The 125,274-nt window shown below is 44.8% G+C and overlaps 4 protein-coding genes and 1 long non-coding RNA gene across 12 annotated transcripts; 1 reads left to right on the top strand and 4 right to left on the bottom strand.

Moving 5' to 3' along the window:
* Positions 1 to 12,485: 12,485 nt before the first annotated feature.
* Positions 12,486 to 59,714, bottom strand: LOC120368907 (dual specificity protein phosphatase 13-like). Of its 3 annotated transcripts, none has more exons than XM_039481644.1 (4): positions 59,601 to 59,714; positions 22,710 to 22,901; positions 21,884 to 22,104; positions 12,486 to 12,875 (listed from the first exon to the last, which is right to left on the bottom strand). In XM_039481644.1, the coding sequence occupies exons 2-4, from the start codon at positions 22,898 to 22,900 to the stop codon at positions 12,655 to 12,657; spliced, it is 633 nt and encodes a 210-aa protein (XP_039337578.1). In that variant the 5' UTR covers position 22,901; positions 59,601 to 59,714; the 3' UTR covers positions 12,486 to 12,654. The 3 variants fall into 3 exon arrangements, with proteins under 3 accessions (XP_039337578.1, XP_039337576.1, XP_039337577.1); XM_039481642.1 differs by lacking the exon at positions 59,601 to 59,714 and adding an exon at positions 31,139 to 31,554; XM_039481643.1 differs by lacking the exon at positions 59,601 to 59,714 and adding an exon at positions 31,139 to 31,554 and having other exon boundaries at positions 22,710 to 22,877.
* LOC120368910 lies at positions 52,674 to 88,086 on the top strand. The gene is made up of 5 exons (XR_005582838.1): positions 52,674 to 52,753; positions 63,024 to 63,237; positions 65,465 to 65,622; positions 66,529 to 66,745; positions 87,316 to 88,086. It is a non-coding gene; the product is annotated as an uncharacterized LOC120368910 (long non-coding RNA).
* On the bottom strand, positions 62,883 to 68,188 carry LOC120368909 (dual specificity protein phosphatase 13-like). Its single transcript, XM_039481646.1, has 3 exons — positions 68,011 to 68,188; positions 64,778 to 64,998; positions 62,883 to 63,187 (listed from the first exon to the last, which is right to left on the bottom strand). Exons 1-3 carry the CDS (start codon positions 68,160 to 68,162, stop codon positions 62,961 to 62,963), a joined length of 600 nt encoding a protein of 199 aa, XP_039337580.1. The 5' UTR covers positions 68,163 to 68,188; the 3' UTR covers positions 62,883 to 62,960.
* Positions 88,087 to 98,254: 10,168 nt separating the features above from the next.
* LOC120368908 (dual specificity protein phosphatase 26-like) lies at positions 98,255 to 107,315 on the bottom strand. Its single transcript, XM_039481645.1, has 3 exons — positions 106,965 to 107,315; positions 101,765 to 101,982; positions 98,255 to 99,181 (listed from the first exon to the last, which is right to left on the bottom strand). Exons 1-3 carry the CDS (start codon positions 107,108 to 107,110, stop codon positions 98,970 to 98,972), a joined length of 576 nt encoding a protein of 191 aa, XP_039337579.1. The 5' UTR covers positions 107,111 to 107,315; the 3' UTR covers positions 98,255 to 98,969.
* A 10,049-nt stretch (positions 107,316 to 117,364) lies between these two features.
* LOC120368838 (dual specificity protein phosphatase 13-like) lies at positions 117,365 to 122,575 on the bottom strand. 6 transcript variants are annotated; one of them, XM_039481488.1, is made up of 4 exons: positions 122,495 to 122,575; positions 120,483 to 120,804; positions 119,930 to 120,147; positions 117,365 to 117,709 (listed from the first exon to the last, which is right to left on the bottom strand). In XM_039481488.1, the coding sequence occupies exons 2-4, from the start codon at positions 120,647 to 120,649 to the stop codon at positions 117,510 to 117,512; spliced, it is 585 nt and encodes a 194-aa protein (XP_039337422.1). In that variant the 5' UTR covers positions 120,650 to 120,804; positions 122,495 to 122,575; the 3' UTR covers positions 117,365 to 117,509. The 6 variants fall into 6 exon arrangements, with proteins under 6 accessions (XP_039337422.1, XP_039337423.1, XP_039337419.1 ...); XM_039481489.1 differs by lacking the exon at positions 122,495 to 122,575 and adding an exon at positions 121,798 to 121,832; XM_039481485.1 differs by lacking the exon at positions 122,495 to 122,575 and adding an exon at positions 121,428 to 121,799.
* Positions 122,576 to 125,274: the final 2,699 nt, after the last annotated feature.

Genomic DNA, 125,274 nt, shown 5'->3' with positions numbered 1-125,274 from the left:
TGGTGGGGTGATGGGTCCCTCACTGGCCTCTTCTTTTTCAAGAGCACCGGAGATGGTGATCGGTGCCTCACGGAGGCCGATTTTCTATGTCCCTATTCTCTCCAGTGCTGGGACTTAGAGGTCTTAGACTGAGCCTCCTGTCTTGTTAGCTGTGCCAGTGCGCTGTGCACCGAGGATGAGGTGCTGGGCGCCGGATCAGCAGGCTCAGGGTCCGAGTGTGGCCGTAAAGCCACCTCCATTAGGAGCACTCTGAGTCTCTGCTCTCTGTCCTTAAGAGTCCTGGGATGGAATCCCCTGCAGATACTGCACCGGTCTCTTTGGTGGCTCTCCCTGAGGCATCTCAAGCAAGACGAATGTGGGTCACTGCACGGACTGTGGGAAGTTTATGCTGAAGGGAGTTTAAACCCTGGGGACGTGGGCATGCCCCAGCAGGGCAATGAGTATGTTGTGGGGAGGGGAATCCCCCAACAACTATTAACTATCTACAACTAACAGTAACTGTAAACTGAGAGAGGAAACAATTATATACACTTAGACGAGTCACTGCTATGCTTGCTGCAAGAACGAGCAAAGTTCCAGCTAGCCGTCACCGGCGGTAAGAAGGAACTGAGGAGGTGGAGAGTCGGCAGACCCCTATATAGGGTGCCAGGGCCAACCCTATGGATGCTGCTAAGGGAAAATCTTCTGGCTGGCATGCACACGGTGTGCACACACCTGCTTGGAATGCACATGAACAATCACTCGAAGAAGAACCTGATGTATTCTCTCTCGTATTTAGATTCTTTGGAGAGTGGTTTCATCGTAGAGGTTAAGCCTTCTTCTTGGGTGGCTTGAAACATCATAGTAATAATGGATACTATTTAAAATATGAGCTAGATGAATAATTAACAATTGTTTCATGAATTCTTCCAGAAGAACTGGTTATAGAATACATCCTTTATGGATTGTAAAGGGGACACCGCATAATGATCTAGAGCATCATGTGCAAAGCTGACTTACAGCTAATAAACATAAACAATCTTAATGCATTTTTCAGAGAGATTCCAGTGTTGATACTGATCTTGCAGTGGTAATCTATAGTGACCATAAATGGCCCTCCAACTTGGGGCTCAGAATCTTAATGCCTCCACCTGGTCACTGCTAGACAATAACGACCTTGGCAAAAGTCCACTATGGCTTGTGTAACAGTGAGAAACCTTTATGAAGACACTGCTGAGTTCTGGAGTAATGGTCTACAAGAGGAGTTTCACACTTTTTTAATAGTGTGGATCACATCATAGTGCAGGCTGTCTCAGGGACTACTCTCCTCACAAACATGACCACTGCCACAATTTGTCATATAGAACTTCCCTAAAATAAAAAATATATATGTTTTTAGCTGACTTTGAGGTGGGGGGTGTTTTTTGAAAAAACAAGTTGCTTGCATTGATGACTCTTTCTGCTCTTCATTTCATCTCTTGTTGGCCCTCAAAGTCTTCTCTTTTTAAAGCCGGGAGATAGCTGGTGAGCCACCAATCAGTTTGAGAACGTCAGGTCTAACCCACCAAATCATACAACAGTGCTAATGTCAGAGCTGAGAAATACCAGTGAAGTAATATGGTTTAAATATGTTTCAAATAAAAAAAGGTAACAGTTAGAGGTGAAAGTGAATTGGAGCACCAGATCACATGCCCTTCCAACTTCTGGAAGGTGAGATCCAGCTGTGAAGTAAGTGGCTTGCCGTTTGTCTCTTGTATTCTACAGTGTTAACACTTTTTTTTTTATTTCTCTGAATTTGATTTTTTTTGATTCAATAAAAAATTAATGACATTTACAAAAACAGTCAGTAGTTCAGTGCATAAAGCTAAGCACTGTATGTTTCAAAGGAATCCATTTGTTACAATCAAAACATAGTTCTAAGTGAAATGTCATTTTCTCCTAATTTTACAACTGAAGATTCATTTATAAGTGTGTGTATATTTCTGAGAAGATGGCTTCAAGACCAGGCAATTTGCCCAAGATCTTATAAGCTAACGTATCAAAATCTCCCTAGTAAAGCCTAATGCCTTGTATAAATCTTATTATATGATCTTTCCAGATGTCAAAAACTTGATTAGATATGGCTCTGTTTGTAAATTGACACAAAAATCTGTTCCATCAATTTATTTGCTGTGACATGGGGGCTAGTCATAATTCCACTTTATGCTGGGAGATCCAAGGTCCCCCTCCACCCATAGCTTGGAGCTGCAGGGATCCCCCTGCCGCCCATGGAGCAGGGAGCTGCTCGGGTCCGCCTGCCACCTGTGGCAGCAATGAGCTATTGAGGTCCCCCAGTCCCCCATGAGGTACAGGAGCTGCGGGGTACCCTACTGCCCATGGTGGCTTAGATCTTTGGGGGTTCCACAGCTCCCTGCCACCATGGGAGGCAGCAGGATCCTGCAGCTTCCAACTGCCACAGAGGTTTTTGGAAGTCACAGAATCCGCAACCTCCGTGACAAAATCGTAGCCTTAACTATAAATGTCTCAGTACTATAGAAGTCAATAATGTTGGTATAGATGTATTCCTTCCTGAGAGCTTCTAATTTTAGGGCATAGCCAAGTATATTCAACCGCCTGTACTCCTATTTGTGTTAGCACCAGTACATCTGCATGACATGCCAGTCGGCAATGTTCCAACCCTCGCAATTTTATTGCATCTCAGATGGGTGTGTTTCTTAAATCACTATTTCCTGTATGAGACCCTCAGCTTTCATTTTTGTAAAATAAGTCAGTTTCTCTTGTGGAGGAAAGCATTAAACAGTGAACCTTAAAGGCAAATAAAAAGCATCCCAAATATCATAACTTATAAACTGTACTCATGATTTGGAGGGGAGGAGCTTTCCCATGATTTCTTAACACTCGGAGCTGACAATATTGCAGTTCTTGCTCACAAAACTAAGTGGTGCATTATGTGTGTTTATCTGATTCCAAATTTGAGTCCAGATCAACGTTTTCAATTTGCTGCTGTTACTAGAGTAGACTGAATCAAACTCCCCGGGTCCAAAGAACCTCAGTGTTCAGGGTGTTTGAAATCTGGATTAGGATCTGAATTTTGTGGTTCACGCTCATCTTCAGTTAAAATGAAGTGTTAATACAAAGGCACAGCAATGGATTTTGCCTATCTGCCTTGAGGCTTGTCTAGATGTGAATGTTTTTCCAATATAGGTTTTCCCACTATAACTTTACTAGTATAATTACACTGAAAGTGTATCCACACGTGTTGTTTATGCTGGTTTAATCTAAGTCTTTTGTGAGACACTGTGACTAGGCAGCCCTGTGTTTTTTGAAAATAACGATTCTGTGTTCTGGCCAGATATACCATATTCTGCCACTTGCTTGGTTTTTCTTGTGGTGGATTGTGGGATACCACCTGGAACCCTGGATGCCACCTGGAACAACTCCCATGATTCCTTTCCTGGTATCCTATAATTCTGATTTTTAGCAGACCAGCACTTTCTCAAATTGCTGTCGGGCAGGATGGAGGAAACACCGCTGAGCACCACAATCCTGATCATCATTATTATGAACAGGGGATCCAGATGTATGACGGCCCATACAGACAGGTAGCTATTAGATGAGTTGCCACAGAGCCACAGCATTACCATCAGGTCATCCAGTCAAGATGATCCTGGAGCAGTTCAGAGCTCATTTACAGACCAAAGCCTTTTGGAATTCTCCCTGTATTGTGAGGTCAGCAGTGCTGGTGCCCCAACAATGCACAGCCAATAGCTGTTGAAATTGTTCAGTTGAAACTTTTTTCCCATCCTTCTCCAAGCTGACGGAAATGGAAGTCAACAAACAGCGTAAATAGTGAAAAGTAAATGAAAGAAATTTTAAAAAATAATGTAGCTAGTCTGTGGTGTTGGCTAGTCACTCTGGAAGGATAAACATTGCATTAAGAACAATCTGTGGCTGTTGGACTTCGCTAGGTAACTGTTGTGAGGGAGTAATGGCCTTTCAGCCACCTCAGTAATTTTTTCCTGAAGGTTGGGTGCAGCGGGAGAAAAGTGAATTTAAAATCCAAATCTTCCATGAGTGTAGCAGACAAAAAAGCATCTGGAAACCTCTGGGGGGAATAAAGAGTTATGAATGGAGAATAAAATATTGGTAGCGCAAAAGGGCTGTGGTGTCTAAAGAGCAGATGGGAAAATGTTGAGTTTGAAGTTTAAAATACATGAGTATGAATCTTATTCAGTTAAGCGGGGGGAAGTGGTTTGGGTTTCCTTTCCTTGGAGGTTGGCTCCATGAGATGAATTGTCAAGATGTGCTATAAAGGTTTAAGATTTATAGGACAGGGCCCACGGAATGCTAATGAGCACCTAAAAATAGATACAAAAGGAAAATATAAACTGACAAACAGAACATCCAGCATAACAATAACTGTTGCCAACTGGAGATGGAAGACATGGCATGACAATAAGCTTTTGTTATTCACATCTGAAAGTTAAAGGAGTCAGAGTGGAAACAGATGTTCTCTTGAACAGTGTGTCAGAATAATTCTAGTAACAGTCAGTTGTCACTATAGCTGAACAAATAATTTGTAGCTAGAACTGATGGGGATTTTTTTTTAAGAAAGGTGATTTTTGTCAAAAAATTGCTGTTTTTTTTAACACCTTTATGAAAAATTGTTGACTTTGACATTTTTCATTTAAATATTCCAAGCCTCCTCTTTCTCTAATGGTTTATGGCAAACATGACTGCTATCCAGGAAATATTCGTAGAAAAGGATTTGGTCAATAATTTTGGTCTGTAGATTGTTCACTAGTGGCTTGTTGAAGATATTCGATATCAACACATTGGAGATGTATTTTGGTTAGCTTTCATTGGATTGGACATGTAGGTCACATGGCACTGCCTCTGTTCTCTGACTAGATAGGTATAGCTCTTATAATTAGTTTTCCAGTGCGAATGCTCCTATGTATGAGTTAAAAGAATGCTGCCTGCTAATGTTTACTTAAAACTGGCTGCATCAGTGAGCAGTCCTGGAATCAAGCTCATTTGCTCAAATATTAATGGGGAGCAAGTGCCAAAAGAGAGCAAACACAGCTGAAGCAAGTTCAGCTTTTTATTTGAGTAAACACTTATGTTGAATCCGAATATGTGTTAACTCAGCTCTAGCTTTTATCCACCAAAGTACTGATTTACATATGGTGCAGCATGAATAGCTAAGAACCCCAGCAGGAATCAGGATTCTGTGTCTGTGGAGTCTTAGCACTTGTGTGCTCCCAACCCAGGGCTGATTCTCTGTGGTGCTAAGTGCCTCCTGAGTGACCTGAAGATCCCTTGGTTTCAGTGGGTATGGAGAATGCTAAGCACCTTACAGGATCAGGACCTGTCAAAGGTGGGTAATATATGGCAGATTTTGTCCACTGGAGACTGGCACTTCTCTTACAGAGGCAGGTTACTTTGGGCACTAGTTAGGAAATGTCTTTTAAATCAGCTGTGGAGAAATATGAATTGAATCTTGGTTGGATTTTTGCTTTGCAGATTTTCAATTTTTATTATTATGGGAATATTTATAGTTTTCCTTGGGGGCTTGTATTGGAGAGAGGTGTTTCATCTCCCGAGTAATTTCTCTGAGAACAGATTTGAAATCTCTGAATGCATTTAATTTGTCATTTTTATATGCCAATTTGATTATAAATATTTAATCAATGGTTTTTATTCTCTTTCTGATAGTTCTGTCTTCCCTGCCTGAAACCACATCTTCCTAGAGCCTGAAAACTGAGGCAGAGCCTGGAAATGCAGGCAAGGATTTGGTAGGGGTAGTATGGACTCAAATATGAGCCCAGCAGTCAGCTGAGAATACCTAAGCATAGCTGCAGACTTGGGTAACATGGAAACTTTGTTGAAGCAGGCCTGTGTCTGTTAAAGCCACTAGTCCCTTCTGCCAAGGGCCATCTTCTAAAAGAAGTGAGATTTGTAGGGAGAAAGGAAGAGAATGAGACTGCTTGGCAAACTGAAGGAATGTGACTGTTCTAGGTACAGATGGTAGCAGAAAAATGTTGTGGTGTCACAAGCGAAAGGAGATATAGGACCAGATCCACAGCGAGTATAAATTAGCATTTTTACAGGAGAGCTCTAAAAAATAGAGGGGGGGGGTGTGTGTGTTTGTGTGTAAAATTAAAAATAGTTAATTAAAAGAGACAGTGTCAGTAGATGGTTCTCAAGAAAATGCATAATTGTTTCTGGGTTCTGTAGAACTAATAAAACTTGTGCATTGCAAATAGCAAGTTCAGTGGAGCTACACTCATTTACACCAGCTGAGGATCTGGTCCATAAGTGCAATGAAACTGGAGAAGTTAGAAGGAAGTTTTACTGTCCAAAGCCTATTGGGACCAAGGCCTGGGCTACACTAGCGGTGGGGTTCGAACTAAGATATGCAACTTCAGCTATGCTATTCATGTAGCTGAAGTCGAAGTATCTTAGTTTGACTTACCTGGCCGTCCTCATGGCGGTGAGTTGACTGCCGCGGTTCCCCTGTCGACTCCGCTTACTCCTCCTGCCGAGGTGGAGTACAGGCGTCGATTCGGGAATCGATTTATCGCGTCCAGATGAGATGCAATAAATTGATCCCCGATACATCGAACACTACACACCAATCCGGTGGGTAGTATAGACGTACTGTAAGACTCCAGCTTGACATGATTCCAATAGATGTATGTACATTCCTAACTGTGAACAAATCTCAAGTGATCTTGCAAAGCATGAAAGTATCCTGCACATAAGCTCTTCAGACTAAAGCATGGAGCAACTAGGCATTCCTCAAAAGCAGAGCTATCTCTGGTACACATGGAATGAAAAGCAGCAACAGGGGCAAATTAACAGTGGGCAAACAAGCTTTGTCATGCTTTAAAATCCTGGAAGAGCAGGTTGGAGCACAAGGGAAATGCAACTCAGATCTGGATACAGGCTGTTAGATCTGTCAAACCGAAGAAAGGTTACCCTGGCTCCATATGGATAGCGCTCTGATAGCAGGGCTCCCTTTGTTAAACAAGAGCAATATGTTCAATACAGATACGGAGGTGGGAGTTCTATTTGTTAAATGGATCTTAGTCCATCATTGCTCATGGGTGTTGTGTTTTTAGGATACTAGACTCAAAGAGCAAATGTATCTTTTTATTGCAAGTTGCATTCCAAAGAGTTACACTGGAAGTGTTCTGTGGGTCCTTCCCATGCTGAGGCATTACAGACCTTGGTCATGTTTAACGTTCTAGTAGTATGACATGTTCTGGTGCAAGGGCCCAGGGTGTTTGCACAAGAGGAACAGCGAAATCAAAGAAAAACTTGAGAGGGGTGGTTCTTCCCATAACTACACTGAAACTATCCTAGAGAGATGGATGTTTGCCCTGTTCCTGTAGCTGGGTTGGTCTGAGGCTGTGAGAGAGACAAGGGAGGTCGGATAATATCTTTTATTGGACCAACTTCTGTTGGTAGAAGGCACAAGCTTTCGACCTTCACAGACCTCTTCCTCCCGTCTGGAGAAGGTTACCGGGGCGTCCAAGTTAATTACAAGGTGAGACACGTTAAGCATAGAGGGTTTACACATGTTGTAGGAAATCACTTAAAATCAAGTGGGCAGTTAAGCATTAGTAGGCAGTGTGTACGGTGTGTTATAAATTGTTGTAAATGAGCCAGAGAATCCATGTCTCCATTAAGTCCTTTTTTTTAAGTGTCCAGCAGAGTTATGAATTTAATTCCCAGGCTTGCCTTTTTGAAGGTGTTGTGCAGGTTTCCTTTGAGGATGAGAACTGACAGGTCAGATATGGATAGATCTTTTATCTTTTTTGTGTGTGAGTTCTTTCGAGAGCGTAGTGATTGCCTAGCTTCTCATAGTTGTTTGTTGGGGCATTTGATGCACTGGCTGAGATACACCACATGCTGTGATAGGCATGTGTAGGACCCCTAGATCTTGAAAGGTGTGGGGGTGCATATTTATCATTGTAGCAGTGGAGATATGGCTGCAAGTTTTGCATCTGTAGTTCTGGAGAGATGGTATAAATTAGTGCCCCGGGGTATGAAGAGACCAATATACATAGCTGTCATGGCTGTCTCATTCACATATTCATCTCCCCAGATGGTGTACATCTGTGCAATACCCTTAATTGTTCTTTGGGAAATCACCCCTGGTGCAAAAGCCACTATCCTTGCTCCTTTCATGTTACTTATTTGGAGTCAATAGCCTCGCCTCCCTTAGCTCTTCACAGGACAGATTTATAGTCTCTTTTCTTTTACAAATAAAACCCCAAGTGCAAAAACAAAGAGGGAATAATGCAGCACAGACATGTCTGCTGCAACGTTCTCTATAATTGCTATCATTAACACATGTCTGGGAGGGAGAGCCAGAGGGGTCGTTAATATATCTTCAGAAGGGGAGAAAAGATGGTCCAGTGGTTGGGGAGCTGCTGTAGGACTGGGAAGACTGGTGCTCAATTCCCTGCTCTACCCAAGACCCGTGTGACCATGGACAAGTCACTTAGTCTCTCTGTGCCGCTGTTCCCCCTCCATACAATGGGAATAATAGTACTTCCCTTTCTCAGAGGGATTTTAAAGATAAATACATTGCAGATTGCAAGGTGCATATACCGCAGTAACAGAAGTAGGGTAATATAAGCACGTAAGCTGAATAAATATTGATGAAATTATCCTTAGTGCTCATATAGTGCCATGTAAAATGTGGGTGGGAAGAAGAGAATGCTTATGAGGGAACATACATGTATCTGTTATGACTAACTCTGCTCTTGTCATTATGGACAGAAAAATTCTACCACCTTACTCAGCCTATAGTATCTGCTGCCTGTGTTTCTCACAAGTAGTAATTAGTACACTTGCAGACACATTTTACTAGAACTGACACTGCAGAGTCAGTACACCTATGGCAGAGTGAGTGGGATTCTATTCTCCTAGTGCATGATCAGCAAAATTCCCAGCTAAGTTCCGGTATCAGACTCCTTGTTACTGGTGAGAATTGCAGTGGCAGAAATAACAGCTGGATTTCTCAGATTCCCAAGTTGGTTTTGCAGAGCTGGCAGCTTGAAAAGCCATCTCAGTGAGCAAGCTTTGCACATGGGATCTGGAAGCTATTGAGTGAGAATAAATATGGAACCACCCCCTAATGCCTCTTTGATTTTTGTCCTGATGCTAAGTGCGCTTTAAGAGATTCCTACGTGGTAACTAAGCTTGGTGGGAAGAAGCCACCAGTGTGTGTAATACATGTGGGTCAAGAGTTATGATTAATTAATCTTCATAAAATATTAATTCCAAGATGCACCTGTGCCAGAGCCTTTATGTTCATAGATGCTCTTATAGCTATGGCATGTGTTCAACAGGCGGGCAAGCACCTATTATAGCCATAAAAATACCTGCAGGAGGGGAAGATAAGGGGGAACTGTGAAGTGATGCAACCAAGTTCAAAGAAAGGATGAGGAGGACTAGCTGCTCACTAGCACCTGGAAGTTATGGCAAAATGGGATGACTCAAGGGGAGTATCTGGGAGCCAGCCTGACCACTGTGGGAGGGGAAAAAGCTTTCCTTCTCTTTCTCTTCTCAATTAGGTGCTATTGGTTCACTTTCAGCTCCTGTAGTTTGGCCTCTTTTAGTTCTCTGGATCCCTCTCCCAAGAGAAGGGTAGATCAACCCTGTGTGTATGCTTTGAATGTTATCTAGTAATAATAAATTGTGCTGTTGCCCCTGATGTCACCTCTCAAGTGGTTGGAGATTTCTGAGACCTTGCAGGTCAGCTTCCCTACGGAGGCTAAATCAGTGACGCAGAGTCTGGTTATAGTCTGAGTGTAACTTGCTTTATTTACACATGTGCACTGGTCCTGACTTGAGATGGTCAAACAGCATACCGGCAACCCCTTCTTCCAGATATCTTAGCCCAACTCCAATGCCTGCTCTGCTTCAGGAACTGACTCTAATCAGAGCCCCAGATTCAGTCTCCTGTTGCTCACACAGCTCCCTTTCACCCAAAGCTGCCTCTATGCAAAAACTCCATACATAACCAGAACTACTAACAGCACAGCACACCTGCCCGTGAGTCAACATTTGCTTGCATGCTAAGAGAGAATCTAGAAGACTACATGGGACAGTGACACCTGGTGACACCTGCCATAGCAGGACTTTTTGTGACACCTTTCATCCCAGCAACTCAAAGTGCTTGGCACGCATGAATTTAGTCTCACAACACCCCCATGAAGAAGTTAAATATTATTATCCTCATCAGCTAGTTCAATTAATGCTGCTGGGCCTGCAGTGACTTGGAGCGGTCATGGGAGTCATGCCATTGCTATTGTGAGGTTTGCTGCTTGTGTTGCATTGCTGTGTGCTGTTGAACATGAGCTACTGCTGTTGGTGGAGAGCTGTTTGGGGATAAGAATTTGAGCCCCCTGAGGAATCTGATCATGTTTCCTTGTCACAGCACTGACTGGGTCGCAGTCCAAGTTCCCCTGTTATAATGCGAGGCACATGTCAATAATGTATTTGATCACTGGCGGTTTTGTTTTACTTCCACTGTGTAATCATGGAGAGGCATGGAATTTATGGGGGTTATGACCTCTCTGGGCTGGATAAATGCATTGAGCCTTTGGACTCGTGCCTTTCTAACATCATCTGCACTCTGCTAGGATTGCCCAGAAACGCCCTACCGTACTGTACAGACCGAGTTAAAGTGAGTCCGGTGCTCAGGAAAGGTGTCTGGTTGACAGCTGCGAAGAGTGAAGGCTTCTATCCACAAAACAGGTTGGGCAGTGACAACACAAGATTCCCCACACTGCCCCATCAATACACCCTGCCCCTGACATGGAGGGGGACCACCTCCGACACGGAAAGGGTAGTTCAGCTTCCATGCTTGTTGAAATGCTTGGCCTCTCGCCTGAGACTGCCAATAAGCGGGCCACTCAGACCTTAGAGTCATAGATTCCCAGGCTAGAAGGGACCACAGTGATCCTCTAGCCTGACCTCCTGTACAACACAGGTTACCAAACATCCCTCAAATTATCCCTAGAGCTTTTCCTTGAAAAGTTGTAATACAACACTGATTTTTCTCCCCCACTCCCCATCATTAACTGTGACCTCCCTCCCAGCCACTTTCTCCATTCCCCAATGGATCGGTCCTCTTCCAGCTGTCCTACCTTAACAGTGGAGACAAAATCAACCTTGCTATCACCTGACCCCTTTGAGGTTACAAATCATTATCATTGGTGGCATGGGCTTACCAGTGTGTATGAAAAGGAAAACATCACCTGAGTTTAGCCACCAGCTCTGCAGGGAAGTCTCGTTTTCACATTACTCTGAGACACACACAGGAAAGGTGCTGTGCTTAGTAAAAATGTTACTGCGTGGCTGTTTAAAAACCCAGCAGTTCTGGGTGAGTGTATACAGCCCTCTATTCCTGCTCAGAATCCACAGTACTAAAAACACAAGCTGCATGACACTTTCACTACTGCAAGCCTTTAGGAACTCTCCAGGGAAAACATCACACCAAATTAATCTGCCGTTGAGTGGAAATTCTATATTATTAGCATTTGCCAATGCGCTGCATGGGGCTGTAATTGCATTGAAGTAAATATCTCCTTCCAGTTGTTCATGAGATAGAATGTGGTCAATTGGACGTAAAAAGGAAATCTGAATACAGAGCTGCTGCTTTGGATTTGGTAGGTGCATTGTTCGGTTTTGCTCTAATATGAGGTTAGCGTTCCTTTTTCAAAGGGAAAGATGGGGAATCTGAAAAGAACATGGCACTAGATGCCTGGGGATCTGGATTCCGCTCCTGGCATCGTTACTGATTTGCAGTGCGTCAGTGGGGCTTAACATAGACTCATAGACTTTAAGGTCAGAAGAGACCATTATGATCATCTAGTCTGACCACCTGCACAATGCAGGCCACAGAATCTCACCCACCCACTCCTGTAACAAACCCCTAACCTATGTCTGAGTCAGTGAAGTCCTCAAATCATGGTTTAAAGACCTCAAGGTGCAGAGAATCCTCCAGCAAGTGACATCTTCGGGCCTCAATTTCCCCATATGTAAAATGGGGCTAACATTACTTACCTACCTCACTGAGGGGTTGTGAGGCTTGAACCAATTATTTGCCAAGTGTTTCGAGATACTGGGATTAAAAGCCAATGGAAATGGAAGCTATGATTGTTTCTATATAAAATAGCAGCATTCAGAGTGTGGCTGTGGGCTCTGACTGTGTTGTGTTAATGATTTCACAGCTGTGTATCAGCTTCCAGCGCGTCACTGGAACCTCACATATCTGTTGATCATTATAAGGGTCTGAGAGTGTGGGGTGATTGTGAGGGACCCCAACTAACCTACAAGGGCTTGTTGGGGTTCCAACGAGTCCACTAAGGTTTGCTGGGGAAGGAGGAGATCCAATGAAGGGGCCAGATGGTCAGCTAGTATGAATTGGCGTAAGTCCAGTGGAACGACATTGACAGGCACCAGCTGAGGATCTGGCTTGTATTTCCGCAGGAGGTGAAATTTCAAACTCTCAAACTCTCCCTGCTCACTCCATATGGATTTCTCCAGGCAACTACAGCATAGTCTGGGTTCATCTATCTTGCCAGAGGTACAATCTTCCTGGAGGCAACCTCTATATCTTGGTCTATAATCAGAAAACGTCCCCCCCATCTAAAGCCTGAGGGGATCTATTCCTCTTCCTTTTTCCCTTGCTAATCGCATGTCTAGTTCCCGAAGCTGCTTGAGGAAGCCGGAGTTGGGACAGACCCCTCGATGTTTACATACAGCCTGAATTGCATCAACAAGGGTCTTGTTTTCACAGATCATTAAGAAAGCAAGTACAAGCGTTGCTGATCGGCTGATCCCCATTGCACAGTGAACTAATACTCTGCCTGAAAATAAAAGAGAGAAAGCAGGTGTCACTATTTTACACCATATCTGCTGATAGAGTTCATCCAGCCTGAGCTTGGCCGGGCTACTGCTGCAGACAGGAGCATCTAGACTTTCATGATCAGACCAGGCATGGTACATCATCTGTGAGGGAATGTAGTCTGATGGTTGAGGACAGACAAACTCAGGGTATGTCTACATTGCACCTGAGAGCCAACCTCCCAGCCCGGGTTCCCAGACTCATGCTAGTGCGCTCAAAATACCTGAGTAGATGGCACTTTGACATTGAGGCTTGGGCTCTGAATGTCACCCCCAGCCACCAAGTCTTCTGAGCCTGAGTTCCAACCTAAGCCACAACATCTGCATGGTTATTTTTAGCAAGCTAGCACGAGCCCTGCTAGTGCAAGTCTGTGGTCCCAGGTGCAGTGTAGACATGTCCTCCGAGGTTCTATTGTGTGCCATTGGCTTATTTTGGCAAGTCATGCATCGCTCCAGATGCACATGCAGGTGTAAGGACTTGTGCCTGACCCCGCATTGTCAGACACTACTCACCATCCTGTGCAAGTGGGTGAAGAGTGATGGTGGATTCTCCCCCAATGAACCAGCCAGTGGAGCTAAGCTAGCATGAAGGGGGAAGGGACGCATGCTTGAAGAAGGGCTGGAACAGCTTACTTCTATCATGAAACAAGGAGGGAGTAGGGACTGATCTGTGCCTGGATTGCTGTTTGGTCCCTGCTCTCATGACGAACTGCAAGGTACCAATCCAGCCCTTCACCGCTCTGTGTTTGGGTTCCCTCGGCCATAGCAGTGGGAACAATACTCATCCTTCTGCAAAGCTCTTTGGCTCACAGGTCTGCCTGTAAAATATGGGCAGAGAGCCTTTCCATGAAAGCGGGTATAGAAAGGTGCAGTATTATCTAGTAGAGCTGGCTGAAAAACTCTGAATTTTAAAAATTTCCAACAAAAAAGTGAACAAACTTTTGTAAAATGTCCCCATTGTTCTACCTGCGCTATTTATCTGTCTGCAACACAGAGGGGAAAACTTTTCAGAGGTGCTGACACTCTTTGAGCTGAGAGTGAAAATTAAGTCCTAATTGGCATTTATTTGACGAAAGTAGCCTAACATTTGAATAGGCTGTCTGCACTCATTTGAATATGATTTTCTTTGCTTTTTCCTTTTACAACAAGGGCTTAGCAATTGCTGCTATCCCTATGACATCCAGTTCGTTCTTTACTAGCAGGTAACTTTAAAAATGGATAATTGACTATCTTGAGTATGCCACTGATTTCAGTAATATGCAAACTATGGGAAGAGAAGTATAGCAAATCCTGCACTGTGTCACCATCCTGCCCTGGAGAGATCTTCCCTAGGTATGATTGGGTAGTTCGCTTTCCACAGCTGTTCTGTAATTGAGTTCTCTTCTCCTCCATTCAAACTAGTGGGAGTACCACTCAGCACTCACCACTATTCAGGATCAAGCCCAAATAGGGAATGGGAGTTTTATAGAAGCGGGTCTGAGACCAACTCATTTTTCAAAGGCCCCTAATCCATCAAATTTCCTGCTTACCAGCTCAGCTAGATACTGTTAGAATACGTTACAACTTGTGTCCAAATGAAAGTGAGAACAACTGATCCCAATGGATCCCAATGGGGCAGAAAATATCTCATTTTGTTGTCCCTTGGAGGCAGAATACAACCATTGTGGTTATTGTAAGCCTTTAAAATGCAGGGATGTTTGATGATGTTTGATGATGTGGACAAGGACAGCTTGTCAGGCTTTGTCCTTGGTTTGTTCATTCTAACAGCATGTTAGCTTCTCTATTATCAGGGATCAGGAAAAAAGGACTTGTCTACACTTGAAATGCGACAGCTGCGCCATTGAAGTGCTTCAGAGTAGACACTACCTGTGCCGACGGGAGGCATTTTCCTGTTGGCACAGGTAATCCACCTCCCCGAGAGGTACTAGCTAGGTCGACCTGTCTTAATTACAACGCTCAGCTGTGGATTTGTCACGTATCCAAGTGACCTATTTAAGTCAACTTAATTTTTGAGTGTAGAGCAGGCCAAATATACCCCTGTTTGGATGATGTCAATCTGTCCAGCCAAAGAAACTTGTTTGCTGTGCATGTCTCCCTGGCTGTTAATACCTTGTACTCTGGCTTTCATCTCATATTTCATTGCTTTTGTGACATTGCTTTTATTTAAGGAGTTTATAGCAACAGTTGCAATTTTGACTAATGACGACCTCATAGTCGCATGCTCAGAGAATGAGCGAGCATGTGGTTTAAAACCTCTTCTTGTCAGCAGGGTCAGAGAAGGTTTAATTTCACAATGGCCTGTGTCTGATGAGACAGTCACCTTTCACTATCCTGGCATAAGAAACCTGAGCCCTGCCCCTAAATATAGACATGTCTGCAATAGAAAGCAAAGGACAAATATAGACTACAAGGAAGTAGAGCAAACTCCCCTCTGTCGAGAGCAGAAACTGACCAGGCTTTAAACCTTTTTTAAAAATCTCTTATATTGATCTTGCAATTAAAAAAAAAATGAGCTGCTGCGTGGTTTTATCATTTTTCCTTTTCATATACAGATTTCAGAAATTATTGTGAGACAAATCATGATCCCCTTTCTCATGCTGAATTGTATTTTACACCATGAGTAGTTCCATTGAAGTCAATGGGAGTACTTGCAAAATAGGCCAATATGCGCTGTAAGGGAAATGGCCTTTAAAAGATAATTCCTTGCACTTCAGAGTGTTTCATTTTCAAAGTTCTACCCAACTGTTAAGCCTCATAATACCCCTGGTAGGTAGGTAGGTTTTGCATTGCTCTCCTTGTTTTACAGAGGGGGCAGTTGAGACCCAGATAAGTTTGGACTGCGATTTTCAAAGGAGACTAAAGGAATTAAGCACACAACTCCTGTTAAAATTAAATAGGAATCAGGTGCCTATCTCCCATTGGTTTCTTTAAAATCCAAGCCTAAGTTGCTTGCACAAGGTCAAACATCAATTAGTGGCACTGGGAGACTCCAGCGGTTCTTACATACCCCAGCCCCAAATGGTGGAAATCTTGGAAGAAAGGATGTTCTTGGGAGAAGCCATGGACACTTTCTTTTATGTGTCTGAAAAACACTGTACATATTTATGAAGCTTAGAAATAATAATATTAAAAATGTCCAGGGTTTGAGCTACATCCAGAAAAGAAGGTCCTACTGGTTTGGGTCTGATCCAGCACTAGATCCATAGAATAGTTTGGATCTGAATCCAAACTGTCCCTGAAATTCAGCATGGTTAAATAGGAGACTGTTCTGAGTACTTGGTTCAGGTCAGACTTGTCAGGCAGAACTCCATTTGTTGGCTTTGGGCTTGTGTACATGGCAAATTTGTGAGCGGCAAGCCAGGTGTGTAAATCTACAGTGCACTAGCTTGCTGCGTTGTGTGGATCCTGCCACCATGCACTGAAAGTGCCATAATGTGATTTGACTTTGACTAAAATTTCCTGTATGGAACTTTTTGTGCATGATAGCAGGGGCCACATGGCGAATTAGCTTGCGGCGGTTGTGGATTCACCCCCTCGCTTGCCACACACTAGCTTGCTGTACAGACAAGCCCTTGGAGTGTGAGACTGGGTTTTTTTTAAATGTTGGGTTCCATATTTATTCTCACTCAGTGACTCTTCCATCTCAAGTATGCCCAGTCTCCATAGGTGCTGGAACTAAGGGTGTTTCCGCACCCCCTGGCTTGAAATGGTTTCCATTATAGACAGGATTTACAGTTTGGTTCAATGGCTCTCAGCACCACCACTATACAAATTGTTCCAGCGCCCCTATCAGTCTCCACATTTAATCTGGGATCTGGAGACCAAGCTGTGTTTTTTCCTCCTTATGCACCCCCAAAGCTTCCACCATTGGAACTTACCTGACCCTTTTTTGTTAGGGATGCAGGATAAAGCCAGAGCTCCCTCTCCCATACCTGCCTCTCGTCTGCAGGGCTGGGAGCCGCAGACCTTTGATTTTATCAGTGAGTGAGTAGATATGTCTCAAATACAAAGAGAAGATGGAGGCAGTAAGAAGGTGCTGCCTTTTCATGTTTGCTTCTCTGACTATGTCTTCACTTTAAATGACTCCTTTTCATATCAGCTATTAATTTCTGAAGGTCTCCCACCAAGACACTAGACCAGCCTATGATCGGCTAATCTGCCTAGCTTTCTAAAGCACTTATCACCATGGCATGTAGATTAAGATAATTTACCTCCTTTATATTTTCAGTCTTTATTCCTGGCTATTGTCCTTTGTTGCACAGAGATTCGGATGAACTCTGTGTACTGACAATAAAGTGACTGTTTGATGCAGATAAATCATTCACGTGAAATGATTTCATTAGTGTGAAATTGCTCTAATGAAAGAGGATTTTAATTTACTATGTGATTGTTTTGCAGCAAACAAATGAATGTTAAACTTGAGTAAGGAAAAAAAAAAAGCCATGTTGCTATTTAGCTCTTCTTACAGGCTGTGATCCTTGTCTGATAGCAGTTGATATAAATGGGGTAAGTGCAATCTGAACTCACTGTGATGTATTGCACTTGTTTTACTGACTAGATCCTGAAATGGGTATGTTCTGGATGGCTGACCTGAGCACTCTTGATGGCAGAATATTACCTAGGCCTCTAGCAGGGAAGCAGCTTGGTGTCTGGTATCCATGCTCCAGGTCCTCATGCCCAGAGTAGAGTCAGCAGAAAGCCAGACATGCCATGGATGGACGAAGATCTGTCATCTGGCTGGGATTTGCATAGAACAATAACACTTTCTTTCTAACAACGGATTATGGCTATTATCTCAGATTCGTCCCTGATGTAACTCTGCTGACTTGACAGGGTTTCCACCAGGGATGAATTTTGCAAATTCAACTTTGTTGGCCAAATTCAAGTTGGAAAATTGAATGTTGTTTAACAAATTAGACATTACAGCACATAAGAGCTGATTGTTCTTTTTGTTACCCATCATTAACTGAGCTAAATGCCTTGAACTAGCCTTTGCCTCCTCATAGGACTGAGTTAATTTGGGTTAAAACTGTGAACCAGCTCTTCAGCCAGTGTAAATGGGCCTTGCCCCATTGACTTCAGTGGAGTAACACCAATTTGCAACAGCGAAGGATCTGGCCTATTCCATGCATCTGTGAATCTTCTAGCTTACCCTTGCTTTTCTCATCACTTGTTTCATTTTACCCACTACCATAAAGCCATGGGCAGAACCAACTGTGTCTTTACTATCAGCTGAACAATAATAAAAGGCCTACTTCTAATGTAGGGCTTGTCTACAAGGCACAGCAACGCTCTCTAGAGGGATGTGATTTCTACATTAATGCACCCAAGGGAACTTTTGGTTCATGCCAGCAGGGTGTACACAGGATAGTTAGTACACAACACATTGATGCACTTTAGAAATCACCCCCCTCTAGTGCACTTTGCTGCGCTGTGTAGCCAAGCCCTTATCCTATATAGCACCTTTTATCTGAGGGTTTGAAAATGCTCACAGATGTGGCCAAGAATTGTGATCAGGTGGGGAAAGTGGGAGCTTAAGTGACATGCCTAATGAGCCTGCAGCAGATTGAAGGAGGAAAATCCTTGTTAAGTCGCTGGGCTGCTCTGCCTCCCTTAAGGGGAGACCAACTTTTACATTTGCACCAGCACAATGTTAGAAGAATGGTCTTTTCTGAACACCCATAATTTCAATGAGTTAATTGATGGTTTTCATCTGCTTGTTTAAAATATGTGCACAGATCAATAAAAGGAAAATCCTGTATTTGCAAACCTCTCTCTCCACATGTAGTTGGTCTAATAATTTTCCATGGACTTCTCTCATCTGTGTCCACAGATTATTTTTCTCCTTCTGCAGACTTTATCAAAAACTGCAGATTTGCATTCGCATTTAGTTATACTCTGAAAAAATGCAAATTGTACGCATTCCCATGCAAAGGGGCGAAATTGATATTCATGGTGTCGTTCTCTCCCCTAGTGCCTTCTCCTATCTGAAGCAAACAAGTTCAGTAAAGGATCAGCCGGAAACATTTCTGGCTGCATGGATTAGCTTGCTTGGAGGAGACTCATCTCACTTGCTGACCCATGAATGGGGATTCTCAAACAACTATGTTAGTTACATTGTCAATTGAAACCAATTGTACTGACTGTGTGCCATAGGGCCAGGCAGGTATGGAGTGGCTGGTTTTCAAGCAAGGCACAAGCCAAGGAAGCTGGAATGGTGGCACCTCATTAAACAGTGCTCTCATGGCCTGGCTACAGCAGCAGCCTCTGGACACCTGCTCTCTATGACAGTCAAGACTTAAGAGGTTGCACATTGAGGGTGATGGGTGCTCCTTTACTTACCAATACTCCAGACCAGTATTGGTGGAAAGGAGGTCAAGGGTGTCCAATAACTAAGACAACAGTTCCCCTTTAAGGATACAATAGACTCCCACTGAAATCAAACAAAACCAACCCTACCCCGCTGGGAACATCTCCTGCTCAATAACACTAGCATAAATATGGAGTAACTCTGATTTCAGTGGTATTACTCTGGATTTACAGTGGTGTAACAGAACAGAATCTGGCCTCAAGTGTAATTCGAAAGTTAAAGTATTTGATTCCCAGCTTAAAAAAAAAGGCGTGTGTGTACATCATATATACTTAAATGTGACTCAGTATCCTCCTGGATGAACAAGTTAATAAAAATACCTTCTAAAAAGCTGTGTGGAACTAACTAGTCATAATTAAGTGGCAGTTCTACCAAAAAGTTTCTCGATCAAACAAAAATACCATGGTATATCCTGACTTTCAAATGAATGGCCCTCATGTTACCTCATACATCTATGTTGCTGTGCATCAGTACTTTTAAATAAATTCAGCTATTTGGATAACACACTCATCCCTCCTTTCTTTCCTGTGCAGGCCCTGGATATAGAGCTGCTGAGTTGCTGTAGCTCAGGGAATTGTGCTTCCAGAACATCTTGTTCGTATACGTATCAAACTCTGTCACCCTTTTAAAAAACACTTAAAATGATGACTGTCAGCAGCAGCTGGATTGTGTGTTTTTTTTGAATTTGGTCCCTCTCCATTCCCAGCACTCCTGCTGGCATGTGGACTCTGGGAGTTCAGTAAAGGAATATCTATAGCCGTAACAGTAGGACTAAATATCAATTCTAGCTACCATTAGTTCAGCTGTGATTACCTTATACCCAAACTGGAGATCCATGGGGCAGCAATATAGTCTATTTTCTTAACCGTTCCACTTTCAGTATTCTGGAATGTACCCAGAAAGGCTTTGTGGGCAAAGTTGTACTAATATCATCTGGGGGGAAGGGAACTGCTAAGTCTACTTGGTTCTCATGTTTTATTCCTTTGTACATTCTCTATGCTAGAATTTACAATGGATTTACAACGGATTCTACCTTTCTTCAGGGGGCTGACTTAATTCGTAAATAGCACACACTGTAGTAGAAGGGGGTCCAGATCCAAACTCCCTGAACTTTGGTGGTGGTTTTGAATGCCAAACATAGACCTCAGTTTTTCAAGGCCCAAGTAAATCTTCATGATGGGCCAGATCAAGTCTTCCAAATAGCCTCTGAACTTCTGGGTGTTCACAATCCAGGTCCAAATTTTGCCGCTTAGGACTAACCCTAGAGTGTAGTAGCTATGGGCCTTTGTGTCAGATACATCCTACCTTAGTAATTAGTGTTTAGGATCAATGTTGCTGTAAAAACTTGCAACTGTTGAAACAGAACAGGCCCTTGGGTGCATAATTACCATTTGTGCAAGGCTGTAATCACTTAACTTTGTGGTGCTGTGGAAAACCCTCCTGACAAAGATTTGCACTTAACTATCTGGATTCACCACAGGGTCTATGCCTCCTGACCACAGAGAGAGCCCACTCACAGAGATTGTCCTGGCAGAAAGCAGCTGCAACCTGCTCTCCCCTAGGGGGCCCAAAGGGGCTGACACGGCTCAAGAAGCGGCAATACCTTTCCCCCTCATTTGCCATCATGCTAACTACTTTGAACGCTGAGTGTACAACTGCATACCTCATTTGTCTGAAAAATCTGGCCCTTAATTCTTCTGTGTTGTATAATATTTCAGACCACTGGCTTCCTGGAATTGAAATAGACTGCGGGTTTGAAAGCAAGTCTTCTATCTCTTTTTCCTCATGAGAGGTTTATGAGTTTTTCTTTCTGGTGCATAAGGGCTGGTTTATTCCCACCCATAGCGCCACATCTTTTAAATTTGCCTCTATTTTTTCCAATGGCCAGATGTAAAGAAGCTGTGATCTGTAACCTGCAGAAACATGCTAGTCTAATGTCTCTGCATGCTATATACTACACCCCAGTGACAGACCACTCTATAGGTGCTGGGAGCAATTATGAGCGCTGGTGAGCACTAAATTGTCACATGGATTGGCAGAGATATTACTGTAATTGTGAGACCTGTGAAGATGGCTCTTAAAGATGCCCTTCTTCCTGTGTTGTGGTCTGGTGGTAGCCACACTAACTGCGTGCAGCTTACTTTCCCCCAGAGCACACAGCCTGGCTGCTCCGGCTGAGTTCTGGGGTCCAGGAGTTGGATCTCTAAATGCCACAGAAAGGGACTCCGGGCTTGATTTAAACCCCACTGAAGTCTATAGGAGTCTTTGTGTCACTGGGCTTTGGAGCAGCACCTCCATGAAGAATAAGTTGTGAGTATAGTGGGAGATATAGAAGTAGATTTCAATTGTAGCAAGGCTTTGTGTCTCCTTCTCTTGGCAGGGCTAGGGTTTGAGTGAGAAACTACACACCTTTTCTTTATGGCTAATGGGCTAACTGGCTTACCAGACTAGCTGTGGGAGTATGGGTAATGGCTGTGTGACCAGGTATTTCAATTCCCACCCATCTCTGCTTGGAATCTGCTTGTGCTGAATGCTAGCTGATGACTTGCTCTGCTTGTTTCTATGCTGAAGCCACATAACGTGCATAGCCAGTGTTGTTACCTCTTGGAGAATTCAGTGCTGCTCTGATATATCTGGCAGCTTGATAGAAGTAAATGCTGAGATCAAAATTTGGATCATCATCAGCTTCTATTCCATAATAATCTACAGGCAGGTCGCTGTAGAATTTAGCTCCAGTGTCAATGTGAAATCTGCCAGCAGCAGCATTCACAATGTGGGTGATACCCATTCGGCGCAGCTGCTCTTTGTCCCGAGCTGTATATCTGAAAGAAGGGACACCCTGAGTATGCAGGAGGTTGTGCAAGGATTTCTCTGCCCACTCCCCACAAATCTCTGGGCTAAACTATAATGGAATTGTGCTGCTGTTGGTTACAGATGCTAGGTGCTTTGAAATACTAGCAAACTGGCGTGGCTCAATTTTTTTCCCATCAATATGTTTTTTTTTCAGCACAAACTGGCTCTTGTGAATTTTTCATTTCCATCATGTTTCTTTCAGGTTTTCATTGGAAAAAACAATTTTTTTCAAAGAAAACTTAAAAAAAGAATTGTTCTTATTTAAGCACTGGTAGCATGCTCAGCTGCTGTACTGATGCAGTGTTTCTGTACTACCACAGAGGAGATATGGTCCACACTCACTTTAGGCTTTAGGATTAGAGGCGGCGTAAAGATGGTGTAAAGCTGCCTTCTCCTCCCCTTTCCTTTAGATCCTGCCCTAGGCATAGTTCAATCAGACCCAAGGATTGGCCCCCCATTAGAAGATGATTCCCAAACTTTCCATTCTCAAGTGATTTCATTTGACAGAGCCCCCACTTATCTCCTAGTTCTTGTCTCATTTTGAGGTCGGGTTCTTTAGGAGAATCTCACTTACAAGTCTCCCACGTAGAGGTTTGGCCAGACTTCATTCACGTGGCCAGTGGAAGGTTTGTGTGTCCACAGCAGGCGTTGAAGCTCTGTCAGAGGTGGTGGTTGGTAACTGCTCTGGCTTCTGGGGGTCAGGCTCAAAGCGCTTCGTATCCTGGGGCGCAGTAAGTCATCTCTGCATAACGAATTGAAAGCCATTCTGAAATACAGGATCGAGAAGACATACCCCCCTGTTTATATAGTGTTTCATTCTCCCTCCCACTCAAAAACTCACCTAAAATTACAATAACAACTTACAAGATCCCTGCCCCAAAGAGCTTACTATCTATTTGTTCTGTATTTTGTGTCCTCATCCATGACAAGGGTCCCTAGCTATTACTGCAATATAAATAGTAGTAGTAGTAATAATAATATATTCAGCTGTAAGGGCCTGTAGCGAGTCGGTGTGGCTCCCCTCCTGCCCAGCAGAGGGCGCTCCCTCCCAGAAGCCCAGCTGGGCTGAGTCACCACTTCCTGTCCCCGCCCCCCGGAAGTCAAGGGGCGGGACAGGAAGTAGAAAAGGAGAACGCCAGACCTCAGTCAGGGGCCAGCCACTGCCGCGAGCAGACGTGCCGGCGGGAGCTCCGGACTGGGAACCCTCCAGGACCCGAGGCGGCGATCCGGATTGGCCCCCGCTGCCCCGTGCCCGGTACGAAGAGGAACCTGCGGAACTTCCCCGGGATCGGAACCCGGAGCAGCCGCCCGGACTTCCTTCCGCCCGGTACGAGGAGGAGCCGCCGCCGCCGCTTCCACCCTGCTGTTACCCGGAGGAGCCATCGGAGGCAGCCGGACCGGACTTCCAACAGGAGTTGCCGGACCTGCCCCCAAGCCCTGGTCCCGAGGAGCCCATGCAGATGGACTGGCCCGACCTCCCGGCGACCGAGGAGCAGGTACCCACGGAGGGGGAGATGGACTGTAGCCCGGGGATAGCCGACCTCGGTCAGGCTATAGGCACCTAGGTGCCCATGTTGGTGTGTTTCGGTCAGGACCCCACTGACCAGCGGCCGTGCTAGCCGCTAATAGGGCCCCGGGCTGGGACACAGTGGAGTGGGTGGGCCTGTGTCCCCCCTGCCACCCCACTCGTGGGTGGCAGTCTCCCCCTCACCCCAGAGCAGACAGACGCCTGCACTAATTTGAGCGATTGTTATTGCTCAGCTCCTGCCACCAGGACCTGAGCCCTGTAAACTGCTGCCTGCCCAGCCCCCTGCTCCAGAGGGCCTGGGCCTATTTGTACTGCTGCCTGCCCAGCCCCCTGCTCCAGAGGGCCTGGGCCTATTTGTACTGCTGCCTGCCCAGCCCCCTGCTCCAGAGGGCCTGGGCCTATTTGTACTGCTGCCTGCCCAGCCCCTGCTCCAGAGGGCCTGGGCCGATAAGCTGAACTGCTGCTCAGCCCTGCCTAAGGGGCCGAGCCTTGCCTCTTGTTGCTGCCCCGCCCTGGACTAGGGCCGGGGTTTATAGACTCGAACTGCTGCTCAGCCCGGTCTGAGGGTCTGAGTCCTGTGTTGGTTGCTGCCCGCCCTGAGCTAGGGCTTGGGCTTATAGACTGGAACTGCTGTTGCCCCGCCCTGACTGTGGGCCTGGGCTTCCACTAACTGACTGGGTGCCTTGTGTTCAGCCCCTACCTGAGGGTCTGAACCTGTGAACCTTCTAATTGAGACTGATTGCTGTTACCCAAGCCCCTGCCCCAGAGGGCCTGGGCTTGTAGACTGATTGCTGTTACCCAAGCCCCTGTTCCAGAGGGCCTGGGGTTTATTGAGACTGATTGCTGTCACCCAGCCCCCTGCTCCAGAGGGCCTGGGCTCCTATTGAACTGTGGTTATCCAGCCCCCCTGTTCCAGAGGGCCTGGCCCTGTTGAGGCTGACTGTCGCCCAGCCCCCTGCTCCAGAGGGCCTGGGCCTACCTCGAACTATTGTTATTCAGCCCCGCCCCCTGATCCAGAGGGCCTGAGAACAGGAGGTGTTGTCTTGCCGTCTGAAGTCTTGCTGTCCCACCAGTTAGAGGGGACAAGAAGCGAGTCGGTGTGGCTCCCCTCCCGCCAGCCGGAGAGTTGAGCCCCGACCAACAGCTTACACTGGTGCCTTCTCTGAGGACCTGCCGAACCCCTACCCTGTGAGAAAGGGTAACGAGAGGGACGGGGTTTATCTACCCCTCCCCGTAACACCATGTATATGGAGCGCTTAATCCAATGCCTCGTAGAGAGTCAAGAGCGGCAGCAGGCTGCTCAAATGCAACAGCAACAACAGCAGCAGGCTGTTCAGCACGAGCAGCAGCAGCAACGGGATGCCGCTCACCTCCGGCTCACCCAGGAGCTACACGCGGCCCAGCTGGAGCAGCAGCAGCAACTGTTACAGCAGCTGGGGACCCAGCTTCAGCAGCTCCTGGTCACCCATCCTCGGCCCGCGGAAGGACCGGGGGGTGAGGGGGCCGGAGCCCCCCGGATGGCGGCTCCCCTACGCTTGACCAAGATGGGCCCGACTGATGACCCTGAAGCTTTCCTGGTTACTTTCGAGCGGGTAGCTCTAGTCGCTGGATGGGCCCGAGAACATTGGGCTACGCTGTTAGCCCGTGCTTGACCGGGCGGCACAGACAGCTTACCGAGACCTCGCTACTGAGGACGCACGCGATTATGACCGGGTCAAAGCCGCTATACTAGACGCGCTGGACGTCAGCCCTGAGACGTTCAGGCAGAGATTTCGGAGCCAGACATATCCGCAGGGCTCCCGGCCGCGGGCGGTGGCCCAGATGCTAAAGGAGGCCGGCCGACGCTGGCTCCTCCCCGATCTCCGGACTGCAGAGCAGGTGACAGAGCAGGTCATTTTAGAACAGTTCATTAGCATCCTGCCCTCACGCGGACGAGCTTGGGTGCTCCGCCATCGACCGGCGACGCTCGCGGCAGCAGTGACCCTTATGGAGGATTTCCTCGCCGCCGAGACAGCGATGGGGCCGACGCTCCCGCGACCCAGCCCCAGGCCTGAGACTGCTCGCCTGGAGAAAAAGGGGAGCCCCGCGAAGGCGGTGCGAAATCCCGGCCGCGGACTTACTTCGCAGCCGGAACCTCCAGCCCGTTGGCGGGACGCCACCACCCGAACCGGACCTGCAGGCCCCAGTCCTGGAACCCCGGGGGTCCGACGGAGCCCACCCCGAAGTCCAACCCGAGGGGCCACCCGAAGTAAACGGCCGGAGCTCGGTCCCTGCTTTGGTTGCGGGAAGCTAGGACACCTCCAGAGGGACTGTCCAGAGATGGACTGCAGCTATGGGCAGGTCTGGGCAGGACACAACCGAGCTCGGCCCGCCCTGAGTCCCAAACTCACCGTCGCTGCCGTCGTCGGGGGCCAGGAGGTCGAGGCCCTGATCGATTCCGGCTGTGGCCAGACACTAATCCGCCAGAGTTTGGGACCCTCGCCGGACCCCGGGTTGCAGCCAATACGCCTGCAATGTATTCATGGGGATATCCGGCCTTATCCCAGTGCTCGCGTCTCCCTGACGGTCGCAGGGGTCACCCGGCGGTTGATCGTCGGCCTAGCTCCACATTTAGCATATCCCGTTGTCCTGGGGCGGGACTGGCCTGCCTTCGAAGAGGTGCTACGCGCTACGCCGACCCTCGAAGCGGAACCCCGGGAGCCCCTACCTGCGCCCACTGGGGACGCCACTGAGGCGGAACCCGAAGTCACAACCGACACAGAAAAGCCCTCGGAACCCCCCCGGGATCCCCGCCTCTACACCGATTTCTGCAGGGACCAACGAGCGGACCCCACACTCGGCCGCTATTATGAGCAGCTCGCGGCGGTGGATGGGGTAGTCCAGGACCCCCAACAGGCCGCCCGATGGCCGCACTTCGAGCTACGGCAGGACCGCCTGTATCGGATCGACCGGGATCCCCGCACCCGCGAGCCGCAAACCCAGCTGGTAGTTCCGCAGTGTCATAGGCGGGCCGTCCTAAAGTTGGCACATGATGTACCGGCCGCCGGGCATCTGGGGCAGGAAAAGACACTGGCCCGGATCCTGGGACGATTCTTCTGGCCAGGGATCCACCAGGACGTCCAGAAGTATTGTGCCTCGTGCCCAGCGTGCCAACTCGCCGCACCCCCGGGGGTCCCTCGAGCACCACTGATCCCTATGCCAGTAATGGAGATACCCTTCGAGAGGGTTGCCCTGGACCTGGTGGGGCCCCTCCCGAAGAGCACAACGGGATTCCAGTATGTTCTGGTCCTCGTCGACTATGCCACCCGGTTTCCGGAGGCCGTCCCGCTACGTAGCACGACCGCCCGGACGATTGCCGGAGAACTAGTAAAAATCTTCGCAAGAGTCGGACTCCCGCGGGAGATTTTAACGGACCAGGAACCAATTTTACGTCCGGCTATTGAAACAAGTATGTACTCTCCTGGGGATAAAACAACTCCGCACCTCCGTGTACCATCCACAGACTGACGGGCTGGTGGAGCGTTTTAATCGAACCCTCAAGGGGATGATGCGGAAGTTCCCACCAGGGGAGCTCCGCCGCTGGGACCAGTTCCTACCAGCCTTGCTGCTGGCGGTCCGGGAAGTCCCTCAGTCCTCGACAAGGTTCTCCCCCTTCGAGCTGCTATACAGACGCCGTCCGCGTGGGCTCCTCGACCTCGTGCGGGAGACCTGGGAACAGGCGGCCTCCCCAGCCCAGGGCCTCCTGGAGTATGTCCTACAGCTGCAGGGGTACCTATCTCAGGCGGGGACCCTAGCACGGGAAAATTTGAAGAAGGCCCAGGAGCGACAGGAACAGACCTATAACCGAGGGGCCCAGGTTCGGGAGTTCAAGCCAGGGGACCAAGTCTTACTCCTTTTACCATCCGGCGAGTCCAAATTGTTGGCTCGCTGGCAGGGACCGTATGAGGTCGTCCGAAAGGTGGGAGCGGTTAACTATGAGGTGCGCCAACCTGGTAGACGTAAAGAAACGCAGCGTTACCACATAAATCTGTTAAAATCCTGGCGGGACCGAGAGGGCCTCCTGATTAACCCATACCCGCCCGAGCCGGAACTGGGTCCCCAAGTACCCCAGGCAGAGGACCCCCCGACCCCCATGCTTGGGGAGTCGCTCTCCGAAGACCAGCGAATTGTCTCCTGAGGGCCTTCCGGAAGACTTTTACCGCCGTCCCGGGGTACACCTCACTGGTCTGCCACTCCATTCAGACGGAGCCCGGAAAGGTGATCCGGGAAACAACTCGGCCACTGCCCTACAGAATGCGGGAGGCCGTTGAAGAAGAGGTGCAAGCGATGCTGGCCCTAGGCGTTATCGAGCCCTCCCGAAGTGAATGGCGCAGCCCCGTGGTCCTGGTGCCCAAGCCTGACGGCACCCGTCGGTTCTGCATCGATTTCCGGCGGGTAAACGCCATCTCGCGCTTTGACGCGTACCCGATGCCCCGAGTGGACGAGCTGTTGGACCGGTTGGGAGAGGCCCGGTTTATCACCACCTTGGACCTCAGCAAGGGGTACTGGCAGATCCCCCTGGACGAGACCTCGAAGGAGAAGACCGCTTTTGCCACCCCGACGGGGCTGTATCAGTTTACCAGGATGCCCTTCGGTCTTCATGGGGCCTCCGCGACGTTCCAGAGGCTAATGGACTGCCTACTCCAAACCCATCACGACTATGCTGCCGCGTACCTGGATGACGTCGTCATCTATAGTCGGCGGTGGGAAGACCATCTGCCCCGGGTCGCGGCCGTCCTGAGGTCCCTAAGGCAGGCAGGGTTGACGGCTAACCCCAAGAAGTGCCGAATCGCATGGCAAGAGACTACCTACTTAGGTTACACCGTGGGCAGGGGGCAAGTAAAACCCCTGGTGGGAAAAGTCCAAGCCCTAATGGACTGCCCGACCCCAACCACCAAACGACATGTCCGGCAGTTCTTAGGCCTGGTCGGGTATTACAGGAGGTTTATCCCGCAGTTCGCCTCCATAGCGGCACCCCTCACCGGCCTGCTCACAAAGGACAGCCCCCGGCAGCTAAGATGGACCCAGGAGTGCGAGACAGCTTTCCGGCGCCTCCAGGGATGCCTCTGCCGAGAACCAGTCCTGTACAGCCCAGACTTCCACAGAGGATTCGTCCTGCAGACCGACGCCTCCGAGGTAGGTCTGGGGGCCGTCCTGTCCCAGGAAATAGATGGGCAGGACCACCCCGTACTGTACCTGAGCCGCAAGCTGTTCCCCCGCGAGAGAAACTATGCGGTGGTAGAGAAGGAGGCGCTGGCCATAAAATGGGCCTGTGAAGCCCTCCGGTTCTACCTTTTGGGGGCGCCCTTCATCCTGGTCACGGACCATGCCCCCCTTACCTGGCTGACACGGATGAAGGACAAGAATGCCCGCATCATGCGGTGGTACTTGGCCCTGCAGCCGTATGCTTTTACTATCTTGCATCGCGCTGGCAAGGACCATACTAACGCAGACTTCATGTCCCGGATTGGGGGAATGGAAGAGCCTGGCCCCGACCGCCGGGCGCCAGACTTAAGGGGGGGGGGGTGTGTAGCGAGTCGGTGTGGCTCCCCTCCTGCCCAGCAGAGGGCGCTCCCTCCCAGAAGCCCAGCTGGGCTGAGTCACCACTTCCTGTCCCCGCCCCCCGGAAGTCAAGGGGCGGGACAGGAAGTAGAAAAGGAGAACGCCAGACCTCAGTCAGGGGCCAGCCACTGCCGCGAGCAGACGTGCCGGCGGGAGCTCCGGACTGGGAACCCTCCAGGACCCGAGGCGGCGATCCGGATTGGCCCCCGCTGCCCCGTGCCCGGTACGAAGAGGAACCTGCGGAACTTCCCCGGGATCGGAACCCGGAGCAGCCGCCCGGACTTCCTTCCGCCCGGTACGAGGAGGAGCCGCCGCCGCCGCTTCCACCCTGCTGTTACCCGGAGGAGCCATCGGAGGCAGCCGGACCGGACTTCCAACAGGAGTTGCCGGACCTGCCCCCAAGCCCTGGTCCCGAGGAGCCCATGCAGATGGACTGGCCCGACCTCCCGGCGACCGAGGAGCAGGTACCCACGGAGGGGGAGATGGACTGTAGCCCGGGGATAGCCGACCTCGGTCAGGCTATAGGCACCTAGGTGCCCATGTTGGTGTGTTTCGGTCAGGACCCCACTGACCAGCGGCCGTGCTAGCCGCTAATAGGGCCCCGGGCTGGGACACAGTGGAGTGGGTGGGCCTGTGTCCCCCCTGCCACCCCACTCGCGGGTGGCAGTCTCCCCCTCACCCCAGAGCAGACAGACGCCTGCACTAATTTGAGCGATTGTTATTGCTCAGCTCCTGCCACCAGGACCTGAGCCCTGTAAACTGCTGCCTGCCCAGCCCCCTGCTCCAGAGGGCCTGGGCCTATTTGTACTGCTGCCTGCCCAGCCCCCTGCTCCAGAGGGCCTGGGCCTATTTGTACTGCTGCCTGCCCAGCCCCCTGCTCCAGAGGGCCTGGGCCTATTTGTACTGCTGCCTGCCCAGCCCCCTGCTCCAGAGGGCCTGGGCCTATTTGTACTGCTGCCTGCCCAGCCCCTGCTCCAGAGGGCCTGGGCCGATAAGCTGAACTGCTGCTCAGCCCTGCCTAAGGGGCCGAGCCTTGCCTCTTGTTGCTGCCCCGCCCTGGACTAGGGCCGGGGTTTATAGACTCGAACTGCTGCTCAGCCCGGTCTGAGGGTCTGAGTCCTGTGTTGGTTGCTGCCCGCCCTGAGCTAGGGCTTGGGCTTATAGACTGGAACTGCTGTTGCCCCGCCCTGACTGTGGGCCTGGGCTTCCACTAACTGACTGGGTGCCTTGTGTTCAGCCCCTACCTGAGGGTCTGAACCTGTGAACCTTCTAATTGAGACTGATTGCTGTTACCCAAGCCCCTGCCCCAGAGGGCCTGGGCTTGTAGACTGATTGCTGTTACCCAAGCCCCTGTTCCAGAGGGCCTGGGGTTTATTGAGACTGATTGCTGTCACCCAGCCCCCTGCTCCAGAGGGCCTGGGCTCCTATTGAACTGTGGTTATCCAGCCCCCCTGTTCCAGAGGGCCTGGCCCTGTTGAGGCTGACTGTCGCCCAGCCCCCTGCTCCAGAGGGCCTGGGCCTACCTCGAACTATTGTTATTCAGCCCCGCCCCCTGATCCAGAGGGCCTGAGAACAGGAGGTGTTGTCTTGCCGTCTGAAGTCTTGCTGTCCCACCAGTTAGAGGGGACAAGAAGCGAGTCGGTGTGGCTCCCCTCCCGCCAGCCGGAGAGTTGAGCCCCGACCAACAGCTTACAGGGCCGTATTGTCATATCACTGAACAGTTCAGTTCCAGTGGTCCTACTCAATGTCTTGATGACAAACTGCCATAGTACGAAGGAATTGTATGAGCAGGACAGAACAATTCTGACTAATAAACAACTTCACAGACATGTAGATGTTAACACTTTGGAGATCATTAATTTTATTTCACTTACTTTCCTCCTTCATTCCTTTTCTCTCTTCTCTCTAAACTTCTAGTCTTGAAATAAATGTTGGAATTGCAGATAGAAAATGAAACTGCAGGCTTTGCTTGTGTCTGGGTTTGTGCAGTCCCTGTATGGTATATCTTTCTCTTGGAATAGTAGCACCTTGGTTCTTTAACTGGACCTGGGTTTGAACTTTTGGGACAATTCTTAGGAGCGGTATGGAGCAGAAACTCTCTAGGTGAGGTCACTTTTTTGTCTACACCACAATAAAAAAAATTGTTGGGGAAAAATTCACTTATGGATAATCCTCTTTCCATCTTGGCCTTTTATTTAACTCCCTGGACCTAGTTTGGCTGTATTGGCCACTGGCTCACTCACAGCAATGTTTCCTGAGGATAAAGGACCAGAATGCTTCAGAGGACTGGCCATAGATATGGAGCCTTTACAAAATTGCCCAGCTCTGCTTACTTTAGGAAAGGGAAGGAACACAGGAATTTGCATATAAGAACAGATATGTTTCACCTATTCTGATATCCTCAGTTTGACATTGATGAGTCCCAGTATCAGCTACTTCACAGGTACTTCCACCTCCAATCAGGGCCGACGAGAGTCGAGGAAGCCGGTACAAATTACCCGGGCCCGGCGGTCTGGAAGGGGGCCCAGGGCACGGCTTCCCCGGCTTTGTCAGCCCTGTTTAGCTGGTCCGCCCTTGCTGGGGGGGCCCGAAAATTTTTTTTTCACCAGAACCCAAACCCGCTCTCGGCAGCCCTGTCTCCAATGCATAATGAACCTAATTGTGTCAATTCATGCCCTAACTCCAGCTGGTGATCTCAAACACCTACATGACTTGCCTGATGTCACAAAGGAAATCTGCAGCAGAAACAGAACTAGCATTTTCTGTGTCTTAACCACCAAACCATCTGTCATTCCATTAAAAAACAACAGCTCCCTAAGTCCCTCCCATCTCATAATAGCTGCAGCTAACCTTCCCTTCCTTTGACATATTCCATCCCTTGCAGCATGGCTGGTGACCACTCTAGTGTAGCTGATGACCTTATAAGCTTCCTTCAGCTGTTTCGGCCTCTGTTTATTTACTGCTTCCTGTCATCCCCTCCGCTTTCTTTCTCCACTGCATAAAATTCTCGGTTGACTTTAATTAATATTGCTGAGTCTTTGAGAGCCAAAGAAACCTATCAACCTTGCCTCTCGGAGCCATACAGTAGTAATGAATTATAGGCTGTCTTGTGAGCATTCCGGGTAGCTGTGTGTGGATTGTGTTGCTGAATGAGATCAGGGAAACAGAGTGGCTTAAAATTTATCATACTGCCCCTCCAGGAAATTGGACTGTTAAATTATATTAGGAGAGGGCAGTTTATCAAAATACAAATAGAGAGAGTATTTTCTTGGATGACAGTGCAGAGGCACCTATATCACAAACACAGTTAGAATTTACTGAAAGCCTCAGCAGAGAGACCAAGGATTGAATGGGTCATGGAGACTTTTCTGCCCCTGGGCCTCGTCTACACTAGTTTTTCTGCACCGTTGGTCAACCAATGGTGTACTTCCCAGAGTTGCCAATGGTGTAAGCACTAAAACAGAGCATGCATGAGCTTTTATTTATCACCCTGTTGTTGAACTGTGTTCAGAGTGTGACCTGATGGTGAAAACACCTGCAGTCCTACATTCCCTGGCAGTTCCACCAATGCTATGACTGATGGAGCTGCATCAGTGATAGACAAATGTTGGGAATAGCGGTGATGTAGATGTATCCCTAGAGATGGTCATTCTAGGAAAACAGAGGCATGTTGACCAGATAGTACAGGGAAGCTTGTGCTGTACGTGCCCTATGGATAAACAGAAGATATACTGAAAGTCTTGGAGACTGAAACTAAGATGGGTGAATCCTTCCAAAGTAAGTAATTCTCAAGTAAGCTCCAGCTTTAGTCTCACCCATTTTGTATTCCAGCAAATGAGTTTACAAGCAGGGATGTTCACTGAAAAAGTGAGCATTACAGTAAATCCATGGAAATCAAACCTTGAATTCTCACACACAAATATTCCCAGTACAGCCTGATTCTAAGACTCACCATTATCCAGCTAGGGAATTGAATCGTGTCATGTGACTTCTGTGTCCAGTCAAAGCTAGCTATCATTGCTCAAATTTCAAATACAGAATACTCGTAGCAAGTTGATCACAAATGATCTATAGATTGCTTGTAGAAATCATTTGAATAATGAACCCATTCAAGAAAATAAGTAGCTTCCAAAAGAAAATTTACAAACAGAAAAGGCAAAATTTACTGAATAAACTATTCACTCCAAACTATTTTGGCTTTAGCTTTGTCTACCACTTTTTCACACACTAAATTCACACATGCAAATTAATTTTGTATCAATTTATTTAAATGCACACTTTAAACAAAGTGATGAAATGCATAAAGTTATTTTGTCTAGCTGAAATAAGCTAGGCATGTTGCTTAAAACGAGGTTGTACATTAAAAACATTAAGCACACATGGAATATAAATAATGTGGTTATCCAAAGCTATTGTAAAATATTTTTAAAATATATATTTAGTGACTAGCTTGTTTAACTTATCTTACATTGCTTATTTAAATCTTTTTACTCTATTTCTGTAGTGGGCTTGGTTTTATGGCTTACTTTACATGTAATGCATTATATTGTCTTAAAATGCCCATCCAGTTGGGATCATAGAATCATAGACTTTAAGGTCAGAAGGGACCATTATGATCATCTAGTCACCTCCTGCACAATGCAGGCCATCCACTCACTCCTGTATCAAACCTGTGTCTGAGCCACTGAAGTCTTCAAATCATGGTTTAAAGACTTCAGGGTGCAGAGAACCTTCCCGTAAGTGACCCAGGCCCCATGCTGCAGAGGAAGGCGAAAACCCCCCAAGGATTCTGCCAATCTTCCCTGGAAGAAAATTCCTTCCTGACCCAAAATATGGCAATCAGCTAAACCCTGAGCATGTGGGCAAGACTCATCAGCCAGACACCCAGGAAAGAATTCTCTGTAGTAACTCAGATCGCATCACAAGCCATTGGATATATTTACCACTAGTAGTCAAAGATGAATTAATTGCCAAAATTAGGCTATCCCATTATACCATCCCCTCCATAAACTTATCAAGCTTAGTCTTGAAGCCAGATATGTCTTTTGCCCCCACTACTCCCCTTGAAAGGCTGTTCCAGAACTTCACTCCTCTGATGGTTAGAAACCTTAGTCTAATTTCAAGTCTAAACTTCCTGATAGCCAGTTTATATCCATTTGTTCTTGTGTCCACATTGGTACTGAGCTTAAATAATTCCTCTCCCTCCCTGGTATTTATTCCTCTGATATATTTATAGAGAGCAATCATATCTCCCCTCAGCCTTCTTTTGGTTAGGCTAAACAAGCCAAGCTCTTTGAGTCTCCTTTCATAAGACAGGTTTTCCATTCCTCGGATCATCCTAGTAGCCCTTCTCTGAACCTGTTCCAGTTTGAATTAATTGTTCTTAAACATGGGAGACCAGAACTGCACACAGATGAGATCTCACCAGTGCCTTGTATAACGGTACTAACACCTCCTTATCTCTGCTGGAAATACTTCGCCTGATGCATCCCAAGACTGCATTAGCTTTTTTCACAGCCATATCACACTGGCAGCTCATAGTCATCCTGTGATCAACCAATACTCCGAGGTCCTTCTCCTCCTCTGCTACTTCCAACTGATGCCTCCCCAGCTTATAACAGTAGTTCTTGTTATTAATCTCTAAATGCATGACCTTGCACTTTTCATCCTATTACTATTACTCCAGTTTACAAGGTCATCCAGATCTTCCTGTATGATATCCTGGTCCTTCTCTGTATTGGCAATACCTCCCAGCTTTTTGTCATCTGCAAACTTTATTAGCACATTCCCACTTTTTGTACCACGGTCAGTAATAAAAAGATTAAATAAGATTGGTCCCCCCAAAACCGATCCCTGAGGAACTCCACTAGTAACCTCCCCCCAGCCTGACAATTCACCTTTCAGTACGACCCGTTGTAGTCTCCCCTTTAACCAGTTCCTTATCCACCTTTCAATTTTCATATTGATCCCCATCTTTTCCAATTTAGCTAATAATTCCCCGTGTGGAACTGTATCAAATGCCTTCCTGAAATCGAGGTAAATTAGATCCACTGCATTTCCTTTGTCTAAAAAATCTGTTTCCTTCTCAAAGAAGGAGATCAGGTTGGTTTGGCATGATCTACCTTTTGTAAAATCATGTTGTATTTTGTCCCAGTTACCATTGACCTCAATGTCCTTGACTACTTTTTCCTTCAAATTTTTTTCCAAGACCTTGCATACTACAGATGTCAAACTGACAAGCCTGTAGTTGCCTGGATCACTGGGATGCTCTTAATGATATTCATATGAGACATTTCTGGTCTTTGCCCTATTGAAACTGTATCACAGTAATTATTCAACCATGTAAGAGAAATTTTAGCACTATATTTAAATTAATTTTGAGTCACTTTATACTAGAGCTAGTAATTTTAGCTGAACAGTGTAATGTAATTTAATTAAATATAAATATATATTTATATTTAATATATGTTAGCTGGAGAATTGCAATCAGGCAAGCCTTTAATAGATCTGAAGGCCAGAAAGAAACATTATGATCATCTAGTCTGACCCCCTGCAGAACACAGGTCAGAGTGTCATCAGTGATTCCAGTACCTAGCCCAACAACTCCTGGAGAATTATTGATGTTATTTAACATTGGTATTATGGTAGTACCTAAAGGCCAACCAGCTCAGAGGCCCATTGTGCTAGATACTGTACAAATATGTAGTAAAAAACAATCCCTGCCCCCAAATTGCTTACAGACAAACAAGGGAGCCTGGATGAAGGGGAGGAGGAAGGCTGGGTAACAAAAGTAATATGCATAGGAAGACAGGTGATTTGTCTCATGGCAACCTTGAAGTCCTTTCACATGTTGTCCTTTACTCCCCTCATGGGAATGCCGAGGTAGAGTCTCTCTCTTCATCACCATTTGGGTGGGTTGGAAGGCCTTTTCTCTCTTCCCACCCAGACAAGCAACAAAGAATGCCATTTTCATTAACTCTGGCCTGCTCTACACTACCAAGTTAGGTTGACGCAAGGCAGTTTACGTTTACCTAACTATGTAAATGTCCACACTAAAATTTTGCTCGTGCCGACGTAACTGTCTTACTACACCAACTTAATAACTCCACTCCAGGAGAGGTGTAGAGTCCATGTTGATGTGGTTAGGTTGACAGTGTAGACACTGTGTTGCTTCCAACAACTGTTACTGGCTTTCAGAAGCTGTTCCACAGTGCCCCACACTGGGCTTAAATTGCAGCAAAGGAGGTTTAGATTGGATATTAGGAAAAACTTCTTAACTGTCAGTGTGGTTAAGCATTGGAACAAATTGCCTAGGAAAGTTGTGGAATCTCCATCATTGGAGATTTTTAAGAGCAGGTTAGACAAACACCTATCAGGGATGGTCTAGATAATAGTTAGTCCTGCTATGAGTGCAGGGGACTTGACTAGATGACCTCTCAATGATTCAATGATTCTATGATAGTCCAGCTAATACAAGTGCTCCTGGTGAGGACCGGCACCGCTGACACAAGGCATGTAGTGTGGACAAGCAAACGTGATTTAATTACTGTGGCGGCTGTATGCTGACATAACTTGGGTCAACACAATTTTGTAGTGTAGACATACCCTCAGGGGTGCTCTGAAGCATGGTGTTGTAACTAGCACTTTCATGCCACAATATGGAGAAAGCCTTTGAGGTAAGGTCCCCTAACATAAATCCCAGTCCTTTGAAACTCATATTACTTTCCTCCCAATTTATCTGTAGACATAATACTTGGCTAAATAGGAAGGAAGGAAATAATAGGGCAGGGTGACTAGTGACTAAGTGGCACTGTTCCTTTTGAGTCAGTACTGAACCAAACTTATGCACCATATTGGCAGATGACACAGTGCTGCACAAAATAGTGTTGGCACTTCAGTAGGTGGTATTGTGTTCTTTGCATGGATATGAAGCCAGTGCTCTAGCACAGCATTATCTTATCACTTCACTGTACTTTTTTTTTCTGGTGGGATAGAGGAGAAATTTTAGGAAAATTTCAGAACATCATTATCCTTGCTTCAATAATCTATTAAGTGTTTTAATCCCATCAGTAATTATCAGTCTGTGCATTTGTAGAATACCATCTTTTCCCCAACTTAATAAACATGCCTTTACTGTTCACCCTGCAGAGACATTACTCATGATTTGTTTTTGACTGGCTGGGACATGTTGTAACCCTATCATTTTAGTTAAAAAGTCAACCTGAATGCACTTCAATTCAATTATGTTTGACAGATGATTGTAAAAGACCAGACTGAAGCTCTGGGTTTGGCCAAGGTAGGGCATGTCAGGTCTGTGCCAGTTGTATCTTTAGAGAGACAAGGTGGGTGAGGTAATCGCTTTTATTGGACCAGGAGACAAGCTTTAGAGTTTATGCAAAGCTCTTCTTTAGGTCTTGGAAAGGTACTTAGAGTGTCATAGCTAAATACAAGGTGGAATAGATTGTTTAGCATAAGTAATTAGCATATGTTGCAAGAGACCATTCAAGGTGAAGTAGGTAGCCAATACCTCTGCAGTCATCAGGGGCGGCTCCAGGTTTTTTGCCACCCTAAGCAAAAAAACAAAAACAAAAACAACCTCCACCTTGTATTTATCTGTGACACTCTGACTATCTTTCTCAGACCTGAAGAAGAGCTTTGGGTAGCTTGAAAGCTTGTCTCTCTGACCAACAGAAATTGGTCCGTAAAAGATTTTACCTCACCCACCTTGTCTCTCTCATATCCTGGGACCAACACCACCACAACACCACTGCTAACAGTTGTGCTTTAGAAAGTCACAAATGCTTTGCAGAAAACCTATCCATTGGAAAGATTACTCCATGATAACATATGTTTGAGGAAAGGTTTTGTACTTTATCTGTTACATCTCTACACAAATGGCAAATATTATAGTCATCATTCTTCCTTCTTGCCGTTTAACCTGATAGTCTCACTGGAGCCATAATTTATCGATTGCTGAGAGTGCTGTGGGAAATAGTATGACTCAACAACAGTGATGATTGAGGTAGGACTGGCTGGGTTTGAAAGCTGAGACATTGGCTGTTTCCAGGGATGCACAAGGTATTTGAGCAGCCAACTGTCTGTAAGAAAATCTCTTCAGCAGCTGGAGGATGTAATCCAAATAACATTTCCAAATTTAGTAGGGACAAGTTTAGCACCAGCTGTGCATTTTGTGTAAAGTGATGACCACATGCCCTAGTCTGACTTTACAGCATCCATTTCAGTGGCCTGCTCTTCGCTATACAATGTGGTGTCAATGTCTGGAGGAATGTGAGCTAGATCACTCTTCACACAACATAGAGCTGCATGGATGAGAATGAAACATCTGCCTGTCTTCTTCTTAGATACTATGCTGGTAGCAAGTGGCCTCTCTCAATATAGGGCTAGATTGGGATGCCCTTACTCCACATGGAGTAAGGTCTACTCAGTGTAAGTCCCACTGAATGCAGTGGAAGTATTCGTGGAGTAAGGTGTACTACCCAAACATCAGTAAGGGCATCACTATCTGGCCTGATTTTCAGAGGTGCTGAGCCTGCCCTAGCTCCCATGGACTTCAGCTGGAATTGTGGAGAGACAGCAGTTCTGTAAACCATGCCTCAGATATGTCTCTCTGACTCTCTCTTTTCCTCTCTCAATGATTCTGTGGGCTGGTCAGCTGGGATCATACCTGCTGATCTTGAATGCTGCGGGAAGTAAAACAGCACATGGTCCCTCCAGATGGGTCTATATTGCTCTATAGAGTATAAGATGTTCTTGTGACATCAGCTAGTTGCTGTATCTCTGTTGATGAGTATTATGTGTGTGTGTGTGGTCACTGAAGGGGAGAGCATGGAGAGGTTTCACTCTATTGTGCAGTAATATTGTGGTTAATTGCAAAGTCTGGTTACAGCTGCTGATGTTGCTGTTCTTTAAAGTGGAAATGGGCTCACCAAAGAAGTTGCCTACACTGCATTGAAGGTCACGGTCAGGGGTTAAAGTTCAGGGGAACACAGCCCTTGCTCCCCTGCTAAAAGTACATGGGAGTTCCCCCTCCTCCTCTTGGATTGGGAGACCATTATTCCAACTGTAAGTAGGGTCTGAATGAATTCTCCCTTGACAGCTAGCTGGGAGTGGGAGAGATTTCAGAAGCAAACTGTATTTACATGAACACGCCTCCTCTGCTTAGATATCCATCAGATAGAGCGGTGTTGTTCAAAATAATTAACTTTGGCTGGTGTTGGGTTACAAATCACTTGAGTACTGAATGCAGGGGTAGTGAAATGCTGTTACCGTTGTTGTTGTTGTTTGTTATATGAATAAAGGGAAGCAGAACTGTGCTATACCTATCCCAAATGAGGGGGTCATCCTCAGCTGAAAGGACCTGGTTATGCCAGGGGCTCAAATTTCAGAGCCTTATGAAACTAAGGGGATGGGGACTCTAAGGGTCCCTGGTCTGGTTTAACCTGTTCCTCCCCACTGTTCGAAGAAAGAGCTAAATAGGCTTTATTAGGACTCTCTTTGTTATGTTAAAGTGCTCAAATGAGAGCGGAAATCACTTGAGATGGGACAGTGTTTCTGCCTCATCTCAAGTGATTTGAAAATTACTAAGAGACTGATGTGCAGAGGTTGTAGCAGAAGGTGATGGACAGCTGGCGAATGAGTGGCTGGCTGGACGGTGAGCAGAACGAGTGGTTGGTGGGGCGGCCAGGCAGTGAGGAAGCGCAAGCAAGGTGCCTTCATCCCCAGGTGGCAGGTGAACTCACACAGATACATCTCTGAATCCTGGGTCCTCACTGACCAAGGACAACCACTGTGAGTGGGGTATGGTGAGGGAGCAGAGGGCCACAGAAAAGGAAATTTTGGTTGTAGAACTCAAGAACATGAGGTGGAAGGCATTTGCCCCATGCACTCTGGGGTGAGTGTCCTGCTCACAGTTTTATGATTATGAATCCTGCTTGTGGCATTTTCCCTAATTAATGTTGGGTAACTTCTCTCCTTTCTTCTACACTGGAGGGGGGGGCGGGGAATCGATCTAAGATACGTAACTTTAGCTACGAGACTAGTGTAGCTGAAGTCAACGTCTCTTAGATCAAATTAAAATTACTTCCCATCCTTGCGGCGTTGGATCGATGGCTGCAGCTCCCCCATTGACTTTGCTTCCGCCTCTCTCACTGCTGGAGTTCAGCAGTTGACGGGAAAGCGATCAGGGATCGATTTATCGCATCTACACTACACGTGATAAATCGATCCCCGACAGATCGATCGCTACCCGCCAATCCGGCGGGTAGTGTAGACATACCCTCAGACTCTGTGCTTGCGAGTGGGGAAGTATTGCCTCTCAGAGGTGCCATGGGGTCGTGTGTAATTTCCCCCAGGTTACTGGGTGGGGCCTCGAGCTGGTTCTGTGTGGTATTGTTGAAAAGGAACCCCTAGATATTGAACCCGGCCCTGGTTGCTGCCAGCTCCACCTGGCAGAAGGGTTACACAACTAGAATGCCCCTTCCTTCTTGGTTGCCATGGTGAGCACTCAGTCTACTGGCAGGGTTACAAAATGGCTGTTAAAACATGGCTTTGTCAGGTAATGTAGGTGGGATTGCAATGATGTCTCCGAACTGTGAAGGTACACTCTATACACACACCCCACCCCAATATCAGCAGGGAGTCTGGCTATGGAATTCCTGTCCAGAAGAGGATGGGTGTGAGAGCCCTGAGAATGGGTGTGTATGTGTGATGAGTGGGAAGATCTCACCACTTCCATGCTGGAATAGGAAGATTTAAGGCTTGATCCAAAGCCAGCTCTGCCATTCCCCAGTAAGTAACCTGAGGGCATCTGTCTGAATGTAGCTGAAAGAGGATGTGAAAGACCAGAACAAAAGGAGCTGTACCTTCTGTAAAGTATAGAAAGTGGCTGACCAAGAAAAGCAAGATACTGAAGTGGCTCTGCTTGGGCTTGTGTCCTGAGTGAGTTGGGTTAGAAAAGGACACCAGACCCTCTTTGCTAAGGCACTGAATTAAGATAATGTATATGGCTATGGTGAGCTAACAGGATTGCAGGACTGGGCCCCTTACTCTTGTGAGCATTCCCACTGACTTGTGCAAAGCTGACTGATGAGCAAGGGTTTGCAGAATCAGGAGTCGAATCTGTTACTCAACTGTGGGAGGAAAATTTCCCTTTATTATATGAGTAGGTATTTTGGGCCCAATATGGACCACAACATATAGCTATGGGGAGCATGGCAGACAGTGAACACACAGAAATCAATTTTCCATGGCTTCTACACCTCTGCTGCCTGGAAATAGTTTGTTGCTGAATTGGGCCCTTTATTTACTAGTAACGAATTTTATGTGCCACTTTAATAGCATGCATTGTAACTATTTAAAGACCTGCGTTAAACAGGCCCAGACATTGTGTTAACAATCTGCACATTACGATGTATTTTTTGTAACTGCTTGCTATAGCATCAGCTATTAAGAATTTATTACTAGTGCATTTTGGACTGTGCTTTACAGTAACTTTAATTACAGCCATCTAGCTATCATTAAATAAATATTCATCAAGAGCAGGAACCCCAGTGTAAAGTGACCTGAAAGGCTTTTACCTGCCAAGACCGGAGGTCAGGCCCTTAGGTGTCAATGATGCCATTGGCATTTGCAAGGAAACACAAACATTTAAAGCTGTGCAGGGAGATCTGTTCCTCCCCTGTGCTAGGTGTTCATGAGGTCATCAGCTGGAGCATGAGAGAAACAGAGCCCTGAGGGCCTGAACTTAGCTCTTGGCAGAGGAGTGAAGGAAGCAGCATGGGCCAAATCCTGCAGTCAGTCCCCCTTCAGCCCATTGAAGACGGTTGGATTTTTGGCAGAGCAAGTACAGGAGAACGGCTGCAGGATGGCGCCCTGGAATAGAAACTATAATGACTGCACGTGCATCCCAACAGAGCCCTGCTTCTGGGAGCTGGCTGAGGTTCCTCCATTCCCATCAACTTGAGCAGCAAAGTGAAATGCTTAGGCTCTGGTACAACTTCAGATACAGTGATTATGAATGTGAAACAATCCAAAGGCTCCAGCTGGTCCAAAATGCATCTGCCACCTCTTCTGTAATGAAACCCATACTCCAGACACTCCACAGGCTCCCAGTCAGCTTCTGCTACCAAGTTTAATGCCTTGGTCACAGTCTTCAAAGCCAGGGATGGATCAGCACCCAGCTGTGTTACACATGGCCTTTCTTTCCTGTCACCACCAGGACAGTTGCACCCCTCCGGGACAATGCCCAGGTTGAAGCATGTGAGAACCAGGTGAAAATGCTTTCTTGCTCCAAGGGATCTGGCTGAGGAACGAATGTCTGGAGGAGAGGAGATGAATCCAGTCTGCCCACCTTTAGGAAATGCCGCAATCGCTTCCTCTTTAATAAACCTTTCCCACCATAACCAGAACAACAGTCACAACTTCAAATCCTACCCCAGTGGAGCTTTCCATTACCTGAGAAAGGAGAGGAATCAGACACTCCTTGAACTCTACTTTACATGGACGGCGATCAGATTCTATAGTCATGGGCAGCAGCACAAAACTGCAAGATAGAAACTGTTAGTGATTCAGGGATCTCTAACATTTTCTCTGTGAAGCACTTCAGTCTGCATTAAAACTGTGACCATGAACAACAACTGCCCTGCCCAGCTCAGATGCTGGTATCTCAAATGAAGAAAAATGGAGAGGTGCTTTTCATAGGTTTGCTCACAGCTATAGTCTATAGTTCATGCCCTTCACCCATACTGGCCCTCCAGACAAACTTCAAGTGGTATTTAGGAAGGTAGACTTCAGTGGGAGGTTTGGCTTGTGGGGTCAGGAGAGGTACATGCTGCCATTTTAAGTTTAAAACCCAGAGACTTGCTTGCTTTGCTGCTCTGCTCCAAGTTTTCTGTTGCTCTCCATTTTGGATTGTGATAAAAATGATAATATGGCCCCTCTGTGGGCTGCCACATTGTTGCATTAGATCTCTAGACTACAATTAAGGGTATGTCTACACTACCTGCTGGATCGGTGGGCATCGATCAATCCAGTGAGGGTCGATTTATTGCGTCTAGTCTAGACGCGATAGATTGACCCCCGAGTGCTCTCCCATCGACTCCTGTACTCCACCGCCACAAGAGGCGCAGGCAGAGTCGACGGGAGCGGTGGCTGTCGACTCACCACAGTGAAGGCACAGCAGTGAGTTGGTCTAAGTACGTAGCCTTCCGCTATGTTTTTCCACAGAGCTGAAGTTGTGTAACTTAGATCGATCCCTCCAGTGTAGACCAGGCCTAAGTAATCTCTGAGAATTTCATAGGACTATTGACTTCTCTTGCAGGAAAAATGCCTGGGTGCTGTGAGGATATGTGCACTGTTTCTTTAAATCTGTAGGAGGTCATGATGGTAAATGCCTGCCTGAGTCCTGCCTACCCTACATCTTCTTCCACCATTGGAGTGATGCCAATGGTGAATTATGTGCAATAGCCTTATTGAGATGAAGCTTGAGGATTACTCAAGCTCTGTTAGAAGTGGGGGGAGCCTCAATTTTCACTGTTTGATAAGGCAAATCATCCCTTGTCCCAGGTGACATTTTATGCATTGGGGCTAGAGTGGCCAGAGCCTGGAAAGGTAGAGAGTTTTGGTTTGGAGTTCCAGCTTCAGTTCCATCCCCTTGAACTTTGGGAAATTTGCATCCAGATCCAAATGTCATGGCTAGTACATCCTCCTAGTACGGACTCCAATAATCCAAACATTCCCAAACTTGGAGAAATTTTGATCTCAGTTCATTGAGGCTCAGCTCTAATTTAGATAGTCCCCCAAACATAGGATGCTCATCTCATCGAGCCAAATGATTTGAGACTGTACAATTCATTTAGAACACTTTCTCTTCCCACTTCAAGACTTCTACTTGAAGTGATGCTTGCTCTTCCTGTAGATAGGGGTAAAATTTGGAAGTAGGATTCTGAACTTGCCTTCTGTATGCAGGTTTTACGCAGGTGTAACTATAGTGACTCTGGTGGCATTATTCCCGATTTGCACAAGCATTAATGATCTGGATGATGGGATGGATTGCACTCTCAGCAAGTTTGCGATGACACTCAGATGAGGGGAGAGGTAGATATGCTGGCAGGCAGGGATAGGGTCCAGAGTGACCTAGACAAATTAGAGGATTGGGCCAAAAGAAATCTGATGAGGTTCAACAAGGAGAAGTGTAGAGTCCTGCACTTAGGACAGAAGAATCCCATGCACTGTTACAGACTGGGGACTGACTGGCTAAGCAGCAGTTTGGCAGAAAAAGACCTGGGGATTACAGTGGATGAGAAGCTAGATATGAGTCAACAGTGTGCCCTTGTTGCCAAGAAGGCTAACACCATATTGGGCTGTGTGACAGGGTGCTAAGCAGAAAGCTGCTTAGCCAACCCCCTGTCACTCCAGCTCCAATTAAGGGAGGTGAATTGGAGCTGGGTAGATTACCTGGCCCTGATTGGGGGAGCTGGAACAGCTGCTGCCTTATCAGGCTGGGGCTGGATAAAAGCCCCAGAGGTTGAGGAAGGAAGCCAGGGAGGAGCTGGGAAGAGGGGAAGCTGCACTAAGGGAAAGCAGGGAGGAGTAGCTTGTCCCCTCTCTCCTGCTGGTAGACAAGCAGAAATGGATTGTGTGTATTGTGGTGAAAAGGTGGTGGGAACACTACTTGTAAAATAAAGCACCAGGTGAGCACTGCAACAAAAGACTCTAAGTGACTTTCTCAGCCTAGTGAGGACAGGAGCCAGGTGGGCCCAGCAGGGGCCCCGCTACAGGCTGCATTAGTAGAAGCATTGCCAGCAAATCGAGGGAAGTGATTATTCCCCCCTATTCGGCACTGTGAGGCTACATCTGAAGTATTGCGTCCAGTTTTGTGCCCCCACTACAGAAAGGATGTGGACAAATTGGAGAGAGTCCAGCGGAGCGCAACAAAAATGATTAGGGGGCTCGGGCACATGACTTACAAGGAGAGGCTGAGGGAACTGGGGTTATTTAGTCTGCAGAAGAGAAGAGTGAGGTGGGATTTGATAGCAGCCTTCAACTACCTGAAGGGAGGTTCCAAAAAGAGGATGGAGCTTGGCTGTTCTCAGTGGTGGCAGATGACAGAACAAGGAGCAGTGGTCTCAAGTTGCAGTGGGGGAGGTCTAGGATGGATATTAGAAAAAACTAAGGGTGGTGAAGCACTGGAATGGGTTACCTAGGGAGGTGGTGGAATCTCCATCCTTAGATTTTTTTAAGGCCCGGCTTGACAAAGCCCTGGCTGGGATGATTTAGTTGGGGTTGGTACTGCTTTGAGCAGGGAGTTGGACTGGATGACCTCCTGAAGTCTCTTCCAAACCTAATCTTCTATGAGCAGGGGCAAAATCAGGCCCTTGCTACATCCCAAAGTGATTCTCCCATCCAGTGGGTTACAGTCTCATGAGCACGATGCCAGAATAAATCTCCATTGGCCTCCTGTAGGGAATACAACTGCCCTTGGCTGGTAGAAGAAATATGTGTCACTTTGATTTTGTTTTGGACTGTAAGTGACCAGATGGCTTCATTTCACTTATATCAATAGTTCTCTCAACCTTTTTCATATCAGGACTGCCCCTAGGTGTCTCACTCTCATCTAACTAGGACCTCCCACTGTTCCAGTTAGCAAGTGTTGTGACCACTGGTTGCTTGTTCACATGATGTTTATTTGCATGCCCGCTGGGGGTTGTGGCCCTCACTTGGAGAACCCATGATTCACACCGTCTTATTAGCAGACAGTGTTTGTTTTGGGTACTCTTGCAGAGAAGCACACATTTTGGATTATTCACAGCTGATTTGGGCTGATTTCTTCCAAGCAGGTACAGAAATGACTGCTGAAAAGGTAACTGATGGTGATGTGAGTTAAACGCCAGTGTGATGGCTGTGCAGGAAAGGGGTTTGTTAGGACCTTTATCCTCACAAGGTAAATTCTCATAGCAGAAAACATTCTCTCTTTGCTGGGATGACTGTCATACCCAAAGCAACTTGTAAAAGCATGTCATGCTGACCCACCAGGCACAAGCCTTCTGCTATTTAACGTACAGGCTTGTTTTCGAGAGCTGTCAACCTGGATATCTTGTCATCAGCTGTGTTGAACAAGAGGAGGCCACAGCGAGCAGGTCCAACTACAGTTAGCTAGATGACAGAAGGACTAAATGCTGCTGCTTCCTGTCCCTCATCCACTCCTCTCACCCATTGCTAGGTTTACACCCTTGTTCCTTTTCTCAGTCTACCCACTTTTCCAGATTGGCTCAGCTGATCTCTGTCCCAAATAGTCTGACAGAATGATGTTTATTACTTTTATTGCCAGAGCCTTATCATGCTAGGCATTGTACAAAAACACAGCTGTAATCCACACCCACTCCGTGAGAGGCTCTGTTCCCCTCTAGTGGTGGCCAGGCCACACATAGAGGTTGATGAGCCTGCTATATCTTTTAGCTCAGGCTGTAGAGGTTTGTGGTTTAAGAGCCAGAGGTCCCGGGTTCAATCCCATTACTTGTAAAGAGACAACGCTTGCCCCAAAGAGTTTATTGACAAAGTACTTATTTAGCAGATATAAAGTGAGGCTTTTCTCTCGTGTATTAGCTCCAAAGTACTTCCCCATTAAAACTGCCAAAAAAAGAAGGGGTTAACTTTCCTGTCTATGAAGGTCATTGCTAGCAGGTTGCTTCCTGCCATGTCTATTTCTTTAGGGCTAGCTGCAGTGTTGCTGCCTCTGTTCCTGAACCATAGCCTTTGCTGTAAGTTGTTGTGTACCAGTAGTTCTGTGCTACGAGCTTCAGGAGAGCGCTGATTTGGATATCTCTGTATTTACACAGGAGGGAGGCTTTTACACTTAGTGAGGGAGTAAGAGGAATGAAGGGAAATGGCAGAAGGTTGAAAGTAAGTATATTAAGAATTGGCATTTTATGGCAGTCTGGATCATTATTAAATTTAGCCTCTGACACAGGCATTAGTATCCCCATTTTACAAATGGGGAAACTGAGGCAACGAACAGTTATGTGACTGCAGGTTATTCGCTTAGCCAGAGGCAGAGCTATGCAAAATGCTGGTAGTGAAACCCGAATCCAGGCAAAGTCCAAAACTTGGGACAGATTTGCCCAAAGCTACATCTGTCTCCCAGGGAACCTAGGTCAGTCTAGGGTCTGAGGCGCAAAGTGGGAAAAAATTAGTGCTTCTGCATGATCCCCACTCCAAAATGATGCTTTGGGCTGAGTGTTGCTTTGAGTTTTGGGGTTCACTTGACCCTGAAGTTCAGAAAGAAATTCAGGATGTGCAAACCCAAACCAAGGAAGATGTGACCCCTTGAGTATTGAAACATCACAGCTCCACATGCTGTTCTCCAGGACTCCTGGCTCCTTCCCAGACAGAGCTGGGAAAACTTGTATATTCCTTGCTGCTGCTGCTGTGAGACCCCCATCATATAGCAGGCATGCGCCTACATTAAATGCCGTGACTGCCTCTGAATTTTGCTTTCTCATTGGTTCTTCACCTCTTTACCCACTAATCCAAACAGCATGACTGCCTCTTGCAAAGGCCAAGATTCAGCATATCAGAGAGCCTTCAGAAGTGCGGCTTCAGCAGCACGTTCCTTCCACCGGTCTCTTTTGGCAAAGAGATGAGCCATGTCACTTGTAGCAACATCCTGTCTTTCCAGTTTCGGGCTGGATTATAGGCAAGGGTTGACACCTCCCTGCCCATTGCGAAGTAGACACAGAACAGGAGAGAGGAATGGAAATCCTCCCACGGTGGGAGACTTACAACAGACAGAAGCAATTCAGCTGTTTTGTTTTATTCCCACAGTAAGGCCACAAGCCACCTGTTAAATCAGGTTTGTGAGCTACAGCTTATTGGAATTTGAGACGCTTCAGTCTTGGTGCTCGGGTATGGATCAATAAAGGCTTCTCCGATAACAGTGACAAAATGCATGTGCTACCCATGCAATCCCAGGTGCCCCTCATAAATCATTAAAATACTGGCCTGTTATAATCAGACCCCTGGGTACAGAGTAATGCACCATTTGAGAACTAAAAATAATAAAGTAAATTAGTACAAAGGTCAAACTGAGCTTGAAGAGACTGGGATTTGCTGGCTCACCCTCTCACAGTCTAAAAAATACAATGAAAATAAATGAAATCCCAATTTACGTAAGCCATCATTGTAAAATCTCACTGTTAAGCCAGCTGTAGTGAAGACAAACAGGAACTGATTAGATTTTGCCTCGTGGGTGACTTTCATCAGTTTTCTGGATTCAAAATATGTCTGTTGTTTTGGATCAGTCTGAGAATAGATTAATTCTTACCACATTTCTAAAATAACTAACCATTCAAGATAAAAACGATCCAAAACATAACGCATGTTACAAGCAAAAAAGAGAAAAGAACAAGATTTACCCTGGAAAGGAAAGATATCTATACAAAGAGCAGTATGAGGAACTAGTTAACCATTAAAAAAAAAAAAAAGAGGCACAATTAGAGGGCAATGTAGTGGCTAATGTGATTGTGTTCCACTGTATTCTATTGGATGCAATGGCCAACCTTATGAAAGGCATGTCTCCCTCTAGTGGCTGGAGGCCTAAGGAGGCTATAATCACTAATGCTGCTTTAGCTGAAGGAGATGCTCCTTAAACTCAAATGGTAGGGACCTCTGTTTTTTGGAGCAAAAGGATCTGAATTCCATCTACACTTACAGTGTTGTATGAGAGTGAATGTTATGGGCTATAAATGGTCTAAGTGACCTTAGTGTGTGGTTTGACTGACAGCGAGGTTTATGTGGTTACAGAATGATCCCAAAGACTAACTTCTAACTGTTGTGCTCCCATCTGTCTGTATCCACTTGTTGTTGTCTCTTGACTTTATATTTGGGTAATAAGTTGTTGGGGGCAAGGACCGTTAAATACAGTGCCTAGCAATACGTATAATAAATGATAATAACTGGATCCCCTTCATCCCATGTGACACTCTAACATTTGGAGGAGGCAGGGTTTTAAAACTGTATTTAAAAAACAGTTGGGCACAGAGACTCCCCTCCTGTTTTTTTTTCCAGTGTTATTCTTTTAGTGGTGCTCTGCGTGGGTTCTCCTCAAGCTTCAGTTCTATTTGTGCCATCTACCCCTGTGGCTTCCTTTGCAACAACCGCCCTTGTGTCACAGAGGACTGGGTGCGACTCTGTTCTGAGACTGCTGTTGGACTGGCTACAGGCATTATAGCAAAGACATATCAGCTGCTTATTGTGGTCTATTGAAAACTGTGTTAAAATGACACTATCGCTTTAAGAGTCAGGGGCTTCCTGGTCCTGCTTACAGCCTAGGGGGCTCTATAGGGAAGTGTGTGATCTGGTTCTTCAGCAGGCAGTCCGCAAAGAGCCAGGCTAGAGCAAGGTGGCTTGAGTTGTGCCTTAGGGAGCAGTCTGCTTTATCTCTCACTGTTTGTTGGTTCTTGTGTGCTAGGGTTTTGCATTTTAAGAAATAAAGTAGTGTCATTGCAATCTTTCAGGGAGAGTATTTGAGTATTGTTTTTTGTTTCTAACTCTGTGGGTAAAACATGAATCTATCCAATCTTGGATCTCACCATTGTGCCTTCTCAAGGCTCCCAACTTGAGGCACCAGAGAAAGGTCCGAGGAATTGGCCCAAGATCTTTTTCACAGCAGAGCACAGCACTGAACAACAGGGTCACTAGACTAAGCCTATTGCTTCCATTGCAAAGCAGTGAAAAAAGCAATCATGAAATGTTAGCAACTAATAATAAATCAAGTAAGAACTAGGTTATTAATCTGGTGAGAAAGAGAAGGGCCTGGTGGGTCTGCCCATGTGGGGGCCAAAGGGTCTAAAGTCAGGACTGGACTGGTTCTAAACTCCTGGTACTGTACTTGCTGGGCAGAGCTCCAGGGACAATCAAGGTATGGTTCTGTACTTGCTGGGAAAATCTGGCTCTCAGTGACACGAATGTAATCCTACTGAAGCCAGCGGGGTTGCACTGCTAGGGTGTAACAGCTATTCATCTGTATAAATAGATATATCAATATCTTAAATGGAACAATGTTGATCAAAGATGTATTTAATTTCCAACTAAAGCATACAATCATCAAATTTGATTTGGATTGTTTTTAAACTGGGGAAAATGTAGGGATATTAAAGAAGGTTTATATTAAACATGGTTTATATGAGAAATGATTTATTGATTTATTGTTAATTGATACTTTATAACTTAAGGTTTATGTTAGAAGTAAACTTGTGATTCCCAACATTTAGCCTCTAACCTGCAAGCCACCAGCTGTGTCTGTGTGAAGCCTGCTCAAAGAGATACTTGGTATAAAACTTGCTAAACATTAATTAACTCTAAGTAAGCCAAAACAGTAGCTGTTATAGATAGAGACCCCCACCCTCTGTAAGTTTTCATCTCAATCTTTGCTTGTTAAAAGACAGGGAGTCTCACATAAATTGGTAACACCCCAAAAGGTAAAGAGACAGTGGTAAAGAGACAGTGAACTAAATGTAATTAAGATATAGAGAATGTATGTGAATGAATGGTTAGGGAGTTACCAGCCTGAAGAATTCAGTGTCGGCTGAAGAAGGAGTCAAGTGGGATCAACCAGATGACCCCTGGAGGGCAAACTGGAATCCACCCACCACACCTAAAAGGAAGGAAAAACAAAACATCTAATAACATGGAGCCAGCCATCTGCTGATTGATTTAGCAACAGCAAAATGAAGCAACTCCTATGAACTAACATAGGGAAAAATCCCTATAAAACTGGACTCTAAAGACTGAGGACTTTGAGTCTATGGTTCTGCTGCCAGCCTCCAGGAGCATCAGATGCATCTGACACAGACTCGGCTCCATCCTCATGACCAAGATACCTGGCCAGTAACTTGGAATGAGCAACATCTAGGCTGGTAACTATAACATCTATACAGAACCTGAATGAATGATTGTGTGAATGAGTGTGTGTGTGTGTGTGTGGTGTGTGTATCAGGAATAAGTAGTGATAGAAATAAGTAGTAAAACAACGTTGTTTGCTTTTGTCTTTTGCTGTCTTTTGTTATGGTATTTACAATAAATGTGGCATCTTTGCCTTATCCCTCTTAATAAGATCCTGCTGGTTTTTATTATATTGGTATAACAAAAATACTGGAATGAGAAAGGAAAGTCAATTATCTCATTTGTCAATATGTGCTAGAGGTAGAGTTGTAGCACAGCCTCGTTTGGGGGCTTCATGTAGATCCATAGGTCAACAGTGATATTCAGACCAACTTAATTTACTGACAGGACAAAGGACTGCCTTTTTTGGCTGTGTGGTTGTGTATCTTTGTGGTGAATAAGGAAGAATTTGAACCTCCCTGGTCAAATTGCCCTTGTCCCCCAGCTAGTACTCTGTAGTGTGAGCATTGGGGATGAACTGAAGTCTTTCAGAGAATCTACAGCCTGGATTAGAGTAGTGTGAATCTTTCATAATGAATCCCAAAACCACATGAAATCTCCAGGAGACAGAAAATGGAATACTAGGGATTTTCTTAACAGTCTGAATCTTGGACCTGATTTGCCGCCCCCCCTCCAAAAAAAAATAATTTTTTTTTTTAGACAAGCTTGGGTCATTGTTATGATATCTACAACAAACTAGTGCTGGATGGGAAACAACTTTCCTGACCCACAAGAGTTTTCAAGATATCAAAAAACTTTTTCCAGGACCAAATCAGAAGAAGTCAAAATCTTGAAAATTTTTGTGAATGGATAATCCAAAAACTTAAGTGGGCCAGCTGACACCTTTCATTTCAATAACCTGTAAAAATTATATTTCGATTGAGCCTTTTTTAACTTTTTTTACTATAAATAATTAAAATTTCTAAACAAAAAAAGCTATTTTAAACCAGCAAATGAAAATTTTCTTTAAAAAACATGTCAACACAGTTTCAGACTTCTCTTTTCAATTTTTTTTCTAAATCAGGAGATTCATTGAAACTGACCCTTTCTAAACAAAAACGGTTTGCCGGACAAATCAATGTTTTCTGATGAAAAAATATCTGAAAATTCTGAACTAGCTCTAGACCAGCTCATGGGAAACTCAGTGGCTTATGACCCGCGAACTACATGAAAATTGGCAGTTTTGGCTGTTTTGTTCTGAGTTTTGGCGCTACTTTTTTTCTTTTGTATGGCTGGTGTAGAGCAGCAACTACAATTTCACCTGAAGTTGATCGAGCCAAATGGCTACATCAGGAGTAGCAGAACTTTTTGCAGTGACACCTCCTTCATATTTATAAATTGGACAGTAGGTAATGATATATTCAATAGTCTGTTGTGGGGAATCACAATCAGACTCTGGGGAGTCCTTGATTTTTCCATTTGTGCATTAGATATCTGAATCTACTATGGTTGGTTCGAATTCGGTTCAGAGTTGACCAAGATGACCGTGGAAGGTCAAACCCAGGAACCTTCTGCGTGGGATCTGGTACAAGGTACTTATTTTTTAAGTCTTGTTTAGCCCAATCTGCTTTCCAAGCATCCTTCTGATCGTACCCTGATTGCATGAGGTTAAATGAATGTTCCCACAAAGGCTTGCGGGACTTAAGATGTTGCAGGGGGGCATTAGTGAATAGGTCTTGGTGAATAGGAAGACGTCTGTTTTCCTGGATTCGCTGAGCTTTGCGGAATGTTGCAGCAGTTTGGCATATTGGCTGGAGAGCAGTGTTAGACAGGACAGGTAGCCATAGTGTTGGAGTTGACTTAAGGGTTCCCGTGATGCACCAGATCACTGTATTCAGCTGGGTATCCACAAATTGTTTGTGGCTGCATCTCCTCCATACTGGTTCACAATGTTCAGCTACTGAATGTACAAGTGCTATTGCAGATGTTCTCAGAACTGATGCTGGTGCACCCCAGGTTGTACCTGCTAGTTTCTGGATTATGCTGGCTCTTTTTATCTTTGAAGCTACCTTCTCAAGATAATCATGGAAGAAGAGGGTGTGGTCGAGTTTCACTCCAAGATATGTTGGAGTGTAATCGTGCTGCATATTTTTACCACAGAAAGCTACTTTCAGTGTGGTTTTGGCACTCCTATTATCAAGATGAAATGCGCTTACTATTGTTTTTCCAGGATTTGGTTTGAGCCTCCATTTCCAGAAATATTGTTCCATATTTTGGAGGTCCTAAGTTAATGTTTTCTCAATGTCATGGAGGTTTGATGCTTGGATTGTCATGGCAAGATCATCTGCATATCCAAATTTTCATGTTTTAGTTGGAGGCATATCACTTATGTAAATATTTAAAAGGGTTGGCGCAAGTACAGAGCCTTGTGGTAGCCCATTGTTTATGATATGAGGTTTGCTGGTCTTATTACCCAGGTACATCCATAGGCATCTGTTACTCAGCATGGTCCACAGCAGGTGAAGTGTTTGGTAGCAAGGTATAATTTTTTGCAAGTTTCAGCATCAGGCCCTTAATCCATACAGTATCATATGCAGATGACAGGTCAAAAAATACTGTGTCAGTCTTTAGGGTTTTTTTTATAGCCAGCCTCAATGTGAGTTGTGAGTGCCAGAACTTTGGTCACAACTACTACAAAGCCTGCCTGTTCGAGAGGGATAATTGGCTCAGTAAAAGGCTGTATTCTTTTGAGGATGATACGTTCAAGAAGTTTATAGGTTGTACATAGTAGAGAAATTGGCCTATAGCTTGGGGCTATTAGGAAGATGAAACTCAAAGCGAAACTCAGCAAATGTGGGTCTCTCACAAACTGACACCAGAAAACAAAATGTTTGTATGGACCCCTGAGAACTAAACCACTGGGAATCAGACACGCTCTGTGCACAGTCCTTTTGCCCACAGGTGAGAGTGCTCATCAATGAAACCATAGAGATGCTTTAGAAAGACAGCACGACGTATCTTGGTCTCAGATACAATTTGCCCTGAAGTGGATGAGACTTGTGCATGTGTATCTGAGGGCAGGATATAGCCTGTAGAATGGAAAACAGATGTAATGTGAGCAACTTTCATGCTATACTATGATAGTCTGAATTGTTTCCATCGTAAGTAATTCCCCACTATCCAACTCTAAAGTGCTGGCACTGCTGCCTTTATAGGCCCCAGGGAGAGGAAGCAAACTAGTCTTTCATTCTTTCCCCAACCTTACTGCTCATATTTTGCTTTCAGTGAATAACTCTTCAAATCCTTAATAATATTTCATTCCAATAAAAAATATTTACTGGGGTCAGGGGGTTGTGGCAGTGGTAAGGCTGTGTTTATTATTGTAGAAACAGCACATGACTAGCTTCACAGTAAGGAGAAGCCAAGAACGCAGAGCACTGCAAATCTATCAGAGCAACAGCATGTTTTCCACCTGTTGAGGCAGAGATCACAATACAACAGATGCACATAATAATTACTTGCACCTCAAAGGCAGCTCCAGGTCCTGCAACTTCTGCTCCCTGCCTAGCAGACAGCAGGAGAATGGAATCACAAAACAGGGGCATTGAGTAAGTAGAGTGGATATTGCTCCTGAAAGAAAGGAGAGCAGCCACACTAAAGAGAAACCTTAAGGTGGAAGATGTGAAAGAAAGATCAGAGAGCATGAAGCTAAGAGAAGAGGGGAGGAGTGTAGCAGCATTGGAGCCTCAGCAGCCAGCTCTATTTTTAAAGGGACAATCATGTTTTTTACACACACATTTTAAAGACTGCCCTTTTTACTTTAATAACCTCATAGATTATTAAAAACAGAAACAAACATGCTCTGTAAATCTGTTAGGACCCATTTCCCTCTCTGCGATTGCCCCATGATGACTGGTCAGGTTGGGGGTGTGTGACCCCCATGGAAAAAGCCACAGGAGCAGAAGGTGAGCGCTGAGGCCAAAGCTATCTGCAACGAGACCCAGTTCCTCTTTGCCTGCTGTGACCCCTGGCAGTCCAGCTGCATTGGACTGTGCTACCAGGCACTCCCTCATCTGTGAAACCTGGTGGGGGTAAAGGGAGGGGTAACATAAAGGTAAAACAGCTTCAGGTTCTAAGAGTAAATTGCATGGAGCTAGAAGGGGAATGATTTGCATCACCCTGGCTCTGCCCTTGGCTTAGTCTCCTCCTCCTACCCCTGTGTGGACTGCATGGAGAGAGAGCTCTGCAAGGCCTGAGTGGCACAGGGTGGCCAATTTCCAGGGGCGGCTCTAGCTTTTTTGCCGCCCCAAGCACGGCAGGCAGGCTGCCTTTGGCGGCTTGCCTGCGGGAGGTCCCCGGACCCGTGGATTCGGCAGCTTGCCTGTGGGAGGTCCGCCGGTCCCACGGCTTCGGCGTACCCGCCGCCAAATTGCCACTGCCGAATTCGCGGGACCAGGGACTTCCCACAGGCAAGCTGCCGAAGGCTGCCTGACTGCTGCCCTCGCAGGGACTGGCAGGGTGCCCCCCACAGCTTGCCGCCCCAGGCACGCGCTTGGAGCGCTGGTGCCTGGAGCCGCCGCTGCCAATACCACAGACGGGTAGAGTTCCCTTCTACATGAAAAGGGTAGATCTCTATATAAAGGAGCCTGCCATGCATAGATCAGGAGCGAGAGGGATGATCTCCCCCATGATTTTATCTTGACAGAAGCAGATGATGAGCCCTGTGTGCTGAGTTGGAGTTTTCCTTTAAATTCTTACATAGTGAGGACCATGCTATAAATACTTAGATAAACAGTGTCTTCTTAACCCTGGGATAGCTCTGTGTATAATTTCCCATGCAGACAGTAATGTCTGCTGGTCCATATTTAGCAGGAATTAATTTAAATGAATTTCCTAGGTCTGTGCTCTTTGCTCTCAGAGATTGACCGATTGCACGTTCCTACTCATTGCCTTCCCAGCCCTATAGTACGCATTACCTCAATAATTGCAATTTACAAGGGATTATCATTGCAAAAATCACATTTCTCACATTCTGCTTTGGTTTTAAGTAACCCCTAAGATCACTATAATTGAAAGGAGTTACCAAAAAAAAAAATCTGTCTCTATTTTTTGTTTGCTTCGTGCATTCGACAGCATTTTGTGTATGATCAGTTTCACGTTTTCCCTATATATTAGTCAATCATTCAAAAGACTCTTATAAACATCAAGAGGGGATCAGGAAAACCTTACAAAATGTTGTGAAGTACATTATTATAGAATATACTATTTAAATTAGGAATGCCTGTCTGGACTGGAATTAAAAGCAACATTCTTTTAATTGTCCTTTTCAATTGCTTCTCCTGATAATCCAACTGGAGAAAGCAATCTTAAGCTTCACAAATGTTTGTTTTTGAGAACGACAATGCAGATCATAACATGGCGTTGAGCTGCAGTTGTTCCACCACTCACATAGTTGCCCATGATTAATTTTGTGCTGCTGATGAAATGCTAAGGGAAATTAGAGAGGCTATCAACATTAAGAACTCAATAATAGTGGGGGATTTCAGTTATCCCCATATTGATTGGGAACATGTCACCTCAGGACGAAATGCAGAGACAAAATTTCTCGATACTTTAAAAGACTGCTCTTGGAGCAGCTGGTATGGGAACCCCCAAGGGGAGAGGGAACTCTAGATTTAGTCCTGAGTGGAGCGCAGGAGCTGGTCCAAGAGGTAACTACGACATGACCGCTTGGAAATAGTGACCATAATATAATAACATTTAACATCCCTGTGGTGGGAAGAACATCTCAACAGCCCAACACTGCGGCATTTAATTTAAAAAAGGGGAACTATGAGGGGGTTAGTTAAACAAAAATTAAAAGGTACAGTGACTAAAGTGAAATCCCTGAAAATTGCATGGGCGCTTTTTAATGACACCATAATAGAGACCCAACTTAAATGTATACCCCAAATTAAGAAACACAGTAAAAAAAACTAAAAAAAGAGCCACCGTGGCTTAACAAGCATGTAAAAGAAGCAGTGAGAGATAAAAATACTTCCTTTAAAAAGTGGAAGTCAAATCCTAATGAAGTAAATAGAAAGTAGCATAAACACTGCCAAATTAAGTATAAAAATGTAATAAGAAAAGCCAAAGAGGAGTTTGAAGAACAGCTAGCCAAAAACTCAAAAGGTAATAACAAAATGTTTTTTAAGAACATCAGAAACAGGAAGCCTGCTAAACAACCAGTGGGGCCCCTCGATGATCGAGATACAAAAGGTGCGCTTAAAGACGATAAAGCCATTGCGGAGAAACTAAATGGATTCTTTGCTTCAGACCTCATGGCTGAGAATGTTAGGGAGATTCCCAAACCTGAGCTGGCTTTTGTAGGTTACAAATCTGAGGAACTGTCACAGATTGAAGTTAAAAGAACAGGAGTTCTTGTGGCACCTTAAAGACTAACAAATTTATTTGAGCATAAGCTTTCGTGGGCTACAGCCCACTTCATGTCACTAGAGGAGGTTTTGGAATTAATTGATAAACTTAACATTAACAAGTCACTGGGACCAGATGGCATTCACCCAAGAGTTCTGAAAGAACTCAAATGTGAAGTTGCGGAACTATTAACTAGGGTTTGTAACCTGTCCTTTAAATCAGCCTCTGTACCCAACGACTGGAAGATAGCTAATGTAACGCCAATATTTTAAAAGGGCTCTAGAGGTGATCCTGGCAATTACAGACCGGTAAGTCTAACATCGGTACCAGGCAAATTAGTTGAAACAATAGTAAAGAATAAAATTGTCAGACACACAGAAGAACATAAATTGTTGGGCAAAAGTCAACATGTGTTTTACTAATCTATTAGAGGTCTTTGAAGGGGTCAACAAACATGTGGACAAGGGGGATCCAGTGGACATAGTGTACTTAGATTTCCAGAAAGCCTTTGACAAGGTCCCTCACCAAAGGCTCTTACCTAAATTAAGTTGTCTTGGGATAAGAGGGAAGGTCCTTTCATGGATTGAGAACTGGTTAAAAGACAAGGAACAAAAGGTAGGAATTAATGGTAAATTCTCAGAATGGAGAGGAGTAACTAGTGGTGTTCCCCAAGGGTCAGTCCGAGGACCAATCCTATTCTCCAGATCATTTATGAATAAGTTGAAAGGGGTAAAAAGTGAGGTGGCAAAGTTTGCAGATGATACTAAACTGCTCAAGATAGTTAAGACCAAAGCAGACTGTGAAGAATTTCAAAAAGATCTCACAAAACTAAGTGAGTGGGCAACAAAATGGCAAATGAAATTTAATGTGGATAAATGTAAAGTAATGTACATGGGAAAAAATAACCCCAACTATACATATAATCTGATGGGGGCTAATTTAGCTACAACAAATCAGGAAAAAGATCTTGGAGTCATTTTGGATAGTTCTCTGAAGATGTCCATGCAGTGTGCAGAGGCGGTCAAAAAAGCAAACAGGATGTTAGGAATCATTAAAAAGGGGATAGAGAATAAAAAGGAGAATATATTATTGCCCTTATATAAATTGATGGTATGCCCACTTCTTGAATACTGCGTACAGATGTGATCTCCTCATCTCAAAAAAGATATACTAGCACTAGAAAAGATTCAGAGAAGAGCAACTAAAATGATTAGGGGTTTGGAATGGGTCCTGTATGAGGAGAGATTAAAGAGGCTAGGACTTTTCAGATTGGAAAAGAGGAGACTAAGGGGGGATATGATAGAGGTATATAAAATCATGAGTGATGTGGAGAAAGTAGATAAGGAAAAGTTATTTACTTATTCCCATAATACAAGAACTAGGAGTCACCAAATGAAATTAATAGGCAGCAGGTTTAAAACAAATGAAAGGAAGTTCTTCTTCACACAGCGCACACTCAACTTGTGGAACTCCTTACCTGAGGAGGTTGTGAAGGCTAGAACTATAACAGCATTTAAAAGAGAACTGGATAAATTCATGGAGGTTAAATCCATTAATGGCTATTAGCCAGGATGGGTAAGGAATGGTGTCCCTAGACTGTGTTTGTCAGAGGGTAGAGATGGATGGCAGGAGAGAGATCACTTGATCATTGCCCATTAGGTTCATTCCCTCTGGGGCACCTGGCATTGGCTACTGTCAGTAGACAGGATACTAGGCTAGATGGACCTTTGGTCTGACCCAGTATGGCCGTTCTTACGTTCTGCCCAGTGCATATATTCATAGAATCTCAGGATTGGAAGGGACCCTCAGGAGGTCATTTAGTCCAACCCCCCTGCTCAAAGCAGGACCAATCCCCAGACAGAATTTTACCCCATTCCCTAAATGGCCCCCTCAAGGATTGAGCTCACAATGCTGGGTTTAGCAGGCAAATGCTCAAACCACTGAGCTATCCCTCCCCTACAAGATTCTTATAAACATTATTAAGCTTAGTGTTACTGGTTTGTAAACAAGCTTAAAAGTACTTGCCTTGAAGTTGCAGCTCCTTCACTGTGCTGTTTTGGATTAATTTTGTTTAAATGATGCCGTTTAGCTTCTTCCTAAGATGTTAGTTACACAGCAGATTTCCAGACTGCCTGCTACTTTCAGTGTATTCAACTTCTATTTTTAATGAGTTAATTATAAACCTAAAGCATCCAGTAAAGGGCAGCTGAGACAACAACAGACAGAAACTGAGATCTAAATGGGATCAGATTCTCAGCTGGTGCATATTGGTGTAGCTCTGCTAATGTCAGTTGAGCTACATTGATTTACACAACCTAAGAATCTGAGCTCCTTGTGCTGTTGAGTAAACCTATCAATTGGAAGCACCATAAAATATCCCATCCACCTAGGATTTTTTCAAAGAATCCTAAATAAAAATAGCAATAAAGCGTTCAATGCAGGGAATTTCCTGAGGATTAATGACCAGATGGAATTAATAGCCAGAGGTGCAGACTGGGCCAATCTGTTCCTCCTAGCTGCTCATTAATCCTGGGACAGGACCTCTACCTCAACATGGAGTAAAATATATCTCGCATAGGGAATACAAGTTATTAATTTATTATTTTTCTCTGTGTTTGATGTGCAACAGATTTGTCCCAATCTGGTTGTATCATTGCTTGCTTTATATATATATATATATATATATAAAATCAAGAGAGAGAATAAAAGTGTTTACAGCTTATTACTGTACAAAGGAGGAGTTTATGTTAAGAATTTCAGGGTGGAGACAGAGAGCTTTCCTAATGATCTGAGATGTGGTAATTCTGGCTCTAATGAACACATTTAGCATGGTGTGGTGATTTGCTTTCTTGAAAGAATGATGGGAAAACTTGTGGATTATATGTAGGATTTTAAATGTGCTATGTACATATTACCCAGTTTAGTTTGCTGGGTTCTTCAGCTCAGCCTCGGGTTTATACTGCCATCTACTGGTAAGAGGGGATCATAGCGCCTAGCATGTTTTCTCATCCCGCTCCCACAGAGTACACTTACTGCAGAAACAGTCTGCAAATCCTTGGGTTGGAATTTGCTATTAGAGAGCCAGTGCAAACACCATTCTAGTTCCCCCCCCGCCCCCCAACAAATCAGCAGTGCTGGGAAAATGCACTAGAGTTTCTTCCATGGAAACGAATGAACAGCACTATAGTAAACCATCACAGCTATAGTATTAATGACACTTTATAGTCCATATAGAATTTTTCCATCATAACAATGAATAACCACAGCAGCTCTGACACACCCATATGTCTGTCACGCCAACCAGCTCCTTTGGAATTGTGGGTTAACTTTAATAGTATTAAAATATTGGTTCTCTCCTCTTTACAATGCATCTGTTGTCCTGTTGTGTAAACATGCAACAATAAAGATATTAAATGTTGTACACAAATTAATCTCCTTAGGTTTTGGTGCTTGGGGACGTCCTGTGGGAAAGATCTTACTGCACTTTCTTCTGGGCAAATGGCAAATATTGCTATTCAGCAAATTCCTTCAGGGTTCAATGGCAGTGTTCCCTTGGGAGGAAAACATTGACTGAAGGGCTCAGTCCTCCTTCCACTGAAGTCAATGAGAGCTTTGCTGTAGACTTTAATGGTAACAGGATCATGCTTGAGTACTCAAAGATGTCTGGTCTACTTCAAAGTTCCATATTCATTTGGTAGGCTAAGGCAGATGGGATCTGCTGGTAATCAGAGAAAATCCTGCAATTGTGGATAGTTCTGCACTTGACTGCCCGGGAGGGAGTCTTATGGACAGCACAGGGAGGGGCAGTGCATGCTTTTCCATGCTGCCATACTCATCTGCCTCAGCCCTGTTCCTGAGCAACCAGCTCAGGGTAGTCTGATATCCATGCCTATTCATTCCTGAAACTGGCAGCAAGGATGGGCACATCAGTGGAAGTTCAGGAGCTGGCTTTGTGATGTGGACTTCTGTCTACTGGGGATGGGACTGGGACGGCAAGATTCATTTCACATAATTACAAGCCAGCATAGAGCCATCAGATGACAGCGACTGTGGGTCACTGCTACACTGGCCCAGACTTGCTCCAGTAGGGTGACCAGATGTCCCAATTTTATAGGGACAGTCCTGATATTTGGGATTTTGTCTTATATAGGTGCCTATTACCCCCTACCTGCTGTCCTGATTTTTCATATTTGCTATCTAGTCATGCTATGCTCCAGTGACCTAGAGATAAAAGGTGCTGTACCTATTAGCACTCTCCTTAATAATCCAGTGACTTCTCTTTGTGTTTTCTCATTGCAGATGGGCAAATACTACAAAACATGATCTTTCTGTGAAAGTAGTCTTGATTTTGAGAGGGAAAACTGTAAATAAATAAAAATTAAAGTTGCAAAGTTGGATCATCTTTTCAGATCTAATGAAAGACCCTTAATTCTTGATGGCTTTGAGCGCTCTCTCTCTCTCTCTCTCTCTCTCTCTCTCACACACACACACACACACACACACACACACACACACACACACACACACACACACACACACACACACACACACACACACACACACACACACACACACACACACACACACCCCTCTGCTGCCAATGCAATAGTTTTAGATCCTCTGCTGTGAGACCATTTCCAAGCTGCCTCCTTCATGACAGCATAATCATTTTCTGCAGCAACTGCTTGACTTTTGGTGGGGAGCAGCCAGAGCAGATGAAAATCCATTCAAGTTAAGATCCTTTCATGAAAATCCCCTACTGATGAAGACCCAGGGGGGAGGAATATGGAAAACAGACTGGAATTGTTTCTTAAGAGAGTGGCTTCAACATTTCCCAGCTGTTCTATATCTAAAGAGCCTCCATGGCCCAGCCAAGGAGCTCAGACTGCTGCACAAATTGTTATAACCTATAACAAACAGATGCCAACGTTAAAACCTCAAAACACCAACAATCTTAAACATATATAGCACCATGGGAGCCCTGATTGGGGCCTGTAGGCACTACTGAAGTACAAATAATATAATAACAATGCACTTTTCACCCCCAAAGAATCCTAACACTTCGCAGACTAATATAAATGTCATGCATCCCTGAAATGCAGCCACCTCTGGGGTGGAGCTTGGCAGCTGCTTAACACTTTACAGCTATTTCTCACAACAGTTGAGGACAGGGAGTGAAGAATACTATAGCCAATTGAGCTGAAGGTAGAATTTAGATAGGCTTTATACAATGTAAAGATAATAAAGTCAAATTAGCATTTACATATAGAATATGTGTTACACTGCATTTTCAGTTTATGCCCTTGGCTTAGAAAACATAATTCATTTTAAAAGAGATTCAGGAAATACTGAATGTGTTGCATCCACTCTCTGTACAGTTCTGTATTATGGTTCTTTGCTGGCAGATTCTCTAACTTCTTTCCTCTCTTCATTTAATTTGATGTCCAGGTCTCGGAGCTGGCGCAGAAATCCTGTATTTGGGCAGATCTCTCTGTGAGAATTCACCATTTTTAAAGCCTCCACAAGCGTCATGTTTTCATGGATCATTAAAAAAGCGAGCACTAAAGATGCAGAGCGGCTTATCCCCATGGCACAGTGAACGAACACTTTACCTGAAAATAAATGGGACAACACATGCCTAGTGGGCTTTAGAACTTGCAAGGTAAGATAGACCCAGAGGGGTCAAAACAGCCAGAATCAATAAATACAATAAATAGCCAGATTTTCACTGATTGTTAGCGCATTCTGAGGTGCTGTTTGCTTGGGACACTGAAGCTCTCTGGTCATCCATATCTGAGTAACAGCAATAGCTATACTACTAAACGTATACCGGAAGGGAGTGGGATCTAGATCTTACAGCAAGGGCTTGGCTATCAGGACTCCTTAATAATAATCTTGGTTCTGCTACGGACTTACTGTGGCTGGAGGTAGTTGAAAAATGGTGTTTTTCTTCTAAGGAAAATTTTGGATAAAATTTGAATGCTGAAATGTTTTGGCCAGAAATAGAAATATTTTGCCCCCAAAATAAAATATTTCAATTTGGAAAGGCTACCAAAGCATCTCATGGGGGTTGTAGTTTAACTGCCTTGTACTCCCATTTCCCCCTGGTTGGACTACATCTCCCATCATGGTCACTCGTCTTGGAGAAGAGAGGTGGTGCATCATGAGAGTCCCTGGCCATGTTGCATCATGGGAGATATAGTCCAGCCGGGAAGCATAACCTACAGAGGACAATGGGGACATGAAGAAACCACATTACAACTCCCATTTCCAAATCAAAATATTTATTAATCTTTCCTCGCAAGTCAAACCCTCCTGTCCCTTTATGTATTATGTTGCTCTGCTCTGAAACTCCTCTCATAATCTTTCTGGTATTGAGGTACCTCAGAACTGAACACAGCAATCTAGGTATGCCCTCACCAGAACTATATAGAGGAGGACTTTCTTTTCCCCTGGTGCTTTGGGGCCTTAGCCAAGCCATTAAAGATCAGATCCCCGGCTCATGACTGAAATTTGTGCCCCCAACGGTTGCTGCAAACAAAAAATCTTTAACTCTTCCTCTCTTGAAATGGGGGAAAGATGAAAAATATTGCACCCCACAGAACATAAAATGTTAACACCTTAGTCATTATTGGGATTATGAAATGTTATTTCCAAGCATCAGGCGCAAACCTCTATTTCCCCCTTTGTTACTACACCAGGTGGTTTCTTTTTTCTAATTATATTTAGCACTTAGAGAGCACTTTACCTTTCCAAAGTACTATATGAACATGAACCCTCGCAGCAACTTTGCAAGGAGGTAAATGACTGTTCTCCCCATTTTACTTATGGAGCATCTGAGATGCAAAGCGGTTGATGGCCCAGACCTGTGAGGCGCTGAGGAGGAAGTGGAGGGTGATCGGTACATCCTAGGATAAGATCCTCATTGACTAGTTGCCAAAGACCACACAGCCAGTCAGGATCAGAGGGAACAACTAGACCTAAAAAAATTCCTAGCAACTAGACCATGATGCTGATAGTGATTGGAAAGAATCCCCGTGACTTCAGTGGGCATTGATCAGGCTCTCCATCCTTGGCACAGTCCACTAGTTCATGTTGCCTCTCAGGCTTAATTGACTGAAATAGTCTGAATTAGAGCTATAGGTCCCATTCAGCAAAGCACTTACGCACATGTTCTCCATAATATCTAATACCTTCCTTACCTCCTGGTGTTTGTAAGGCTTTGTGTATGAAATTAGCGGCATCATAGAAAAATATACTTAAATCAAAGGAAGGGTCATCGAATGCTTCTACTCCATGGTACGCTACTTGCAGATCTTTGTAATATCTGGCTCCTGTATTGATACTGTATGGCCCATCTGCTGCATTAAGGATGTGAGTAATATTGAGGTTTTGAAGAGTTGCTTTACTTCTAGCAGCCCATCTGTTGAAAGATGATGAAGGTTTCACTGAGATCATTGCTGACTTTCTGCATTAAAATAGCACTGTTTACTGTGAATGCCTGCTCACCCTGGGGAAGAATGCAAGCACTGCAGCTCGCTTTACAGGGCTGTGAATGGCTAACAGACAACTGTGTTAGTCCATAGTGCCTTGGTCTTAGAGAGATGGCTACTGAAGAATGTGAGATGGTATTGTAACCACCACTTGGAGTTTGCCCGCTGCTGGAGCACCAGACTGAGCCTCTAGGGCAATGGGTCTTTAATTTGATTGCACCCCCTATTTTGTGTCTGTAGTAGTTTACACCCTTCTTCCCACCACACAAGTTCATATATTGATTTTTAAAAAATCAACATGCAGCTCTCACTGAATATTAAAACCAGTAAGGCATTGATTCAAACTGTAATGGTTGATGCTTACAATTAAATGACAGCAAACCAATTAACGTACAGGTGGCAACGACTTTGTATAATGCTATACGAGCTTAACAGAAATCCGTCAAAATGCACAGCGCCATCTAGAGTCAAATGCACAGCGCCATCTGAGGACCTGATATGTCTGGAGGAAACAGCTTTGCTAGTTACACATCGCTGTGGATAAAATGTGCGCAGTAAGTTTTCTTTTTCCTAAAGCTTCTCACCCAGCCCCCCCAAATATATTCCATGCCCCCCCAGGGAGACCCGTCCCTCAGTTTGAGAACCTCTCCCCTAGGGAACATTACAAAAAGGACTACAACTAAAGCAGCTACCAGAGCCCTTTGACACCATTTCCCAGCACGCATGGAGTAAGGGGTGGGGACCGAAAGAACTAGAAATTATTGGTGAGGCTAATATGGAGGCAGTCCACTGGACCAGTGACAAGCCAGGGCTGCACGACCCCAGGCAGGGGACAGCTTGACTCCACACAGATAGGATTAATTTCAGTTTTGAGTTTGGAAAGTGGGAAAGAAACAGCACAGCGCCCATTGCCCCCAAAGCAAGTGTTTGCTCTGCTGTGAGATCTAGCTGCATGGATTGGGCCGTTCCAGCACCCAGCCAGAGAGAGATCCGACCTGGCGCCAAGCCAAGACCCCCCCGAGGATTCTAGACCATGGAAACAGCAAGCCTGGTATGAGTCCAGAGAAGATCCTGGCTCAGCCAGGCATGAAGAATTAAAGTAAGCTGACTTCTATCTAAACCTGCCCATATCACAGTGCTGCAACACTCCTTCTCAGAATTCAGCCTCAGGATGCCATATGCCTGGAAAGATGCCAAGGTGGGAGCTGGAGGTTGGGATAAATTGTGAGTGTTGGGAGGTGAGGGATTTGTTTGTTTATTAATATTTAGTACTTATTAGTTAACCTCAACCCTTTCCTTCCCTCAATTCTACTTTCCTGTTCCAGTAAAGCCCCGCTTTGTTATGCTGCCCTTTTGGGTATGTTCTTCCTTTGCTGGGGTTTCTGTTTATGTACTTCATTGTCCCTCATGTACTGGGCTTCACACTCCTTGCCAGCTACTTGTATTGATTTTTCTCAAAGGGAAGCACCCCTGTGTATGGGGCAGTGAGGAGTCACCTTGGGTGGAGGCACCACACGCCAGAAAATACCCAGAACCCAATCCGTGCAAGAAGGAAGAAGCAACTCCTAATATTGATGATGGCAAGCAGCATGGAGAGAGAAGGGAGAAGGTTTGAGCCACACTTCAGGGAAGGGGCTACATGAGTACAGACCAGCCTGTGAGATACCAGTTGTTCAGGTAACTCCCTCCTTGTAGTTAATCACTGGGAATGTTGTTCAGTGGTTAGAGCAAAGGATAGTAGTTAGGATTCTCCTTTGACTGTCCACACTGATCCCACTTCCGGTACGCACGTGCTCCATGAAGTGGGCGCCATGTAAACAAAATATCTCAAAGCCCTGCAGTTATTGAAAATAGCCATTCTTTCTTGGGTTCCATTCCTGTTTCTGACACTGACTCACTGTGTGACCTTGAACAAGTCATTTCCTCTCTGCAGGCCTCCCTGATTTCCCATCTGTAAAATGGGGGTAAAATTATGGCACAAGGAAGTTGTGATGTTTGATGTTTTTAAAGCACTTTAAGATCCTCGGATGAAAAGCGATTTTGACAAATAGACAGAAGTGTCTGTCTGGTGATTGATAGAGAGACGCAAAGTAGCTCAGCATAGCAATGTTTCTTTTGCCACAAGTACAAAGTAATTGTGCAATATGTTTTGATATTTAGTTATAAGCTGGTAAAAGAAATTCTGCGTTTGCATCTGTGGGGCCCCCTCCCATATAATTATGGATCTTTGTCCTCTCTTCATTCTGACTTCTGAGGCTGAGCCTCTTGTACTTCAGTTACCTGTCTGTAAAATGTGCATAATAATACTTCCTTTCTCACCCATTGTCTGTCTTATTTAGAGCATAAGGTCTTAAGGGCAGGGACTCTCTCTTAGCATGTATGTGTACAGTGCTCAGGACAATGAGATAGAGATCTCAGTTGGGGCCTTCTAGGCACTATTATATATAGAGGGGAATAGACACCTTTTTTTTGTTTGAGGTACCTAGAGTTAAAAGATAATAAAATAAGAGCAGTTGTATGTCACTTGGAGTAGCTTTGTACCATAACTAAATGAGTCCACTTCTAATACAGTGAGATAAATGAGCTTGTGTTTTAAACTGTTTCCTTTATAAATGCAAACCCTAAATATTTGGAGGAGATAAAAAACCCCAAAAGCCAGTTGTCAATGTTCATGATAAAAATAATAAATAAGTTTATCTTGCTAAAATCCATTGTGATCCATGGAATGTAGAAAGCACAGCTCAGGCAGACTAGGAGTAAGTTATATGTGTACATGTCAAGCTTTTCATGACATCCAAACCACTTGAGGCTGACTGTCATGGTGTTTGGCTTTGGAACCCTGTGATGTGAGCATAGCTTTACATCTCACTGTGAACCACCTTTACACCCCTCCGTCTCTCTCTAGTGTGCTAGTAACAACATAATATACAATATCCCCTTACGCGTCTCCCAGGAATAGGTTTGGCCAGACTTGGTCCAAATGATTGTCAGACCCTCCTCTGAACCAGAACAGCTTCTGAAGGTCAGATAGTGCTGGTGTTTCATATGGTGCCTGGCTGCTGGTTTCAGAGGAGTAGCTCTTGGTGTGAAGCATGCCTGCTCTTCTGTTTCACACACTCAGGTGGTATCGCAAAGAGCCTTTCTGAAATAAACCAAGAGAAGCTTTTCATACATACTAACATTCTCTGTAAATTAGTCCTGTTCTTTGCCCTCCAAATAATATTGCATTTTTATTAGAAGTGTGTACAGTTGAGGCTGAAGGTGTTGCTAAAGGCAGCCAGCCATGAGGGTTGCCTCTGCACTGTCACTATACAGGTATGGAATTTGTCCCTCAGGAAAGCAGCATCATAAGACAGTATAGTAATTTCTTGTCAAATCATGCTGTGGAGAAGAAAAGCCCAGCCCCTTCCAAATGCATTGGTGATTAACACTCCCCACCCACTTCCAGATAATCCTCAGCAACAGCACCCTGCCTTAGTACACAGGTATAATGATAAAGTTGCCACCACCACCATCGCGCATGTCAAAAGGTTTGGAGTAAACTTCTAATTCCCTGCTTGATACTTTAGGGTATTGGCATTCCACTGCACTGCATTTTATAGTTTTGAAAATGAATTCAGCTGTGGTGAAAAGTGTCAAAGTGGTGCATTGCCACGTGGAGTGAGAAAGGGGGGCTTGAAATGCATTTAATGATAATGTATCCACAGAATAGGTACGGTATGGGCAGCAACAAGGATCTCAACACTACACTGGAGATGCCATTTTAGAAGCAAGGGAGTAGTTCAGTCTCCATGTCTATTCCGTCCTAGGCCCCTGAAATATTGTGGCCCAGGGACATCTCATTATGTTCTGTACTAAGGAGAAACATCATCCAAGCTGAGAGAAAGCTCTCCTCAAGTTGAAGAGGCTTGTGAACCTTGATGGCCCAGGTCCAGGCCCACTAGTTCTCCTGTTGAGGCTGTAGACGGGAACTCAGTCCTTCTCTGTACCCTGGATTCCAGCCCAGGAACCCTGTAGCAAGTGGTTAAGATCTGTCTGGTCAGACTTCTTGATTTTTCCCTGGGCTACTTCCTACAATGTCTCCATCTTCTCCCCAGGGGAAGTTGTATTCTCAGCAGGAGTCTGCCCTGGGGCCTGGCCCCTAGTCTCAGCCCTCAAGATAACAAAGAAAATAAGTTAACAGAGATAAATGACTCCAACATCTCTGTCCTGTCTGGATCCTCCAGCCATCTGTCCTATGGCTCTGTGCTCACAGGCAACCAAAGGCCTCTATGAGCTGAGGGTGAGAGGTCTGTCCACCTTCCCAGGCTGCTGCCTTCTGAATTGACCTTCTCCCTTTTTAAGGTTCTTCCTTCAAGACTGGCATGCCTTGCAGGTGCGGGGGATGAGAGGGTGGGGATGGGACTGCCTAAGCCCAAACCTGCTCGTTCACCCCTTCTTGCCTGGCATGGGGTTTGTACACCCTGTCACATCTTCCTTGACACACCTGGAAGAAGAAACTGAGTATCTACATCTCTTTTGCAATGACATTTGCTGCTGTGTTAGTGCAAAAACCCATTTGTTGATTCCTCAGTAAATAAGCCTCTTCAATAGGTCTGGATGTCCCACCTACTGTGAGATTTCTCTTGCATGCTCAGCTGAAACCTTTATTAGTTAACACGGCACTAGACTGGAGTTTTATATCGACCATTAAGATTGAGCAAATTTCATTCTCAATTGCCTTTGCTATGTCTTAAATAATTTCTGGGATAATGAGGTCATCTTGGTCAGGGGTGATGATTCCATCAACCCAATGATGCTAGTGACAAGTTAAACTAACATTTCAGAACACATCCATCTGATGCCTTTGAGTCTGGAGTGCAGAAATACATTCATTTTTGCCCACTGCAAAACTCATTCATTTCTATTACCCTTGACAAAGGTTGTGATAATTTGGTTGCTAAGATTGTGAGTTGTTCTGAACAGGGACCATGTCTTTCTCTCTGTTTGGAAAGCTCCTAGCAAGTGGTGGGTGCCACAGCAATGCACATTATAAAGGAGGATCGGTGAGAAGGGGGAGAGATGGCAGAGGTGGCACCATGCTATTCAGCAACCTGTTGCCAGATCAGTAATGGCAAATGGACCCTGGGGATCAAACCCCAGGCAGTGTGTGGCTCTACCATGGCTGGCTCTTACCTACCTCTGAAAGATACCTGAAAGGTCTGTCTCTTTTATTATATACTTTGGCAACAGTTGCATAGCTTGTCATGCCAATAAAATCTCTTTAAACAGAACTATTGCAATTCTTGCCTCCAAAGAACATTGCACTTTTACCAGTGATCATCTTGCCATTCTGATTCAGATCCAAACTTTTCCCAAAGCACAGAGCAATTTGGATCGAGGAGTCTATGTGGATCAAGGTGGTTTAGATACACTAGAAAGCCAGAGCTAAATCTGGGAGTGCTTTGACTCTATTCTATTCTGCATACATTCTTATACCTTGCTTATTTTTGTAGTATCGAGACACCTGAACCCAGGGTTCGGGTTTACACTCATCTCTATAATTTTCCCAGTTTTGCACCATGCTCTTTTCTTCAACAGCAGAGACAGCTTTGGGGCATACACAAAAAAATTAGCAGAAAGGATTTATTTCTGCTAATCCTCATTTTTGCCTGTGGGAGGAAAAACACAGACAATATATCAGAGTTTTGAATACTCCAGATATATTCCTTTGTGAGATTTTAGCCTACACACAATTTTTTTTGTTTCTCATGCTAATTTCAAGAGCACTGACAACTGTCCTCAGGAAAGGATCTCTCATTGGGGTGACCATTTAATATGCAATAAGATTAAATTAAGCAAAGGGAAATGTAGGTTAGGAGAAATTCCCTAACAGTAAGGTCTGTTGATTCATTAGACTTTCCAAGGAAAGTGCTTGGACCTCAATTACTTTAGATATTTAAAAGTAGATTGGATCGACACTGAGGAACATACTGTAGGGAGGTGTCCAGCAGAGTCAGCAAGGCACAAATGAGGTGGGATCTAAAAGGGGTCTTTTTTTTGGTCCTATCTCTGTCTTATATGATTTTAGTCTTCTCCTATAGTCCATGAGCTTTTCATATTTTTCTTCCCTCTCCCAAGGTCGTGATTCAGGGACTGATGTCAGAGGAGCTCTCTGCACCTTGCGGGATTGAGCCCTTGGTCCTGAATGGTTGCTTCACCATTTCATGTCCTGTCATGCATTCTGTAACAAAGTGCCCTTTCATACAGCTCTTCTGTTCCCAGAAAGTGTGCAACATCATTTGCTCCACATGACTAATACCAAACAAACAAGTTCCTCATATCATCATGGAGTGCAACTCCTAACCATTCAACTCTGTTTTGTGCTGCATTGACCTTGAGATGAATTCATCTGTGCGTCCTTTAGGGTAAACTCTGAAATAATTACACCAGATGATTGGACTAATGAGGAAAATTATATGAAAATTTTAATTGAAGACCTTGGACATTGTTGAGGTGTTTTTGTTTTTTTTAAAGATACTAAAAGACCGAGCTGTAAAGCTGGCAAAAAGTGCTGCTGATGATTGGGTTTTTGTAAACCATCCTGCATGGCTAATTGAAACTGATCCATTTTTGGTGACAATCAGCAACTGTAGGAAGGTATGGTCCCTTGTAATTAGCAAATAAGTTCTGGAGAGAGAAAAGTAGCTGCTCAGTGTTACAAGGGCTTTAAATGGGAAACATTTTTTGCAAAGATCTAGTCCATATACATTAGGGAGGATTATTTTTAATTCCAAAACTAGGCTGTAGTTTGGGAACATTTTAGGATTGTATTACTGCATGGATTTTTTTTTTAAGAAGCTTGTACCTTTAGGAAAGGATTGAGGCAGGGTGGAAATCTTAAATGCAACCAATATGGATTTATTTCCTTGCTTCACAGAGAGCGTGAGAGCAACTTCAAATGTATATATGATGTTATTAAGCATCAGTTTACAAATGCACAAAGCACTGAGTCCTAACTGGCCAGGCTTTGGCTGGGCCCTGTGTCCGCAGAGCAGTGATATTTGATTCCAGAAGCCTCAGGTTCCACTCTGCAGTCATTATGGAGCCACCCAATCCCCAAAGGCAAAGGCCTGCCCCCATGGTAGGTATCCTGCAAGTGGTTCAGCACCTCTAATTTTATTCCAGACTCCAACTGACTCAGTGCCTGTCGCTTGCTGAGGTGGGAAGTACCAAATTAGAGAGCCAGGCTCTAGTTCATTTCCTAAACAGTTAGTATGTACTACAGGGCCTTGTCTACATAAACATTTTGTCTGTCTATGGCAGCAGTTCTCAAAATGTGCATTTAGATTTGCTAGGATCCAGGGCCAAACCCTGAGCGCCACCACCCGGGGCCAAAGCCCGAGGGCTTCAGCCCTGGGTGGTGGGGCTCGGGTTACAGGCCCCCCACCTAGGGCTGAAGCCATTGGGCTTTGGCCCCCACCCATGGCAGTGGGGCTTCGGCTTCTCCCACACACACCCAGGGCGGTGGGGGCTCAGGCTTCAGTCCCCTCTCCTGAAGTCGTGAAGTAATTTTCATTGACAGAAGGGGGTCGCAGTGCAATGAAGTTTGAGAACCACTAGTCTACAGTACCTCAGTGCCTCACGAACTTTTACTGTGTTTAGCCATAACTCTCTGGTGACACAGTAAATAGTAGTATTCCCATTGTATGGTTGGAGAAATGAGGCAGAGAGAGACTAAGTGACTTAGCCAAGAGAGTGTGTGGTGGAGCCGGGAACGGAACCTGGCTAGGAACTGAGCAGGTCCCAGGCTAACATCCTAACCACTGAAGCTTCCTTTCCCTCTCCTTTTACCATCACTTTTCCCCAGTGGTGCAGCTCCACTGGTGATAACGGAGGTGGAATAATGAATATAGATCAGTCACAGGTGACTTTAGATAACAAAGTCTTAAATTGGAATGTAAATTTATCTTAGGTGCTGTACAAAAGACAGACTAACAGTGCAGCCCTTGGTCAAAGAGTCTGGGTGCTGCTGTCATACAAATGTTAAATAATAATATAAAACAGAAGTTTGATAGTAAAACCAATGCAAATGAAATAGCTAACCCAGGGGTCGGCAAGCTTTCAGAAGTGGTGTACCGAGTCTTCATTTATTCACTCCAATTTAAGGTTTCACGTGCCAGTAATACATTTTAACATTTTTAGAAGGTCTTTTTCTATAAGTCTATAATATAGAACTAAATTATTGTTGTATGTAAAGTAAATAAGATTTTAAAAATGTTTAAGAAGCTTCATTTAAAATTAAATTAAAATGCAGAGCCCCCTGGACCGGTGGCCAGGACCCAGGCAGTGTGAGTGCCACTGAAAACCAGCTCGTGTGCCGCCTTCAGCACGCGTGCCATAGGTTGCCTACCCCTGAGCTAAACACTTGAAAGATTCAAACAGTAACACCAAGCATGAAATCATTCCTCAATTAGCATGGCTCTTTTTACTGCTTCTGCACTTGGACATCTGTCGGCTCCATCTCCTTCTTCCTCTTTTTCCATATGAGCATCTTTTCATTCTGCAATCCTCTTTCTATTGCCTGCCCTTCTCTCTCAGGTAATACATCCTGGGGCCCTTTGTCTTTGTTATGGAAGAACCCAGTCAGGGAAAGAACCAAGGAAATGACCATGTGAGTGGAATTACTCATTGACTGTAACCTGGAATCTGATCTCTTCTTCTCCACACATACACACACCGAAAAGACTCAATCTCTTTCTCGAAATTTTGGCCAGAATATGGAGCTCAGGAAATCCAAAAGTCTCTTGAGGCAGGACACAGAGTCTCATGTGCAGAAACAGGCACATTTAAAAGTAATAGCCAAGTTAAAGCAGCCAGATGGGAACCTAGCAGGCGACTGAAAGGAGAACTCTGTATTTTCCATGCAAGCCTACAGGGGCTTGTTTGCAGGAATTAGAATCTCTCACCAGCAGTTCACTGCAGCTCTAATACCAAGTGATATTGAAAGCAAGAAGTGGGTTATGGCTGATGGTTAAATGAGGCACCTACAGGGATTTTGAAATGAGATCCTGCACTCACCCTTGTGTAGCCCATGCACATGGCAGAGCAATATTGCTTTCTTGGCTGACTGCATCATATTTTATAGCCTTTTATTTTGCCAATACTCAAACAGCAGGGACTGTAGAAGTTCATTGCTCTCCCTGAATATTTAGGGCCTGATTCTCCTCTCTGTTACACCAGTGGAGTTGTTCCTGATTTGCAACAAAGTAACGGAGAGCAGAATCTGTCCCTCTGACTCTTTGGCAGTCTCTGTTTAATGCATTGCTGTGCTAATGCTGTTTTAATTATTCTGGACAGAAGAGAAAAGCAGAATGAATGATTAAAGCACTGATTGTTTTTTAAAGTAAACTTAGTGCTTGGAAAAGGTGTCTGATGCATCTGGAGAATACAGACCCCTCTTTAACCACAGTTTAGGGACAAAACAGGGAACAACACTGCAAGCTTCTCCTCATGACACTCACAACCCAATTGTCCTCCAAATGCACCTAAGCCCTGGGCTGGAGAGGCCCCCTTTCTGGGTTGGAGAATATCGGAGTCTTCATATCCATTCCTTCCTTGATGTCTCTGCTGAGACTTCTAATTAATGTCAGACCTGGGGCAGTTGTGGTATGGACTCCTGTCCTTTATGAATTAGAGTGAGAGATAGCAACTTTTGGTCATACTGGCCTGGGCTAGATTTGAATCAGGACGTTAGAGGTGAATGACTCTTTGCCTCATTACTAGTCTTCATGGGCCATCTATTTCCCTTCACATTCCTCCTTACTCAGCCAGAAGGGTCGCTCTATGTGTTAGATAATAATCCCCTAATCCCCTGCAGGAGCTACTCAAGGGAGGATGAGATTGTGGGTATGTCTACACTGCACTTAGACACCTGGGGCTGGCCCGTGCCAGCTGACTTAGGCTCACGGGGATCAGGCTGGGGGGCTGTTTAATTGCAGTGTAGACTTCTGGGCTCAGGCTGGCAGCCAGGCTTTAGGACCCTGCGAGGTGGGAGAGTCCCAGAGCTTGGGTGTAGCCCAAGCCCAAAAGTCTACATTGCAATTAAACAGCCCCACAGCCTGAGCATGAGCCTGAGTCAGCTGGTATGGGCCAGCCCCAGGTGTCTAATTGCAGTGTAGACATGCCCTAAGTGTCAAGAATCATGGCCTGCAGCAGTGTCAGTCTCCAGGCAACCTAATGAACACAGCTGACCTGGAGCAGGCTCCCTGATTGGCAACACCACCTGACTGATGGGAAGACTCAGCAGACTGACTCTTAAGCCCAGCAGCTGCAGCATGTCAGTGGCTGCTCAAGGCATTTGCCCAGGGCTGTGATCACTCCTGTGCCTGCTTGTGCCCAGCCCTGCCCCAGCCTTGTTCCAGCCCTGTCCTGTCTTGTTTCACACATGGTAACTTGGTCCGAACCCTCGATTCTGGTTCCTGACCTCTGACCCTTGGCTCTGACTCCTGACTACCAACACCTGCTCTGATGCTAGGCCTGACTCTCCTCTGATCACTAGGCATTACTGCCCATGGCCGGATCATGTGACACTAAGGGCTTGTCTCCATGAACAATGAGAGTGCAGCAAGCTGGGGTGTGACTCTACCTTGCGCTAGCCAGCTGTGATCTGACTGTCCATCCGCACCCTGCTGATGCACGTGAACAGTCTGAGTGTTTTGAGCTAGGCCCCTTTCAAAGAGGACTTGCCGGGGTCTAATTGTTCATGTACCAAGCCCTTGGAATTAAATCCTAGCCCCATTGAAGCCAATGGAACATCTCCTGTCTGGTGGAGAAGAGGCAGTCCCAGCTGTACCTTTCACTGCTAGCGGGAAATACTTATAGTGGGTATGTTAACACGTGTGTTGTTCTCTCCTGTCAGAATTATACACCCTTGAAGGCCCCTCTTTCCGCCCTTACTGATCTAAGCTCAATGAATGTGTGAGCGATGGTCACAAAGGATGGGTTACTGGGAAGAGGCTTCTGGAGAACAATTAGAAGGTTCTTGTGGTTCTTGCACATTTTACCCACCCCATTGGGAGCAACTAGTGGAGCAGAATCGACTGACTTTTCCTACTCGGCAAACCAGCCCTTCCTGATTAAAACTACTATGATGACATTTAAAGAAAGAAGTCTCTAAAGTCTGTAGGATTTAAGAATATTCGTCTAGAGCTCTACTGGGGTTCAGCTCAGAGGGATCTGTGTCTGAGTTAATGGACATTTCTGTCGAACATCGAGGTGGCAGACTCTGGTGAAAAAAAGAAGTTTTGAAGTACATCGTGGAAGACTTTGAAAAATGGAGACTCAGTGGCTTGCAATGCTTTTGCCAAATGCAAAAGTTTAACAGGAAGGCAGATTTTCAATCTGCCATTTACAGAAGAAAAAAAATCATTATACCTTAGCAACTGTACCTATGTGCTATTTAATATGCTGTCACTGGCGCATTACCTGGCCTTTCCACAAGTCCTTGGTATCCCCTCTGAATCTGCTGTTGGCAACTCAGCATGTGTCCAGTCCAAAGTGGGTTATTTTCCTCCTCTGGTTCTTTTCCTGGTCACTTATGTCCAATGGATAAACCCTACGGCTTCTCTGTGTACTGCTGGATTAAGTTGTTGATTCTCCCTGATTTAAAATAGCTGTGGTTTTAAGTCTTGCTACCAGCAGTCAGAACTGTGCTACACGCTGTAATTAGGAAAGCACAACAGCACCGTCCAGCTAATAGTTTATTTACTGTATGAACTTCACTCTGATCTTAGAATAGCCACAGCAATGGAGCAAGGAGGCTGTGAGTCACGAGAGGCCCAAGAAGGAGGATTCCCTTAAGACAAAGTGCTCCTCAGGCTGGAAGAATTAGAGCTAAAGCAAGAGAAATAAAGTGACCTTGACACTGCTAACAGTCCACCAAGTGCTGTCACAGTGTTCAGATTTCATCAGTATCAAAAACTGTCAATAGGCATAAGGTACATCAGTTCTGATACAAACGTCAACGGGGAGAAAAGATTGAGAGGAAAAAAGTCTTGCAAGCAGAAAGAAAGACAAATAAGCATGTTAATATCTTGCCATTCAAAAAGGTTCTAAAGCACTTACCCTTCTACAGGCAATGCGGATGTGTGTGATTGTGGATTAAAAGGTCTTTTACTTCTACTTGATTTACTCCTTGACCGAATTCATCTGGCTGATGCTGTCAATAAAAAGATGACAACGCTGTCAAGCTTGCAGGATTTCAGAATATCTGACGGCACAGGTAAAGGCTTTTGATATTCCTCAGCAGTAAAATGAATGGCATTCTCTACTGCTTACTTTTAAAGGAGCTGGGAGAAACAGCTCAAAGTGCCTTCCCTCCTTGCAGCTTGCAAGGACAAGCATGGGAAAGACGATCTTCATCAAGTGTGCATGGGTTTAACTCTGGGTTGGAATTTCAAATGAAAAGACTCCAAAAACCTCTAGTCTGAGGAATATCCTGGCAGCCAATTTGTTGGGACAAATAATGCGGCCTTCAGGGAACACTGTCAACTTGGATTTTACTTGGATATTTTTGAAATTGAGTAATTAAAAACCAATCAGGTTTCCGATAGCACATTCTTTAAATAGGATTTTTTTTAAAAATTCTTCAAAATGTGTTTTAATAAGGGTATTTCTGTTCTCTGGGCGATGTTTATAAGGGAGGAAGCATTACTAGTTAGGGCACTGAATTAGAAATCAGGAGACTTGATTTCTATACCCTCCTCTGCCACTGACCTGCAGTGTGACCCTGGCCAAAACATTCTACCTCTCTGTGCTTCTGTCATGTCTATTTAGGTTGCAAGCTCTCTGTCTCTCATTGTGTGTTTGTTTAGCAGCATAGCACCCAGTTCACGGGGGTCCTGATTTTAGGGCAGCTAGGTGCTACCAGAATATAAAGAATGAGAATAATTTTTCCAGCAAAGGAGAGTTAGCAACACCCCCAAATATGCATTGGTCCCCCCAATTCTGCTTCCTCTCTGTGCAGTTGCCTGCCTGCTGCCTTTTCAACTTTGCTTTCAGGTTTTTTGCTTTTCCTGGTACCCCCTCCCCCTTGTGTATGTGAGTTCTGCCCAGAGCAGTCCATGCAAATGACAAGCAACAGAACCTGACTATAACAGAAGGGGCTTCCGAATGCATCAAGTACACAGGGAGAAAAGATATTTGTTTCCCCAACTCTGCATCACTGATTTCTCCTCCACCACTCAGCAGAGGAGCGAAACTATTCAGATTATTTTTAAATTTGCATTCTGCAATGATTCTGACGCACTGAATACCACTTCCAAAGTGCTAAGTGCCATCATCTCCTATCGACACCAATGGAACTGAGAGCACCCTGCATCTCTCAGAATTGGGCACTTACATTACAGACATTATATATCATTCACTATCTACTAATTGCATCTGTTGTCTATAACACATGAATATGGATTGATTCTTTCATATAATAGGCCAAACCCTAATACCTCTGAACTTCGGGGGAGTTCAGATTTTGATTTACAAATCCCATTGGGAGGAATTCAACGTCCAAGATTTTGTTTCAGTCCATTGTAAAACTATGTACTCAAGGCCAAGTTTTTAAAGGCATTTAAGCCTCTAACTCCCATTGGTGCCTAACTCCCTTTAAAAAATCTGGCTTAGTTCTGCAACACACTCCGTGCTGGAAGGCTGAAGGTTCAGGGTACAAATGATGATGTTTATAATGTGACGGGAAGTTGTTGTACATAATAGACTTTGAGAGGAAGGGGTGGTCCAATGGTTAGTGATCTAGCCTGCGACTTGGGAAACCTGGTATCAATTCCTTGCTTGGCTGCAGCCTTTGTGTGATCTTATAGATTCATAGACTCTAGGACTGGAAGGGACCTCGAGAGGTCATCGAGTCCAGTCCCCTGCCCTCATGGCAGGACCAAATACTGTCTAGACCATCCCTGATAGACATTTATCTAACCTACTCTTAAATATCTCCAGAGATGGAGATTCCACAACCTCCCTAGGAAATTTATTCCAGTGTTTAACCACCCTGACAGTTAGGAACTTTTTCCTAATGTCCAACCTAAACCTCCCTTGCTGCAGTTTAAGCCCATTGCTTCTTGTTCTATCCTTAGAGGCTAAGCTGAACAAGTTTTCTCCCTCCTCCTTATGACATCCTTTTAGATACCTGAAAACTGCTATCATGTCCCCTCTCAATCTTCTCTTTTCCAAACTAAACAAACCCAATTCTTTCAGCCTCCCTTCGTAGGTCATGTTCTCAAGACCTTTAATCATTCTTGTTGCTCTTCTCTGGACCCTCTCCAATTTCTCCACAACTTTCTTGAAATGCGGTGCCCAGAACTGGACACACTATTCCAGTTGAGGTCTAACCAGCGCAGAATAGAGAGGAAGAATGACTTCTCGTGTCTTGCTCACAACACACCTGTTAATGCATCCCAGAATTATGTCTGCTTTTTTTGCAACAGCATCACACTGTTGACTCATATTTAGCCTGTGGTCCACTATAACCCCTAGATCCCTTTCTGCCGTACTGCTTCCTAGACAGTCTCTTCCCATTCTGTATATGTGAAACTGATTGTTCTTTCCTAAGTGGAGCACTTTGCATTTGTCTTTGTTAAACTTCATCCTGTTTACCTCAGACCATTTCTCCAATTTGTCCAGATCATTTTGAATTATAACCCTATGCCAACATCTAAGTCGTTGATGAAGATATTGAACAGAGCCGGTCCCAAAACAGACCCCCTGCAGAACCCCACTTGTTATACCTTTCCAGCAGGATTGGGAACCGTTTATAACTACTCTCTGAGTACGGTTATCCAGCCAGTTATGCACCCACCTTATAGTAGCCCCATCTAAGTTGTCTTTGCCTAGTTTATTGATAAGAATATCATGCAAGACCATATCAAATGCCTTACTAAAGTCTAGGTATACCACATCCACTGCTTCTCCCTTATTCACAAGACTCATCCTATCAAAGAAAGCTATCAGATTTGTTTGACATGATTTGTTCTTTACAAATCCATGCTGGCTATTCCCTATCACCTTTCCACCTTCCAAGTGTTTGCAGATGATTTCCTTAATTACTTGCTCCATTATCTTCCCTTGCACAGAAGTTAAACTAACTGGTCTGTAGTTTCCTGGGTTGTTTTTATTTCCCTTTTTATAGATGGACACTATATTTGCCCTTTTCCAGTCTTCTGGAATCTCTCCTGTCTCCCATGATTTTCCATAGATAATAGCTAGAGGCTCAGATACCTCCTCTACTAGGATGCATTTCATCAGGCCCTAATTAGGCAGGCATCTAACTTTTCTAAGTGATTTTTAACTTGTTCTTTTTTTAATTTTATCTTCTAAACCTACCCCCTTCCCATTAGCATTCACTGTGTTATGCATTCCTTCAGACTTCTGGGTGAAGACCAAAACAAAGAAGTCATTAAGCATCGTTGCCATTTCCAAGTTTCCTGTTACTGTTTCTCTCTCCTCACTGAGCAGTGGGCCTACCCTGTCCTTGGTCTTCCTCTTGCTTCTAATGTATTGATAAAAAGTCTTCTTTGTTTCCCTTTATTCCTGTAGCTAGTTTGAGCTCATTTTGTGCCTTTGCTTTTCTAATCTTGCCCCTGCATTCCTGTGTTGTTTGCCTATGTTCATCCTTTGTGATCTGTCCTAGTTTCCATTTTTTATATGACTCTTTTTTATTTTTTAGATCATGCAATATCTCATGGTTAAGCCAAGGTGGTCTTTTGCCACATTTTCTATCTTTCCTACCCAGCGGAATAGCTTGCTTTTGAGCCCTTAATAGTGTCCCTTTGAAAAACTGCCAACTCTCCTCAGTTGTTTTTCCCCTCAGTTTTGATTCCCATGGGACCTTACTTATCAGCTCTCTGAGCTTACCAAAATCCGCCTTCCTGAAATCCAAGGCTCTTGGCCAAGACACTTTCTCTGCTTCTATTCCCCATCTGCAAAATGGTGGTTCTGCTTCACATAGGTGTTCCGAGGATAAATACATTGACCACCTTGCAAACTTTAGATACAATGGTAATGGTGGGCCACATGAGTACCATAGACAGAGGATGTTTGAGCTGATCTCAGTTTCTTACACTGCAAAATCTACTGTTTTGTTAGTGCTAGTACTTTTCTCATCTAACATGAGTAACTTCAAATAGCTCTTTTACCGAAACTCCTTTTTACTTTCTTCTGTGTGTTGGAGTTTCTCTTAGATTTTCCAGGCCAACTTGTTACTTGTTCAGTATTTAGTGTATAAATGTATTTACAGTACATTTATCTTCAGTGCACATACAGTAAGGGGACATTTTAGATTCTCTCTGTTGTTAAGGATACAGCTCTGAGCCTGACTTTGACCATCCCCTAACTTCACCACAATTAAAGCGACCTACCTGAAATGCTACAATTGCTCTCTTCTATCTATCTAGTCATTACATGGTACCTATCACAATAGCGTCTGAGCATCTCATGAATTCAATGAATTTATCTTCAAAATATCTATGGGAGGTAGGAAAGGATTAGTATCCCCATTGTACAGATGGGGAGCTGAGCCACAGAGAGACTAAGTGACATGGCCAAAGTCACATAGGACCTTTGTGTCAGAGCTGGGAAATTAACCCAGATCTCATGAGTCTTAGGCTATGCCTACTCTACCGCGGTAAGTCGACCTACACTACCCAACTCCAGCTATGTGAATAACATAGCTGAGTCGATGTACCTCAGGTTGAGTTGCCGTGGCGTCTACACCACAGGGGGTTGACTGGAGAAAATCTCCAGTCGACTTAACTTACTCTTCTCGTCGGGGGTAGAGTACAGGGATCAACTGGAGAGTGATCTACAGTCGATTTCATTGGATCTTTACTAAACCCGCTAAATCAACTGCTGGTGGATCAATCTCAGAGCATCGATCCCAGCTGTAGTGTAGACCTGCCCTCAGTCTAGGGCCTTAAGCTATCTTGACTCCATTATATTCAGAAAAAATTCTGAGGCAAATCATACAAGATATTAGGGAGCTATACGAGCATTTAGTTCCACCCTAGGCCACACAGGCATTATAATGGGTGGTAGAGATCCTAGAATAGGAAATTAGTAGATTTGATGCTTGACTTGTCCTTCCACTTCTACTTTTGTCAATTAGCACCTTCTATAGTATTCTGTAAAACTGTAGTCTGAGATTTTCAGAGCAGCCTAAATTAATTGGACATCCAATTCCCATAAAAATAATTAAGATTAGGCATCCAAATCCCCTAACCAGCTTTGGAACCTCACCCATAACCTTCTGCAGTGGAATGTGTGTGCATACGCTTCTGTTAACACTATTGTCCAGGGCTGGCTTGAGGCAATGTTAGCTGATCCACCATCCTTGGTAGGTTAGATAAAACTAATTAGCGTTTGATGCTAGTTCATGCACAGCAAGAAAGAGGTATCAAAAGCTATAGGTGAGGTTGAACTCCTAATTCCATTCTCCTTCTTTTCACATCTTCAATTTCCCATAACATTCTTACATGAAAAATTGCTGTTGAGGCTGAGATTTTCCATGTGAGACTCAGCCCACAGGTGAAATTTGGTTTGAAAAGTTTAAGAACATAAGAATGGCCATACTGGGTCAGACCAAAGGTCCATCCAGCCCAGTATCCTGTCTACTGACAGTGACCAATGTCAGGTGGTCCCAGAGGGAGTGAACTTGACAGGTAATGATCAAGTGATCTCTCTCCTGCCATCCATCTTCACCCTCCGACAAACAGAGGCTAGGGACACCATTCCTTACCCATCCCAGCTAATAGCCATTAATGGACTTAACCCCCATGAATTTATCTAGTTCTCTTTTAAACCCTGTTATAGTCCTAGCCTTCACAACCTCCTCAGGCAAGGAGTTCCACAGGTTGACTGTGCACTGTGTGAAGAAGAACTTCCTTTTATTTGTTTTAAACCTGCTGCCCATTAATTTCATTTGGTGGCCTCTAGTTGTTACATTATGGGAATGAGTAAATAACTTTTCCTTATTCACTTTCTCCACACCACTCATGATTTTATATACCTCTATCATATCCCCCTTAGTCTCCTCTTTTCCAAGCTGAAAAGTCCTAGCCTCTTTAATCTCTCCTCATATGGGACCCATTCCAAACCCCTAATCATTTTAGTTGCCCTTCTCTGAATCTTTTCTAATGCCAGTATATCTTTTTTGTATGCAGTATTCAAGATGTGGGTGTACCATCGATTTATATAAGGGCAATAATATATTCTCCATCTTATTCTCTAGCCCCTTTTTAATGATTCATAACATCCTATTTGCTTTTTTGACTGCTGCTGCACACTGCATGGATGTCTTCAGAGAACTATCCATGATGACTCCAAGATCTCTTTTCTGATTTGTTGTAGCTAAATTAGCCCCCATCATATTGTATGTATAGTTGGGGTTATTTTTCCCATGTGCATTACTTTACATTTATCCACATTAAATTTCATTTGCCATTTTGTTGCCCAATCACTTAGTTTTGTGAGATTTTTTTGAAGTTCTTCACAGTCTGCTTTGGTCTTAACTATCTTGAGCAGTTTAGTATCATCTGCAAACTTTGCCACCTCACTGTTTACCCCTTTCTCCAGATCATTTATGAATAAGTTGAATAGGATTGGTCCTAGGACTGACCTTTGGGGAACACCACTAGTTACCCCTCTCCATTCTGAAAATTTACCATTTATTCCTACTCTTTGTTCCTGTCTTTTAACCAGTTCTGAATCTATGAAAGGATCTTCCCTCTTATCCCATGACAACTTAATTTATGTAAGAGCCTTTGATGAGGGACCTTGTCAAAGGCTTTTTGGAAATCTAAGTACACTATGTCCACTGGATCCCCCTTGTCCATGTTTGTTGACCCCTTCAAAGAACTCTAATAGATTAGTAAGACATGATTTCCCTTTACAGAAACTATGTTGACTTTTGCCCAACAATTTATGTTCTTCTATGTGTCTGACAATTTTATTCTTTACTATAGTTTCAACTAATTTGACTGGTACTGATGTAATTGCTGGGATCACCTCTAGAGCCCTTTTTTAAAATTGGCATTACATTAGTCATTGGGTACAGAAGCTGATTTAAAGGACAGGTTACAAACCATCGTTAATAGTTCCGCAATTTCACATTTGAGTTCTTTCAGAACTCTTGGGTGAATGCCATCTGGTCCCAGTGACTTGTTACTGTTAAGTTTATCAATTAATTCCAAAACCTCCTCTAGTGACACTTCAATTCCTCAGATTTGTCACCTACAAAGGACAGCTCAGGTTTAGGAATCTCCCTAATATCCTCAGCCATGAAGACTGAAGCAAAGAATTATTTAGTTTCTCCATAATGACTTTATCATCTTTAAGTGCTCCTTTTGTATTTCGATCGTCAAGGGGCCCCACTGGTTGTTTAGCAGGCTTCCTGCTTCTGATGTACTTAAAAAACATTTTGTTATTACCTTTTGAGTTTTTGGCTAGCTGTTCTTCAAACTCCTTTTTGGCTTTTCTTATTACATTTTTACACTTAATTCGGCAGTGTTTATGCTCCTTTCTATTTACTTCACTAGGAGTTGACTTCCACTTTTTAAAAGATGCCTTTTTATCTCTCACTGCTTCTTTTACATGCTTGTTAAGCCACGGTGGCTCTTTTTTTAGTTCTTTTACTGTGTTTTTTAATTTGGGGTATACATTTAAGTTGGGCCTCTATTATGGTGTCTTTGAAAAGTGTCCATGCAGCTTGCAGGGATTTCACTCTAGTCACTGTACCTTTTAATTTCTGTTTAACTAACTTCCTCATTTTTGCATAGTTCCCTTTCTGAAATTAAATGCCGCAGTGTTGGGCTGTTGAGATGTTCTTCCCAACACAGGAATGTTAATGTTATTATATTATGGTCACTATTTCCAAGTGGTCCTGTCATAGTTACCTCTTGGACCAGATCCTGCGCTCCACTCAGGACTAAATCGAGAATTCCCTCTCCCCTTGTGGCTTCCTGTACTAGCTGCTCCAAGAAGCAGTCATTTAAAGTTTGAGAAAAATCAGGTCCTCAAATTTTCTGAGTGACACTTAGTTTGTGTATAGGCCTCTGTGCGGGAGAACGGATGGCCTAGGATGAAAGGGTAAATTAAAATAATCAAGACCAGGGGTGGATTCTGACAAGCTCCATGGATCCACAAAGCTGGACCATTGCCTAGGAGTGGATTCTTGGTCCTATAATGCCTGGCTCCAACATGTATGACCAGAGAGGATTATTCCACTGCTGACCACAAGAGCTAGGGTGGAACATTTTGCCAAGAATTAACATTTCTGGAATACTTTATGATTTCTGTCCACCCCTGCTGTCTTCTGACCAGCTCTTTTGATTATTTTGGCAGATGGGAGTGAAGCCTATGGGTGGTGGTGGAGACTATAAGTTATTGCAGGGAGCAAAGAAAGGAGGAGACAAACAAATATAGGGAAGGAAGGGAAAGTGAGACGGGGTGGGGGGAAAGGGCAGTGATAGCTGGGGTCCTACAGGTGCAATGCTTTCCCACTGAGTGATTCCCAGTGCAACAATGAGGGACATAATAATGATAAAATCTAAGCTAACAGTTTAGGTCCAAACTTTCCAGTGACTGATGATTTTAGATGCCTCAATTTCCGGGTGCCCAATTTCAGAAACCTTAAAGGTGCCTGATTTTCAGACAGTGAGTGCTCAGCATTTTCTAAAAATCAGGCCCTGTTAAGCTGTATCAAGTTGGGCATTGTAACAGGGTATAGTGGCCCTTAAAGGAAAAAGAGTAATTAGGAAGGAGGTGGCATCCACTGCCAGGCTACTCTGTTCAAAGTAGACTCCACTGAATGATGATGTTGGGGACCACTAGGGTAGACATGGGGAGAGAGAAGATGGTTCTGGGGGAAGACTGAGTCTCAGGGAGAAGACATGACTTTCTTTAAGGGCCCCGGGCAATGGAGCCTTGTAGCATGGGATGAGGCAAGGCTCCCCTTTCTCCCAGTCAATCAGTCACCAAATCAGTCAAGACAAAGCCCTGGAAACAGCACAAAAAGCTCCCTGCTCTCACTGTGAGGAGGGGGAAATAGAGATGGACTGTTTGCCAGTGGACTCTACCCCCAGAGGGAAAGGGGTGACCTGGAGTGTCCTGCACAGGTAACTCTAGTTTGCAGCTAGCCCGGGGGGCGCTGGACAAGAGAAACTTAAAGATCCTGCCACAAAAGAGAGGGAGAGAATGGCTTGAAAACGTGAGGCCTTAGTTACTGCATAAAAGCCACATTTCACCCTTAATCATTGTGCAAACCTCTCATTGACACCTTTGGGGGTTCTGCTGTGGAAGGAGGAGAGCACGGAGTCCTAAATGTACAGCCCAACCCATGGACCATTATTTAAAACAGAACTTGGACCTCTCCACTGTGAATGAAAGAGATTTTGCTGTATTACAGTAACTTGCATGTCTATGTAAGGCAGGTGGTAATAAGTGCTAGAGATTCACCACCTCCACCATTAGGTGTCGCTGTGTGACCACACAAGGAAAAAGAGACGTGAACAGGTTCTGCAGGAAGCACTTATAGGCCCTAATTCAGCCAAGGAATCAAACTTGTGCTTAACTCCAAGTACATGAGAGGTCTCATGGAAGTCAGGGGAATACTTACAAGCTTCAAGTTGAGCATGTGCTTATATCAAGCTTTTGGTTCTGTTGCAGCCCTAATTGCTGCAGTTTTGCAGGCGACACACACATATAGTTAGCTTGTCACTAGGGGGTTGAAAAGGATTTGGGGTTTGGATTTTTTTTTTCTCCTGGTCAGAGTTGGGGGTGTGTGAATTAAAATCTATAGCTGTCTTCAGCGCTGAATTTTTAAAAGTTACCAAGAGCCAGTAAAGGGCACATAAAGAGCCAGAGATGGGCCTGCACCAAAATCCCACCCCCTACACGCCCCTGAACTCTGAAAGAGTTCAGCTCTAGTTCCCAGCTTTTCAGCTGGCCCCTCGAAAACCAGCTGAACTGACCCCCTAGATCTGAAAGTGCCTGAACTTTGGGGAATTTCATACCAGGGTTGGAACTTCCAACCTCTGTCCCATCTCTAGTAACTAAAGGTCTGTTGAGCTCTTGTGAATAGGTAGTTCCAGAATAGCTGCCACTGAAGTGTATTCCCGAGCGTATAACTCATGCACTGAACTACCAGTGTACGCTTTTCAGGCTTGCAGCAAATTCATTACTCTGGGTCTTTTCGTGATTCGTTTCAGAGTGGTAGCAAGAAGGTGGAGGACAACCTCACATCAGAATCAAACGGGGAGAAGCAAGAAGAAAAGAGCCTTTCTGCATGCCATTGTGCTTTCTTTCTGTTGAATGAATCTACTGCCTGCCCCGCCCAATGTCCGATAGCATTTTATAAGCTTATGGTATATTTTGCTAATGACTCATCAAGCAGGAGTACACACTATATCTGGCACCCTTTGTGTTCAGCAGCAGGAGCCAAGTTTGTCTTGTGGGGACGGGACTAATCTTGTATGGTTATTGCCCTCACTACTGTAGTCCACATTTTACAGCTTCCCTATTCAGTCTCAGCCTCCCATTGGTTCACTTTTGTGGATTCAGAATTAACCCACTCATCCCTCATGCACAGCTCTGCACAATTAGAACCTGATCCTGCAGAGTACTTAAGCACATGCTTAACTTTAATTATATGATTAGTCTCACTGGCTTTAATGGTAATGCTCACATGCTAAAACTTAAATACATACCTAAGTGCATTGCTGCATCAGAGACTGAACTGGGTATGGATGCTCCCTGTTCCCTTCCTCTGACACCCTTGCAAGTGACCAGTGCCAAAGGCAGAATCTTGGACTGAATAGAAAGACCAATGCTCCAATCCAGAAGGGCAAATCCACTCCAAAAGCACGGAGTTCAGTGCTGGTTTTACTTAGTTACATTCTTTGGTCTCTTTTTGGCGGCAGCAGCAGCACCAAAATACTGTTGCCAAGCCTGCAGGATTGCTAGCCCACAACAAAGCCTGTGCCACCACGTCTACACTGCTGTTGTGACCAGGTGTGTGATGTAGAATAAAGTCTACCCTTGCTATAATCACACCTTCATTTGCAGTGTAGACATATTCTGTGTTACATATTCCGGATTGTTATCTGGGGACAGCTTATCTACTAACTATAGATAAGCGGATACAGAGCACTCCTGTAACTCCTGGTGATCAAACCATTGGCACCATTTGGCAGAGGAGTAGAGTTTGCCTCCTCTGGGAAAAAAAAATCCAGGGTTTGTCTATATGAAAATTTGGTTCATAGCAAGCTGGGGCATAAGTCTACCTCAGACTAGCCTGCTGTGCACTAAGTGTTCACATGGACCCTGCTGCCGCATTAAAACAGGAATAGTTTAAAGCACATTAGGGAATTTCTAGTGTACACCAGCAGAGTCAACATGGACCCTTAATTCACAACAATCTGAGGTGTAAATCTACCCCGCACTAGCCAGCTGCGCACTGTGTTCATCTAGACAAGCTCCAAAATGTAAGTGGCTGAGTAGAAGGATGGGTATATAGAGAGTTATAGGCAAGGTATTAATTCTTATCTTAAATCTGTATTTCATTTCTAGATGCAATGGTGATTGGTGCCCTAAGCAAGATAAATATATCTAAGGGTTCAGCGGGAGAAGGAAGGTGTTTCTGAGCTCCAACATGGACATGAAAGACCACTCCATCCCCCCTACCACTCATCACATTTGTAGCTGCGAGTTTCAGGACAAGCTACATGTTCACATCATCATCATCATGATGTTCCTATTACGCCTCTGGCGTTTAGGGCAGTGATGAAGCTCCTCCACTCCTGTCTGTTTCTGGCGAGTCTTTCAATGGTTCCCCAGCTGTGCCCCAACTTTTTCAGCTTGGCTTCCACAGCTCTTTGCCATGTTGTTTTTGGGCAGCCTCGTTTTTGCTTGCTTTCAGATTTCCATCTTATTGCTACTCTGGTGATGGAATCCGTTTCCATCCGAAGCACATGACCGATCCATCTCCAATGCCTCCTGGTAATGATGGTGCTCAGATCCTCTTGGCTGCACTGTGTCAGTAGATTTTTGGTTTGAGATTGTTCTGGGCCAAAAGATACAGAGGAGTCTTCTGAGACAGGTTGTATGGAATGAAGATGGTTTGGGCATGTCATACTTTCTCATTCCCCAGCATTCTGCACTATAAAGTAATGTTGAAAATACGCAGCTCCGATAAATCTTGAGTTTGGTTTTCGTATTGTATTTTGATGATTTCCAGACTGCTAAGCTCCTGAAGGTATTCCTGGCTTTATTGATTTTGTTCCAGATGTCCTGGCTTGTTCCACCGTCCTGGCTGATGGTGCTGCCCAGTATGTGAATGTTTCTACATTGATGAGAACATAATCCTCTATCCGTACTGGTGATGGTGAGGCAATATTAAAGGTCATGATATCGGTCTTATTGCGGTTGATTTTCAGTCCGATTTGCTGGCTGAATGTGTTGAGTCGAGTTGTTTTTTCTTGTATATGGTGTTGGGTATGTGATAGGAGAGTGAGATCATCTGCGAAGTCCAGGTCTTTAAGGGATGAGAAGAATGTCCATTTAATGCCTCTTGGCATGTCTTCTGTTGCACGTTGCATTACCCATTGCATTGATGGCAATGTTGAAGAGGATTGCACACATAACACACCCCGACGTACTCCTGTTTTGACTTCAAAACTGAGCTCACTGTGATCAACAAATTGAAATAGAAGCTTTTGATGATGTTGATTATATGGAAAGGAATTCCATATACCCATAGAATGCACCATAGGCTGGACCTGTGAATGCTATCAAAAGCTTTTCAAAGTCTATGAAATTTATGTAGAGTTGCTGTTGCCATTCTAAGCACTATTCTATTATGTTTCATAGAGTGAAGATCTGGTCTGTGCATCCGTGCTTGCTCTTTTCTAAGAACGCTATCAACTGCCTCTGACATATGCTGGACTATGATTTTACACAATACTTTCCTTGGCACAGATAGAAGTGTGATGCCACGCCACACTGAGAGTTCCTTTCTTTGGTATCTTCACTATAACATGTTCCCAGTTAGACTATAATCCCATAAAGACCATGCTTCCTAGTTATGGTGACCAGACAGCAAGTGCGAAAAATCAGGATGGGGGTGGGGAGTAATAGGAGCCTATATAAGAAAAAGACCCAAAAATCGGGACTGTCCCTATAAAATCGGGACATCTGGTCACCCTATTCGTAGTGGAACTTTAAGTATAGCAGGCACTGCCATAATTTAACATCTTTTTTTAGCAACCAGACAACTCATTTTCTACCTTTCTCGTTTTCTTGTACCTCTTTGATATCACTATATATACATATTATATAGTAGCATAGAGAAGGTAGATGTGAAATTTTTATTCACTTATTTTCATAATAGGAACATGGGGACATTCAATTAAAATGAAAGATGTCAAATTTAAAATTGATCAAAGGAATAGTTTTTCTAACGGGAAGATTGTCAAAGGCACAAATGGGAGTCTGTGGAGGTTTGGTACGTAACTACTATTCATGCTTTTGAACTCCACCCCACACCGCACCCACATTGCTTATCTAGCCTGGGGAACTGATTGCTACAAGATATTATTTGTATTATCATAATCATAGGAGCCTGCACCATGGATGATGACCCCAATCTGCTAGGCGCTGTACAAATACAGAACAGAAAGACAGTCCCTGCTCTGAAGAGCTTACAATCTAAATATAAGACAACAGATGGATACAGACAGACCCATAAAGGAATACAAAGATGCACTGACACAATATTGGTCCACGTGGTGTGGTGGTCTAAACACATTAACAGACTAACCAGTGTCAGGTTTTTGTGTAGCCTGGCAAGGGAGAGGTTTATGGTAGGATTTGAAGGAGAATAATGATGTGGCTTTGCGGCTCACTGAGGCCAAGCGTTTGACAGGCTTCCAGGAAGGACGGATAACGAGAGTACTCACAGTTGTTTTTCTAAGGATTAAAGAAGCAAGAATTTTGGAAAGAATATGTTTCAGGGCATAAGTAAATCTCTCGTGTAACTATACAAGTCCAGCTGGTGAAAACAATCTCAGAAACAATGAAATGAGTTACGTGTGAAGTGCTGAGATCTCAAATGTGAAATTATGCAGAAGGGAAAGAGGCTGCAGTAGATAAAAACAGCCCATTGTGTTATCAGGGGTGCACTTTGCTTTTGATGAATGCTAAAAGAACCTTTAGCCTTGGAAATAAAGAGGATAATTTCTCTCCAGGCAATGGCTGCTCGTGCAAGTCATAAAACAACCGCACCAGAGCCCTAATTTTATAGTGCTTTTTAAATGATTTTGAAATGGTCCAGCTGCTTTGTGCCACAGTGACACAAGGCAGAGATATTCACACTGCCGATAACAAGCATGCATACGCCTGCCCAAGCTGCTCCCAGCAGGCAGTCCGCAGTAGCTGTAATACATATGGAAAACTGGTACCTGCCAAAGTTGATGGATCACAATAATCTCTTGGTTAGACCAGTCCTGTGAAGTTGCTTTTCCACCAGACACCTGAATATTGCGCCTTGTTTGAGGCTGATCTGTGAGCCACGGGTCATGCATTGCTTGCAATTCTTGTTCTATTTTAATTTGTGACAGGTTGCCAACTATGTGTCTCTCTTAGGCCACACTGTCCTTGAATAACGGAGCAATTTGGATACACTGGGCCTGATTCATCCCTGGGTAACTCCATTGATTTTGTTGGGTTGACACCAGGAATTAATTTGGCCCATAAGTTTAAATTCATACATTAGCCAGTTTCCATCTGTATAGAGGTACACACAATGCAGATGGGTGCTGCTTGATACAGCTCGGCTAAGGTACAACAATCCTGACCTATAACTCCTTCCTGCTATTCCAACATTGGTCTTCCAGGATTTCAGTTTAAGTCAGCAGAGGTAGAAGAACAGCCTGGTAGCCCACTTGCCCCACCTAGCCATGATGGCCTAGATTTTTATAGGTGTCTAGGCGTTGCCGTGCTCGGTGTCACTTGGGAGTCTAAATTCCCTCAACAGTCAATGGGAGATAGACACCTATGTGCCTAAATCCCTTTTGAAAATTAGATGTAGGCTCCTATGTCAGTTAGATGTCACACTGCTGAGCACAGCAACACATAAATACCTTTACAGATCTGGGCGTCGACTACATTTTTCCCATGCCAGTTCCAAGATGGGAACTGTGGGGTCAGGGGACGGGGAGGGAGAATGGGGAATGTAGCTGATCCTGTGAATTTGGGGCATCATTTGTATTTTCGTTATCACTGCAGTTCTCTGTCTCTGTGCAAGGGGCTGACGAGGGAAATGAGAGATGCCTTTCTGCTGGGTAAGTAGCGGAGCTCGGCGAAGTGTGGTGTTTGTTTACTATAAAAAATGCAAATTAATCTTCTCAGACCTCAGATTTTCTCGCACTGCTGGGTCCCATGCTACTTGTGTCAATATACTCAAGAGAATTTGGGGCTGAAATGATGAACCTCTGGGATAAAAAGAAGAATGTATGGCAATTCTATGTAGGATGCTCAGTAGCTATACAACTGTAAAGTGTTGGATGGGATTTTCAAAAGGGCCAATGCCTAATTCCTATTGGACTTCACGAGAGCTGGACAGCTAACTTTGCTTTGATCTGCCAGCCATGATCTGTAGCAACATTGTATTTTGTGATTGTTCCACTTGGTTTTTACTCGTTCTGTGGTCCCCGATTCAGCTTTTGTTCTCAGGCCCCTATGCAGCAGAGCAGTTCAGCATGATCTGTCCAAGCACTGAAGCAGGCACCTAATTTGGTGGAGCAGGTGCCCATTTCTCACTGAAGTCGATGATGTTTAAGTGCTGGGCTGACAGGGACTTCTGACCTGCGGCCTCAGACCTTAACTTGCAGGCGTAGCTCATGCATGTTGTGAAGTGAGGATGGGCAAGTGGTTGGAGAAAGACCCAAACCACACTCCCATTTAACTGAGCTGAGTCAGAAATATTTTAAGGTTTGATTTTGTTCAGGAAACCAATTACATTTCTGCCTGTTTATCTAATACAAGCTACCCTTTGTTCTGAATTTAGTTCAGACGAATGATGCAAAATTGGCAGTTCTGGAGACTGAAGTCCTTTGTTTCCCTGCAGAACAGCTACAGCATGGGCAGTGGCAGTGCATTCTTCCTCATGTCGCCTGGCTGATGCTTCTCAGTTATTTTCTTCTGGGGCGAGAGGAGAGTTCAGTCTCCACAGATTGTGGGGTCTTTGGCCTCTCAGCTGGGACCGCCGACAAGAGTGAAAATTTAAGCTCTAGCACTGGTGGTGGTTTCAGTAATATGGACATTTGCCCAGTAAGAACTGGAGCCCACCACCTTATTTTCCATTCCATAGGCTACCACACAGCCACTGGATCATAAGAGTCTCTGGTTACTACCACCTTGGCTCACCATTGATCATGACCACCTTGAAACGGCACCAGTGAGGACGATGGATCTGTATCCCACCCCTAATTAAATGTCTAAAAATGCCCTTTACCCCCCCTCCTCTCCTTCATCCTTATAGACAGATATTTGGCTTTTCTTCAAAAGGCAACTGGCCATTCATCCTCACCTAGTCCTTTCCTCTGCCTCTCCCACCCACTCACTTACTTTTCCCATCCACAGATCCTCCCCACAGCTGCACTCTGCCTCTGCTGCTGTTGGAGTGGCATAGGCTCTCTAAACTAGGTGCTATTTCTTCAGAATGCCTGGTAGTGGTGTTTTGGGGATCACCCAAACCAGTAAGGTTCTGTCACTGCCTGCCCTGTCATCTTGGGTGCCTTCATGCTATGCTGCTGTGTCTTAGAGCCCTGACACCACTAGCCAGACCACGAGTCTAAAGATCTCACCCTGGCTTCCACCACCAGCCTGGTTACTCTTTGCAGGGTGACCCCAACGGCCTTTCTGGTCTCGAGTCTCACCAAAGCCGTCTACCCCAAGTTAACTACCAGACATTCCAACTTTTCCCCTCTGGTTCATCACCCCTGAAGGCATGAAATGAGCCCCAGAGTGATCAGTCTGCACAGGCCCACACAGTCTGCACACCAGAGGTCTGCTTGGGGTAAAAACAAACAAAAGGTTTATTTAAGAGAAATATCACCGATTCAAAGCTGAAGTTGGAAAGAAAAGCAAACACATACAAGTTACGCAGAAAATAAACATAAATACACAACTTCAGGCTTTATGCCTCTACATTAGACAAATCCCCTTTTCCAATATGCTACCTATTGCCTCTGAAGAGTTTCCTGGCTTGCCACTGGTCTTAGAGGGAATTTCATGGATAGCTTCCTGCACCTCAGTTTCTGGATTAAAAACTTCAGATAAAGTTTAAGGGCTTCCACACCCTTCCCCAGCCTCCCTGCCTTTTTCTCTTCCTCTCCTGGCATGGTGACTCATGGTTATTTAGGGTGGGGAAATTCTAGCCAGGATGTCTCTGTGTTTTCCTATTAACCCTAATGGCCTACCATTGTCTGCTCCTGGATTGTACAATGCTAGGTGCTTGGAGCTAGTCTTGTCTGGTTGGGGAGGCAGCCTGCTCACTCCCTGTTGTGAGGTGGAGCTGAATGTTGCAGCACAGATTATGATCACCATTTCATATCTACACAAATATATAAATTCATAACCACAGTCCATATAGCTCATAATGACCAAGTTTTGAATGTTACAAGCTTTGGTAAAAGACCTTACTTGAAATATTTTTATACACAGTAACACTGTGTGATTCAGTTGCTTGCTCTTTTGGGTTCTGCTCTCCCCTTAGGGTGTCGAGACCCTGACTGTCAGACTGATGTATTTTTGTGGTGCCTCTTAGCCAAGGCAATTCCACAAAATATGGGATCACAACACAAAAATGGTCAAGGAAGTTGAGATGCAGCGGTAAAAGGGCTGGGATCAATGGAAGGTCTGAGGATTATAATGTGTTTATAAAGAACCATCGGTGTGTCTGGTGCTTTATAGGTGAAAACAAAAAGAAGAAATCTCTGTCTTAAGGGGCTTATGTCTTATGAGATAGAACAGCTGATGGTGACAAGGAGGGTTTGGGGAACCAAAGGGTTGGGGCCAGAGAGAACACTCCTTGGAAGATATAGACTCCCACAGGCAGCAACCAGTGCTTGCTTTTTTGGTGTTTATTTTTTAACATAATGACGTGTAAAGCTATTTTTATTATAGAGGGGAAGCTACTGACTGGGAAGGACAGCTGCATGGAGTGGGATTGGCTGGGGGGCAGTTGGCATCTGGGCAATAGTGTCGTCATCGCTGGTGAATCTGTAGTTGGTTTGCATAGCTGTCACGGCTTGCAGTGGATGGGACGTATAACCCATCTGAAAGCCTAGGTGTGTAACGGACTCATCAGTTCACTTCATTTTCATGTGAATTAAAGCAGGAGTTTGAAAACTGATTACGGGGCAGAGATGAAAGCAGGTTTTGCTGTACGCAGCTGTCAGGTCGTTCTTCAACGAAGCATTGATAAATGTCAGGAGCCAGTAGCCCCCAGATTTCTGTTTTAAACATTGTTTTCTGCATCTGAGAAATTCTCCTGCAATAACCAGATGTATTTGCAGCAAGGCGGACACTGCCCTGATCCTCATCAAATGAGAATAGAGGCCCTTTCACCTGTTTTTTTAAAGAAACCTGATATTTGCTGAATGAAAAAAAAAAGTCACTCAGATAAAACTGTCAAAAGCCAAGCTTTCCAAACCACAGTGTAACTGTATACACGTTCCAAATAAATGAAGTTTCCGCATTAAAGTGACACTATATATATTTTTCATAGCGTGCCTAACAACTGTACTTAGTTGCTCTGTGAGGGTATTAAAACACACACAATGCAGAATTACACAAGAATTCTTTGAAAAACAAGAACACTCTTCGTAACCAAATATATCCAACAAACCAAGAACCAGACACAGGGCTAGAGCAGTTGTACGATGCAGACTGCAGCAATCTCCGGATTTGATGGACAATCAGAAGGTGTGAGCTCCAGGCTATATGTGGGCCAACCCAGCCTCTTCCAGGGAGAAGTCCACAAGAGAAGAGAGAAAATTCCCTAAGGTTTCCTGTCAGTTGTGCCTAATAGAGTGTGGGGGAGTCATCCCAACCTCATAGATCCTAGTGATTCATGGGAAAGAGACTCCCTTCCACCTCTGAATCCTTGTGTGGTTTTCTGTGACGTCACAGCACTGGTACTGGCAGGGTCTCCCTGCAGCTGCTGAGCAGCAGGCACAGAAAGGAGACAGTGAAAGTGAATACAATTTAATGCAGAAATCTGGGCAGGCTGCTGTGAATGGTGCCAAGGAGCATGTGGCCACTCCCCAGCTCCACCCCTAAAACTCCATGAAGTCACAATGAAGGGGTTTCTATAAGGTGTTGGGGCAGTGCTAAAGGAGAAACACTGCCAGCAAAAGAACTACCCATGGAAATACCCCAGGTGAGTACATGGAGGGTTCCAGGCCCATGTTAACCAGGGATGAGTCAGATTGTTTGACATTTCAAATCCACGAGAAGCCTGTGAGTTTGCGAGTTTTGGTTCAAATGTGAATGTGATGAGGTTTGCTTTCAGCTAAGGAGAGGCTGGAAAAGGAGTGGAAAATGGGAGAGAGGAAAAATATCCCTAAGGGAAAATGGAACAGACAATGGACAGAGTACCAAGAAAATACAGCACGAGGGTAAAAAAAAGAAAGGGGAGGAGCGAGTCTCTGATTTGTAAAAGATGTAAGTACAGTGCACTTGTAACTTGCAAGGCGTCCACTCAGGCCAGCCTAGCATTTGATAGATTTTTCTGTCCTTAATATAGAGCATAAATAACATAAGAACATAAGAATGGCCGTACCGGGTCAGATCAAAGGTCCATCTAGCCCAGTATCTATCTACCGACAGTGGCCAATGCCAGGTGCCCCAGAGGGAGTGAACCTAACAGGCAATGATCAAGTGATCTCTCTCCTGCCATCCATCTCCATCCTCTGACGAACAGAGGCTAGGGACACCATTCTTACCATCCTAGCTAATAGCCATTTATGGACTTAGCCACCATGAATTTATCCAGTCCCCTTTTAAACATTGTTATAGTCCTAGCCTTCACAACCTCCTCAGATAAGGAGTTCCACAAGTTGACTGTGCGCTGCATGAAGAAGAACTTCCTTTTATTTGTTTTAAACCTGCTGCCTATTAATTTCATTTGGTGACCCCTAGTTCTTGTATTATGGGAATAAGTAAATAACTTTTCCTTATCCACTTTCTCAACATCACTCATGATTTTATATACCTCTATCATATCCCCCCTTAGTCTTCTCTTTTCCAAGCTGAAGAGTCCTAGACTCTTTAATCTTTCCTCGTACGGGACCCTCTCCAAACCCCTAATCATTTTAGTTGCCCTTTTCGGAACCTTTTCTAGTGCTAGAATATCTTTTTTGAGGTGAGGAGACCACATCTGTACACAGTATTCGAGATGTGGGCGTACCATGGCTTTATATAAGGGCAATAATATATTCTCCATCTTATTCTCTATCCCCTTTTTAATGATTCCTAACATCCTGTTTGCTTTTTTGACCACCTCTGCACACTGTGTGGACATCTTCAGAGAACCATCCACGATGACTCCAAGATCTTTTTCCTGACTCGTTGTAGCTAAATTAGCCCCCATCATGTTGTATGTATAGTTGGGGTTATTTTTGCCAGTGTGCATTACTTTACATTTATCCACATTAAATTTCATTTGCCATTTTGTTGCCCAATCACTTAGTTCTGTGAGATCTTTTTGAGGTTCTTCACAATCTGCTTTGGTCTTAACTATCTTGAGCAGTTTAGTATCATCTTCAAACTTTGCCACCTCACTGTTTATCCCTTTCTCCAGATCATTTATAAATAAATTTAATAGGATTGGTCCTAGGACTGACCCCTGGGGAACACCACTAGTTACCCCTCTCCATTCTGAGAATTTACCATTAATTCCTACCCTTTGTTCCCTGTCCTTTAACCAGTTCTCAGTCCATGAAAGGACCTTCCCTTTTATCCCATGACAGCTTAATTTACGTAAGAGCCTTTGGTGAGGGACCTTGTCAAAGGCTTTCTGGAAATCTAAGTACACTATGTCCACCGGATCCCCCTTGTCCACATGTTTGTTGACCCCTTCAAAGAACTCTAATAGATTAGTAAGACACGATTTCCCTTTACAGAAACCATGTTGACTATTGCTCAACAGTTTATGTTTTTCTATGTGTCTATGTGTAAATGCTGTCATTTACAGAGAAATTCATTCCCCCCTTCCTTTTTGAATTGACTCTCCCTTGCGGGAACATTGTCTGTCTGTCTGTCTCTCTCTCTCTCTCACACTCACACACACACACACTCACACACGGCACATCCTCAAACTCCATGAGCGGAGAGCCACCCATCTCTAATATCAGTTAAAGCAAACTGCACCTGATCAAGAGTTAGGGTTGTTGCAGGGTTCTCTTCAGCCAGGATTACTGTGAAATATGGGATCAATCCCAGAAGGGCAGCATATACAAATGGAGACTCAACAGGTGACAATTAGTTCACTGCTTCTTCTTGGAGACAGGTCCAAACCACAAATTTGGATTCGGATTTTGACCTTCCCAAAGATCAGGATTATTCAGATCAAGGTTAGGGTTAAGCCAGTTTGAGACAGAGAGAGAGAGGAGACAGATGTGAAATTCAGAGCCAGATCCAAGTTCAGATTATGAGATCCCCCGTCACAAAATGTGGGCGATGGGTAGGCTTTGGCACTAGAATTTTGGTTCAGATTCATTTAATCTTTTTACTTCCTTTAACACTTTGGGGCACTTCATATTTTGTAGTCACTATTGATCTCCCCCACCCCCCACCCCCATTATAAGAGCTCACACAGGTTTGTCCTGTCTCGCAATTCAACATCTAGGTCATGTAGCTGTTTCAGGAACCCTCGGTTTGGTGAAATGGCTCGGTGCTGGATGACACGTTGGACAGCATCGGTCAGTGATAAGTGATGGTAGATCATAAGGTAAGCCAGCACCAAGGTGGCGGATCTGCTTTTACCAAGAACGCAGTGAACTAAGATCTTTCCTGAAAAAGAGAAACAAAGATGAATTGTGCTGCTCCAGTCTGCTCAGAAGTGTCACTATGGGTCTTGGGCCGCTCAGCACATTGATAATGGACTGCCCTAGTTTTCACCTCTTGGACACTGCTTTGAATACATCATGGGTCAATGACCAAAAACCATTCTAATGTGATAGTTATTCAACCTCCAGTATATGAAATAAGTCGGGGGTCTCGGGCAAGTTAATTCTGGACAGATATCTCCTGCTCAAAATGCAGCGCTATTATGTGGCATTGTTGGCAGTCTTGGCAGAGAAGCCAAGTACTCATTGGGCCACAGAGACTAGTCAATGCTCTCAAATCCAGAGGCATTCGCTCAATAGAGGCACTGAGGAGTATTGTAGGGGTATTGTGGGAGAAGCTTGTAGTGCTGCTGCTGCTGCCTGTGCCAGACATATCCTGTGGATAACCGAGGTCAGTGCTCACTATGTGGTGCCACTCATGGGTGTTAAAAAAAAAAAAAAAAAAAGTATGGTACTCAAGATGCAACTGGGTCACACAGGTTCTTATACTGGCCTTACAGAGCCAGTGCCTATTGTGTTTCACCATAGCTAGTGCAATCTCGCAGCATGCAAGACTACTCCTACTAAATAGAGGGAGGTCAGACTTCAGAGTCCACAAGATATTATGTATCTCTGAGGTAAATTCCCTCCTGATTAACATCATCTTCTACGGAGCATGGCCCCCGAGGCAGAAAATCCTCTCAGAGGACAGGGGAGGCAGTGCCGGCAGAAAGTAGCCCCAACCTACCTTCCATTAACAGGCCTAAAAGGAGCTATCATGGCCCAAAACTAAGCTTGTGGTGGTTGGAGAATTGGGTGTGTCTAGGGTTGCTGGGAGGTGTGTTTATTCAGCACATCCCTACTGAAGCCTCTGTCAGATCTACAATTGCCTTCCCTGGTGGATCCTTTTGAGGGAGGGTATGGGGTGTGGGGGGGAGGGGGGCAGACGACACTGCCTCTTTCTCCTTTGAGATGAATCTGCTCTGAAGTGCAGCCCACCGTTGGCTCTTGGAGGTGCAGTTGATGCTAACTGGGGTGACTCTCGCCCTCTAAATAGTACAGTGATCCATTCCATAAGTGAACAGTAATTACTGGTAATGTTGGCTTGTGTCCTGATGGATTTGTAACAGGAGGAAACAGCATGACCCTGGACCTTGTCAATGGCTCATTGACACATCTCTCTGTGATAGCTGGTATCACAACATCACCTTATTGCAACATCTGCTCTTGGCTGTTTTGTAGCCAGTAAAGGAGTGATTCATGTGCATTTGCTTTCTGATGAATCAACGCAGAACACTGGTGCCATCATATCCCAGCTGTTATATATTAACCGCTCTCTAAATTACATCATCCTCCTCCATAGGCCTTTTTCCTTCTGTTCAAAAAAAGGGAAGCTGGTCTAGTGATTACAAAGGGGCCCATGTGGAGCCTGGATGCCTAGCTTTGCCACTGACTTGTTGTGTGACTTTGTGTGTACTATTTACAGGGGCGGCTCCAGGCCCCAGCACGCCAAGTGCGTGCTTGGGGCGGCATGCCACGGAGGGCGCTCTGCCGGTCACCGGGAGGGCGGCAGGCGGCTCCGGTGGACCTCCCGCAGGCATCCCTGCGGAGGGTCTGCTGGTCCCGCAGTTTCGGTGGAGCATCCACAGGCACTCCTGTGGGAGGTCCACTGGAGCCGCGGGACCGGCGACCGGCAGAGTGTCCCCCACGGCGTGCCGCCGTGCTTGGGGCGGCGAAATGGCTAGAGCCGCCCCTGACTATTTAACCTCTTGGTGTCCCGTTTTCCTCCCATCTCTAAAGGGAGACAGCCCATCATGACCCTGCTCGCCCAGATGAAAGGATCTGCAGGTCTGTAGTAGGCCAGTTCCTGGCTGGGACCAGAGGGATGAGGAAAGGTGTGCCCTTCTGGCCACAGGAGGTTAAGGGATAACCCGAGTTTTTGGTTCTGGCTGCATTGTGCATAGCTGGGTTTCCAGGGGAGAGGGGACATGAGAACCTTAACCCTGAGCTAAGGGTGAAGCTCAAGGATACAGTTAGGAAGAGGCCCAGGGAACAAGTGGCAACTAATTGGCTTGGGCAATACGTGGTGGCTCTTTACTGGGTTCCTGGGCTGGAAACCCAGAGTAATGGGCAGGTCTGGGTTCCCCTACTGGCTACAGGTAAAGTGATGTAAACCCCAAGAAAGGGATGGAGCTTATTTGGGAGCCTGAACAAAGGGCTGAATTTAAAGGGCCCAGAGCCAGGGCTGAAGACCCTAATGAGGACAAAATAGACCATTTATTTATTGGACTCTTTAATACCCTGGAAGGGGTTCATTCAGACTTTGACTTGGCCAGAGGGCCAAGCCATTGAAGACACAGCAAGGCTGGCCTGCGGGGCACAAAAAAAGGACTGTGATACCACACTCTGCCACTTGGAGGCGCTCCAGAGGTGAGTGTGCTGTGGGAGTCTGTCTCCCAGTGGTGTTGGGTAATGTTTGTATGGCAGCTGATGATCCTGGGATAAAAGGACTACAAAAGCACAGAGTATTATCAAGAGAGGCACTTACCGTTCAGAGCACTCAGTGCTTTATTAATGTACTCTGAGGCAGGGTAGAAATGCTCACGCAGGTTAAAATCAGTTGAATCTTCTGCAGCTATTCCACAATAATGGATTTCTTGGCCATAGAAGGCTTGATCTCCTTTACTTTCCCATGTGGAATGTGCAGCATTCAGTATATGGGTGATGCCAAATTTCCTCAGTTCTTCCTTGTCATGTGCAATCAAGCTACCAAGAATTAGGTATAAAAGGTCACAAGGAAAAGTATTAAATGAGAGTTTGATGTGGTCAAATCCCTGATGCCTATTGTTGAGACTGAATGTCACTGAACAGTTCAGGGTCTGTTACACTTGGAGATCTGTTTGCATGGCGCAACACCAAGTATGAGACAGAAAGTTGTGATTTCTAATCTGATGATCACATGGGAGCTGCACATAGAAAATATGCAATTGTATGTAAATATGGAAAGAGATTTCATGTCTACGAAAATAACCTCCTCTCTCTCTATCTGTGTAAGTTCCTATGAGTTTTAATGAGAATTAAAAGCCCAATCCTGAGAGATGCAAAGCTGCCATCGTTCCCACTGAAGTCAAGGGGTTTTGTTGGGCCTGAGTGCTTGACAAGGAGGTTCACTTCACAAATGGGTTCAGCATCTCCCATTTTGAAAGGACATAGTCAAGCTTTTAGTTTAGTCTGCAGCCATTTTGCCTCGATCTGTAATAATTTCCGAATGCATTTTTGCAGGACTAGGGGTGTTAGCCCACAGAACCTGGCTAAATTCCAGTGGTTAATTACATTCTGCCTGCTTAAAATTCAGCAGCTAGATTCATTTGTGGAGGGCATTCTTCATGTTTTGCCCTGAACTGTTGTGCAGCATTCCTCTGCACTGTTCAAGGCCTTCAGCCTTTCACCTTAAAGGGCTGTGCATTTCACTATGGGTGATGCATGTACATCAATGTAATATTTGTTGAGCATTTAGGATCCTCTGTGATGAACAGCAGCATATAGCAGGCAGCCATTAGTATTCTGCTTTTAAGGAGAGAGGTTCAGGTTGTTTGCACAGTATAAGTTAAGAAATTTGGAGGCTAGCTTTCAAGATGAAAAAGGCTTTATTAGCAAAATATAGTCTTAACTCTAGATTGTTAATTCATTTCCGCTTGCCAAGCAGCCTCCTGAGTGATTATACAGGTCTAATTCCCAGGAAACAGGCCATCAAAACTAAATCTATGATAGCGCTACGGACTACTGTACCGTATGGCACAGTTCAGATGCTAATTAATCTCCACTGACACAGGCTTGCTCAGAAAGGGCCTGATCCAAAGCCTATTGAACTCAATGGAAAGACCTATTGACTCCAGTGGACTTGGGCTCTAACTTCAAAGTCCTCTATTTCTTTCTCTTCCCCTCCTAAGAAAGTGCTTACTCTAGAGAATAGTTGATGCTTGTGCAAATGGTCCCACTGATTTCAATAGAGGGGAAAAGTCCTGTCTGCAGTTCTTGATAAATTCAGTTAAACTGTGTAGTTTTGCTTTTTACTAATTTCAATTTTTAAATAACTCTGTGCTCTTCTTCGATAGTCAAGATCTGCTGCCTTGTTCTGCTGCTCAGCCCTTTCTGGTGTTGGATCTTTGCAGAGCATACACAGACACTGTTCTCAACTGTGAATGGAAACCAGGATTTTTAAAAATGCTCTTGAAAGAATACAGATTTCCACTGACGTTATTAAACCCTTCAACAAAATAAATGCATTTTAAAATAAAAATGCAATGAAGATGGCCACCAATTGTGGTATGTCGTCAGCATGACAAGGCCTCCATTATACCATTGCAGGATCACTGGCCTCAAATCCAACAGGTTTGGAAAGCAGATCAGAACTCATGATTTGCACTTGCAGAATTTGAAACGTAAAGTATTGTTTCAATTTTTAAAACATATGGTCTTGTTTCCCCAGCACATGCTTGCTCATTATTTTATGCTCTGTTTGTTTATTGCTAAGACTTCCACTTTTCAGAATATAATCACAGGGAAATGTGGCTAAAGAATCACTAGTAGCTCCTTCCTTCTCTTATGGTAATTATCATGATTATTATGTCCAAATATTTAAGCCTGTTGATGGTGCCGGGAGACCTGTTTGATATAAAAACAGGGTTCTAGACTTGCACAGTTGGCAAAAGTAATGTTTCTTTATGCATCAGAAAGAAGCAAATACAGGGTGAAATCCTAGCCACCCTGCACTAAATTCATGTCAGAGGGCTTTGTGCAGATGACCTCTGTAGGGCTGGAATGAAATCCTTCTCTCCCAGTTGTACAGCCCCTAATGACACTTTTCTCTATTACGATTCCAGATCAGGAAGCCCTCTGAGCATGGAATGTTTATCAACCCCAGTGGGAGTTCTGCATGTAAAGGACTTTCTGGTTAGGGCCTAATTTATCCACCTTTGAAATTTAAATGCCTTGATCTAGCAAATATTAAGCATGGGAATAGGCCCACTGGGACTAAGCATGAAAAGAACATACTTAAATACTTCCTAAGCAGTAAGCACATGTTTTCTTTTCTGGATTTCTGCGGCCAACAGTGCAGATTGTATAGTTGATTATTTTAAAGCTATAATGCAGAGAAGTTGGTGTGTGTATTTAAATAAGATAAGAAATTTTGCAGTTAGGGAAGAGTTGAGAAGCAGCATAGAAAGTGTTAGGAAGGTTAGAGTCTTCTGGGAGAGCTGTAGGAAAGGGTTAAATTAGGCGTATAAGAAAAATTTCATCTATCTTAAGGCCTTGATTCAGCAAAGCGGTAAAGCACATGTATAACTTTAAGCACATTCTTACATCTTATTGACTTCAATTGTATTTAAGAACATACCTAAAGTTAAGCATGTGCTTAAGTGCTTTACTGAGTCAAGGTCTAAGAATGGGATAGCTACCACAGCTCCAAAATAGAGCAAAAATATTCCAAAAATAACTTTGTAACAGGGTGCTTGTAGGTCCAGGTGGCCTAATGATTGGTGTGCCCAACTTCCAACCCTTTGTTTCCTTGATCAAGGTGCCTCAGTCTTTCAGACAGTGAGGGGTAGGGGTCCTGGACCCTCCCACTCCATCAGGTCCCATCCCAGGGCCCTGTGTGAGTTGACTCCTGAACAGGGGGCATTCCAAGGAGGGAGTCTAAATCCACTGCCCTGAGCTACTTTAGGGTTGCCAGGTGTCTGGTTTTCGACCGGAATGCCCAGTCAAAAAGGGACCCTGGTGTCTCCTGTCAGCACTGCCGACTGGGCTGTTAAAAGTTCAGTCAGCGGTGCTGCAGGTCTGAGGCAGGCTAGTCCCTACATGTTCTGGCACCGTGTTGCACCCTGGAAGTCACCAGCAGGTCCAGTCCCTAGCTGGGGGTCCACGGGGCTCCTTGCACTGCCCCCACCCCAAGCACTGGCTCCGCACTCCCTTTGGCTGTGAACCAGCACGCGGAGCCTCCTGGCCCCCCTGCCTAGGAGCCGGACCTGCTGCTGGCTGCTTCTGGGATGCAGTGTGGAGCCAGGACAGGCAGGTAGCCTGCCTTAGCTCCGCTGCGCTGCTGACCAGGAGCTGTCTGAGGTAAGCCCATGCCCTAGTCCCGAGCCCCAGCCCTGAGACGTCCAAACCCGGAGCCCCCTCCTGCATTCCAAACCCCTCATCCCCGGCCCCACCCCAGAGCCTGCACCTCCAGCTAGAGCCTCACCCCCCTGCACCCCAACCCTCTGCCCCAGCCCTGCACCCCTCCAAACCCAGATCCCCCTCCTGCACCCCAAACTCCTCATCCCCAGCCCCATCGCAGAGCCCCTACCCCTTTCTGCACCCCAATCCCCTGCCTCAACCTGCAGCCCCCTCTTGCACTCCAAATCCCTCATCTCTGGCCCCAGCCCAGAGCCCATATCCCCACCCCCACCCCAACCCCCTGTCTCAACCCACAGCCCCCTCCCACATTCCGAATCCGTCGGCCCCACCCCTCAGCCTGGAGCCCCTTCCTGGATCCCAAACACCTCATCCCCAGAGCCCACACCCTGAACCCTTCATTTCTGACCCCACCCCCAGAGCCCTCACTCCCTCCTGGACCTCAACTCCCTGCCTCAGCCCAGTGAAAGTGAGTGAGGATGAGGGACAGCGAGCCACCGAGGGAGAGGGAATGTAATGAGCAGGGCCTTGGGGAAGGGGTGGGGCTAGGGTGTTCGGTTCTGTATGATTGGAAATTTGTCAATCCTAGGCTACTTCCTACCAGTGTCCCTTCAGTTTGGGGCATGTCCCATATAGTGCAATTTGTTGGGGTGGCTTGCCTCCCTTGGTGCCTTCTTGTGGATCTTGGGCCACATCCTGCCATGGTCCCAGGCTCCTTCAGGTGGGGCAGCTGTAAGTTTGGTGAAGCCAAACCCCACAATGTCTCTGGGGTGCAGTCACCCAGTTACTGGAAGCTCCTAGCTCTTCTCTGCAATCTCCCTTGGCTGGGAGACAGAACATGCTCCATAGTGGCTGACTTGGCCTGCAGCCTAGTGATCCTTCCTTTCACGCAGGGCTGTAGCTAGCTCCTGCCTTTTCACCAGTCAGCCCTGAATTGAGCCAGGCTCTCTCCTTTTCTACCCCTCCAGGCCTGGCATTGGCGGCAGGCTTAGCTGGGCCCAAAGGCTATCCTTAATCCCTACCATGCTGGCAGGCAGTTTCTCTGCTTCATCACAAACGTATTAACCAAAAGTAATGGGTCCGGTTTAATTAAAAAATGGTTATATTTGTGAGCAAAAAAAATCCAGCTGAAGATCAGTTTGCTCTAAAAACAAATTTTAGAGTGTTAAATTTTTTTAATATGAAAATATCCATTTCATGGAAATCTGTTGAAAAACAAAACCTGTCTCAAGAAATGAGAAATATTCTATACCAAATTTAGAGCGCTCTGGGTCTCAGTTGTATGCACAATTTGAGACTGTACTGTTTGGAGCATTTGTTAAATCCATTAAAAAAATAATTGTTGTAATTAAATATAAAATAATAAGGAAAAATATTGCATGTGGGAATTCTTTTCTAACTGTATTCTTTGGTATGGTAAGTACTTTCTTTAGTGTGTAATGCACACTCCATTTCTAATCTAAAAGTCAATTTTAAAACTACTAGTTGTTTTACAGATATCACCAAATAAAACAGTGAGACAACTTACATTGACAATCATAAAGAATGGCTCGGTTTCAAATAACACTTACATATCACCTATATACAGGTTAGGCCACACTTCATCCACATGATTTAATTCCATCCTGCAGCTGTCCAAAACATGCTCCAGCTCTTTGACAGGAGTGGCAGATGGGAAACGCTGATGGTTTGGAAGGTTCTGACCGTCTTCAGACATTGACCCTTTGGTTATGTATTGATTTAGCTTATCTGAGACCTGGTCACACACGATTGCTGAGGAATTGATAGTGGAGCTCCTGCTGAACTGTGCTTTCTTTGCTGACACTTGATGTTTCCAAGCAGCTGGATCTCTTTAAATAAGGCAGGCCTTATTCCAGCCCCTCTGATTCACTTGGCACCATGTCAGGGCTGGAATGGAAACTTTAACTGACAACACAAAAGTATGCAATAAACAAGTGTTAATCACAATATTGCACTGCATGCCCAAAGTAAACAATGTTACTGCAGCTCAGAGGAGCAGCCAGATCTCTCTGCAGAAGAACTGTCATTCTACTCCAGCACTGTTCTAGTATTAGTGGTAGTCAGCTAAAAACGGGGAGACCATTCATTTTAGAGAAAGGTGCAAAATAAACAAACTTCAGTACGTTTCCACTGGAGATTTACATGACTCTATCTAGGCTAAATACAATTAGGAAGGACTAGTCACCACTATGTTTACAAGTTTCTATATCTTTAACAACAAAATAATAATTAATGATCACAATGAGCTTTGCTGAGACTGAAGTAACCAGAACCAGGCATGACACCCACCCCATCTCATCTCCCAAGTGGAAATGCAGTAAACTCAGAGGAACGGCCAGGCCATCACCAGTGTTTCTGACTCCATCTCTCGTGGTTGGTGAAGTTTAACAAAGCACAGCTTGCTCCCATCATCACAACTGAGATCAGCCATGCCTCCTTCCAGGAACTTCCAAAGTCCCTAAATACCCTGAGTGTCTAGTGAGTCCTGAACTTAACCACTGTATACAATGGGGAAAATGTTTTGGCCAGCACAAGAAAAGCAGCCTGCGTTTCACCAGCTCTTGTCTAATGTGGGAGCCAACCTAACCTCCTTCATTGTGGGATCCTATATAGCTAGGGTCCCCATCAACAGGGCAACCATACAGGGTTTTGTGTGGGATGATGAGAATTTCCCTGTATAAGGAAAGAAAGAACAGATTGGGGCAGGGCTGGGCAGAGAACATATGAGTTGGATTGTATGACAGGATTGCTTTTGATGGTGGCAGCAGGGCTTAGCAGTCCTGGAGGTCCCTTATGGTTTAGGTCTTAAAGCTCATGCTTCAGGGTATCATCTGGTCACCTGCAGGAGTCAGGAAGGGATTTTCCACACACCCCCGATTCCCCATGTTGGATTTTTGTTTTTTGGTCTTCTTCCTCTGAAGCATCAGAGGTGGCCGTGGCTGGAGATGGGACACTGGACAGGGAGGGTCAGGGCTCGGAGATGGCACCAATCATTATTTCTCTCAGGTGGATAGCTGGCTATTTCTTGGTCATATGCTCAGGGTCTAACCAATCACCATATGTGGGGTTGGGAAGGAATTTTCCTCTGGGTCAGATTGGTCTCTCCTATTTTTTGCCTGTGGCATATAATAGTTTAATCTCTGGTGGGCTGTTGAACTTTGGTCTCATTTTGGTTATTGGGTTTAGTGTATGGGTGCTGTGTAGCCTGTGATATACAAGAGCTCAGGCTAGATGATCTGGTGGGGCTTTCTGGCCTTAGACTCTGACTCTAAGTGCTGGAGCAGAGAGTGCCATGTGCCCATTAACATTAGTGGAGACCCGATTTTATAGAGTCAGTCCCGATTTTTGGGTCTTTCTCTTATATAGGCTCCTATTACGCCCCACTCCCTGTCCTGATTTTTCACACTCGCTGTCTGGTCACCCTAAGCAGAGTGGAAGTTGTCAGCACCTCATAGGACTGGGCCTTGTGTATAAAATTATCAGAAGTGCCTAAGGGTCACATTTTTAGATACATTTGGGCACCTAAAGATGCAAATAGGCACCTACTGAGATTTTCAAAAGCACCTGGGCACTTAACTCCCACTAAAATCAATGGAAGTTACGTGCTTTTGAAAACCCCACTAGGTACTGTGACAGGGTCAGGCCAGATGGCTACAGGAGAGTGTTAGAAGGCAGATATATTAGTCCCAGATTAAGTAGGTCCCTTTTCCCTGGGTAAGGTAACAGGGGCAGTTCCAGAACAAGCAGGAACTTGCTGGAACCAATTAAGGCAGGCAGGCTAATTAGGACACCTGAAGCCAATTGAGAAGAAACTGTTAGAATCAATTAGGACAGGCTGGCTAATCAGGGCACCTAAGTTTAAAAAGGACCTCACTTCAGTTTGTAATGTGCATGCAAGGAGCTGGGAGCAAGAGGCATTAGGAGCTAAGAGTGGGAAGGTGTGTTGCTGGAGGATTGAAGAGTACAAGCATTATCAGACACCAGGAGAAAGGTCCTGTGGTGAGGATAAAGAAGGTGTTGGGAGGAGGCCATGGGGAAGTAGCCCAGAGAGTTGTAGCTGTCGCACAGCTGTTCCATGAGGTACTCTAGACAGCTGCAGTCCACAGGACCCTGGGCTGGAACCCGGAGTAGAGGGCAGGCCCGGGTTATCCCCAAACCTCCCAATTCCTGATCAGACACAGGAGGAATTGACCCGGACTCTGGGTTCTACCAGAGGGAAAGGTCTCTGGACTGTTCCCTGACCCACATGATGAATCTCTGAGGCGAACAAATCCGCCAATAAGCACAGGACCCACCAAGATAGAGGAGGAACTTTGTCACAGTACCTACATCTTTAGGTACCTAGGTACCTTTCAAAATGTTCCTAAGTGACTTAAGAGCTCCTCAGTCATTTAGATGCTTTTTAAAAATGGTACCCAGTATGAACAAAGTACAAGCTGTGGTGCAGTATACTTGGTATATATGGTCTTGTTCATTTGCCTGCTAATTTGCAAAATTCAGTAACTTGCAATAACAGGTCTTCCAGTTATTAGAGGGAAATGGTGAGTGTAAACTAGTAATGTACTATCACCTCCTGGCCCTTGAGTAGTCAGGAATGGTAGTGAGGAAGTTTGTTTTCTTCCGGTAGGCTGCAGAAAGGTGTTTTCTCTCCTTAAAATAATATGGGTCTGATTCTGTCACCCTTACTCATGTAGATTGGTGCCTTATTTCACAAGAAGTGCCATTACAATAAATAAAGCTACTCCCAGGGTAAGGTAATACTCAGTGTCAGTAAGTATGGGGCCCTTTATGAGCAAAGAGTAAATGCATAAAATGCTGACTTTGCAAATAAAAAATAATGATTTCTCACTGACCAGCTCTTCTGACAGGAGAACATCATTGTGTTATTTCTGGTATGGATGCCAGTCCAGCTCACTTCACTTTGTACTTCTCTCATCTACACTACTCAGGAAACTACTCTCCAGGACAGCAAATATTAATTTATAACAGGAACAACTTCTGCAGCTGTGACTTCATGGGACAGATGTTAGGGAGCACGCAAAGCATTATTTTGACAGGGAATTCCATGAATCTCACTCATGTGAATAATTCTGTCCATCCGAAAGCCATTAAGATACGCTATTTCCCTCACATATATTTTATATTTTTGATGCCTTCTCTTCCAAAGACTTAAAGCCTGAATTCTATTGTAATGTGAATGAGTGATAAATTATGATGAAACATTGACTCATACAAATCCCCATTAATTCAAATGGAGAATTTCAAAGCAAACACATTTCCCTCCGCTCCTTTGTGATGTATAAAGGTTGGCTTAAGGCAGTTGCTGTTATTCAAAACATTTTCCACTTGTATTTTTTTTAACTTTGCAATGTCCCCCCCTTCTATTCCATGGAGCTGTGATCTGCACTCACACCCCGATTCAGCAAAGCAATTGAGCTCATGTTGAAACAAAAGGTATGGGTTTAAGCATATGCGTAGTGCTGAGTTGAATCAGGATCCAAGCCTCGGGCTTGGTCTACACTGCCCCACAGTTCGGACAATGGGGATCTGAATAGCAGAGTGCACCAAAGTGTTGCGCTGTAACTCCCCATGTAGATGGTGAAGGCGCGAATGAAAAGGTGTCTAGTTTGCATTAATGTAGTCCTGTTGGTGAACTAGGAACCTTTTAGTTTCCACCTGCAGCATCTGCCCAGGGGAGTTACAGCATAGCACTTTGGTGCGCATTGCTATTCACACCCCTGCAGTCCGAACTGTGGGGCAGCTCCTTAGACTCTCCAGGAATCAAGTTTCATAAAGCTGTGGGATAGAAGAGAGGCAGCTGCTTAGTTACCACTATTCAAGTCCCCCAAAGATTTTGCAAATCACCTGCAGCAAAGACAGGGAACTGATCAGTCCTGATATTTCAAGAGTAAAAAAAACAAGGAGAAATGTGTTTACTTAATCTGGTGGGGGAAAGTTATTATAAGGTCATTTAGTCAATAAATCATTCTGAAGTAACGAAGGACAAAAGCAGATTTAGCTTTGTATCAGAAGGTGACTGGCTAATTTCCAGATAGATTGGTGGTGCCAAATTTGAATGCCTTTATATTAAAAATGGTATAGTTTATAGCTAAAAGTGTTGGGTTTTTTGTTTGTTTGTTTTTTAAACCAATGGTACCGAATGTTATGTGGACACCCTTACTTTTGATTTAAACCTGGTTTGTATCAGTTTAGCTTAACTAATGATTTAAATGAACTTAGTGCCTTATTAGGCTACATTGATGTAACCAGGTTTAAATCAAATTGAGTCACAAATTGAGTCTCTTTGCTCCAGTTTAACTAAATTGGTTTTAAAACTGATTTAAAGTTGAACCAGTGAAACTTTGCACATAGACAAGGCACTAGGGTTAAGCATGGACACTTGGGCACATGCCCAGGAACGGTCTCAAGCAGCTGGGAAGCAAGACAAGACCTTGTTTCAGCAAAGAGTCTTAACCTTACACACCTTCCCTGCTACCAATTCCAGTCCTGACTCTTGGGCCTGGTCTACACTAGTCTTTTAAACCGATTTTAGCAGCGTTAAACCGATTTAACGCCACACCCATCGGTATTACCATATCGGATTAGGGTTAGTGTGGCCGCAAATCGACGGTATTGGCCTCTGGGTGGTATCCCACAGTGCACCACTGTGACCGCTCTGGACAGCAATCTGAACTCGGATGCACTGGCCAGGTACACAGGAAAAGCCCCGCAAACTTTTGAAATTCATTTCCTGCTTGCCCAGCGTGGAGAGCTCATCAGCACAGGTAACAGTCCAGTCTGAGAATTGAAAAAGAGCTCCAGCATGGACTACATGGGAGGTCCTGGATCTGATCGCTATATGGGGAGAGGATTCAGTGCTAACAGAACTGCGTTCCAAAAGACGAAATGAAAAAGTATTTGAAAGAATTTCCAAGGCTATGATGGAAAAAGGCCACAGCAGGGACTCAGTGCAGTGCAGAGTGAAAGTTAAGGAGCTCAGACAAGCCTACCAGAAAACAAAAGAAGCAAACGGAAGGTCCGGTGCAGGGCCAAAAACATGCCGCTTCTACTCTGAGCTGCATGCAATTTTAGGGGGCTGCGCCACAACTACCCCACCCCTGTCCGTGGATTCCGAGGTGGGGGTTGTAATCTCTGCCATGGCTGAGGGATTCTGCGGACGGGGAAGATGAGGAGGAGGAAGAGGAGGACGAGCTTGCAGAGAGCACACAGCACTCCGTTAGCCCCAACAGCCAGGAGCTTTTTCTGACCCAGACGGAATTACCCTCCCAGCCCTCCCAAGCCACTATCCCAGACAATGAAGCCATGGAAGGGACCTCTGGTGAGTGTACCTTTGTAAATATCAAACATTGTTTTTTAAGCAAGCGTTTTTTAATGATTGATTTGCCCTGAGGACTTGGGATGCATTCGCAGCCAGTAAAGTTACTTAGAAAAGTTTGTTAACATGTCTGGGGATTGAGCGGAAATCCTCCAGGGACATCTCCAGGAAGCGCTCCTGGAGGTACTCCAAAAGCCTTAGCAGAAGGTTTCTGGGCAAGGCAGCCTTGTTCCGTCCACCATGGTAGGACACTTTACCACACCATGCATGTAGCAAGTAATCAGGTATCATTGCATGGCAAAGCATAGCTGCGTATGGTCCCGGCATTCAAGAAACATCCGTTCTTTATCTCGCTGTGTTATCCTCAGCAGAGTGATATCGTTCAGGGTAACCTGGTTGAAAATCAGGAATTTAATTAAGGGGACAGAGATGGCCATTTTCCTACTGGGTTCGTGGACTGCAGCTTAAAAGAAATCCTTCCTTGCACGTAGCCAAGCGGGGGGAGGGGAGGAGTGAAATAGCTATGAGCTTTTTCGCGTTTGGCTAGCAGGGATCTTCCCAGCTACCAGCCACGCAGTAGGGAGGGGGAAGGGGGGTAACTAGCAGTGAGCTTTCATGATACCAGCCATGTGGTGCGGGGAGGGGTAAAGCACTGTATATATGAAGGCTGCAGAAGCCAAAAGACAGTGGCTTACCATGGCCGCATGCAAGCTGAATTCTGATGCCTGGACCTGCGTCTGTGAGATCTGTAACACCAGAGCCGCAGGCACTCAATATTAAGATGCAAAATGCGACCTTGTAGTGAAATCACATGTGCTATGTAAGGTGAATAGTGTTGTTCACTGTGAAAGAGGATAACCATTGTTCTGTAAAATGTATCTTTTTAAATACTTCTCTCCCTTTTTTCCCTCCCTCATGCAGCTGCAAATTTTTCAAGCCTCCCTACTCCATCCCAAAGGCTAGCTCAGATAAGGCGGAGGAAAAAGAAGACGCGAGATGAAATGTTCTCGGATATCATGGAAGTAACCCGCAAGGAAAGAGCTCATCTGAATGAGTGGAAGGAGGTGGTATCAAATTACAGGAAAGATGCCAGTGAACGTGAGGACTGGAGGGACGCTTGAGATCAGAGGTGGCGGCAGGAAGATCAGCGGTGGCGGGATGCAACTCTGGGGCTGCTGCGTGATCAAACTGACATGCTCCGGCGTCTGGTGGAGCTTCAGGAATGGCAGCAGGATCACAGAGTGCCGCTGCAGCCCCTGTATAACCACCCTCACCCCTCACCATGTTCCACATCCTCCTCACTCAGACGTGTAAGAACGCGTGGAGGGAGGCTCCGTGCACCCGCCCACTCCACCCCCGTGGACAGACCAACCAGAAGGCTGTCATTACTGTGAAATTTTTTTAGTGGGCTTTTCCATCCCTCCTATCCTCCTCCCAAACCACACCCAGGCTACCTTCTCAGTTCTCTCCCTCTTTTTATAATGAATTAATAAAGAATACATGATTTTTAAACTATAGTGACTTTATTTCCATAAGCAAGCTGTAATCAAAGGGGGAGGGTGGGTTGCTTACAGGGAATGAGTCAATCAAGGGGGGTGGGGGTTCATCAAGGGGAAACAAACACAGCAGTCACGCCCTACTCTGGCCAGTGATGAAGCTCGTTTTCAAAGCTTCTCTGATGCGCACCACTTCCTGGTGTGCTCTTCTAATCTCCCTGGTGTCTGGCTGCGCGTAATCAGCGGCCAGGTGATTTGCCTCAGCCTCCCACCCCGCCATAAAGGTCTCCCCCTTACTCTCACAGAGATTGTGGAGCACACAGCAAGCAGCAATAACAAAGGGGACATTGGTTTGGCTGAGGTCTGAGCGAGTCAGTAATGTGCTCCAGCGCGCCTTTAAACGGCCAAAGGCACATTCTACCACCATTCTGCACTTGCTCAGCCTGTAGTTGAACAGCTCCTGACCACTGTCCAGGCTGCCTGTGTATGGCTTCATGAGCCATGGCATCAAGGGGTAGGCTGGGTCCCCCAGGATAACTACAGGCATTTCAACATCCCCAACTGTTTTTTCTGTTCTGGGAAGTAATTCCCTTGCTGCAGCCGTTTAAACAGAGTAGTGCTTCTGAAGACGCGAGCGTCATGAACCCTCCCTGGCCATCCCACGTGGATGTTGGTGAAACATCCCTTGTGATCCACCAGTGCTTGCAGCACCATGGAAAAGTACCCCTTGCAGTTTACGTACTGGGTGCCCTGGTGCTCCGGTGCCAAGATAGGGATATGGGTTCCATCTATCGCCCCCCCCCACAGTTAGGGAATCCCATTGCAGCAAAGCCATCCACTATGGCCTGCACGTTTCCCAGAGTCACAACCTTTTGTAGCAGCAGCTTAATGATTGCTTTGGCTACTTGCATCACAGCAGCCCTCACAGTAGATTTTCCAACTCCAAATTGATTCCCGACTGACCGGTAGCTGTCTGGCGTTGCAAGCTTCCAGAGGGCTATTGCCACTCGCTTCTCCACTGTGAGGGCTGCTCTCATCTTGGTATTCTGGCGTTTCAGGGCAGGGGAAAGCAAGTCACAAAGTTCCATGAAAGTGCCCTTACGCATGCGAAAGTTTCGCAGCCACTGCGAATCGTCCCACACCTGCAACACAATGCAGTCCCACCAGTCTGTGCTTGTTTCCTGGGCCCAAAATTGGCGTTCAATGGCTAGAACCTGCCCCATTACCATCAGGATCTCCAAAGCGCAGGGGCCCGCGGTTTGAGAGAATTCTGTGTCCATGTCCTCATCACTCTCATCGCTGCGCTGCCGTAGCCGCTTCCTCCTCGCCTGGCTTTGCAGGTCCTGGTTCAGCATAGACTGCACGAGAATGCGCGAGGTGTTTAAAATGTCCACGATTGCGGTATTGAGCTGAGCAGGGTCCATGCTTGCTGTGCTATGGCGTCTGCACAGTTCAACCAGGAAAAAAGGCGTGAAACGGTTGTCTGCTGCTTTCACGGAGGGAGGGGTGAAGCTGTACCCAGAACCACCCGCGCCAATGATTTTTGCTCCATCAGGCACTGGGATCTCAACCCAGAATTCCAAGGGGTGGGGGAGACTGCAGGAACTATGGGATAGCTTCGGGATATCTACCCACAGTGCAATGCTCCGGAAATCGACGCTAGCCTCGGACCATGGACGCACACTGCCGAATTAATGTGCGCTGTGTGGCCGCGTGCAATCGACTTTATACAATCTGTTTTACAAAACCGGTTTATGTAAATTTGGAATAATCTTATAGTGTAGACGTACCCTTGGATAAAGAACCAGAGAGAGGGAGGCGGCCTGTGCTCGGGGCTCAAGCTGGAGACCAGGAAAGAACCGAAGTGAAATTGGGTGTCAAATTGTGGGGAATGTGTTCTAGCAAGTGGGGAGAGGTTCTAGCATTTGCCTGACTAGTCTGTGGTCTGGTTTTGTTGGTAGAGGGGAGCAGCAGCTAAGAGGGGCCCAGGAAGAGGTGGGGAGGAAGGGAAAAGGGAGATGCTAACATCAAGTATACTCATCAGTGCTTCTAGAGCAGTGTGGATTAATGGTATTAACACAGGAGGGGGAGTTGGAAACTTCTGAGTTCTGGTTAAATTGAGCAAGTAGCTTAAACTCATGGAGTGCTCCACTCATTACTAGGCTGCAGCCTCTGCCTGGCCACCCTGTTGATTAGCTCGTGAGGTCTATGCTCCTTCCTGTTGTTGCATAACATCACTCTATGTCTCTCTCTGGTCTGCAGCACCTCTCTTGCTCCAGGAACCACACCATCCTCTTTGTGATTTGGCCTCCATTAAGCCCTTCAGAGTGAACACCCCATCACACTCACTACATCAGTTTTTCCATCTTTAAAATGGGTGTGAGGATTAATGAGTTAATGCTTGCAAAGCATTCTGAAGATACAACACCTATTGAAAGATGTAATTTCCTACATCTTATTCTCTGCAAACTGTATACACATGTAAGGGTTTGCTGGAAGAGCTACCAGGCTGGCAATGCCCAAGTCATCACTCTGACAGCTATTTAGTTGCCCGCATGAGTTGGTAGTCTTAGGACAATTTCAGGAAGTGGGTGAGACAGAGTGGGGAATGTTCTCACTGATGCTATTTGCCTCAGGTGAACTATCAGCAGAACACTCAAGTACCTTGCAAGAGCAATAGTGAATGCTGAATGTTACTGAAATTTACATGAGTGTATTGGGTGGACTTCTGAGAAGCTTCCATCCTCACTGAAAGTGGGAAGCACAATGAGAAACTGTAGCCAGGGGCCCATATACACTACAGTTGTAGCCAAGTCAGGGGACCAGGTTACAACATGCTCCCAGTTTTTAATGTAGACGAGACCGCAACTGTATTGTACAAGTAAATAAAATCCTTGGGCATATCCAAGGCATTAGCACAGCTCAAGGACTGCCCAGCCCATCTAGACTACACAATGGAACCATGTTGTAACCACACTGGGGACAGATATATAATGACTAATTTGTGCTCCTAGTGTAGATGAGGCATAAGCTAGAAAGAGCTGTGCTCTTCTTAGAGGGCCTGAGGTACCCCCCAAAAATCACTTAAATTACTATTTATTACAATCATTAGTTTGTTTCTAGTATGTATTTTTATTTGTTGCCAATGTGTATTGCTAGTAGATACATTTAATAAGTGCAGTGATTCTGAAGACCAAATTTTCATGAGAACATTCCTAGACATTTAAAAAGTAACTTAAAGATAGTTTGGATCTATTCACTGATCAACAGCCTCTTGTTTGCCGTAGCTGAATGTCCAAATTTCGCAGCTGTTTTAGAAACCCTCTATTGGGTGAAATCCATCGATGTTCCTTCACTGCTTTGATGGCTTTGATCAAGGGGAGGTGATGATTTATCATGAGATATGCCAACACCAAAGAAGCTGACCTGCTTATTCCAACTGCACAGTGCACCAAAATTTTAGCTAGGAAGAGAAAATGAAAGCAAGTTATGGCCATGGAAGATCAGCAATATGTCAGATGAAGTTTAAATTAAAGGGGAGAAAAAAATCCCAGAGACTCTGAACAAAGTAGTTAGGTTAACAAGTTTGATTTCTAACCCTGGTAGATACATCACATGAACTGCTAATAATCCTGCTCACAAAAGTAATATTTATTCATACTTGATATCTCTTTTTGATAAGATTACAAATTTGGTTGATAAAGGTAACAGTGTTGATGTAATATACTTAGATTTCTGCAAGGTGTTTGGCTAGGTATCACATGACATTTTCATTAAAAAAAAAGAATGATATAAAATTAACATGGCACCCATTAAATGGATTAAAACTGGTTACTGCTCGCTCTCAAAATGTAATAGAAGTGGGGAATTGTCACTTAGTGGATGTGTTTCCAGTGGGGTCCCACAGGCATTCATTGTTTGCCCTGGGCTATTTAACATTTTTTATCCATGACCCAAATCATCACTGATAAAGTCTGCAGATGACACACAAATTGGAGTGGTAAATAATGACGAGGTCAGGTCACTGATTTAGAGCGATCTGGATCACTTGGTAAATTGGGACTTAAGCAAACTGTATGCACTTTAATATGGCTAAATGTAAATATATACATCTAGGAACAAAGAATGTAGACCATGTTTACTTGAAATCAATGGGGGCTACCCCTATAAATAAGGGTTGTAAGATTGGGCCTGGATGGATGGAGAAAACACAAGCTAAACTACAAGATAAATAAGAGGTATATTGCCGTTAGATGAAGATCTGCCCTTTGTGGACCATTGTTAATTGTTCTATTGTGGTAGTGCCTAAGGACCCAGCCCACTTATTCTAGGCACTGTGCAAAGAGATTATTCACTAGATTTTGTACAATGCATTGAAGGTTTCTGTAGTGCGGAGTGTTATCCTTCATGGCCCAATCCTGCAGCCCTTACTCACAGTGGGAGAATTCCTTAGCAATGAATGAGACTCCTCACATGAGTAAGGGCTGTCGGATAAGGCTGTCTGTCTCTTTACACATTTGTGTTTATTTAAAAATGTATTTTTTACAATATATAATACATTGAGACAACAGATCAGCTAAGGCTGAATACAAGCATGACTAATGAAAATAAATAAACAAAACACAGGGGTGGCAACAATGCACAATCAACCTGTGGAACTTGTTGCCAGGGGATGTTGTGAAGGCCAAAATATAACCAGGTTCAAAAAGAACTAGATAAGCTCACGGCGGATAAATCCATCAGTGGCTATTAGCCAAGATAGTCAGGGATGCAACCCCATGCTCTGGGTGACCCTAGCCTCTGACTGCCACAAGCGGGGAGTGGACAACAGGAAAAAGATCACTTGATCGTATGTTCTGTTCATTCCCTCTGAAGCACCTAGCATTTGCCACTGTCTGAAGCCAGGATACTGGGTTAGATGGACCATTGGTCTGACCCACTATGGTTGTTCTTATGTTCTTATCCCTCTTGGACCATGTCTATGAGCTTTTCATACAGAAAATGAATACATCAGGCCAAAACACCTGTCAGAGATGGTTTACATAATATTCAGTCCTTCCATGAGTGCAGGGGACTGGACTAGATAACCTCTTGAGGTCCCTTCCAGTCCTAGGATTCTATGAAATCACATTACAGAATAATAGGTTTAAAACAGGGATACCTTTCTAAATGTCTTTTAGCTATGCATCCTTATTCTTCCCCCCTCCTTTCCTCTTTCTTGTCCTAGCCTCATACGTTCTTTCTATATACTGTAGTATTGTAGCTTTGCTCTCAGCAGGATTCATGGTGTCAGTAATTTGTATCCATTTTACATGTTCATTTTTCCTCTTCTAGATTCAGCCTTTCTTCCCAGTTATTTTCACTTTGATTTTTTTCTCTCCTTTATTTTCTACCCCAATCTCTCCTCACCCTTTCTACTGTGAGTTTGGTCTTTTTTCTCCCCTCCACTTCTCTGCATCCTCCCTTGGTTCTTTTGAGATACTGGGGCTGGGAAGGAAAAGGTGCTGAGCACAGGTTGCACCCACCCTCCAAAGAGTGGGTGGTGAGTGCTCCAGAAAGTGAGCAGGTGACCATGAGTTAATGGGTATCACCCTCTAGATGTGATTGTAGACCAAACTTGCGGGACCAACCTGTCAAAATAGCATGTAATCTAAAACCAAACTGAACAGCAATGATTTCATACCTCCTGGTGTATTCAAGGCTTTATGTATAAACTCTGCTGCAGAGAAAAAGTATTGGCTTATGTCGAAGTCTGGAAGGTCATAGGCTGGTATGCCATAGTAATCAATGGTAGTGCCATAAAAGTCTTGGCCTCCTTGGCAAAACATTGTGCCATGGGCAGCATTTAAAACATGGGTAATGCCCATCTTCCATAAACAAAATCTGTTGTGAGCTGTAACTCTAAGGAAAAGACAAACATAAACAAATAGATTTGCAGAGATATTTACATAGTAAGAAAACTTTTGTGGTTGCATTTTCTAGGGCAGAAATTAAGACATTGTTTCTCCAGACTACACAACAATTAACTACCCAATCATAATTTTTATCCGAAATAGATTTTAAGGACTGCACTGTTCGAACCTTCATCAAATAACACAACCAAGAACTGCCTCAATGCAATATTCATAAGCCATGCTCACAATAAACAGGAGCACCAGAATTATAGCAGTCTGAAAGAGGCAAAAAGTAGTGTTGCTCTTAAATTCTACTGAGCCATTCCATAACGTTATACTTACAGATCTCCTAAGAAGAGGTTAGGCCATACTTCATCAGTGTGGTTACACGAAGATAATCCAGTGTTCAAAAGCTGCTCTATGTCTTTCACTGTAGGGACCTCAGCTGTACATGTCTCAGAACCTTCAGGGTCCTTTGCGAGCAACACATCCCCTTCAGCCATTGTCATTAAAACAGAAACTGTGCTCTCAGAAATCTGAGAAACTGAACCAATGTTGCCTTGTTTACTTGAATTTTGCCAACATTCTCAGCTGTCATTTTCATTCACGGAGACTAGTGGCAACAGGTGCTGATCAGCAGCATGGTAATATCCTGATCAACATACTGTAAAAGAAACGCAGTAGCCGTATCTTCCAAGACAGCCATTAAATGATCAACAGCACTAAAAAGCAAAGGCTAATCAGTGCAATTATCATTTAAAGTAGGGAAAATATTTTAAGTCACAGTGAGCTAAAGAAGAGTATATTTGTCGTTAGTGCTTCGTCTGGTCTCCCCATCTGGAGCACCACTTCCCTCCTGGCTGTCTTGTTCTCCTTTCCCACAACAGAATGGGGCCCCTGCCAACTGCCAGAAATCCCCTCCTCCCAGTGGGCTGCTGGTATTCTCCCCACCATCCCTAGCTTCTTGTACAGCCCCTCTCCAGACTCTGACATTTTTCCCCATATGAGAGTTCAACTTCTAATGCAACCCACCTTCCCTGCTGGTTGTCAGCCTAAAAGACTTACTTGTCAGGCATTGCCAGCAGGGGGAAGTGGGTTGTATTGGGATGGCAGGTCAGAGGTTGAGGTCGGGTGAGTCTGGAAGATCACTGCAAGCATGATTCTTAACCTACTATGCTCTCAGCAGCCACAAACCCACCCTCCCCTGCAAGCCTAGTACGTTTATCAGGACCCAGGCGCACTAACTCAGGAATTAGCCACTTAAGGATTAACATTAAAAAGACCAACCTTGAACAATGCTCATCTCATTTAATTATTTTTCAGCTAAAATTATTTAGTTGAAAAATGCATCCTAGATACAACCAAAATTGCCTCGCCCCTTCCACAGAGGTAGCAATGTCATAGTCTTGAGCCAGGGACTTCAAACTTGTGTGCACACGCTAGCTCCCTGCCTGCAATATTCCCATCTCCCAAGACAGACCTGTCATTACACACTATGAAATCGCAAACACAGCAGCTGCCATTAGAGACATGTAGCCCTATATTAAGTGAATAAAAGGCCTGGTGAAGAACAAACTTTCCAGACAGTCACATTAATAATTGTCCCCAAGATGCACAGAGGCTATTACAAAAGTAACTGCTACAAAGCCATACACACAGCGCAAGAGGTTCCAATGACATGGTAAGCATAAGGATGACTGTTGAGTGGATTATGATGTCACTAGCTATCACCCATTCTCTCGTGCTTTGGAGTGGTTCACTGAATGAACTACTGACTTTTCATCTTTGGCAGAGGGGGGAATCTGAATCTAAATGTGTCATGTTTCATTTTCTATTAGTTATGAGTATAGTTTATCAGTAAATCATATCTGCCATAGGATTATATGACCAGCATTTTTGTTGAGGAGAAGACCAGGGATAAACTGGGATACAAAGTTGCATAGGTGAAATTTACCACTCCTGGGGTATATTCTCATCAGGATGCATGGAGACTCCCATGTGTAACTCCCACTGGGCTATACTGTAATCTTACAATCAGGGGCAGTGATTGCACATAAACATGTGCAGTCCTTGGCATGTGGCCTTGCAAAAGTCAATGTGTTTCTATAACAGAATTTTGTCTAAACACAATGGCCCAAAAGCCTGAACTCCTTATTCAGCTATAAAACTCTCATTGATTTCCATTACAACTTTTCTTATGTAAGAACTGAAGGCCATGCTGCTCCTTCCAGTGGAAAAACCTGTGGGTGGAAAACTGTGAACCTGAGCTGAATGATGGTGGGGTTTGATTTCCAAGACCCAAAGACCCATGGGATCCACTCTAGGGTAGGGCCACCTGCACAGAAACGCTGTACCTCCGCACTGTCTCCTGCTCCCCTACTGTTGTCTGTAAACATGGCTTTGGTGGAGCTTCCCTTGCCAACCGCTTCCCTTGGAACTCTCTTAAAGGGGTAGGAGCATCTACAGTCTAAAGGAGTTCCTTCAAATACTGCTCCTAGGAGGCATACTCCAGCTAGTCCTGCCAACTTTCCAGAAGTACCAACATGTTGACATAAGGGTATGAAGTATTAAACTTAGTTTGTTTTAAAAGTTTGTTCTGGACTATTTTCAGAATTTAAGTTTTTGGAGCAGGCACCATGGGCTTGATTGTAAGTTGCCTTCCCCTCCCCCGCCCCAATACTCCTTTTAAATCTCTGCGTGTAAAATGCTATCATTCTGAAATGGTGCCCTAATAAAGAGAGAAAGTAGTTTGCCATGAATTAGGAACATTTTGAGGTCCCAGATCAGTTCTGAATAAGTGACGTTGCTCAGGAATTTGGGACAGTCCCTTAAAATCTGGGATGGATGGCAACTCTAACCCTGGCCCAATGTGATGAAACAAATAGAGCTAGAACAGTGGAAACTTACACTAACAGTAGAGTAGGCAAAAGTTTAAGGGCAGCCTTTTTTTAAAATCTGAAAACAGCTTCATTTTCAGTTGGAACAGAGGAATGATGCATTTGGGAACACCTAATAAATCAAATTTGTTTAATTCAATGGATTGTGCTCTTGTGATTACAGTGTAGGTGATACTATGGGCAATAATCTAAACCAAATACTGTGAAAACACAAGGGGCGACACTGAAACTCCTGAAACCTCAGAATAGCCACTTATTATTAAATATTCAACTTGCTTTTTTCCCCATTTATTTTATTTTCCAAAGATTTCACTTCAGTACATATGCTGTGACAAATGACTACCATTTTTTTGCCATGACAAATAGCCACCATATTCTCATTACCAATCCCATTAGCTTTTAGCCATCCAGCTCCTTTTCTTCTAGCCTGTAATTTCTGTTTATGGAAGTCAGAAAGAGGCAGTAGCTGGCTGGTACCAATAGCAGTGTTGTGCCTTGCAGTTAACTACGGAGATTTAAAAAACTAAAACTGGTCAATACTTTGATGAAAGATTACCAAAATTATAATGGAATGTATGGAGCAAATGTATTCTTGTGCACCAGATTGTTGATTACAGTTCTCACGTAGGACTACTGTGCTACTGGCAAAATAAAAAAATAAAAGGCAAGCATATTCATCTTCAGTTAGTTAGCCCTGCTAGTTTTGGATGCATAGTTACCAGGTTTAGTTTCTTTGCTGGAACAGAGTCTTCACAAGCCAGGATAATTCTCAATTTGCTCTTTATTCACCTAGGGCCTGTATTGTTGTATATGTTCTTATTTTATTTTTTTTGAGACATACACATTTCAAATGACTGTGCTGACTTTTAATAGTATTACTTATTTAATGGAAGTATTAAAAATACCCTTTAAGTTTACATATCCCATTTTGTATCACTGCATATATATTGTGACCCTATTGTAAAATATAAGCAGGGAGTGTTAAGATTGCTATGGGAACCTTAACTCTGAATTTTCTGATTTAAAACCCTTAACATTGGCCTAATATAATACTGCATATCAGTGGTTATGTTATTAATGTAAAGCTCTACCCCATAATTAAAACTTGTAATTGTTTTAAACAGCTGTGGTATAGCATTTGGTTTAAATTCTTAGGCTGACACACCTACATTGCCACAACATGTCAAACTCAGTCATATCAATCAAGTCACTTCATGTGGCATGAAGTGACATAACATGAAGTGACTGAATGAGGTTTGCTGGAAATTGCTGTTAAATAAAGCACGAAATGTTTAGCTCAATCTTCTAAAAATACACCATATTTAAGCAGGCAGAGGCAGTCTCTAATTTTGAAATTTAATGACTAAATTACAGTTACATTTAGAAAAAAAAGTATCGAATTGTGTTATTTGTCACTTTTCTATATAGTAATTTGGCAATTTATGAAAATAGCTGTTAAACAATGAAACAAGGGAGAATAACAACACCATTACCAGTGAAAACTCACAATAAAACCCAATGGCCTAGGTTCTTCCCAGTGGTTTGTGCCAGGCCAGCAGTACAGAACAGCCCTAAAGCCAGCATAACTAGGGCAGGGCCAGCATAGATGTTTCTCTGTTACCCCTATCCCTATAGCTGGTATAAGGTGCATGGCCACAGTTCTGCCCCCTGAAAATCCACAGCTCTTGTAACCGCACCTTGGGGCCTGTAATCAGGTGCTGGTCCTGGGCCACATGCATGCATCCCTGCATCTGTTCCAAGATTTGACCCTTTAAATTAAGGGGACTAAGTTCAGGGAGCACATGACAGGAGTCATGTGACTGCAGGTTGCAAGAGATGCCAGCTATAACTAGAGACAGTTTGCCCATAGTAGAGAGAGACCTGGCAGGGTCTTTGGAGACTCTCCATAGTATCTTGAGAGCATGTATTCTCTTCCCTTCATCGCTGGTAGAAAGTGGAAAAGGATCTAGGCCTTAGTGGTTTGTAGTTTTTTGAGCCTTTTAATCTTCTGTTTGATTAATAAGGACAGGAGTATGTGGAACGGTTTTCGATTGCCCCAGATTCTGAATCTGCCCACTGGGATACAGGGTCACTAGCAGCCAACAGAATTTGGAACCACCTTCAGCCTGCTCTAACTTATTATGCTAGGAACTGGACCAGAACAGTGCACAGCTGAACCAGAATCTAGGAGGCACATGCGTGGCTTAGGTACACCTCCAGCTCTGTGTTTTGTTGTT

This window comes from Mauremys reevesii, linkage group 7, assembly GCF_016161935.1.
Source record: "Mauremys reevesii isolate NIE-2019 linkage group 7, ASM1616193v1, whole genome shotgun sequence".
Classification (NCBI taxonomy): Eukaryota; Metazoa; Chordata; order Testudines; family Geoemydidae; genus Mauremys; species Mauremys reevesii.
This window is presented reverse-complemented; position numbering and strand designations above follow the sequence as displayed.

Bases quoted from the DNA above. Each gene is read 5' to 3' on its own strand.
- LOC120368908 (XM_039481645.1), bottom strand. From the start codon at position 107,110: ATGTCTGAAGACGGTCAGAACCTTCCAAACCATCAGCGTTTCCCATCT. The intron at 101,983-106,964 runs GTAAGTGTTATT...AATTCTTGGTAG, and splicing joins AACCTGTATATAGGTGATAT to CTTGATTGCACATGACAAGG. The intron at 99,182-101,764 runs GTAAGTGCCTCT...TCTCTTTTTCAG, and splicing joins AGCACTGAGTGCTCTGAACG to GAAAGATCTTAGTTCACTGC.
- LOC120368838 (XM_039481488.1), bottom strand. From the start codon at position 120,649: ATGACAATGGCTGAAGGGGATGTGTTGCTCGCAAAGGACCCTGAAGGT. The intron at 120,148-120,482 runs GTAAGTATAACG...TCTTTTCCTTAG, and splicing joins AACCTCTTCTTAGGAGATCT to AGTTACAGCTCACAACAGAT. The intron at 117,710-119,929 runs GTATGAAATCAT...TTCTCTTCCTAG, and splicing joins AGCCTTGAATACACCAGGAG to CTAAAATTTTGGTGCACTGT.
- LOC120368909 (XM_039481646.1), bottom strand. From the start codon at position 68,162: ATGCTTCACACCAAGAGCTACTCCTCTGAAACCAGCAGCCAGGCACCA. The intron at 64,999-68,010 runs GTAAGGGGATAT...ATCTTTCAACAG, and splicing joins AACCTATTCCTGGGAGACGC to ATGGGCTGCTAGAAGTAAAG. The intron at 63,188-64,777 runs GTAAGGAAGGTA...ATTTATTTTCAG, and splicing joins AGCCTTACAAACACCAGGAG to GTAAAGTGTTCGTTCACTGT.
- LOC120368907 (XM_039481642.1), bottom strand. From the start codon at position 31,446: ATGGAAAGAGGATTATCCATAAGTGAATTTTTCCCCAACAATTTTTTT. The intron at 22,105-22,709 runs GTAAGTGAGATT...CCCTTCTTTCAG, and splicing joins AACCTCTACGTGGGAGACTT to ATATACAGCTCGGGACAAAG. The intron at 12,876-21,883 runs GTAACAACACTG...TTTTATTTTCAG, and splicing joins AGCACTGAATTCTCCAAGAG to GCAGAGTATTAGTTCACTGT.